We start from the raw sequence: 129,570 nt of genomic DNA, 5'->3' as shown, positions 1-129,570 counted from the left end.
CTTAACCCTATTAAATAGAAATGGTCTTTTCAGAGAACTTGAGTCCTGTCTTCTCTACCTCTTGGAAGTTTGAACATTTAAGTTAAGCGAAAACCAATGTTTATTTATGATATAAACATTTTTTTCTGTTTTCGGGCAACAGTAAAATGCATTTTAAATTAAATAAATTAAATACATTCTTCCTTTTTGTCAAATAATTTAAATTAAAAAAAGTTTTTGGACACCTTGTATAAATAATTATGTAATTGTTTATAAGAGGCTGTTTTAGCCGGGGCTATTTTAGCCGGGGCTGTTTTGACCGGGGCTATTTTGTGTGCGATCTATTTTGTCGGGGCTCTTTTGTTTGCGGGCTATTTTGTCGAGGCTATTTTGACGAGGCTTTTTTGACGGGGCTGTTTTGACGGGGCTGTTTTGACCGGGCTATTTTGACGGCTCACGTAAATTTTGCTGTGGGAACCATGCAATCGGGGTCATTTAACCTTTTATTTTTAAAAAAGTAAGGGGTTTAAAAGATTAGGTTTAACGTGATTAAATAGCACTTAGAATTAGCTTTCAAAGAGTTTTTAGATGAACCTGATATCATAAACACGAACGGAGTTATTAAAAAAAACAATAACATTTTTTGTAAAATTTTTAAAAGATAAATTTTTAAAAAATTTTGGAGCATAAATTTTAACGCTATCAACATGTTCGGGGGCTCATTTAATAGATATTTTTAAGTACTTTGGCAAATGTTTAATAAGTTTATGTTATAAAATGCATCAGTTTCCCGTTATTTCAGCTTGAATACTTAGAGTTTTTTACTCGCCGAAAAAAATATACATTCAATTACCTATAACTCACTTCTAGTTACGAAAAAAAGGTTTTTGTAGTAAGAGGTTTATTTCGTTTTTTATTAGCTTCAATTTTGATAATTATAACTTTTTTGTAAAAACTTACACTTTTTGAGTTATTGATGAAAAATTGGTTAAAAACATGCATTTTTCTCAAGAAAAATTAAAATCTTTGATCTTTAATAACTCAAAAAGTTTTGATTTATTTTAATAACTTTATATAACAAATTTAATCCACATTTACATCCACAAATCCTTCCATTCTTAATATTGTTCCGAAATTCGAACTTCACGAAAGCAAAATTTAAACGTACGTGTGTCGTGCACGTTAAAAACACCATAAGATCACATTCAATTTGTACTCTTGTGTCCATCTAAAGTTGTGGGCTATAGCGGGTAGCGGGGCGGATGGTGAGTTGTATTTTGCCCTATGAAAAGTCATTGGGATAGGAACCACCGTAAGAGCGGTGAACGAGGGGTTCTGTCTAAGGCCTCGCATCCGTGAAGTTTCTCCTTTGAAATAGAATAAAAATAATTAAATGTTACCTATTAGATACTTATAAACTCCTTGGATCTGTTATTTCGAATTTCAATTAATGTATAGTTAGATTAAAATGTTATTTACAGAATGATAAATTTTACAAACATATGAATGTTGGTGTGAAAATAATTTTGGGGGTTCACGTGCACATGTGCACTTATAGAGAAACCGCCACTGGTAGAATTATGTAATCACGTTTATTAAGAGTTGTTTAAATACAAATACGTAAAATATTAACACATTCTTTTATTCTATATTTCATCTACATAACAATGGTTATGGGCCCAGCTGAACAAAGAATGTGTTGAGTAGAAAGAGGTGAAAACGTGAAAAGAAAGGCTAGGAAAGGCACGTGTTTGTAAAAGCAAGTAAAAGTTTAAACAATGGAGAAGTTGACTAAAAACAAATATGGAATAATAGTGGAGTGGCATAAAAGGAACAATAAGGCTTGTATGGTAATCATTCAAAGTATTGCTAACTCGCATTTGAACAATATAAAAAAAGTGGAAGTAGCTCATGACATGATAAAAAAACTGGAAAGAATATTTGATAAGAAAGGTACATGTTCCAAGTTTTATTTGTTAAAAGAACTAACAATCTTAAAGTACAACAATGACATGGATATTCAAGACCATTTCGCAAAATGTGACTATTTAGAGAACTAAAAATTCTAGGAAGTAGTTTTGATGAATCTGATATGTCTTGTTTCCTGCTATTGTCAATGCCTCAAGAGTTTGAAAATGTAGTCACAGCGATAGGAGCTTTATCAGAAGACGCTTTAAAATATAATTTGTGAAAAGTAGGTTGTTAGAGTTTCATTCCAACAAAAATTCAAGAAACACAAAAGTTTTGCATTCATCTATTAGTGCAACAGAAAAGCAAGTAAAATGCTTTAAGTGTGGAAAAGTTGGTCATATTAAGAGTGTATGTGGCATTAAATGTTGCAATTGTGGTAAGATGGGACACAGAGCGAGTCAATGTTTAGTCAAAAATCAGAATGTGACTGATAAACAAAAACATGGAAACAGGGCAAATTATGCTATGAATGAATGGAATAGTCGATCGGATAGCTCAGTGCGACTAGCGGTTGACCCGCACTTCACTTCGCTGTGAGTTACGAGAGTTCAAGCCCAAGCCAGGCCATCGGAAAAACAAAAAGGCTAACGCGTCAGTATAAAATTCTAAATATGAATCTGGCGCTTAGACTGGAATATGCGGGCATCTGATCGACCTATGAGGGAGCAGTACGGCAAGGGATAAGGGCTTGCGGCTCGGTGATACTCCCCCATAGATCCCTACCGAAGGGCGTTGACGCCTAAGAACGGTGTATATACATACATGAATGGAATAGAGAAGAGGATAATGCTGTTGCTTTCTGTGCAACATCTGAAAGTGTAAAGGGTTTAAGTGAGTGGGATGCAGATTCGGGGGATATACACCATTATATAAACAATGAAGAGGTGCTTATCAACAAGAAAAGATTTGCAGAGAGAAGAGAAATACAACTGGCAGAAAAAGGAAAAAGTATGGAGGCAACATGTATAGGTGATTTACAGGTGACAAGTGTGGTGCAAAATAAAAATGTAAAAATTACTTTGAAAGATGTGTTTTGTGTGCCAAAACTAAGAGCAAATTTGTTGTTCATACCTACCATTGAAAAGGCAGGATTTGAAGTTGTATGTAATGATGGTAAGATCTTTATTAAAAAGGATAATAATGTTTTTGTAGAAGGTAAACGTCTTAATAATTTATACAAAATTATGTTTAAAATCAATGTTGAATCTAATGTTGAATCTGCAAATTTAGTCTTAAATATAGGTATTTGGCATAAACGGTATGGTCATTTGAATTGTGGTTCTATTACAAAAATTAAAAATTTAAATATAGTTAACGGTTTAGAGTTTACCAAATCAAAGATTGATAAAATTTTTGATGTTTATGTACAATCGAAACAAAAATGTTTTCACTAGTAATACCACTAGAGGTCAAATTATTTCCGGAAATTTTTTTGAGATCATGAATATTTTGAAAATTTCCCGAGTCGCAGACGAGGGAAATTTTCTAAAAATATTCATGATCAAAAAAAAATTTCCGGATATTAATTTGACTTCGCGTGGTATTCGGTAAGAAAATTCCACACCAAATTTGCATTTGAAAATCCAAAGCTGCATGAACAGATTAATAGCGCGCCATAGCTTTGTCAGCAATTATTTAGGCTTTCAAATTCGTAATTTCTACTCATTGTAGTTGCATGGGAATACCATTTCAAGATAGAAAATAGTATATTCTTCAATTTTACATAAGTTTTGAGTAACTACAAGTGATAGAAAATGAATCAAAACTAAATTATGTAAACAAATAAAAACCAGTCTGTCAAAAATGTTCTGTTATTGTAAACGTCAAAAAATTTCCACTATAATTCGCTGTTGGGTACCCCACGAGCAAAAAATTTCCGATAAAATACCTCCGTTGCCATGGTGATCTGTCAAAATAACGTATTTTGATTGGTTCAAAATTACAGGTGTGGAATTTTCCATATAATTCAAAAACATCTAGAAGTACTAGAGTTCTTGAATAGGGCTTTTCATTCACAGTCATTTGTTTCGAGCTTCTGTCATGTGTCACATAATATTAATATATCTACGACATACGTTATTGGTATCTACAATACTACAAACCAAAGACGTATGACGTAGATATATTAATATTATGTGACACATGACAGAAGCTCGAAACAAATGACAATCGATGAAAAGCCCTATTAGTTCATACGGATGTATGCGGCCCGATTGCACCGACATCACGTAATGGTTACAAGTATTTTATAACGTTTGTTGATGATTTTTCTAGGTTTGTCATGGTATATACTGTCAAAGGTAAGGACGAAGTTTACAGCTGTTTTAAAGATTATACAGCAAAAGTGACATCATTATTTTGCAATAAACCTATTTTAAAGTTAAAATGTGACAATGGAGGTGAGTATTGTTCTAATGCAATTTTAAAGTTTTGCTCAGAAAAGGTAATTCAAATATCGTATACTCCACCCTACACTCCTCAAATGAATGGAGTTGCAGAACGTATGAATCAAACATTAATGGATAGAGCAAGATGTATGATAAAAGAGGCAGAAATAAACAAATAATGTTTTTGGGAAGATGCAGTTCTCTTGGCAGCATACATAAACAACAGAACGCAACCTTGCTTAATACAGGTTAAAAGTCCTTTTGAATTGTGGCTTGGTAAAAAGCCAAATGTCTCTAATATGCGAATTTTTGGCTGCATAGCATATGCCAGAGTACCAGATGCTTTGAGGAAGAAACTTGACGATAACGGAGTGATGTGCAGACTTATTGTTTATACTGAGAATGGTTACAAAAGAAGGAGAAAACAAGTTAATTCACAGTAGAAATGTAGTATTCGATGAAAATAATTTTATGGATCAAAAAGAAAAAGATATGAGAAGAAACAGAAAAAAAAGATGAAGAAAATTATGACATACAAGAAAATAAAGTCGACGAAAGAGAAATACAAAATGAAATTGGAGATGAAGAAAGGACGTCTGATAGTGAAGTAGACAAAGACGAAGATAATAAAAAGGATAATGAAGGATTGTCTTCTGGAAGTACCCAAAATGGCAGACCACAAAGAGTAAGAAAATTACCTGGAAAATATGACATTTATGAATTAGATGCAGCAAAGTGTGATGAAGAGTTAGATATAAGCTGTTCGGCACTACTCAGTGAACTAACAAATGCACCGAAGTCCTACTCAGAAGCAAAAGAGAGTTCAGAATGGAGTTCATGGAAACAGGCAATTGAAGATGAGTTGGGTTCACTGAAAAATAATAATACTTGGGAATTAGTTGAGAAAAAATATAATCAAAAGGTAATTAGTAATAGGTGGGTTTTTCGATTAAAGGAAAATGATGTTGGTCAGCCTATATACACTCCTGACTCCTGGCCAAAAAACTGGGACACTTTAAAAATGAGTCATTTTTGATCTGTCGAATCTCCTAAACCTGTTGTCCGATTTTAGTGATTTTTTAATATGTTATAGCCCTATTCTCTAAGAATATGGATGTAGTAATAGTGTTGCTGAACAGGTAAATGTCATTGTATACCGGGTGTAACAATAATACTGTGTTTTTTCCTGAAAGTTCGTAACACCCTGTGGAATATTCTAGCATTTAAAAAATATTGAAATTAAAACTCAGTTGTAGCCCTAGCCTCTCTTAACATTCTGCTTTTTGACTCATTCACTTATGTTGGATAATGAAAAAGTTAGGTATTTTGACAACTAGCCATGTTCTTCATCAATACAGGGTGTTTCTAAATAAGTGCGACAAACTTTAAGGGGTAATTCTGCATGAAAAAATAATGACAGTTTGATTTATAAACATAATATGTCTGCAAATACTTCGTTTCAGAAATACTGGATGTTAAATTTTTTCTTACACACTGACGAATTATTTGTTGCTCTAAAACCGGTTGAGATATGCAAATGAAATTTGGTGGGTTGTAAGGGTCAGTTATTGTGCATTTTTTATATACAATTATGTATTTTATATTCACCATTGGCGTGCATACGGGTCATATACCCGGTCATATTACCTGTATGCACGCCAATGGCGAATATAAAACTTTTAATTGTATGTCAAAAAATGTGAAATACCTACCTCTTAAAACCTACCAAATTTCATTTGCATATCTCAACCGGTTTTAGAGCAATAAATAAATCGTCAGTTTGTAAGAAAAAATTCAACATCCCGTATCTCGGAAACGAAGCATTTGGGGACATATAACTGTCATTATTTGTTCATGTAGAATTAACCCTTAAAGTTTGTTGCACTTATTTAGAAACACCCTGTATTGATGAAGAACATTGCTAGTTGTCAAAGTACCTAAATTTTTATTATCCAACATAAGTGAATGAGTCAAAAAACAGAATGTAAAGAAAGGCTAAGGCTACAATTGAGTTTTAATTTCAATATTTTTTAAATGCTAGAATATTCCACAGGGTGTTACGAACTTTTAGGAAAAAAACACTGTATTATTGTTACACCCGGTATACAATGATATTTACCTGTTCGACAACACTATTACTACATCCATATTCTTAGATAATAAGGCTATAACATAATATACCCTATTCCACGAACATACGCCTGTTTTGGATTACTTCGACAACGAATATTTTACTGTGCAAAATAAGAAGAACGAAAGTAAATTGCAAATTACATTGTTGTTTATTGGAATAATTATTAGCGCCATTTACTTTTGTACTTCTTATGTTGCACAATAAAATATTCGTTGTCGAAGTAATCCAAAACAGGCGTATGTTCGTGGAATGGCCCATATTAAAAAAATCACCAAAATCGGACAACAGGTTTAGAAGATTCGACAGATCAAAAATGACCCATTTTTAAGGTGTCCCAGTTTTTTTTGGCCAGGAGTGTATAAAGCCCGATTATTTTGCACGGGGCTTTGAACAAATTAATTTTAATGATTTTTCACAAATACATGCTCCTGTAGCAAAGTTGTCTACATTAAGAATAATATTGTCTATCTGTAATCATTACAATTTCCTATTGTTACAATTAGATGTGAAAAATGCTTTCCTGAATAGTTCTCTGAAAGAAAAAACTTTTATAAAAATACTTGAGGGCCTAAGTTTCAAAAAAGTATTAAAATAAAGTGTGCTTATTGAATAGGACACCCTTATGGTCTCAAGCAATCCCCAAAAGCATGGAACGAAAAATTTAATGAATTTATGCTAATGTTAAATTTTAAACGTTCAAAAACAGACTATTGTCTATATAGTTTTATTAATAAAGATATAATATGTTATTTACTTCGTTATGTAGGTGATATTTCGGTGGCTTGTAATAATAATATATTTTTGAATCATTTGAAAACCAAATTGTGTGAATCTTTTAAAATGAAGAAAATAAGCAATCAATTTAACTTTTTGAGAATAAGAATTAACAGGGATTTTGGAAATAGGATCATAGCTGTTGACCAAGTACCTGCAATTGAAAATCTTGTTAAGCGATATAATGTTGAAGACAGTAAAAAGTTTAAAACTCCAATTGAAAAGAATTTGAACTTAGTGAGAAATTCTGATTGTAATCTTAATACTAATTTACCATACAAAGAACTGTTAGGTAGTCTTATGTACATTATGATGGGTACTAGACCTGATATTTGTTTCAGCATTAGTTATTTTGGGAGATTTCAAGATAGTGCTACTAATGAACATTTTAAGCATTTATTAAGAGTACTGAAATATTTGAAATCTACTATTAATTTTGAGCTGTATTTTTATCATTTAGAAGATATTTCTAGTTTTCAATTACTTAGTTGGTTACACCGATGCTGATTGGGCTAATGACATAACAGATAGAAAATCCATTAGTGGATATTGTTTTAAACTTTTTAATAATCTAGTTTCATGGTCTTCTAAAAAACAAAGTTTGGTAAGTCTATCGAGTACAGAATCAGAGTTTATAGCAGTCTGTGCAGTGTGCAGCATCATGTGAATTACTTTATATAAAAAACATACTTTTAGATTTGGAAATTAAATTTTCATTACCAATCACAATATTTGAAGATAATCAAAGTTCTATCAAACTGCTACAAAACTTTGAAAACAATAAAAGGTGTAAACACATTGAGGTGAAATTACATTTTGTTCTGGATCTGATAGCACAGGGTATTATGAAGGTTGAATATATTTGTTCAAATGAGCAACTTGGAGATGTATTTACAAAGTCTCTGTGCTATGAGAAATTTAATTATTTTGAAAGTAAGTTAGGCTTGAAAGTTTAATTTTTAGTTTTGTATACTGACAGGTTTGAGGGAGGGTGTTAAATAAATGCTCTAGAATAACTAACAAACCTGTCCTGGTTCCGTTTGGTGCTTTATGGTTGGCAGCACTGCATATATTATGTCAATTGTCAACGGTTTTTGTAAGAATGTGAAAAATGTCATTCATACCTTTTCGACTTCGATGTAGAATTATGTAGTCACGTTTATTAAGAGTTGTTTAAATACAAATACGTAAAATATTAACACATTCTTTTATTCTATATTTCATCTACATAACAGTTGCGAAACAGTTTTTTCATTGTATGCTTTCACCAATCAAACCAATCAAACTGTGTTTTTTTTTTCAAAGTTCGCGTCACCCTGTGGAATATTCTAGCATTTATAAAATACTGGAATTAAAATCCAACTATAGCCTCATGTTCTCTCAAAATTTTGTTTTTTGATTCATTCGCTTACATTAGACCATAAAAAAAGTTTGGTACTTTAACAACTACACTCCGTCTACCGAACAGACGGAGTAATCACGTGAATAAATCACCATATTTCTTCAAAATACCTTAACTCACGCCCTTGTACACAATACCTATAACAGAGATACAGAATACCTTGTTATCTGTATTGTGTACAAGGGCGTAAGTTAAGGTATTTTGAAGAAATATTATGATTTATTCACGTTATTACTCCATCTGTTCGGTAGACGAAGTATAGTCATGTTTTACGGGTCATATTATCCGTATGTGTAGATACGCCAATGGTGAATATTAGATTCGTACTTGTATGTCAAAAAATGTACAATAACTACGTCTTAAAATCCACCGAATTTCATTTGCATATCTCAACCGGTTTTAAAGCAATAAATAAATCGTCAGTTTGTAAGAAAAATTTCAACACTCTCTATCTCAGAAACCAAGCATTTGCGGATATAGGTTTATAAAGCAAACTGTCATTATTTTTTCATGTAGAATTACCTCTTGAAGTTTGCCATACTTATTTAAAAACACCCTGCATTGATGAAAAACATGGCTAATTGTTAAAGTACCTAACTTTTTTATGATCGATCATAAGCGAATGAATCGGAAAACAGAATGTCTAGAAAACATGAAGCTATAGTTTGGTTTTAATTTGAGTATTTTATAAATGTTAGAATATTCCACAGGGTGATGCGAAGTTTGAGAAAAAAACACAGTTTCATTGGTACACCCGGTATACAATGAAAATTTACCTGTTTGGCAACAATATTATTACAGCGGTATTGTTAAAGAATAAGGCTATACTGTATTAAAAAATCACTTAAATCGAACAACAAGTTTAGGAAATTCGAGACATCAAAAATTACCCAAATTTGAGTTAGACAATCAATTTATACAACAAGTAATGACTTTCAAACTTCATTAACCTTCGATTTCTTTCTGTGCATCTAAGGTTTCTGGAAACTCAGGTTGTACTGTACCAAATTCAATTCGCCTGGATATGTAACAATTATCCCAGATATCCCATCACATCTAGCATCTAATACCTGGGAATTAATCTATCAGCCGACAACAATATCGAAGAAGAGGTAAAAGGCCAAATAATTAAAGCCAGTACAACGGCCGGATGCCTAAACGACACAATTTGGAAAAACAAACACCTAAGATTGGAAACAAAGGCCCGAATATATAAGTCAGTTATTAGGCCAGTTATGACTTACACGGCCGAAACAAGACCAGATACAAGAAAAACACGAAGACATCTGGAGACCAACGAAATGAAAATCTTAAGAAGGATTGCTGGAAAAGGACTACAGGATAGGGTAAGAAGTGAGGAAATCAGACGCATATGTGGGGTAGACAAAATAAATACCTGGATAAAGAACAGAAAGAAGAGTGGAATGAGCACATAAGCAGGATGTCTGAATCAAGGATATTAAGAATAGCCAAGCACAAGTCACCGTTAGGCAGGAGAAGTATGTGACGCCCAAGGAAAAGATGGAATGACAACTTAGGGGCAAAATGAAAGGAACCGTTGAATAAGAACAGGTAGTACTGCCTATATAAAAGAAGAAGAAGAAGAAAATTTACCCATTTTTAGGTTTCCGGTTAATTTTGAACCCGTGTATAATATCCTCCTCGCTAACCTAAATTATTTTTTTTACAATTTTTATTATAAATCAACTAATTGGCGACTATAATTAGCCATAACATTACCCAAAATCTCCGAATAAATCTAAACTATCATCAAAAATTCATTAATCTAATCATTTTGCACATACAAACGTACTAAATGACACTAAATGAAAAATAGCGATTCTTATCATTCACTAAATGGTCTTTCCGCAATTTTTGGGAGATGTGATACAGGTTTGTTGTCGAAAAAGCGTAAACGAGATTCGATATTGATCTACCATGGTAGCTAAATTCCTATTTGTGTTTATCTTAATTGGCTTATGGAATTCTGAAATTGAAGTAAGTTATAGAAATATGTATCACGCGAAATTTATTGCGTAAAACAATAATTTTTATATAAACTCTAACATCGAAATACTTAAAACAACTTCTGCGTAATAGGTATAATTTAATAAAATCCTAAAAAATGCCAATGGATTGTATAAAATATGTTCAGAACGAAAGTTTTAGGACCTACAGTCCGTCATCAGTGAACTCATATACTTGCTAACTAGCCCTAGAACCAAACAATGGTTGTAATTATAATTCAATCTACATTCTAAGGTAGTGAAATTGAAAAGGCTTAACGCCTTTGTTAGTAAATAACCTCTGGGAACATGGTGAAACCCTGATTCCCTGAAACCATGTTCCCAGAGGTTATCGACTAACATCGGAGTTAAGCCTTCTCAATTTCACTACCTTAGAATGTAGATTGAATTAAAAATACATCCATTGTTTGGTTACGGGGCTAGTTAACAAGTATATGAGTTAACTGACGATGGACTGATAGGTCCGAAAACGTTCGTTCTGAACATATTTTATACATTACATTGGAGTTTTTTTAGGATTTTATTAATTTATACCTATTATGTAGAACTTGTTTTACTTCATGTTAGAGTTTATTTAACTATATGGTATACAGCCAACCCAGGGAACTATTATTTTTTAGAGTAATAAATAAAGACACAAGTGCATGAAGGGTCTATGTGACAAAATTTTCAAAACATGTTTTTTATGTTAAAGGTAAGTTTTCCGAACCTAAAAATCTTTCAAACAAGCCAAACACGTTTTAAAATTAATATTTTCTAAGTTACCAGAGTGTAAAGGATCTATGTACCTACATAGTAAATTTTAAAATGTAAGTGCATAAAGGATCTATGTATACTTTTTATAAAATATATATAATAAATGTTTTAAGTTTTTTTTAATAGTGTAAATAAATATATTAGTTTTAGGACTACCTATCCTAGAAATTTAGTCTATTTAGATCTTATAGTAAAAAAGTTCTAGTATAAAAACTTTAACTTCATTTTTCTCAATAACTTGCAAATGTCACATAGACCCTTCATACACTTGTGTCTTCAATTTTTATGTACACTTCTCCAAGAAATTAACGCACCACTTAAAAACTGGATAACTTTTGATATCTCGAATTTTCTAAACCTGTTTTTTAGTGATTTTTATAATAGGTATATGTTATGGCCTTATTCTTTAACAATATCGCTGTAATAATATTGCTGCTAGCACTGGCAAAGCGTCCATGTAACCACTGTTACCATTGGTAACAATTAAAAATCTTGCAAATAAATATTTTATGACTACTGTGAAATAATTCCATATTATTTTTTTTTTTCAATAGAAATATGAGAGTTAATAGTAAGTAATTCACTAAAAAGCCAACTAGACGCCCGAAAATATTGGCGAATTTATGAGACTCGCTTGCAGGTTAATGTTACCACATTTATATGTGGATACAAATGAAGGTCCATTGGCTATCGGTCGGACGGTCGGAAACGGCTCGTGTCTGAAAATTTTGAAAGGCGAAGGCGTAAACGCGCTGTGGATATTAGTACTCTTGTTACCACATTTAGGAATGGTTACAATGGTTACTTACCTATTACAGTGTGCGTCGTGTGCGTCCAATTAAGCATGGATGAGTGTCGTTGACGACTTTTTTTTTGAAATTTTTGACACTATGATTATCCAACTTAAAAATAGGTTTTCTAATTTAACCTTTAACTACACGCGCTGGCGTACTTTGCACGCCAGATATAAGAATTCTACTGCAAATATATTTAAAATTTTAATTTTTGACCTCGTTTACCTCTCTAACCTATCACTGGAATGTGTTTTACAATTTGGTTTTAGTTTCGTTATAATCGGCGTTCTGGGAAAATCGTAATTTACAGTTTATTATTTGTTGTTTCCGGTGATGGATAATATACGCCACGATTATATTATTATAAGTAGTAATATAAGTACGTATTTCAATTGTTTTTTAGTAATTATGGCACAAAATATATTTTTCTTTATAAACAATACTTTTTCTCCTGTAAAAAATCACATTGCAAAAATTTTTTATTAGTAATTTAATTTATCATGGAATCTAGTTATTCCATGATTCCAGTTATAAATCCCAATTGGCTTACTGAGAAGGAACTCCAAGTAATCACTGATGCCGAAAAAGGTTTACAACAAACAACTAAGTGAATTTTGTCAAAATAAAATAAACAAATCCGCTGTTATTAAGTGTATTTTCTTGTGGCGTATAAAGTACGCCACGCGTGTAGTTATGTTATAACTTAATGCGCGGGTAGTTAAAGGTTAAAGCAAAAAATTTCAGATAGGGCCTTTCATTAATTTGTACAGCCATATGGACAAAAATTTGACACAGTAAAGTTAAAAAACAGAATTGACAGTTCTTTATAATTATCCAGATTATATTTAAAAAAAAATGTACAAGAATTGTATTAATATTTAACGTCTTCAGAACTTGATAATGCATTTCAGGAACCCTTTAAATTGACAAACCTATTTTTAATAATTTTGGCTACAAGTGCATCCGTTGAAAGAAGTTTTTCAGCAATTAAACGAATTAAAACATGCCAAAGAAATACCCAATTGCAAGATCTAATGTCGTAATTTTCTTTAATTTTCATTGAGTAACGCTTTTTAAATGAATTAATGACAGAACCCTCTTTATACGATTCTGTTATTAACATTTTTCCAGATAAAATAAACAAAAACTTATATTTGCGAGGTTCTTTTAAACAAAAATTTTTACATCTGGGTTTGGTAACACTTTAGAAAAATTCACGCGTCGCCACTGGCTGCTAGATAGGTAAACTGTCATTGTATACCGGGAGTACCAATCAAATTGTGTTTTTTTTTCTAAAAGTTCTCGTAATACTTTGGAATATCGTAGCATTTATAAATTACTGAAATTAAAACCGAACTATAGCCTCATGTTTTTTAAAGGCTTTTCTTTAGTTCAATAGTTTAACATTATGTTTTTTGATCAATTAGTTTATGTTGGATAATAAAAAAGTTAGGTACTTTAACAACTGCCTTGTTTTCATCAATAGAGGTTGTTTTTAAACAAGTATGGTAAACTTTAAGGAGTAATTCTGCACGATAGAATAATGAAAGTTTACTTTATAAACGTATGTCCGCAAATGCTTCGTTCCTGAGATAGGGGGTGTTCAAATTTTTCTTAGAAATTGACGATTTATTTATTGCTTTAAAACCGGTTAAGATATGAAACTGAAATTTGGTGAGTTTCAAGAGGTAGTTATTGCGTATTGTTTAATATACTTAAAATTAGGAAGATGAAGTTTTTCAATCCTAAAAGCAACATTAATAATATTTAAAATATTAAAAATATTACTAAAAGATTTTTAAATTGAAAAACTTATTGGTACATTTTCCTGGTGACACCTCCAAGGCTTCTACAATTTGCAATCCAAATGGATGCTGCAGTGAAGACAAAGGGAAGGAATTCTACACTATTCAATTCACATCCCCCGTCTGCAGCTTGGTAAAGTTCCAACGGAAAATGCACCTAGTTACTCTACGGAGTAATACGAATATAAAATAAAAATGTATACCATTTTTATTCAGTTGCAATGTGAAGGCAAAACAATCTTACTTTTCAATTAGAATACGGAGTGCAATCCAGCTCTCTGAATCCCGATTTTCGATTCTTATTGGAATCTCATCGGAGAGAGCGCAGGCTTGTTCTCCATATCCTAACTGACCAGCACCGAGAGATTTTCCCACACACTGCAACTGAAACAAATAGGGTACGAAACAAAAAGTTTTTCAATCCTAAATGCAACATTAATAATATTTAAAATATTAAAAATATTAGTAAAAGATTTTTAAATTGAAAAACTTATTGGTACATTTTCCCGATGACACCTCCAAGGCTTTTACAATTTGCAAGCCAAATGGATGCTGCAGTGAAGACAAAGGAAAGGAATTCTACACTATGCAATTCATATCCCCCGTCTGCAGCTTGGTAAAGTTCCAACGGAAAATGCACCTAGTTACTCTACGGAGTAATAAGAATATAAAATAAACATGTATACCATTTTTATTCAGTTGCAATGCGAAGGTAAAACAATCTTATTTTTCAATTAGAATACAGAGTGCAATCCAGCTCTCTGAATCGCGATTTTCGATTTTCCGATTTAGAGAGCTGGATTGCACTCCGTATTCTAATTGAAAAGTAAGATTCTTTTGCCTTCTCATTGCAACTGAATAAAAATGTTATACATTTTTATTTTATATTCATATTACTCCGTAGAGTAACTAGGTGCATTTTCCTTTGGAACTTTACCAAGCTGCAGACGGGGGATGTGAATTGCATAGTGTAGAATTCCTTCCCTTTGTCTTCACTGCAGCATCCATTTGGCTTGCAAATTGTAGAAGCCTTGGAGGTGTCACCAGGAAAATGTACCAAGAAGTTTTTCAATTTAAAAATCTTTTAGTAATATTTTTCATATTTTAAATATTATTAATGTTGCTTTTAGGATTGAAAGACTTCATCTTTCAATTGCCAGATGACGCTAGTTACCTACCCTATTTGTTTCAGTTGCAGTGTGTGGGAAAAGCTCTCGGTGCTGGTCAGTTAGGATATGGAGAACAAGCCTGCGCTATCTCCGATGAGATTCCAATAAGAATCGAAAATCGCGATTCAGAGAGCTGGAATGCACTCTGTATTCTAATTGAAAAGTAAGATTGTTTTGCCTTCGCATTGCAACTGAATAAAAATGGTATCCATTTTTATTTTAAAATTAGGAAGTTAACGGTATACCTAAATACATTTGCGCGCATACGGCTAGTATGACTCTTATGTGTGCCAATGGTGAAAATAAAATCTTAATCGTATGTCAAAAAATGCACAATAATAATATTATTACAGCGATGTTAAAGAATACGGCTATAATATTAAAAAAAATCACTTAAATCGGACAACAGGTTTAGGAAATTCGAGACATCACAAATGACCCATTTTTAAGGTGGTGCGTTAATTTCTTAGAGAAGTATATTTTAACCCTCCGTTCATCAGGTGTGGTCTGTGAGTCCACGGCAAAATAAATTTTTTGGATAATCCTCTTATTTTATTTTTTTAAATTTCTACATTTACAGTACCTTCTTAACAACTGAATACCATTCGTATTTTTATAAAAACTTTTTTCAAATTTTTAAATAGCTGCTGCATGGCCGTTTGTCCAGACAGACCCCATCCTATCAAACGTGTAACAATATTTGCACTATTTCTTAGTTTGTATTTGTCTCTTAAAATCTCATTTCACTCGGAAACCATATGCATGTTTGTGTCTAGGTTATTCCGAGAAATTACGTCATTTATGATTCAAACTCGTTCGAAGTGCGTATGATCAAAATCTCACAAACAAAATAGTACAGTGCTACATAAAAACAGTAATAATAATATCGTATGGCATTTTTACCGGAGAGATCCTTTCGGACAGGTTCCGGCGCCACTGGCATCTTTAAGCCTGTTTGAAATAGCTGGTGTCGATGCTAACACTAGCCCAGGAGGACCGACGGCTTAACGTACTCTCCGAAGCACGATGAACGGACCGGATCATTTTTAGAAATGAAAATGTCGTTATTGGTGCCGGGAATCGAACCCATGTGCTCTATCGTACGAAGACAGGAGCCAGCCGCTGATCTACAGCCGTCCACAGTAAAGTGCATAAAAACTGTTTAAAATGTACATACATATCTTTCTAAAATATCAGTATAAGCATTTCATATCGACATTCTGCTGGACAAACATTACATATAAAGGTAAGAAGTAGCTTCATTATTTACTAATCTGATTTATTTGGCAAAATATTACATTTTATCATTGCAAAATGGATCCTTATAAAAAGGAAATAGAAAGGTTAATGAAGCTGTATGAGGAGATTGACACAGTCAATGAAATATACGACTTTGACGAAGATTCGATCGTGGATCCAGGATTTTTTTAATTAGTGATTATGATACAGACACCGAGTAGGAAAATGAAGATTAGTAAATTGTAAGTGAGAATGAAGTCGAGAATGATGAAAACGAGGATCCAGTGGGCCACGACAGATGTTTATATTTTTCTACTAAAAACGGAACTAAATGGAAAAAAATTACCCCACCTAGAAAAAAATATTAGAACACGCCATGAAAACATAGCGACCCATCTGACAGGGGTTGTTATTGAAACGCGTCACGCATTATCTCCCGTCGAACGCTGAACGCACATGTTAGTGCAGCCGATATGTGAAACAATTGTGCATTTAATGATAGAAATATACATATAATTTGGACCAGATATACTACACATATAAAGGTTCAAATTTAGATATGAGGCAATCTCAGATTTTGTCTTTTACAAAAATGGCGGTCATTCAAAATGGCGACTATACATATACATATATGTGACTAGTAGCACGATAACTTTTGAACGAGACGTCAGATTTTAACCAAATTTGGTATATAGGTTCTTTTTTTATGTATAAGATCGAGGTCTTGAACCAGAAGAATCGGATTACCAAAAGTTGTGTTTTTCCTCGTTTTTATGTAAAAATATGTTGTTTTTTTAAATTCTTTCACCCTGTATGTATTAATTTTTCAAAAAGTTAATACTGCCATTGAAAAGGGCGTAAAAATATTTTTTAGGAGATATTTTGAACTTTTTAGTTATGTTAATTACTTTTAATAAATGCATAACGTATCCTCACATGTACCTATATGCGGCAGATTCGTGCAAATATTATAAGAATTATTGTGCATTTAATGGTAGAAGCATATAATGTGGACCACATATACTACACGTATGAAGGTTAAATTTAGATAAGAGGTCATCTGAGTTTTTGTTCCTTTTACAAAAATGGCGGGCATTCAAAATGGCGACTATACATATGTGACTAATAGTACGATAACTTTTGAACGAGAAGTCAGATTTCAACCAAATTTGGTATTCAGGTTCTTCTTTTGATGAATAAGATCGAGGTCTTGAACCGAAGGAATTGGTTTACCAGAAGCTATGTTTTTACTGTTTTTTTATGTAATATTATGTTATTTCTTTTTAAATTCTTTCACCCTGTATATATAAATTTTTCAAAAAGGTAGTACCGCCATTGAAAAGATTCTAAACATAATTTTTAGGAAATATTTTGAACTTTTTAATTATGTTAATTACCATTTAATAAATGCATAACGTATATTTACATGTACCTATGACCTATGGGCGGCAGATTCATTTTGAATGCCCGCCATTTTTGTAAAAGACAAAATCTGAAATGGCCTCATATCTAAATTTGAATCTTTGTATGTATAGTATGTGTGGTCCAAATTATATGCTTCTACCATTAAATGCACAATAATTCTTGTATTATTATTTGCACGAATCTGCCGCACATAGGTACCTGCATGTGAAGATACGTTATGCATTTATTAAATGGTAATTAATATAACGAAAGAGTTCAAAATTTTTCCTAAAAAATATTTTTACGCTCTTTTCAACGCCGGTATTACCTTTTTGAAAAATTAATATATACAGGGTGAAAAAATAAAAAAAATAAACAACATATTTTTACAAAAAAATCAGGAAAAACACAATTTGTGGTAAACCGATTCTTCCGGTTCAAGATCTTGATCTTATATATCAAAAAAAAACTTCCATACCAAATTTGGTTGAAATCGGACTTCTCGTTCAAAAGTTATCGTGATATAAGTCACATATGTATAGTCGCCATTTTGAATGCCGGCCTTTTTTGTAAAAGCAAAATCTGAGATGGCCTTATATCTAAATTTGAACCTTTGTATATGTAGTATATGTGGTCCAAATTATATGCTTTTACCATTAAATGCACAGTTCTTATCATATTTGCACGAATCTGCCGCACTAAGTGACTCATAAACCCAGAAACCCATACACGGTCTAGGTATGTGCGAAGGTCCGATTGCGTGTTTTTCTTCATAAAATTTATGACAGCACGCTGCTAGACGGTTAAGACCAGTAAATTTAACCTAATGAAATTGTATATCTTACAGTTCAAGTTGATTCTTAGTTAGAGTTGACTATTCGTAGTTCGAGTCAACTCAAACTAAAACGAGCAATAAAAGTTGATTTAAAAAATTAAATTCAACTTTTACTAGTTGAAGTAGACTATTTCTAAACTCTTGTTAGTGAAAGTAAATTGCGGGAAAAGAGAATCAACTCTTACTATTTTGAGTTGACTATTCCTGTATCGATTCAGTAAATGTAGAACTTCACGTGCTTTTTTGATGAGTGCGCATCTCTTTGTTTTGACCGTTCCAACTACTTATCACGATTTAAACATACCCAGTATTTTATTTTTAGAATCGGTTGTTTGTGTTTATATTGTGAAAGAATCAACTCGTACCAAATGGCATTGGGAAGAGTATACTTTTTCTAGTTGCAGTCTACTTTTACTAGGAAATGTTGAATAAAAATCTTCATTAAAATCAACTTTTACTAAATCCAGCAGTTTGAGTTGACTCAAACTAGATATAGTCAACTCCAACTGGATAATCAACTTAAACTGTAACATATACACTAGGTCAGATATGTATCAAGACATCCTAGATATGCGTGTGGATGCAAATCTCAATATCTGCAGTAGGCTGCTAATCTTAATTTCTAAATAGATGAATATCATATTGTTTACCTTCATTTTTTACGTTTACCTAATTATTGTTATAGGGTATGGGAAAATACAAATACATTATGCAGAACATGGGAAGTTGTAATGGTCCAGAATACGCTGACGTTGAATCACCGCTAAGGAATCTGGTATTTAAGAAAGTTAACAGGACAGCAAAGACACTGAGTTTTGATGTAATTTGGAAGAGGCCCTTAGACGATAAACTAGGGGTAAGATTGACTGCAACGTTAGATTTATGTGAAGCTATTCTTCCGTACACATCTTTCTCTATCCCATGATTCTCTTGGTATTTGTTTTCTCCTACATCTTCTTAAATTTAAATATTTAAGAGATTACTTCGCTTTTGGGGGACTTTCCCAATAATTAACTGCCTTAATGCCTTCTCTATGTCTTCTTAATTTATTGCTTCTTAATTTCCAATGTTTTCTTTAAGAGATTACTTCGCTTTCTGGGGTATTTCCCAATATTTAGCTCTCTTAATGCCTTCTCTATCTCTTCTTACTTTATTGCTTCTGTAATTCCAATATTTTCCAGTATTTATCATGTTTTCTTTTTCTTTTACTATTTTTCGCTCTCCATTTAGTAGCTGGTTAAAATGTTTGTTGCTTAAAATTGCTTACACTCCGTGACTCAGTGGTAAAGGAGTCTACCTTTGGACCCAAAGGCCATGAGTTGGAATCTCGGCTGAATGAGCAATTTTTCTTTATTAAAAAAGTTAATAAATGAAAATAATTTCTATCTTTGTGAGATTGGTACTCACCTTGAGGAACTGCAGACGTTCATATTCAATAGTCGTCTTTTTGTAAAGACAATGAAATCGCCTTTACTAAGTAGCAACACATTTACTCAACACACCTACTACACATTACTCCCCTAAGCTAGTGATAAATTAACTATACATAGTATTATACAGGGTGATTTATTAAGAACGTCTAATTTCTGAGTTGTAGATTCCAGACCTCAAAATATTAAAATTTAACTCAAATCACTTAAATAAAATATGCCTAGTTATTGAGTTACAGGATGTTTTATTTAAAAATTTAATAACTATTTTTACCCAGTACATTAATCTATTTGACATATCTTTGTCATACTTTGCAGAAAGTGCATATGCCGTACGCATCTAAACATTCCGTATATGTATTTGGAACCTAGGAGTTTTGTATTGGTTCGTTGCTGCACGCGGTCATATTTTAACCAATAGGCGGCGAGGTCCCAAACGCTTATACGGAATGTTATTCGGTTCCAAATTCATATACCGAATGTTAAATATTCGTACACCGAAAAAGATAAGTTTTTATTAGAGTCTGTTAAAAGGATATTAATTTTAAAATACTTGCTACAGTATTATTAAATAAAAATAAAACAATTATAGTATTAGGAATGTTATTTGGTGCGAAATTCATATACGGTATGTTAAATATTCGTAGAACAAAAAGACGATTTTTATTAAAGCCAGTTAAAGTGTGACTGATCATTCACAAAAAAATATATTCAAATTTATTAATTCTGTAACGCAAACAAATTAAGTAGTTTGTCAGTCTGACAGTTTGTTTACATATTGAGAAGTGTCAAAGAGTATGTATTTGATTCGCCATTGGTTACTGCGCGTGTGCCACCTTTATCGCGAATGTCAAATCGCGATTCTATTGGTTAAAAATCTGTATCCTAATGAAAATATGTATCATCATGAAGTTCATTATGATACAGGTAGTGACATCATAATTGATATATTATAGTATGAGAATATAAAAATGATTGTTAATGTATTAGGTATTAAAGATCCACAAGGAAAAAGGATTTCCTGTAGTTGGCTGTATACCATATAATACAAAAAAACAAATAAAGTCCTGTATAAAAAGTCTATATTTAAAATCCCTAAAAAGGGCTACATCACAGAACTAGTTTTAGATTGATTGACCAATCATCATCAGTGCTTTCCAAAAATGAATATAACCTGATAAAATAATGCAAAGGTTTTAAAATTTTGACTACGTTTAAAAAAAGTCGTAGGTTATACCTACTCACGTGTTCTTACCATGCTAACCAACAAATATATAGTATTACAAATTTTATTTACATATATTACATAATTACAAATATTTTGGTGGTTAGCATGTAAGATCACGTGAGTATAACGTACAACTTTTTTTAACCGTAGTCAAAATTTTAAAACCTTTGCACCATTTTATAAGGTTATATTCATTTTAGGAAAGCACTGATGATGATTGGTCAACCAATCGAAAACTAGTTCTGTGATGTAGCCCTTCTTAGGGATTTTAAATATAGACCTTTCATAAAGGACTTTATTCGTTTTTTTTTTGTATTATATGGTATACAGCCAACTACAGGGAAACCTTTTTCCTTATGGATCTTTAATAATACATTAACAATAATTTTTCTATTCTCATACTATAATATATCAATTATGATGTCGCTACGTGTATCATAATGAACTTCATTATGATACAGATGTTCAATATGATACAGATTTTTAACCAATAGAATCGCGATATGACATTCGCGATAAAGGTGGCACAAGCGCAGTAACCAATGGCGAGTCAAATATATACGCTTTGACAGTTCTCAATATGTAAACAAACTGTCAGACTGACAAACTACTTAATTTGTTTGCGTTACAAAATTAATAAAGTTGAATATATTTTTTTTGTGAACGTTCATAGAAAAAATCGTGTATACATTCTTTCATTTAATTATCATTATGAAGCTCGTACTCTATACTAAACTCGCCGCTAGGCGGCTCGTTTCTTATCCCTTATACTCGCTTCATAATGACCATCATTAAATGCTCGTTGCATAATATACTATTAAAAACCAGTCACACTTTAACTGGCTTTAATAAAAATCGTCCTTTTGTTCTACGAATATTTAACATACCGTATATGAATTTCGCACCAAATAACATTCCAAATACTATAATTGTTTTATTTTTATTTAATAATACAGTAACAAGTATTTTAAAATTAATCTCCTTTTAACAGACTCTAATAAAAACTTATCTTTTTCGTTGTACGAATATTTAACATTTCGTATATTAATTTGGAACCGAATAACATTCCGTATATGCGTTTGGGACCTCGCCGCCTATTGGTTAAAATATGACCGCGTGCTGCAACGAACCAATAGGAAACTCCTAGGTTCCAAATACATATATGGAATGTTTAGATGCTTACCGTACACTCTACTAAATTATGATAAACAAACGTTTCTGGTTTTACCTCTTCTTCGATATGAATGTTCAATTCTATATTTAGTAATATACACATTAACCAAATAATGACCAAAATAATAATTTTTGAATTAAATTAATTGACGCAAAAATAAGGATGTATACGTAATTTACTTAACTCAAAATCACCGGAGGGACCGCAGACGTTCGGAAACAATTAGCGTCTCTTTGCAAAGACAATGACGTCGACTTTGCAAAGTAACAAGACACTTACTCAACACACACACTACACATTACTCCCCTGACTTAGTGATAAGTTATACAATTACGTGGCTAAAAGTTCTAGTTCTAAACCAAAGCCAGAATCAGAGAAAAAAAAAAACTTAACTCAAAATACATTCTATTGCTGTCAGAAAATTGAAAAAATGTTTATGTATTTGGAAAATAAACATTGCTTTTCGTTTAAATTAAATGTTCAAACTGTCAAGCGGCAGATGGGAGGCTGGTTGAGATTTAATTTAAGCGAAAATAAATGTTTATTTGTAAAATAAACATTTTTTTCTATATTCTGACAGCAGTACAACGTATTATGAGTTAAATAAATTACATACATAAATTCTTGTTGCATTAATTATTTTAATCCAAAAATTATTTTTTTGGTCACCCTGTATAAATCATGATGTTACTGTTTATATTACTGAATAGAGAATTGAACAACCTTACAAATGAGCTACCACACGTCCCCTTTTCACATTTAAAAAAATCATCAATGATGTCATGACGCTCAGATGGATGACGTCACTAGAATGAAATATGTGACCAAAAATTGTAATTTAAAAATAAAAATCGACCTGTTTCGGGATTTTTCTCCAAAATCGTTCATCTAATAATTTTCCCTCTCTGGTATGTAATTACAGTGGAACCCCGATAAGTCGGCCCCCGATAACCCGGAAGTCCGGCTAACCCGGACCGATTTTCATCAGACAAAAATTTAACAAATAAACAATTTAACAATTTTATCAAATAAAAATGTATGTAGGCCAAATAATATTTCAGAGATAATGTGTATTTGTGTAATTTGAACACATAAGTACAATAGTAAAAATGATTCATGCACACGGCGGCAGCCAGAGCGACCGTCTCAGCTTATCGGAAAGAACAGACACCTGTCTGTATTCCTTTTTCTTTATTTATGTCAAACTGTCTTAGCATTGTTTAAAAAAGACGTGACTATTTAACCCTTAAGTACTAACACCCCGTCTCTCAGACGGCATCGCTTTTCGAAAGTGGGATATTCCCCTTCCTAGAAAATTTTGAAGGTCGCCCATTTATGACTTTTCAAGTTGGGTTGTTTTTTAGTAGTATTGAATTCGGCAATTTGCTGCAGGTTGTTATTCGAAAGATATTTAGGCTCAAATAGACGGGGTGTCAGTGTTTGTGCCCAGTTCGTCATTACACATAATGTGCCCCAGTTCGTAAAAAAACGTCAATTAAGGGAATAAACACTCTGAGGAAACTCTTTTGAAATGGTTTGATGAGGCAGAAGACGACATAAGTGAAGTGAAATAATTTTGTGATGAAAATGTTGCCACTGACTACCATTGCTACACTGTACTAACTATAGTACCTGTCAGTTTTTTTTGTTTTAATATTTTTTAAAAACCTTTTTATTTTCATTTTTCTTACTCTTTATTTAACTTGATTATAAATTTTTATTAAGATTCTTTAATTTGTTTAATTTTCATCACACTTTTTTTCAGGAGTAAGAATTCTTGTTATAATGTTCTTTATTTTAATAAATACGGAAAAACTAGATTAATTACTGTGTTTTTTAGATAATCAATACTTTCAGTAAGTCATCGAGATATTTTTTTGCATCAAAATATTTAACAAAAACAAAAATTACCACTAAAATGTTAAACCCGTCTGTCAGGCGGTTAGTTAGTGTTTACGCCATTGATTTAAGATGTTAGTATTTAAGGGTTAAAAATTCTTGTATTGTGTGTAGTACAGCCTATTAATCACTTCCGTTCTGTAATGTAATCGTGCTTCAGATTGTGTTTGCTTTGTCTACGTAATGGTAACAAAACGTAAAAATGTTGCAGTGACAATGGAAAAGAAACTAGAAACAGGTAGGATTGATAAAGACGAATCTTTAAAATAAATTTATTGCAGCATCATAATATGATATTATGCTACCATAGGTCTGGATCCCGCGTATGAAAAAAAAGTTGATTAATAGCAAGCTAAAAATTTATTAATAGCTTAAGGGTGTCTAGTCGGATAAACTTTGATATATGAGAACACTGGAACAGGGGCAGTTTTAATTGTGGAACAGGTCAAAAATTTGGAACGGTCAGAACACGAAAATGGCACATTTGTTTTGTCCGACAGAACAGACATAAACTCTCCGAACAGAGATTAAACTCTCATGCAAAAATCAGACTGCTATTTATCACCTGTCATAATTCCTGTCATTTGACATATTCTACATGTTCCACTCATTAAAACGCCAATTTGGTGATAAATAGCAGTCTGATTTTTGCATGAGAGTTTAATCTCTGTTCGGAGAGTTTAAGTCTGTTCTGTCGGAAAAAATACATGTGCCGTTTTCGTGGTCTGACCGTTCCAAATTTTTAACCTGTTCCATAGTTAAAACTTCCCCTGTTCCAGTGTTCCCATATATTAATGTTTGTCCGACTAGACACCCTTAAGCTAATAACAAATTTTCAGCTTGCTATTTATCAATTTTTTTTTGTACGCAGGATCCAGACCTACCATATTATGGTGTCGGTACATCTCTACAGTATGACTGAGTTTTTTACCAAGAAATGAACAAAACTCTACACTCTATACAACTATACGTAATTTAGATGTGTACTGTGCATATGTGTTTCATGTTTTTGTAATTGTAATGGAGGTTATTTATTAATTTTTACTATATTCTCCGGCTAACCCGGATTTTCGATAACCCGGATCGGCCGCGGTCCCGATTAATCCGAGTTATCGAGGTTCCACTGTATGTGGAAAAAGGTTTCAAAATCAAGACCAGATATTCTTTCGTTGTTCATTATGTGTTTTAGTTTTATCTCTATTGTTTGTTAGGGTGATTATCACATTGTGTTTCTTTCATTTTCCACCCCTATCTCTTTTTGAGGTCAAGGTCAGGTTGTTTCGTTCCTTAGATTATGCATGTTCTTCTTAGGGTCTCTTCTTTACGTTTTGTGCTTTTTATTTGTTTTCTTTTAATAATGAATTTTTTTAAGCGAGTATTTGTCATCCTTATGTCATAGCTCTTTTTAAATTTACATCTCTTATCCATTTCTTTTCCGTTTTTTATGCTATGGTAGGTGGAGAAAAGGCAGTCGGTTGAGATTCTGTTCTCGTGAATCTTCAACTACCTTATATCTTCTCTGGGGTTGTTGGTGTATTTTTTGGAGTTGTTGAATGGACTGTATTATTTGGAGTTTACTAACAAGTATACTAGGTTGGCTATATCGAATATGTTGTTACACTAATTTTAAGTTAAAATCGCAATCGAAATTCTGGTTATTCTAAGTTTACATTTGAGAATCAGAGACGGAGGAGATTTTACGGCGAGACTTTTTCTTCTGACAGATTTTTGTTAATTGACAGATATTGTTAATAAATAAATTGATTATCAACGCAGAACTCAGTCTGTGACGTCAATAAATGCTGATGTTACATGACAATATAAAAAACGCGAAGAAAGATTTTATTTCACAAATAATTTTAACATAAAATCCTTTATAAAAGGTATATTTGTTAATGGTATTTGTTTGCTTTTGTAATGGTATACAACCAACTACAGGAAATTTTTCTTCGTGGAAATAATTTTAAATTTGCAGGGTTGGAAACAAAATCAGTTTACAACCAGTAGGTATAGTCATAGACCAGAGAAATTAGCAATTAAATGGCCTCTTTCGTGACATCCGTTGATACAGCTATCTAAGAACTGCTTTGGGTAAATTTAGTTACAACAATATCCAATATAAAAATTATGCAAAAGATTTACCGTACTTTTTAACTTATAAACAATATATAAACAATTAAAAATCGATGTTTGATTTTAAATACAAAAGGTGGAAATCGGTAAATTATAGGAAAAAGTGACATAATTTTTCTGAAAAACCATAGAAAATTCTTTAAAATGAGAGTCTCTAAAGTTATTTTTGTTAATTTGTTGCTTAGTTATTGGGAAAATAGCTCCAAAAGTCGATTTTTTGAAAATGATTAATAACTTTTTTGAAAATAAACTTACAAGCATTTTGCTATTAAAATTTCAAGAAGGTTCACTTAATAGTTATTGCAAAGTTGCATTTGTTTATCCTAAATAGCTTTTATCTACAACGTCATTATGCGTAAACTATTAGGTTTACATAAACTCTGAAGGCACCAAATTTATTAAAAATTTTTATTAAACTAAATTATGAAATTGTCAATATATCAACTAAATGTTGTTCTGAAGCTATTTCCTTGTGGCATTTTTATAATAAACTATTTTTAATAGGAAATAAGCCACAATTTTACAAAAAAAATGATTTTATTTATTAACGTTTCGAAGCCCAAATCGGGTTTCGTTGTCAAAATACAAAATATTGTATTTTGTATTTTGACAACGAAACCCGATCTGGGCTTCGAAACGTTAATAAAATCATTTTTTGGTAAAATTGTGGCTTATTTCCCATTAAAAATAGTTTATTATCAACTAAATATTGTAAAATATTTTTGAAAAAGTGTTATGATTTTATAGGCTATTGATTATATTTAAAATAAGAGAGCTAAAAGGAACTACAACGTTAACGGGGTTTTATTATTTCATTTGGTCAATGGACATCTATGTATGAAAAAACCGTGGAGTGCTACCATTTGAAGGGATGCGTTTTTGAGAAATGGGTGAATTAGTCCCTGGGCACAGGTTACATTAGGGTGAGTTCTATGCACTTTTGGTACAAACGTATCTACATAAAAATTGTTCCTGGTTAAATTTCCTATCTAAATATCACTTTTTAAAGTCAATGATGCTTTTTTTTACAAAAATATATTCAAACGTAAAAGCACAAAGAAACCCAAAAGAAAGAAATTTTGTTTCTTATCCCATAACTTTTGTCCACGAGGATATAGGTATAGACATTGCTTTACAGAAAAAAAACCTACATATTTCTTCTTTAAAATGTTGTTTAGTAGAGGTAACTAGGATTTACAGTTTTCGAAATATGATTTTTCAAATTTCGCCACTCACAGCAATTTTGGGCAATTTTCCTTGTTATTTCGCAAATATTGTTCTGTAACTTTTTTCTACGTAACTTTAGGTATATGCAATGGTACACGTAATAGGAATAGTAATCAATTACCTTTAAAATGGTCTACTGTATAACCTTGTACGAATTTTTTTAAAGAGATTATAGTTTTTCAAGGTTTTATACTTTTAACGATTTTTTATAATATATAAAAATAAAATAATATTATTATATAATATATTATATAATATTATATTATATATAGTATATATATTATATTATATATCATATAATACCTAATATAAAAAAATATTATTTTTTACATCTTTTACGACTATTTTTGAAATTTCTTATTATAACTTTTTTCTTCTTGTACATGAATATACTATATATTTCTCAATAAAGAGGGCTTACTCTCTGTTCTTTAAAATGGTGTATCATCTATATTTAAATATGTAATGGAAACCGAGTGATTCTTTGATATTTTTTTATCTGTATTATTTAAAATTATTTCTTTTACAAAAATTACATAAACATTAGTCTTAGAAAACATCACTTTAGTTAAAATTATTTAAACATTTACATTTAAAAAAATTTCAAAATCAAAGTAGTTCATCTTTTCGTTAGTATTAGCTTCAATATCTTCCTCTGACACCTCAGTTATCTTAGAGTTCCCACAATTAGTACCCATGCACATGCACCCTTTTGCAGAATATTGAACAACCAATTCCTATCTTCCTACAACCGCAGTTTTTTGTACATCCTTTGGTACATTTACATGCTATTTTTTCAAGCAAAGCTTGTGGTGCAGGAGCTTTGACAGTAAATATTGGAATTAATCCATATTTTGAAGTTTGCCCGGCCGAGTCAAGTGGATCCAAAGTATTACCTATAAAAAATAAGATTCAATCATAACACACAATCACATAAAAAAGGTTTAATGAGGAATTTAAAAAATAATCCTAAAATCAAAAATCGTTGCAAGTACTTATTACATTTTGAAAAAGCATATCTTATTCAAAAATAATCCTAGAATTTTTTATAATACACCATATTAAAGTAAACAGAATAAGCTCTATTTTTTATTATATAATATATACCTAAATGTAGAAAAAAAAGTTATAATGGGAAATTTAAAAAATAATCGTCAAAATTATAAAAACTCGTTAAAAGTATAAAGTCTTGAAAAAGATAACCTCTTTAAAAGAAGTCGTACAACGTTATACAGTAGAACATTTTAAAGGTAATTGATTTCTATTCCTCTTACATGTACCATTACATATGCCTTAAGTTACGTAGAAAAAGTTACAGACCAATATTTGCAAAATAACGAGGAAAATTGCCTAAAATTGCTGTGAGTGGCGAATTTTTAAAAATCATATTTCGAAAACTGTGACTCCTAATGACCTCTACCAAACATCATTTTAAAGACAAAATATGTAAGTTTTTTTTTGTGAAGCAATGTCTATACCTATATCCCCGTGGACAAAAAACAAAACTTCTTTCTTTTGGGTTTCTTTGTGCTTTTTCTTTTGAATATATTTTTGTAAAAAAAAAGTATCTTTGACTTTAAAAAGTTATATTTAGATAGGAAATTTAACCAGGAACATTTTTTATGTAGACGTGTTTGTACGAAAAGTGCATAGAACTCACCCTAATGTAACCTGTGCCCAGGGACTAATTCACCCATTTCTCAAAAACGCACCCCTTTAAATGGTAGCACTCCGCGGTTTTTTAATATATAGAGATTCATTGACCATATGAAAAAATAAAACCCCGTTAACGTTGTAGTTCCTTTCTATAGTACATAATCAATAGCCTATTAAGCTTATAAACAATTAGAATAACTCAGACGCATTAGCATGTAGAAAATTAATATTTATTATTTGACATGTTGGAATTTTTATACTAATTTAAACAAAAAAAAAATAATGCCGTAAGGCCCTTAAGACCCAAGTTAACCATTTTTTTAAATTCACCGTGGGTTCGTTTATAAACATTAGGAAACTTAAAAAAAGAAACATTTAAAATAATGAAAGTTCAAGTATGTATAAACAAAAAAAATATCAAAACGATTCTTCTAAAAATGAGCCGTCCACGATGCGCCAAAAATGCAAGGTTTAAAAGCATAGTGATTGTTTGATGTTACTGTCGAAAAATGAATTCACAACTACACATTTACAAAAGTCGCAATAACTCCGGTTCTAATCAACGAAAATTGATGTTATTTTTTTAATTTGGGTGCCTCGGTGCATAGATTATTATTAAAATACAATCAGATAATTTGTGATTTGTTTATTTAAGCCAGTACCTATTTTGTTTAAACAATTTAAAATAAATATTTTTTTTGCCAAATTTGACATTTTTTACTATTATTATTAGTATAAAAGTTAATGAAATGATAGGTAACTTTAATATTTATGTATTACAGTTATAAATAATACTATTTAACAATAAATTTTACAAAAAAATATTAATTATTATTTGAAATCAAATCTATGCGTTGTTAATTTTTCTTGAGTTATGCTTAGGTATATTTTTTGTGACAATTACTTTTCTTGACTAAACCCTACAAGGCTACAAATGTTATAAACTTCGTATAATTATAAAATATGTTAAAATAAAATTAAGTCTGTAAATTTTAATTGGTTCATTATAATATATAGGTATAAATTGATAAAATTTGATATTTAATAGTTGCGTCTTAGGTTTGAGACCATGCAGAAATTTTTATGAGTAATACGTTTGTTTTATGATTACTGAATGAAAAAATAATGAAAATGGTGGGTGTTGGTTTCAGATTTTTAATTCCAGACAACTTTTCGTATAGCCCAATAAATGACCGTTTTGGAGTGTAATTTCCAGGGGCAACTCCGAATTGCATGAAAATTTGGATTTAGGTTCTACTTACCCTCCACTTCAAAGTTGAATTTGTGCCGTTGGTTGCTTTTACTTGGGGGTGACATTTACCCCTTCTCGGGGGGTGAAAAATGCGTGTTTAAAATAAGGCCGGAAATGGATAAATTTACTTATTTTACGCACCTTTTGTTCTATAAAGTTTTTTACGTAAGTCAATACTTTTCGAGTTATTCGCGATTTAAAATGTTGATTTTTCTACAAAAATACTACGTTTTCAGACAATTTATCCCAAATAACTCAAAAAGTAAATATTTTATAAAAAAAATATTTTTAGTAAAAGTGTAGCCTATAAAAAACGAAAAAAAATGGTGTATCAGTAAAGTCTACAAATTGAGTAAAAGCAAAGTTGTAGCTCATGAAAAATACGTTCTTATTCGTCTAATTCCAAATCGAATAATTCAACGCGAAATCACCGAAGAAAGAAGCGTTTTTCGGGAAAACCTTATTAACATTTTTAAAGTATCGAAAAAAGCTTATTATTTGTTTTTTACAAAAGTTTACAGCATCAAAAATAAACGAGTTACACTGAAAAAAAAGTTGGCCCCTTTTTTTGGTAAAAAAAAATCGTGAAAACCTCCCTCTATTTAGCACCCTAAATAAAATTAATCGTTTGGCTTTACCATCTATTTTAACTGTATGTGTATTGTTTATATGATCTGTAAGTTTGATTGGTTTGAAGTGCTTATTTTTGAAAACATTTGGTTTTATAGCAAAAAAAAAATTCTAAAAATTTTTGAAAAATTTCATCTTTTCAAAATAACTTAAAAAGTATTAGTGATAAGAAAAATCTTAAAGAGTAAAAAAATGTAGGTTTTGCTATTATAAATATGTTAGTTTCATTTTATTTCTCCGTAAGACAAAAATTGGTTAAGATATGGCTGTTCAAAATTTGCATACAGTCGTGATTAGTGACCCATTCAAGCTTTCTCAATGATAACCCTTTCAAAAATAAACACTTTAAACCGGTGAGACTGACAGATCATATAAAAAATAGATAGCTAAGTAAATTATTTGTAAAGCGGTAGCGATCAATTTCATTTGGGGAGCTAAACACGGCAAAATTTTCATGATTTTTTACAAAAAAAAAGAGAGCCAACTTTATTTTGAGCGTAACTCGCTTATTTTTAATGCTAAAACTTTTGTTAACAATTAAAACAAATCTTTTTATAAACACTTTAAAAAAGTTTAAACGGGTTTTTCCCGAAAAGTGCTTAATTTTTCGGTGATTTTACCTTGAAATATTCGATTTGGAATTAGAAGAATAAGAATGTAATTTTCATGAGCTACAACTTTGTTTTTATTTGATTGATAGACTTTACTGATACACCATTTTTTGGGTTTTTTATAAGCTACATTTTTGCTAAGGATATTTTTGTCCATAAAATATTTACTTTTTGAGTTATTGAAGAAAAACCGTCTGAAAACGTAGTTTTTTTGTCGAAAAATCAACATTTTCACTGGCAAATAACTCTAAAAGTATTGACTTACGTAAAAAACTCTATAGAACAAAAGTTGCTTAAAATCAGTCAATTTATCAATTTCCGGTCTTATCTTGAACGTATGTTTTTTCACCCCCAGAAGGGGTGACTGTCACCCCCAAGTAAAAGCAAACAACGGCACAAATTCAACTTTGAAGTGGAGGGTAAGTAGAACCTAAATCCAAATTTTTATGCAATTCGGAGTTGCCCCTGAAAATTACACGGTATCGCCAAATTTCCCGTTCATTTACTGGGCTAGTAATAACAATTTTTGATATTGTGAAATACTGTAAAGCGGGATTTATAATTTTTGACAAAACTGCTACCTGTAAAATTTATAATAAAAAAAGTTTCTCATGTGGTTCCAGGTTACGTAGATACAATGTAAAACGTATATTATTTATTTTTAGCACACAAGCAAAACGCTCAGACAGGCCGATTTTTAAAATAATCATAGTATATTATAGCATCAATGTTTGGAACTTTACGCGATCCCTCTTCAAGTGACACACATAACTTTGATTTTTGTAAATGGGAAAGTGCATCATGTAGCATATCATTTAACAGCTTTTCAAATATTGATTACAAAAATGTAAAGCACTTAATTCATTTTTGAGAGCGTAGGTGCAAACTTTCGGTCGAATTCTATTTAAATTCATTAATTTTTTTCAAATCCTGAAAAAACTAACAAGTATTTTTGAAAAATTTAAACGCAGAATGAAAGGCTACATTATTACCGAGGACCGAAAGTCCTTTATAATAAACAAAAAGTTTCTTTTAAATCATATATTTAAAATTAAAAATCACATTAAATTTTCTCTTTTTTCACCCCTGTAACTGTTTAAAATAAATATAGCAGTTCTCAGGGAACTTTGACCCTCGATAATACTGTAATCTTTCATTCTGCGTTTAAATTTTTCAAAAAAAAACGTATTACTTTTCTCAGAATTCGAAAAAAAAAAATGAATACATTAAAGTATTATCAATCGCACAAAGCTCGAAACATTGATGCAATAGTATACTATGAATATTTTAAAAATCGACCTGTCCGAGCGCTTTGCTTATGTGCTAAAAATAAATACGTTAATAAGGGGGGGCAACAATTGGATGCCTCAGAAGTCAAACGGTGTAACTCAATTCTCCTCAAAAATGACTTATTGAAGTTTAACACACATTATTATATATAATAAAATTATTATTTCCTTGTTTGTATTTATGAATATGTTACCCATATTATGATAAATAAAGACGGTTTATTTGTTTTTAATAATTACTTATATTTCTGCAACTACATTCAGAAACATCTTAGTATCTCATTTTAAACTGATTTTAGGCCACCATTAAGGCAGAGAAGCTAACGAATGGTGGAGGGGGACATATGGCTATTCCCTTCATTCCCTTATTGGTAGATCCATGCACTACATTCTTAAAGAATTTTAGACACCATTGGATAGATTTTGCTACGAATATGGGAGTACTTGAGCCTGACAAGTGTCCAATACCTGCTGTGAGTATAATCTGTCATATTATATCGTATACTTCACGAATTTGCGACTATTTTGGATAAGGGGTGAAAGCTTTGACTTGAACAATTCGCTGTGCTGAGGAAGCTAATAGCTAATTGTTCCATTATTTGAAGCACTGTTGAAGACAAGCAAAAATACCGTTTTTATCGATAATGTATTTTATATTCATTTAGAGAAATATACAATTAGTACAAAAATAGATGAAAATTACAATTAATATTGTTATGGGAGGGGAGTCCAAGCGGGGATTTTTGCAGTTACTCGAGCTCGTCAGATTATCATATGGGGAGAAACGTGGAGAAACCCTGCAGATGTACCTCTACCATATATTGGCTCTTAACACAGGGGAGTTCGTTCAGGGGGGCCCGAAGAAAAAATCTATCCTTAAAAATACTCGAAATTGTGAGATTAAGATAAAGGTAAGTTAATAACAGAGGAAGTTTTCGAAGCCATTAAGGCCCAGAAAAACAATAAAGCTCCGGGAATTGATGAAATACCAGCAGAACTATATAAGGTAGGTGGCGACCACCTAGCAAGTCACATCCACGCGCTCATCAGAGACGTATCTATGGCAAGAAGAGAAAATATCCGACGACTGGAAGAAAAGTATAGTATGCCCGATCTATAAAAAAGGAGACAAACTCCAGTGCAAAAACTACCGTGGAATCTCTCTACTATGTACAGCATATAAAGTCCTCACGTATATTATAAACCAGCGGCTCCAACCACTAGCAGAAAATATTATTGGAGAGTATCAGACGGGCTTCCGACGGGGAAGATCGACACTGGATCAAATATTCACAGTAAAACAGATCTTGAGCAAAGCATGGGAACACGATGTTGATGTTCACAACGTGTTTTTAGACTTCAAACAGGCATACGACTCAGTCAAAAGGAACAAACTATACTATATATTGGCTGAATTGGCAATACCACACAAGTTAATAAGACTCATTAAAGTCACAATGGATGAAACTCAGGCATGTGTACGAATACAAAACCACCGGACAGACTTTTTTAACATTTCGCAGGGACTAAAACAGGGAGATGGACTGGCCCCAACATTGTTTAACCTGGCACTGGAGTATGCGGTTAGGCAAATGCAAACTGGACGAGGAAATCTACTGACCAACCGAACGGTTCAACTGGCCGCTTATGCTGATGATATTAATATTATGAGTAGAACATCAACAGGAGCACAGGAAACATATGCAGAGTTAAACACACAAACAAAAATGCTAGGTCTGGAAATTAACACAGAAAAAACAAAAATATTGACTCAGACGAGAAGAAATATAGTCCCAGAAAACATTATACATGAAGATGACATTGAAACGGTTGAAAAGTTTACATACCTGGGAGTAGAAATATATGCCGACGGATCAGAAGATGGAGAAATACGGAAGAGAATAACGCAGGCAAACAGAGCTTATTTTGCCCTCTCCCATATATTTCGGTCTAAAAGTGTCCACCGAAATACAAAGATGAGAATCTATAAAACCTTATTTCGACCAATAACATGCTATGGCAGTGAAGCCTGGGTGCGGAAAGAAATATCCAAAAACAAACTCGACACATTCGAAAGGAAAGTACTTAGGAGAATATTAAGACCTGTGAGGGAAAACGGAATCTTCAGAAGTCGATAGAACAACAAGCTTTATCAACTTTATAAGGAAACGCCCCTGTCAGACTTCATTAGATTACAAAGATTGCAATGGGCCGGACATGTGATAAGAATGGGAGAGGATAGGCTACCAAAACGAGCACTGAATGCTAGAATGCAAGGAAAGAGACCGGTTGGGAAGCCACGAAAGCGCTGGGAAGACACAGTAAACAGCGACGCACAAGCCCTTTTAGGAGTCCGTGTATGGAGAAGAGCAGCCAGAGACAGGCAAGGGTGGAGGCAAAAAATAAAGGAGGCCAAGGCTCAATTTGGGCTGTAGTGCCGTAGAAGAAGAAGAAGAAGTTAATAACATGCAAAAGAGTTTACATTTTAAAAATTTAACGATTTGAGCGGGCCTTCGAAAATGGGCGAGTCAAAAAGTTTCACAAAAAAAGCGAATATTTCGCGAAATGAACGTCAGATCGAAAAACTAAAAACTACATGTTCAATATTTTTTAAAAATCTATCGAAAGATACCAAACATTACCCCCCACGGAGAGGGGTGGGGGTAAATTTTAAATTTTAAATACTTATCCCGCGATATTACACTTAGTCCCCATTTTTTTATTGCCGATTTGGATTCTGTGCATAAAAATAAGCAAATTTTATTCGAAACATTTTTTCGAATTATGAATAGATGGCGCTATAATCGGAAAAAACGTTTGTTGGAAATGGAAAAGTAAATTAAAAAATGGGAAGTCCCAACTAAGATGGAAAAGTATACTTAATTTTTTTTGGTTTTAGTACCTAATAATCACAACCCAATAGGTCCCCAAAGCGCTCGAGTGACTGCACATTTAGCATACTGTGCTCCCCTACCATTACTAAATTGTAGTGGTATTTACTGAAAAAATAGTAACAACAACAATAAAATTTTAAAATTGGAAAATTAAATCATATTAAAAAACTAAGTTTTCAATCTAATAGCACATAAAACAACATCCAAAAATGTTATTCTACATCCTACCAGACTGAAAACAATAGGAACCTTCTCTGGTAACACCTCCGAGGCTTCTACAATTTGCAAGCCATAACGGATTCTGAGACTAAGGAAGATAAGGGGATTTTACAATTTATAATTCACGTCCCATCTGTTCAGCGCGGTAAAGTTCCAACGAGAATGGTTCCCTTCGTACTCCAATGGGAGTAAACATAAATCAAAAATGAATAACCATTTTCAATTTCGTTGCAACACGAAACTTCAGCCGCATCATTATTCCAGTTCAATCAGCTGAGCAGATGGGACGTGAATTATAAGTTGTAAAATTCCCTCATCTTCCTTAGTCTCAGCATCCGTTATGGCTTGCAAATTGTAGAAGCCTCGGAGGTGTTACCAGAGAAGGTTCCCCCATTGTTTTCAGTCGGGTAGGATGTAGAATGACAATTTTGGATTTTGTTTTATGTGATATTAGATTGAAAACTTAGTTTTTTGATAACAGTTGCCGCTAGGGCATCCTTGCCATTTCGTTCGTTGCAATCCGTGACTACACGCAGGGGTTTGTCCTAGTTGGGTCAGAGAGAGCAGCATATGTGCCTCCTGATGAGAGACTAATAAGTTTCGAAACCGGTAGAGGTGCTTGCTGCACTCTCTGTTTGAACTGGAATAATGATGCGGCTGTAGTTTCGTGTTGTAATGAAAGTGAAAATGGTTATTCATTTTTGATTTATGTTTACTCCCACTGGAGTACGTAGGGAACCATTCTCGTTGGAACTTTACCGCGCTGAGCAGATGGGACGTGAGTTAGAAATTTTAAAAGTCCCTCATCTTACTTAGTCTCAGCATCCGTTATGGCTTGCAAATTGTAGAAGCCGCGGAGGTGTTACCAGAGAAGGTTCCCATTGTTTTCAGTCTGATAGGATGTAGAATGACATTTTTGGATATTGTTTTATGTGCTATTAGATTGAAAACTTAGTTTTTTTGATACCAGTTGCCGCTAGGGCATCCCTGCCATTTCGTTCGTTGCAATCCGTGACTGCATGCTGGGGTTTGTCCTAGTTGGGTCAGAGAGAGCAGCATATGTGCCTCCTGATGAGAGACTAATAAGTTTCGAAACCGGTAGAGGTGCTTGCTGCACTCTCTGATTGAACTGGAATAATGATGCGGCTGTAGTTTCGTGTTGCAATGAAAGTGAAAATGGTTATTCATTTTTGATTTATGTTTACTCCCATTGGAGTACGAAGCGAACCATTCTCGTTGGAACTTTACCGCGCTGAGCAAATGGGACGTTTGGGACGGGTGTTACCAGAGAAGGTTCCCATTGTTTTCAGTCTGATAGGATGTAGAATGACATTTTTGGATATTGTTTTATGTGCTATTAGATTGAAAACTTAGTTTTTTGATACCAGTTGCCGCTAGGGCATCCCTGCCATTTCGTTCGTTGCAATCCGTGACTACACGCAGGGGTTTGTCCTAGTTGGGTCAGAGAGAGCAGCATATGTGCCTCCTGATGAGAGACTAATAAGTTTCGAAACCGGTAGAGGTGCTTGCTGCACTCTCTGATTGAACTGGAATAATGATGCGGCTGTAGTTTCGTGTTGCAATGAAAGTGAAAATGGTTATTCATTTTTGATTTATGTTTACTCCCATTGGAGTACGAAGCGAACCATTCTCTTTGGAACTTTACCGCGCTGAGCAAATGGGACGTGAATTATAAATTGTAAAATTGCCTCATCTTCCTTAGTCACAGCATCCGTTATGGCTTGCAAATTGTAGAAGCATCGGAGGTGTTACCAGAGAAGGTTCCCATTGTTTTCAGTCTGATAGGATGTAGAATGACATTTTTGGATATTGTTTTATGTGCTATTAGATTGAAAACTTAGTTTTTGATACCAGTTGCCGCTAGGGCATCCCTGCCATTTCGTTCGTTACAATCCGTGACTACACGCAGGGGTTTGTCCTAGTTGGGTCAGAGAGAGCAGCATATGTGCCTCCTGATGAGAGACTAATAAGTTTCGAAACCGGTAGAGGTGCTTGCTGCACTCTCTGATTGAACTGGAATAACGATGCGGCTGTAGTTTCGTGTTGCAATGAAAGTGAAAATGGTTATTCATTTTTGATTTATGTTTACTCCCATTGGAGTACGAAGCGAACCATTCTCGTTGGAACTTTACCGCGCTGAGCAAATGGGACGTGAATTATAAATTGTAAAATTGCCTCATCTTCCTTAGTCACAGCATCCGTTATGGCTTGCAAATTGTAGAAGCATCGGAGGTGTTACCAGAGAAGGTTCCCATTGTTTTCAGTCTGGTAGGATGTAGAATGACATTTTTGGATGTTGTTTTATGTGCTATTCGATTGAAAACTTAGTTTTTTTATAGCAGTTGCCGCTAGGGCATCCCTGCCATTTCGTTCGTTGCAATCCGTGACTGCACGCCGGGGTTTGTCCTAGTTGGGCCAGAGAGAGCAGCATATGTGCCTCCTGATGAGAGACTAATAAGTTTCGAAACCGGTAGAGGTGCTTGCTGCACTCTCTGATTGAACTGGAATAATGATGCGGCTGTAGTTTCGTGTTGCAACGAAATTGAAAATGGTTATTCATTTTTGATTTATGTTTACTCCCATTGGAGTACGAAGGGAACCATTCTCGTTGGAACTTTACCGCGCTGAGCAGATGGGACGTGAGTTATAAATTGTAAAATTCCCTCATCTTCGTTAGTCTCAGCACCCGTTATGGCTTGCAAATTGTAGAAGCCGCGGAGGTGTTACCAGAGAAGGTTACCATTGTTTTCAGTCTGATAGGATGTAGAATGACATTTTTGGATGTTGTTTTATGTGCTATTAGATTGAAAACTTAGTTTTTTGATAGCAGTTGCCGCTAGGGCATCCCTGCCATTTCGTTCGTTGCAATCCGTGACTACACGCAGGGGTTTGTCCTAGTTGGGTCAGAGAGAGCAGCATATGTGCCTCCTGATGAGAGACTAATAAGTTTCGAAACCGGTAGAGGTGCTTGCTGCACTCTCTGATTGAACTGGAATAATGATGCGGCTGTAGTTTCGTGTTGCAATGAAAGTGAAAATGGTTATTCATTTTTGATTTATGTTTACTCCCATTGGAGTACGAAGCGAACCATTCTCGTTGGAACTTTACCGCGCTGAGCAAATGTGACGTGAATTATAAATTGTAAAATTGCCTCATCTTCCTTAGTCACAGCATCCGTTATGGCTTGCAAATTGTAGAAGCATCGGAGGTGTTACCAGAGAAGGTTCCCATTGTTTTCAGTCTGGTAGGATGTAGAATGACATTTTTGGATGTTGTTTTATGTGCTATTCGATTGAAAACTTAGTTTTTTGATAGCAGTTGCCGCTAGGGCATCCATGCCATTTCGTTCGTTGCAATCCGTGACTGCACGCCGGGGTTTGTCCTAGTTGGGCCAGAGAGAGCAGCATATGTGCCTCCTGATGAGAGACTAATAAGTTTCGAAACCGGTAGAGGTGCTTGCTGCACTCTCTGATTGAACTGGAATAATGATGCGGCTGTAGTTTCGTGTTACAACGAAATTGAAAATGGTTATTCATTTTTTATTTATGTTTACTCCCATTGGAGTACGAAGGGAACCATTCTCGTTGGAACTTTACCGCGCTGAGCAGATGGGACGTGAGTTATAAATTGTAAAATTCCCTCATCTTCGTTAGTCTCAGCACCCGTTATGGCTTGCAAATTGTAGAAGCCGCGGAGGTGTTACCAGAGAAGGTTACCATTGTTTTCAGTCTGATAGGATGTAGAATGACATTTTTGGATGTTGTTTTATGTGCTATTAGATTGAAAACTTAGTTTTTTGATAGCAGTTGTCGCTAGGGCATCCCTGCCATTTCGTTCGTTGCAATCCGTGACTGCACGCCGGGGTTTGTCCTAGTTGGGCCAGAGAGAGCACCATATGTGCCTCCTGATGAGAGACTAATAAGTTTCGAAACCGGTAGAGGTGCTTTCTGCACTCTCTGATTGAACTGCAATAATGATGCGGCTGTAGTTTCGTGTTGCAACGAAATTGAAAATGGTTATTCATTTTTAAATCATATTACTTTAGACTTAGACTGTAATCAATAATTAGGTCCATACTAGTCCATATGGTGAGACCGCTCCCGTCTGAAAAAAATTCTGATTCGGTTTTTTTGTGGATTCCTATTCAAAAATTCAAAAAACAATTTTTTTAAACAAATACAAAAGATCCCCTTTTTTGCTCTCCAGCATATATTTTTGGTTTTTTCGATTATTCTAAACAAGAAAGGTATCTTGTAATGTTTCTTAAAAATTGATAGATTTCGAGTTATAGGCGATTTAAAATCTGAAAAATGCGCAAATACGCATTTTCGAGGCTTAAAAACTCATTTCTAAATTAGGATTTTTGAGGTTGCCAGATACTTAAATTCAAGATTAAACATTCAGCTTCAATATTCTGAAGAGTAGTCTCGTCTACCGTTGTTTTTTAATTCTTAAATATGCGTGTGCGGCGCGCACTATTTCAAAAATCTCCTACTTTCCTCGGAAAAATATTTTTTCTAGATTCTTTGGGACATTCTAAATAAAATAAGTTTCTTGATATTTTTCTCAAAAGTTAACAGTTTTAAAGTTATAAGCGATTTAAAATCCAAAAAATGCCAAAAAACGCATTTTTGAATTTTAAATCGTTTATAACTTTAAAACTGTTAACTTTTGAGGAATATGTCAAGAAACTTATTTTATTTAGAATGTCCCAAAGAATCTAGAAAAAATATTTTTCGGAGGAAAATTGGAGGTTTTTGAAAGGGGGCGAGCCGCACCGGCAAAAAATGGATGGATGGACATGCATATTTAACAATTAAAAAACAACAGTTTAAATTAAGGCTAGACGCATTCACTCTTCAGAATCTTGAAGCTGGATGTTTAAACTTCAATATAAGTATCTGGTAACCTCAGAAATTTTAATTTAAATATGAGTTTTTAGGCCTCGAAAATGCGTATTTTCGTATTTTTCAGATTTTAAATCGCCTATAACTCGAAAACTATTAATTTATGAGGAAATTTACAAGCTACCTTTCTTGTTTAGAATGACCCATAAAATTTAAAAATATATGTTCCGGAGGAAAAAAAGTGATCTTTTGTATTTGTTTAAAAAAATTGTTTAAACAATTTCTGCCCAAAAATTCCGCCCGACACCCTTCAGATTTGTTTAAAGGGGACTCTTTTTGAATAGAAATCCATAAAGAAACCGAATCAGAAATTTTTCCAGACGGGAGCGGTGTCACCACATGGACTATACGCATAATCACTGTCGTCGGCAGCTTCCTTTGAATTGTAAACCCAGAAAGAGACAAACCACTCTTCAGCGTTAATCTGTGGCGCCACAAAGTAGTTCCCGATGATTAGCCGTAAGTTCTTATGTAAATTAAACGTGCCATTCCAGACGAGCGATAGTGGCCAGCCACTGTCACCGAATCTCGCTGCTAGTGGTACTCCATTAAAATGTTACATTTTTTAAGCCATACCTTGCATTTGTTAGAGGAGTCAATTTTATTTCTTTAATGTGTAGGGGGGAACAGTAGAAGCTTAAGTTCAAGTATTTGGGGTCGCCACCCTTGTCCCCCGGACGCCATCTTGGAAATGGGGTGCAAAGTGCTTTCGCGCTATATCTTGTAAACTACCAACCCTACGGAAAATCTAAATAAAAATAAAATGTAGCAAATTAAATTTTCTACAATTTTGTTTCTATTACTTTTATCGTCAAGTGACCAACAAAAAGATATAAACAAAAATATGTAAAAAAAATTTAACAAGTTTCCTTTTGGAGGTTATAACTTCTTTTTTCAGTTCATTTTAAAATAAAATAACATTATAGCAATTTTGTAGAGGGTTTTTCAGCGAACAATTTTTACTATAAAGTTGTTCATTTCTATTTATTTATATAGGTTTTACAGCGCTCCAAACTTGCTCAGATTCTCGAATGCTCATATAGGGATACAATAAAAACAAAAGTTAGGCTTAATTTTCTATCTATATATATTTTTTATTCGTACAATTTATTATGATTTTAACATTCCTGTGCTATTATTAATCTGTTTTTGACCTTTCTCCCCACTATAAAACTTATAACCCTAAGCATATATAGAAAAGGCCCAAGAAGTTGTTTGAGGACAAATTCGCCAGTTCAGAAGAAGAATGACGCAACCGCAAAATGCAAAATTCTTAAGAAGAGAAAAAAAAAACGAATTTGTGATACCAAAATCATAAAGTATGATCAAAATTAGCCATTCACTACACCGTGGTCAGAATCTCGAGATATAACCGTTTTTGGGGTGCGCCGCTTGTCTATGAAGTAACATAACTTTTTTCCTATTGTATATTTTTACTTAAAATTTTCCAAAATACTTCTTTATGAATTATATTTTATTGTTGTGTTGGTTAAAATTATAAACTAAAAAGTTTGTCACTCAACTTTTTTAAGTAAACATGAAACTAACGAAATATGATGACAAAATGTTTAAAAACTAACAACTCCATTTTTAATGTGTTTAAACATTTTGGATAAATTTTATTGTTATCTACATACTTCAAAGATGACACAGTAAAATTTTCAAAAGGAAATATTTACAGCGACCAAAGATACAGCGAGGTAAATTTGAAAAATCATCAAAATTGATTTTCGGCATTTTTGTATAAAATTTGATTTTTGAACATGTTCCACCAAATCTAGATAAAAATAAACTTCATATTCGGATTCAGCGACCTCGAAAACTTAAAAATAGACCAAAATTTTGCTTAGAATTTGTTCCTCTATCGATTTATGGTATTATTTTTAATAAAATAATTTTCACTTCCGAGAAGGGTTGGCATCCACCCCAGGGTCACAGCGCAAGTTGGCATCATGTCACCTTTGTTCCTTGAGGTATCTTCTAACTACTCACCAATTTTCATGAAAATCTATGAAGGTTCAACGAAATCGGAGGTGAAAACCTTCGAATCCATCAATTATGAAAACTTTCAGTTACTGCACTAGTATAGACTGCGAAAAAAAAATCAACCGAGCACAGTTTGGTTTTCAAAATGCAGTGGGTACAAGAGAGGCTGAACCCTCTCTACTCTGGGTATAGAGATTTTTGAAGAGAAGAACTGAATAAAGATGGGTAAAATAAATGATAAGAGATTTAAGACAAAAGAAGAGGGGCTTAGCTCAGAAGGAAAAAAAAATCAAAAGGGCAGAGAGACACTAAATCTCAAGTATGAGTATTCGGGCTAGCTTCCATACACCGAATATTGGCTTTAGAGATATAAGAAGAAAATTTGGTAATGAAATGATAGTAACTAGGAAGAAAATGAGACTATTAATACAAAAATGGAAGGAAAATAGATAAGAATGCTAGAGATAAAATAATATCGAGTTACAACAAAGAAAGAAGAAGAAAAAGGGCGCCAACTCGAACGAACAACTCGGCTCTCAGAACCAAGAAGTTGGACAGGTTCGAGATTTTGAAGTAACGAACAACAGGAACTCTATGACACTGGTTACAACCACCTGAAATACAAAATACTAAATACTGATCTTGTCTTGCTATGTTATATACTGGTAATACAGACTGAAATAAAACACCAACCTTAATACATACAAATATATTAATAATAAATATTAAATGTTAACACTTTACATATAACGCAACGTAATAACAGTGATAGTGGATGGGGAAAAGATAAAATAGGACCGCAAAGGCCACTCAACAAGCAATTATCCACTATCACTGGCCAAGCAAAAGTATTAAAATCAAAATCCAAATCAAAAGTCCGTTGGAATAGCAAAAAGGTCTATATAAATGAGTTGGTCAGTGACTCTTTATATATTATACAAAAAAAAAAACCTACTAGACGTATTCCCTATTTTAAACTCCACGACAAAATTTTACAACCCGATTCCCTATTAAATTTTAAGATACAATTATTTATGATTATTAAACAAGACCTGATTTTATTTATTTTAACTAACTCCTACTTATGCTGAATCAAAAAGAAAAAAAACAACGACCTAAAACCCTATCTATCACGAAAATATATGTACTCTTCCTAATCGTATGCATACGAAAAGTTTACAATGTAGCAAATATATCTTACCCAAAAGTAAATAATGAAAAAGTAAATAAACTTAGCTTTTACACAACAGTCGGTTAAAAGTAGGGTTGCAAGTCCATAGAGATGAATTCCGTAGGAAATTCCCTTTTGGCACGATAAAATGGTTGGCTGCTGTGGTGAGTAAGTCCTACTGCAAGGTCCTGGGTGAAGATGCTGGTTGTAATAAAATCCGGTATGGTGTATTATCCAACAAAAACAGCCCACTCTAGGGATAAACCATCACAGAGTGGCTAGCAATCTAACTAGGTAGTACATAATCAACGTGATAGAGTCACGTTGTGTGACTAAATAACTAAGTTACGGGATCCATGCCCTGCGAACTCAATGGAAAAAATTGGTTCCATATATATAGTGAGCTTCCGGAATTAGAGATGGCGACACATAATGTGGATCGCTAATATATGTGGTACAAGGCTAATTGAAAAGAAGAAGAATATTTGACAATTGAATTTTGAGTTGGACAGTTGTGTTTATTTTGTAACAGCGTTGCCACATTCAGCAGATTTCTACTTTTTGGATAGATTTTTGATATATTTTTTTTTAATTCTAGTAGGCAATATTTTTTAGTAGGTTTTTGGTATACAGTGATGAGCACGCTAATAACCGGCAAAAAAGCTCAAAAGATGGAAAACATAATACATTGCGAAACAAAAAGAGATGAAACTAGTGGAGGTGGAAATTATCGTTATAAACGTATTAATTAACATTACATTACATAGTTTTCCACCTGTAGACGTCTGTGACAGGAGTATTTTATAAAATTCTACTCTCACAGTGACAGTTGTCATACCTCTGATACGTCTAAAGGTGGGAAACTATGTAATGTAATGGTATTTTAGACGTTTATAACGATAATTTCCACCTCCACTAGTTTCATCTCTTATTGTTTCGCAATGTATTATGTTTTCCATCTTTTGAGCTATTTTGCCGGTTATTAGCGCGCTCATAACTGTATATCAACATTTTCTGTGCTATGCATGATGACTAAAATGAAATTAACTCTTTAATAGTATTTACATTTGACATTTTGTTACAATTTCCTAATGTCATTACCGAAAATAAGATTCAGGACGTAGGTATGAATACATAGAGATTAGAGAAATGAAACTGGAGTCTGATACCAAACTTTCTTGTTTCAAGCAGCAGTGCAGTAGTGTTTCGGGTAATATTTATATAACGAAGAGTTTTGACATTCGGTGAGGCTATTAAAATTAAGCTAACGACGGAAAATAAAATATGTATGTAAAATGTAACTTTGCAAAAATAATGTGTTTACCCGTTTCTATTAACGTAAAATGAGAAAGATTTTTTTCCGGTTTTAATCGTATTACAACTGATGATCGCAATAAACTTTTGAATAAATAGTTATTTATGATATAAGTGTTAAAAGTACACGTTTAAGGCACGCATGTGAAAGTTTGCAGAATGAGCGAAGCGAGTTCTGCAAATTCACATGAGTGCCTTAAACATATACTTTTTAACACGCATATCATACAAAATTTTTTCTACAAACGTAATTACAGGACAATATCTACAAAAACTTTTACTTGAACTTGACGGACATTCCATTTTTATATTTTTTTGACATTACATCAAATTGCCTATACGGTCAATACGAACTGCAGTGCCTTAAAATTTTTAAAGTACTAGTTCCTTGAAGTAGCATTTTTAACGCTCGTATGGAGTGCTAAAAATTGCATTTTTAACACGGTTGTAGAAAAAAATGTATTTTCATGATTATTTGTCAAAGAATGAGGTTGGGAATTGTACCAAATTTGATCCAGACATGCATATGTTAAAATCAATGGATGACAAAATATTATATAAAAATATTAAATATAAAACTGATAAAAATTAATTAAGTACCTAGGTCATTTTGTTTCCCTGTTAAAATGTAAAAAAAGTTTGTTTTTTTACATTCACGTTATACTTATTTATTTCCAGTTAAGTTAGCTGCTGTTTTTATTATAAAAAAACCTAAATTATATTCAAATAAGTTAATAAAGTTTCAATTCTTGATTTAGTAGATTTTAGCCAAACATGCAATATATTTCCTAAATAAAATACGGCAACGTTGTCTTGTATTGAATTGAGTGCGTCATTTTGTAATTGTTGTGTTGTGTATGCGTTTTATATCAATTTTATATTTGTGTATTAAGTTTTTATCCCGTACCCAAGTGATTAGTGAAGTGAATGTTTCATATTTTAGTTATTAATAGACATTTTTTCAGTGTATAAATTATTTTTCTTCCCTCAACTGTACCTAGTTGTTTTCAGGTAATGTTAATAATTCCTAAGGTAGAAAGACAATTATTTTACATTATATGTTATGAAAACAATGAATTCATGTCAAAATTTATATAAATAATAATTATTACTGTCATTTGTTGGTTTCATTATTGTTCTTACATACATACTTATCATTTTTTAAATATAATCGCTGCTCATGCTAAATTCTATGCTTGTGCATGTTATTAATTTTTTGTTTTTGCAATAATTATTTTTATTTTTATGGTTTCTGTAATAAAAATATTTTATTGCAAAAACTAAAAATTAATAACGTGCACATTATAGAATTTGGTATGCCTAGCGAAGCTTTCAAAACGGTACAGATATCTTCCAAAACGTTACAGAGATCTTCCAAATCGTTACAGAAATCTTCCAATTTGAAACGCTTAGTTGGCTTCCAAAAATATCGATGGTGTTGGAATACGGGACCAGTTCTGCCTATAGAGTTCCCTTTCTACCCCACCCACTCTTCTATGACGGGATCTAAAATAAAGTTTATTTAATTAGTTATGATGTATTTCAAGAACAGTAGCAGTACATATTGAACAGGCCCAAACAAAAACATCAAATATTAGGTAGGTTAGGTATTCATATGTCATGTCAAAATTTCTGAAGTTTACTTCAATTCAGACATGACAGGGACGTGCGCATTAGATGGACGTGACAGAAGGCTGTATAGATACTCGTTAAAACTTTTTATAAATCACAGATAAAAAAACTTAAATAAAAAGCCTAACGATCAGGTATAAAAGATATTAAAATTTAGGTTTGGACACTAGAAAAAACTATGGCCTTGATTGAATGTTCCTTTCAAATATTTAAGGATAATATGAGCTATAATATGGAATTTATGTGGTAAATTACTCTAACAAAAGATCTAACTACAATTATGCATTGGATTTCACAACGAAGGAATGAGAGATAAATGTATTATGTACTTACTGAAACAAGGCAGGCACGCCGGAATATCCACTTCTGTTATGTGAAGAAGTCCAAAGACATGTTTAACTTTGGTTATCTAGTTTTGTAGATGGGATTAGCTGACGCTTAATTTCCTTCTAATTATTTGATTTCCATCGAAAATTTGTTTCAATCCCGTCACTTAAAAGTGAGAATAACCTCACTCGCGGCGCGCCATCCGCCCTTCGAGCCGTTTCCTGACCAACTGCTGTTCAATGTTATCGGAAATCGATTCGTATCGATCCGATAGAAACATGCGCGGTGCTTTCCTCTTGCTTCGCTGCGAAAATAGGCACCTAGGCGATTAAATAGGCGTCTCCAAAGAATTTTCTAGAGGGGTATTTTTAATGAAATATAATTGAATGAATCGAAAATCGTAACTAATTTTAAATGGTCCGTAGCATAACTGCTACAAGGCTCTATTTAGTATACAAGTGCTATTTCAACGATGTTGAGACGTAAATTGCGATATTTAAGCATGTTTCACTGATTACCATAAAGCGTTCGAGACAGTATAGCACGACAAGCTGATGGAGATATTAACCAATATTGGAATAAACACCTGTGATTTAAGGATTATCAGCAATCTTTACTGGAATCAAACATCATCTATCCGGACAGAGGCAGGAGAATCCGACGATATCAAAATCAAACTTAGGGTCCGTTAGGGATGTATAGTATCACCACTGCTGTTTAACATCTACTCTGAGGAAATCTTTCAAGAAGCAGTGGATGATGTTGAAGCCGGAATTCGAATTAATTGAGAATGTATCAATGACATAAGATACGCAGACGACACGGTGGTATTCGCTGACAGTTCTGAAGCCTTTCAGGAGTTAATGAACAGAATCGCAGAAGTCAGTCACAGATACATACTTTCACTAAACACTAAGAAAACAAAATGTATGATGATCTCTAAGAATGAACACCAATTTGGACGAATCAGTGTGAATGGTCAATAAATAGAAAGAGTAAAAACATGCACCTACCTTGGTACGAACGTCAATGAAAATTGGGATTATTCCATAGAAATAAAATGTAGGATAGAGAAAGCAAGATCTGCATATCAAAAAATGGCAAAGTTATTTAAATGTCATGATTTGTCGATACCCATAAAAGTCTGGTTACTTCGATGTTATATCTTTCCTTTACTGTTGTACGGAGTTGAGTCGTGGACTCTCACAGACGCCACCTGCAAAAAAATTGAGGCTTTTGAAATGTGTCTTTATCGTCGAATCCTGAAGATATCTTATACCGACCACATTACTAATCAGGGTGTTTTGATGAGAATGCAAAAAGGAAAAGAGCTGTTAATCACAATAAAAACAGCCAAAATCGAATACCTCGAAATAATCTTGCAGGGAAAAGTAGAAGGAAAGCGAGGACCAGGAAGGCGAAGAAATGCCTGGCTGAAAAATCTACGTACGTGGTTCAACACAACCACTACAAATTATTTTAGAGCTGCAGTGTGAAAAGTACAGATTGCCATGATGGTCGCCAACATCTGAAACGGATAGGAGAAACTACAAGAAGAAGGAGGAATCTGTTTTAGTCAATAACTCTGAAATAATCTGACTATGAAATAATTATGAAAATTCATTTTCTTAATTGTTATAAATAAAGTCACTACGATTTAACAAAATAAAAACAATTATCTCGGCTGCAGTTGGTCGTAGAAAATTTTTTTTTTTTATATCTTCGTTTTGTCTTCGGCAACAATAATCTGCAAGTTAGAAACTCATAGGATGTATAGGGGCCGCTTCAGTTCTAAATGTTTATAACGAAATATGCCCCCTTATTTTCAAACCCAAAGGGGTTGAGAAATGCTTTGCGCATTTGTTTACATCTGAATATGAAAATATAAGTCTTTAGAAGAAGAGTGGATCTAGGATTAACTGTATACGATTTTTTTTTAAAAAAGGTATAGCCTTCGACATTTGACCTCTCGGGATAAACAATTTATAATATCTAAGCAAGTTCACCAATCGGGCTTTACAATTTTTTTTATATTTGAAACTGAAACAGTTTCATTTTATATCCTTAAAAATTAAGATGAAAAAAAGTTATTTTTACAATAAATAATGCAATTGCAAAAACGGCCATTTTGGATCTTTCGCAGACTGTTTTGCAACAACAAATTAATGAAATTAAACTTGCTATAGCTCAAATTGTAGGTTTTTTAATGTACTACAATTTTTTATTTAAAAGGTTTTCTCTAAAATGAATATCCTAAGCTGCAAAATTAAAAATCTATAAAAATTGAGAATTTAACAAATAAAAAACGTCATAAATAAAAAAGCTCCTAAAATTTTTGGTTGCATTTTATGTACTTAGTAGAAGTTATTCCTGGCATCGTCCTTTACAACACCTGATAGGTTTCAAAAATTCCTGAATTATATTCTAAAATCGAACTATTTTTCACCCACAACTTGGACTATGTGTCATGTTTGAAGAATTTAGATAACAATGAGATTTATCCGAGATGTTTAAACAAATTAAAAGAGAAGTTGTTAATTTTTAAACAATTGGTCGTCAGATTTCGTTAGTTTTATGTTTATTTAAAAATGTTGGGCGACAAAATTTTTTAATTAAACACTGCATTAAATTCTAAGTCATGCAGAAGTTTTCTGGAAAATTTCAAGTCAAAATATGCAATAGGAAAAAAGTTATGTGACTTTATAGACGAGTGGCACTCCCCCAAAAGACGGTTATTTCTCGAGATCCTGACCAGAATGTGGTGAATGGCTAATTTTTATCATACTATATGTTTTTGATGGTGCTGAAAATGAAAATGAGGTTTATTTTGAATTCTAGATGGGGGAACATTGCCAAAATCGCAATTTTACCTAAAATAAAAAAAAATGAAATCACGTTTTTCTTAACATTAAAAGTTGCACCATTTTTTTGCATTTATTAAACATTTTGTTCTTTGTACTCGATATTTTAACATAAACTTGATTATAAAGTTAAACTTCAAATTTTGCCACTTAACTTTTGCGATTAAACTTTGCAATTCAAGAATCTGCATCTTTTATTTTAAATAATTTATAACTTTTATTATAATTAGAAATCTTATCTTCCCAGGGAAAGAAGTCCCATTGTCTTCAGAAAGGTAAGAAATATACATTATAGAAATTTCAGAATAAAATATTAAAATTGAACCGAGTTGTCGCGAGATAAACGCAAAAAACCTGATTTAATTTTTTTTTATTTTTAGGGTAAAATTGCGATTTTGACAATGCCCCCCCCCCTCCGTAAAATTCAAAATAAACCTAATTTTCGTTTCCAGCACCATCAAAAACATAATGTACCCAAAATTAGCCATTCACCACATCGTGGTCAGTATCTCGAGAAATAAGAGTTTTTGGGGTAAGCCGCTCGTCTATGTCTTTATGTTTTTCCATTCCTCTTCTATTTCTATGTTCTCGTACCTACTCAGTTTCTGTTCCAGTTGTTCTGTATATTGTTGCTTTGTTGCTTGCGTTTTCAGTTTGGCTATATGTACTCCATTTCCTTCTTTTTATTTCCTTATGATTATTTGCTTTAATTATTTTCATCTTAAGTTTTGCTATCAACAATATGTGATCAGTGTCCGCATTTGCCCCTCTATATTTTATGACCTTACGTCTTGTACCTACTATTTATGTAAATTTTTTCGAAATTAGAATATGATCTATTTGATTTCCATCCATTCTTCCTGGTATTATCCATGTTATTTTGCGTTCATTTTTATGTTTATGCCTAGTACCAACTATACACGTGTTTTTTGCTACTGCTAGGTTGCAGATTTTTCCTGCATTACCATTCGTAGTTTCATGAATGGTTTCTTTGCACGCTACATTACGATTATAGTCCTCCTTTCTGACCTTTGCTTTGAAGTCACCCAATATTATTAATATGTTTATTTCACAGGAATATTTTCACAGGTTTCTTCCAGGATGTAGAATTCTGCTTTATCTTCTTGGCTTGCTTCTTCCGTGGGTGCATAGCAATTGACTGTTGAGATGTTGGCTTTTTTATTTTCTATTCTTATGTAAGATACCTATTTTTCCATTAACTGCTTTGAATTGTATGACTTTTTCCCTCATTTTTTTGTCCACCATAAATTCCGTATCATTCGTTCTCTGTTTGTTTTCTCCCGAATAATATATGCTAAAGTATTTCTTCTCAATTGTTCCTTCTTTCTATCATCGTATTTCCTGTAGAGCTAGGATTTCTAGTTCGTATTTTTTATTTTAATGGCTATTTCTTGCATCTTACCTACTGCCAGCATGGTTCTAATATTACATCCCATTCTAATGAGTTTTATTCTTTTCTTCTTATTGAGATTATTTCTTTCTTTTGTATGTGTAATTTTGTTTTTGTTAACCGTTTGCATTCCCGAGTTTATTATTTTTTACTTTACTGTCTTTTCTCCATCTCCATTTTTCATTACCATCCACGGTTAATCCATTGTAGTCCTTTTTAACATTTATCCCCATGTCTCTTAATTCCTTACACTTTGCTCTTATTTCCTTCTGAATATTTCTTTCTATGACTGTCATATCCTGGCTTATGAAATTTGATATATCTGAGTTTACTTTTCTTCTTCGTCACCTTATTTTTTTCTTCTGTACTTTCCATTTTTAATAGACGGCTTCTATCTCCCATGTTAACTGCTTTCTATATTTTTATGTACTCTTCCAAGCGATGTTTGATTATGTTTGTCATTTTTTCTTTTAGTGCAGCTTCATCATTCGTATCTATTTTTAGACCCATTATTACCAGATTATTTTGCTTCATTTCCTTTTCACACTGTTCTACCCTTATTTCCAAAATATTTAGATTTTTCTTTGTTTCCCCGAGTTCTGTCTTTATTATATTGTTTTCTTTCTTTAATTCTATTATTTCGTCCCTAAAAACCTTATTTTCTTCTCTCGTTTGTCTAATTTCATTCAAAACTTGTTTCGGTAAGCTATTTGCTGTTTCTTGTTCTGTGTCCATTGTTTTTTCCATGTCTTTCGTATTTCTCTTTGCGATTTGCAGCTTTTCTGTTGGGTTTGGGGGAGACACTGATTCTCTGTCTTTCTTCTTGCGATATTGAATCAGAGGCTCGTTCCTATCCAGCTCCAGCATTATTAATTTTTTGATACCTATGTGATATAGTATACCTAGTTTAATTTACCTACCATTCTTAAATATATACAGTTTTTAGAACTACTAATAGTTTACCAAAGAACCGCGAAAGGGTTTAATTTCGGATCAACTCCTCAGATAATTAGCCCCATATCGGTTTTTAATATTTTTTTTATTTTTTTTATATGTTCTAATTTTCTAATTTTTTATATTTCTCATGCATTCTTACGAAAAATTGTAATATTAATTGAAATTGTACTAAGCGTTCCTTTGGAGCGTTGAATCCCACCTTTATATATCTGCCAACACTTACAACGTAAATGTAGAATGTTTTGACACAAAAGTACGAAGTTTTATTACTATTCAGTAATCTAATTATGTAGAATGTTTTTTGCCGAACAAAGACACAATTAAAAACACATGGATCTTCCTTAAACGCCCTCTACACTCTCGCCGAAGTCGATCGAAGTTCAATCAGTACGAGAGTGTAGAATGCCACCTTGTGTAACCTTGCTTGACTTCGCTCTACTTCCGAAATCTGTCGGTCTGGTCAAAGGGATCTTTATAGGTATCGCACCGCTCTTTGTCGGTATCGCACTTCGAACGAGTGTGTAGAGAGGGTACTTCGGACTTCGGTCAACTTTGGCGAAGTAACTTCGCCGAGAATGTAGAGCCCGTTTTAATACGGTAACAGCAATCATGCAGTACTTTCATGAACGTCTCATTTTCGTGAAATTGATCATATTAGTTTAATTTCAACCTAATATTCAATATTCTAATATTCTAATTTATTATATAGCGCTAATTGTTAATAATTAAAAATAACAGTTTTGTAATAAAATAATGACAAACATTTCTTCAGGATCTTGAAGGATGGGTTTTATACTTTGATTACTTTGCGACTTTCATAATAATAATCTTTAATCGAGTTATTAAGACTTGAATGGTAATTTTCGCATTTTTCAAATTTTATATCGCGTATAACTCGACAACAATCAATTTTAGAGAAAAATCACAACAGACCTTTTTTCTTTAGAATGGCCCATATAATCTAAAAAAATTGTACAAAGTGAAACAATTGATTTTTTGAATTTGTTTAAAAAAACTGTTAAACAATTTTCCGACCGCGTCACCTCCTGGCATCCTGTGAATTTGTTGTTTGTGCAAAAAAAAACGAATCGGAATAATTTATCTAACGGGGGCGACGATACAGCTTGGACTATAGAGCTAATTGTTAATAATTAAAAATACCAGCTTTGTAATAAAATAATGACAAAAATTTCTTCAGGATCTTGAAGAAGGGATTTTAAGCTTTAATCTGATCACTTTCCGACTTTCATAATGTAATTTTTAATCGAGTTATTAAGCCGTGAAAATGGCCATTTTCGCATTTTTCAAATTTTGAATCGCGCATAACTCGACAACAAGCAATTTTAGAGAAAAATGATAGGAGACCTGTTTTGCTCAAAATGACCCAAGTTATCTAAAAAAATTGTTCAAAATGCAAAAAAGTTTGGTGTGAATTTCATTTTAAAAAAATTGTTTAAGCAATTTTTCGACCACGGCACCGGCTGGCACCCCGTTAACTTGTTATAAGGACCTCTTTTTGAGTAAGTTTGTGCACAAAAATTGAATCGGAATAATTTCGCTAACGTAGGCGATGTCTATATGGATATTTGATGAAGTGATTTTATACCTTAGTATTTAATCACGTTATTTGATGAGCTTCGTGATCTTCACAATATAAAATTACCTACTTAAAAAGTTTTTAGTTTGATGAAAGAATTTGATTTTCCGATATAATTCCCCTTTATGAATGTTTTTATACTACAAATGCCCTTCAAGGCTTTAGTTACCTAATTCATTTGTTATATTTCATCGCTCTGAAACTGTTTTATTGTGGCATGTTTATAGTGTTTGGGATTCAGCCACAATTATTAAAAATTATTTAATTGGTGTAATTTTACTCCACTTTATACTTTACTCCAACAATAAATTCATGAAGCAATTAATGAAGTTTTTCAAGGTCAAATTTGATGTGTACAAAGCACAATTTGGTATCCAATTTTGCTGTGAATAAAAAGAAAATGAATAAATTTGACGAAATAAAACATGTCCTATAATCATAGACATATTAACCATAGACCAGGCTAGGTATACCTATGCATACAATATCAAGTACAGTCAGGGCCGCGCCAAGGCTTTCAAGCGCACCGGGGCAAGTAATTATAGGCGCCTCTTTCCTCCTTCCTTCGTAAGTAGTTTTTTGTAGCTTAGTGAATCGTTATACGGTATACCTACAAAATATTTTTATGTGTTAGAAAAGTATCATCATAATCTAACCGTTATCGTCCACTGCTGAACATAGGCCTCCTCTAAGTTTCTCCATGTCTCCCTATCTTGAGCTACCAGCTATCCAGTTCCCAGCAGTTCTCTTTACATCGTCACTCCAGCGCGTTGGTGGTCGATCCTCTGCTTTGTTTATCCGATTGTCCGCCCGCGGTCGCTATTCCAATAATCTTCTAGTCTAGCTGTTGTTCGGTGTTCTTGCCACATGACCTGCACATCTCCATTTATCTTTGTCTGATATTATTTGGTATTCTGTCTCCTTGGGATTCCTAGCATGGCCCTCTGGGTAATCCTTATTTTCTGCTCTTAGATTTTCAGCAGCAGGAAAGTAATATACTGATAAGTTATTATGAATACTATAAATATTTACAAGAAACAACGATTACATTATCAGAGAGCAAATAAATAATATATAATTATTATTATAGTCCATTTGATCACGGTTTTTGCTCCGTATTTTAAAAAGCGATGGCTAGACAATATCAAAGCCAAAGAAGGGAGGCCTTTGTCGAGGAGTGGATGCAAACATGCTGAATAAGAAGAAGAAGATTTTAAAGAAGCGCTAGGATTGACATGAAATTTGGCATACACATAGCTACTAAGAAAAAAATTGATATTGCTTCGTCGGAGATGAAAAAATATACGTTAAAATTAAGTCCGAAAGTGGATAAACTGACTAATTCTAAGCAACTTTTGTTCCATATATAGTTTTTTCACTAAGTCAATATTTTTCGAGTTATTTGCGAGTGAATATGTTCATTTTTCAACATAAAAACCACAGTTTTAGATGGATTTTCGCAAATAACACAAAAGTGTGTATTTTATTGAAAAAAATGTTCTTAGCAAAAATATAGCTTATAAATTTTTTTTTAAAACTTTTGCACATATGAAGCCGGTAGATCTAGTAGAGGAAGAGTTGTAGCTCGAGAAAAGTGGATTCTTATTCGTCAAATTCCAAATCGAGCTTTTTAACGTGAAATAACTAAAAAATGAAGCACTTTTCGGGCAAAACTCGTTATAACTTTTTTAAAGTCTTTAGATAAAGCTTTATTTTTGTTGTTTAAAAAAGTGTCTAGCAGCAAAAGTAAGCCAGTAACGCTGAAAATAAAGTTGGTCCCTTTTTTTTTGGTAAAAAACATCGTGAAAATCTCCGCTTAATTAGCATCCCAAATGAAATTAATCGTTACTGCTTTACAATTTACTTCACTTATATATACAGGGTGTCCAGAAACTCCACCGACAAACGCAGATAGGAGATTCTTCAGATAATTTTAAGACAATTTAACTCAATTCACCTAGTCTGGAAATGCTTCCTAAGGGAGCTAGAGCTCTTTGAAAATTGCATCTTGTAATTCGTTTTTCTTAAATACCTCCAGATCGCTTCAATTTAGAAAAACGAGGTGCGTATATTTATCTTCCAGAGATAAATCGATTGCATCCATTGCGAATTTCTAGTACCGATTTATCACCGATATCTATTACCGATTTCTAGTACCGAGTTATTTTATCGCATAACTTTTTTGTCTTTCACTTCGAAGCATTTTTGACACTGGATTATTAAATTGTGAGGTAGGTATTCTAGTACTAAAAGATACTCTTGCTTTAAGTCAGTAGAATACATGATTTTCTAGAAAAATCGATTTAAAAATTTTTCGTTTTTTGAATTTGAAAAAATTTTCTGTGTATTTTACCAGCTTAAAGCAAGAGTAACTTTTAGTACTAGAATACCTTGTTGCGAAAACTGCGGTTTTGTTGTGGCAGAATAGATATAGCTTCAAAGGGGTAGTTACTTAGTTATGGAAGTTTCCTGAAACTAGGCTAGCTGGATGTTTAAGAGACTTGATAAGTGGGACTCAGGAGAGGGTTGGCCGAATTTGCACACCCGAAATAAGACAATATCTAATGAAGTACTGAAATGTTATAGGAAATAAATTAGCAATAAGAAGGGATGAAAAGAAAGTTAAACTACTGACCGAGAAGATATTACAGAGAACGTATATGGGCGCCTGGGAAGGATTAACTTAATTCTTTCCCAAGTGACTTGTAATGCTGTACCTAACTAAGACTATTAAAGTGGTAGGATAATAAAACATATAAGTATGTACAACCAACCAGTTTAATGGAAAAAAAAAATTACCTATAACCCCTATATACAATTTATACAAACTAGCTAACACCTGACGTACTAGGCTAGTACGCTCCTGTCTATAACCTATATATTACAGTATAAAACTGGATTGAATTTATTTTACCAAGACAATTAGTTGATTTGAATATGCATGTACACAAACTTATTATTAAAGAGTATTACAACATTGGTTGACCATTTCGTATCTGATCAGAATGACGAACCGGACAATACTTACGAATGAAATAAATACTATTAAAGAGATGAGGTAATAACCTTACGATAGTGTGCACATTATCTTACCAGGTAGGTTATGATCTCCGGACTATTTTAAATAAAGATACAATAATGAAAATGACCTAAAATTTGTTGAAAAGAAAATATTTAATATGATAAAGTGAATTGATTTTAGAAGAGTTGAATTTACATGATTTTTAAGGTTATCTATGTTATTAAAAATATTAAAGTTGAAAAAAAATATTAGGCAAAAGGATTGTAAATGTAAATTTTAACAATAAAAACCTGTCGCTTCTACTAAATGCAGGACTGTGGCTTCTCCAAACTCCAGTAGTTGATACGGGGAGAGCCAAGTAAGGTATCTTCCGGTTTTCCCTACCTTAGGGGAAGTACTTCTCACCAACCAGAAGGTATGAAGATGAGGTGCGACAAGGAGCTACTTCCTAGCACCGGGAAAACTATTTCCAAAAAAAAATAAACCAAAACTAAACTCCATCCAATGTCCAAAAACCCAAAATGATTGTCTATTCCATTTCAAAACTTGTTTGGGTGACTTAATCTTGGTCTCCACCAGTGGCTAAAAACAAAACCTTTGATCAGCTGATTGCCTTGAACACACAAGAACAGGCCTAGGCAAAAAGGTGTACCACCTTATCAGAACTTGACAGAGAAAAAATCTAAGTAAAAAATTAAGCTTGATGTACTTGCTTGAAATGTCAGTGACCTTGATTGTCCTTGACTGGAAAGAGCCTTTTTAAACGAATATAAGGAAGTATTTGAACACGTAAATATGAATCTGGTAATCAAGATTACTTTAAGGAGTTATATAAATGAGAGAATAAGAATGGTCATTGATTCCAAACTAATTTTGAACTGGGAGTATATAGTTAGAAAGAATTCTTTTCTCTGTAGAAAAAATAAGTGCGATGGTATTGAAATATTGCAAATCTGATGATTGAAGAATAACAATTCATTTAAAGATAATATATGTGAGATATTGAGAATGAATAAAAGGGTTATTTTTTTTTAATGAAAAACATTTCTTCAGTACATACCCATTACTCTTCAAAAAAAGGTGTTGGAACACAAAAACTCTTCCTTTCAAACACTTAACCAAAACAAAACAACTCCTTCTCACGTAAATTAATATTCTATTTAAAACATTTCAACCAAAATTTTATATGCTCCGTAATGGCCACTGGTGTGAGGTCTTGCTTCCACAAAAGCCGAGATTGAAGTGACGATCCGGTCCCTCTACAATGACAATCACGTCAGCCGGAAGCCGTATCGACACACAAACCAACTTCTAGGTTCTGAATTCCCCAAAGTTACCAACTTTGTCGTCGATCAACAGCAACTTTCAATACAAGTGTCTGTAACGTTGGTTGCATACCTAGTGAGAGTGTTCCAAATATTTTGTAATGCTTATTATAAAGTGACGATACGTATCACGCATCGTTACATTCCCCCATTACTTGTAAAAAAAAAATTGATCTTATAAACAATTTTTTTTTTATTATACATATATATACCCATATAGATACTCAATACAAATATGTATCCATAGAGAAAAATCACACGCTGTGGGATCCAACACAGGCGTGAATAAACCACATATTTAAACTATACTACGAACCTAAGAATACCCTAAAATAACCTATATTAGCGACACAGAACTCGTAGGACAAGTCCTCGGTGCATACATCATAAAGACCAAATTGTGTTCAAGTTGATTCAGTAGATTTTTATAAAATATTTTAAGTTAAATTTGTATATTAGGTTACCTATTTTTTTTTTAAATAACGATATCTATCTAAAACCCCAAATTATAGTCAACCAGAACACCATAACAACAATATTCGAATACAAACTCAATATAACCTATACGACGACTAACTTACTCACACTTACAGCTGACTCGATCGATTATACCTAACCGCAAATTATGAGTCATGTAAATGGGGTTGTCTTAATGACCAATATATCACATATGGTACCAACATACATAGTTAAGGTTTATTATAACCCTTTGCTAAACTTCATAATTCAGATAAATTCTAATCAAAAAAAAAATGTTGAATGGGACGAGTAGTACAAACTGTTCTATCGATGGACAACATATTTAAATAGAGCATATCCAAAGTGAACAGTCAGTAGAAATCTCGTATCCAATTCTCAACATGCCAAAAAAAAATAGACCACAGTATAATCTAACCTAAATATAAGAGTCATTCAAGAAGGGGAAATTTTATTGTAGCAAGACTTTTATCCTAAATTGATCCGACAGTGGACAACAGATTTATAGGGAAGCATATCCAAGGTGGAACAATCAGGCAGATTTAATTGAGCAATGCTACAACTTAGCGCTAAATGTGCTAATAATGATTACATATTGGGTACCATGAACCTAATTCAACTGATCATCAGATTTGTATTAGATGCAATGGAAGATCTTTCCAAGGGTAACTAATCGAATGGTTGACATAACAGAAGTTAGCTCCCGCTGGGTTTCTCTAACTATAGCTATAGCTACAACAGATTGATAAGAATGGCCAGAAGAAGCTAACCACTATTTTGAAGTCATTACACATGAAACAAATCAAGAAGTCACATATCAATAACTCTTATAAATAAATCCAACTAAGAAAATACTAGAGAACAAGTAAATCAATTTCTAAAGAAACTGCAGATTAAGAAAATGTTCCCTAGTTACTCACAGACAACAGGATGTTGATCCCGACTCTAATTTACATACAAACAAAAATAATGAGTTTCCAGGAAAGCTGATGTTCGAACACAATAATCCCTTGGTGTAGGCAAAAGCTACCATATTTTCATAGGACTGATCTTTAAGAAGTTACCATTATTATCAGAACAAACAAAATAGTAAAGCGAACGCATAATAAGTATACAATAAACAGACAAGTTTACACCTAAGTCTCTCCAGAATGATCATAAACTGAAAATTGAATAAGAATGCCTAGTGCATGATTAAAATGATGATTAAACATTCTATCATAAAGATTCAGCATCTGAACTAATTGAGGTATGGCTTGGAACTAGGCAACTGTGAGCAATGAAATCTGCTTCCTATCAGGTGCACAGTCGATAAGCAACAAGTCTCGAACCCACGTATTTGCATAGCCAAGCTAGGCAAACCACTTTCCTAAGAAATATTCAATATGATAATTAACGAAATGGTGTCATCGTGTTATCATAAATTTTATCTTAATCAACTTAACTACATATTTGACAAATGGTGTATAACTTTGGACTCTCACTGCATACTCAAATTTTATTTACCAAACAAATATCGCGATAACTTCTTTAGACCATAAGAAGCTAATGTATCAAGGAATCATACTAAGCATTTTAATAACTCTCCAGCAGAAACTAAAAATTAAACACAAAACTAAACCTATTTGGTAGATACACTAATCTACAAGTGATGACATATATAAGCATAATCACATACAAGGTGTTAACAGTTCCATACCAGTTCAATATTAAGCCCAACTAAGCTAAATCTCAATAATAAACTAATGACATCTCAGATACATAGAATATGGAAAGCTAGAAAGACTACTATAATAGATAAAACATAGAGTCCCTATCTGGTGACTAAAATCAAAATCCAATCGTTAACCTATTCATTGAACAATCGAGTATTTCTAAAATTTAGAAAGAGGAATTAACTTGATCAAACCTGTTAAGTTAATCTTCTTCTTCTGACGACGAAGATGCTAAGTCGTTGACAGTATTATCTGGTAGTAAGTCCTTTATGTGAAATCGACCAAGTTTCCTGTTGGACGAACTATCTTTTAATTCATATATTAAAGGAGAGATTACTTTACTGACAACACATGGGACATATTTCTGACAAAATTTGGCAGAAATAGCATCACCTTTACTTGACTTAACAAAATTACGTTTTAATACCCGATCACCAACAAAGAATCGCAAATCTCTTTTCCTCAAATTGTATTGACTCTGTGACTTAAGGTAAGAAGATTTTAACTTCTTCCTGATGTCTGCAAATATTGGGGGCAAAGTCTTAACATCATCTAAACGATGAAGTTTCTCAGAGATCTGAGGGAGATTTGTGGAATTGTCTGAAATTAAACCAAAATAATCACCAGACAAAGCAATATTTCTACCAAAATTCAGATAAGCTGGAGAACATTGAGTAACTTCATGGACCGAATTTCTTATGGCTTGAGCTATGGAGTGGATATACTGGTCCCAAGCTCTGTGATCTGGATAGGTGTACGATCTAAGGGCTGTTACAATACTGCGGTTCACTCGCTCACTATGATTAGCTTGCGGATGGTATGCAGCATTATAAAAGATCTTCTGAACTTTGTACTTAGTTAGAAGATCCTTAAAGGCCTTAGACACAAATTGAGGACCATTGTCACAAGACACAATTTGGGGAACACCAAACAACAAAAAGACTTGTTCTTCCAAATATTTCACAATGGCAGGGACAGTAGCATTACGAAGAGGAAAAACTAGTGGAAATTTAGTAAAGTAGTCCACAACTACTAAACAATAGGTATAGCCATTGTAACTACGAGGATATGGTCCAATCAGATCCATGGATATCATCTGCCATGGGAAGTCAATGTTCCTAAAAGTACCCATTAATCCAGCTTGTGGCATAGTACTTGGCAAGTAGCACAAACTCTACATCTAGAAATATATTTCTTGATATAGGTGCACATGCCAGGCCAATAATATAATTCTGCTATCCTACTAAATGTTTTATAAGAACCAAAATGACCAGATGTCACATTATCATGAAATGTACGAAGAATTTCATCCCGGTTTGCTGTTGGGACAAAAATCTTCCAATCAGACATATTAGACAAAGCTTCCACTGAACTAACGACATGCTTATAAAGGATATTATTTTCTACTTTAAAATCAGGATACTGATCAGGTTCTTGGGTAACCTTTTCCACCATTTTCTGATACCATGCATCCGGAACTAAAGTGGATAAGTCAAGAAGATTGACATCAAATGTTCGAGACAAAGCATCAGCTACTACAACACCATTTGCTTTACGATGGACGATATTATAATCAAAGGCTGACAACTTACAAATCCATCGAGACAAACGTTGGGAGGGGTTACGCATAGAATGCATCCACAATAATGAACTGTGGTCAGTAATAAGGGTGCACTTACGACCTTCCAAATAGTAACGGAAAGCCTCCAAGCCATGAATAATAGCAAGGAGTTCACGCTCTGTAGTGGAGTAATTTTTCTGAGCCTTATTAAGCTTCTTACTAGTATAGGCTATGGGGTGTTCAGAACCATCTTTCATCTGAAAGAGTACACCACCTGAAGCGGTATTTGAACAATCTGTCATGAGATAGAAGTGTTCATTGAAATCAGGTGAAGTCATGACAGGAGCACTGGTAAGAGCTTCTTTAATGCGATGAAAAGCATCATCAGCTTCAGGAGTCCAGGTGATAGTCTGGCCCTTTTTCCTATTCTTAAGGAGGTCAGTAAGGGGTGATAATAAAGTAGAATAAGAAGGCACAAATCGACCATAGTAACCACACATGCCCAAGATCCTACGTAATTGTGTAGTAGTTTTAGGAATGGGGAAGTCCTTAATAGCGGTTACTTTATCAGGGTCTGTTCTCAAACCTTGATGATCAACAACATATCCTAGAAATTTCAAATTAGGACGACAAAAATTACATTTCTCTAAATTAACAGTGAGATTAGCCTCTTTAAGGCGTGAAAATAACTTCTCCAATATTTCAATATCTGAAGAAAAATCCGGAATAACAACTATAATGTCATCTAAATAATAAAATACGAATGGTTCGAGTTGGGGACCAATAACCAAGTCCATTAAACGACACATTGTTTGCGGAGCTGAAACGAGACCGAAAGGCATTGTGACAAATTGAAATAACCCTTTACCACTGACAGCAAAAGCAGTATACTTCTTACTCTCTTCGCTTAATGGAATTTGTAAGAAGGCTTTGGATAAATCGATCGAAGAGATATATTTGGCATTCTGAAGTTTGCTCAGAATTATATCTATCCGAGGGATGGGATAAGCATCTCGATTAGTAGTGATACTATTAAGTTTGCGACCATCGAAGCATACTCGGAATGATTCATCCTTCTTCTTTGTCATCCATAACGGCGAACAATATGAAGAATTTGAATGTTCGATAATGTTTAGAGAGAGCATCGAATCAATTTCTTTACCCAAATCTGCTTGCCATGCCTGAGGTATGGGATATTGATATTGTCTAAACGGAGTTGAAGTGTTCACTTCGATAGTATGAGATATTAAATGTGTACGGCCTAATTTATCTTTGGAAGAGATAGAAGAAAATTTAGAGATAATATTCTCTAACTGGGTTTGTTCTAAGCTAGACAAACTAGAGAACTCACGAATGGCACTTACAGTTGCGACATTAAAGGAAGATATAAACAACGAAAAATCTGAACAGTTTAATGTACTATTAAATGCATTTAAGAAATCCATGCCAAGAATTATAGAATTTTTAATTGAAGGGATAACATAAAATGTAATCATTTTCCGAATATTGGCAACTACGATTTCTGTGTCAAATTTACCTGTAATTGACTGGATAGCACCATCCGCAGTAGAGACTTGCAGAGAAGAAATAGGCATAACATTAATATCCGTGTTTTCTAACAATTTCAGCGAATTCGAACCTATTAAAGAAATGTTAGAACCACTATCTAATAGAGCTAAACAAGATTGTCCTAAAATTTCAATTTCAAGATAAGGTCGGTTATCATTATGTTTCCTAACTAATAACGAATTTATATAAAAAATCCAAAATATCTGATTTATTTTCAAAATTATCTGGTATTAACATAGACATATTATTATTATTTACAAACGTACAACCTGGTATAGAATTTGGAACTGTTTCCTTGTCTTGATTATGCTTATTACTAAAATTCCAGTTTAAGACTGGAGGGGATAATCTACGATCAAGCGAACCGCACGAGTCAACTGAAGTGTTACTAACAATTAATTTTTCCCTGATTTCGGTTTGCGTGCTGGTCTCCGGTTGGAAGTGTTTCTTCCTTCCTGAGAGGTGTTCGAGCTGCTGGCGGGTATTGGACCTGAAGCTTCGTCTACAGCTGCGGTCATGTTCCCTGATGGTGCTGCTGTTTGAGGAACGCTCAGGGTACGAGCCTCTACATGCTCGTTTCCCAAACACTTAAAACAGTTACGTTTTAATGTGTTGTCTCTACCACAACCGTGGCAAAAAATCCGCGTTTGGGGTCTGGTACAATCACGAAATGCGTGATTAGCTTCCCGACAATTCCAGCAAGAAAAAGAAGAAGTAGTCACAGACACATTCGGTGTATGGGGTCTAGATTGCCAAGAACGATTTCTTGAGGGTTGAGAATTAAAACCCAACAGGACCAGAATTGAATTGCGAAGTGGTAGGGGAATTAAGAGACCAAGATAGAGTTTCCTCTAAGCGTTTACATTTTTCTGTGAGGTCTTCTATACTGGCATATCAACCAGTGCTAATTGGGCATGGTAAAAAGGTAGCAAACATTTTAGAATTATTTTGATTTTCGAACTATCCGTTAAAGGAGTGTCTAATCGACTACACATGCCTAACACAGTATTGATAAACATGGTCACTGATTCTCCAGGGTTCTGCTTGTGGTTCTTGATCTCGTCTAAGAGATCAGTCTGGAAAGAATACGGCAGAAAGTCAGATTTCAGTTTCTGAGCCAAATCAGTTCAAGTGGTAAAGCTACCACGGTTGTTCATAAACCACGTAAAAGCATGGCCAGTAAATAATTCTGCAGAAGCTGAAAAAAGATCCTCTTCACTCACGCCTCTTGAAACACGGAGACATTCTACCCTATCCAAAAATGAAATAACTTTGTCATAGTGGCCTTCACCAGAAAACGAAACTCCCCACTTATGTACCTGCACAGGCTTGGGATGTAACAAGGAATTAGAGGCTTGAACCGAAGAAACAGGAGTGGAGGTGGCTAAAGGATTTACGCGAGAATCAAGTTCACCTTCTAAACTGAGAATCCTAATGGACATAGAGCGTTTGTAAAGTTGTTGCTCCTCATCTGAGCAACATAATAAGTGGACACGACCAGAGATATGAGCAAGACGTGAAATGTATCTAGAATACATGCTATCATGGACAGTCCCTCTAAAATTATTTATCTTTTGCGTAAGATCCTCTAGTGTCTCATTTATTCCCTGTTGTTGTTCCAGGAAAGGAATAGCTGCAGCTGAAATTTGGCGGAAACTCCTATTTCCTTGCTCCTGTTTAAGAGCACCACGCAATAGACTGCGTTTTCTATCACATTTAGCGGCTTCCTCAACCTCTATTTCCCTTATCCTCAACTCATAATCTAACTCCTTAACTAACAAATGTTCTGGCTGAAAGGTACACATGGTGATAGGGAAAGAATTAGTAACAATAAACCCAACCCAACAACGACAAACCGAACCCACCCCAACAAACTAACGACCCAATTAACCGACAAACTACTAAACAAGCTGCTCAACCGACGAGCTGCTAAACTATCGACCTAACAAACCGACAAACCAAATATAACCGAGATATATATTTGGGGTAGATATTTAAAATAATTTAAGTAAATGTTTAAACGAAAATGTATATAAAAAAAATTTTATAAATTATATATAGGTATTGGTAAGCAAAAATTTAGCTAACTGTAGTATATTGTGGCTGCACCTAAATCAAAAATAGTAATGTACCTAGATATCAAAAAAAAATAAATCCTTCAAAATTTTTCAAAATAAATATCCAGGTATCACCAAAAATGATCAAACCGAAATGTCAACCAATATACCTGTTCAAATATTATCCTACTCAAGATTTACGATTATTATTTTAAATAAAATAAAATAGTACCAATACAGCAACACAAGTGCACTAGTTTATTTATTTTTTTCAAGTAACGTACAAAAGAACAAACATATATCTCTATATAACTCTAAACTATACAACTATGAACCAGATGGATACTTACTAGAAAAGTTTTCAACAAAAGCAACCAAAATAAAAGAAGATAATATATACTGTCTTATTGCGAAGTCGGGTACCACGTTGGCAAGCGTCAATTGTTGCGAAAATGAGGGTAGGGCAGCGGTAGAGCATGAGACTCTTAATCTCAGGGTCGTGGGTTCGTGCTCCACGTTGGGCGCCAATTGTTGCGAAAACTGCGGTTTTGTTGTGGCAGAATAGATATAGCTTCAAAGGGGTAGTTACTTAGTTATGGAAGTTTCCTGAAACTAGGCTAGCTGGATGTTTAAGAGACTTGATAAGTGGGACTCAGGAGAGGGTTGGCCGAATTTGCACACCCGAAATAAGACAATATCTAATGAAGTACTGAAATGTTATAGGAAATAAATTAGCAATAAGAAGGGATGAAAAGAAAGTTAAACTACTGACCGAGAAGATATTACAGAGAACGTATATGGGCGCCTGGGAAGGATTAACTTAATTCTTTCCCAAGTGACTTGTAATGCTGTACCTAACTAAGACTATTAAAGTGGTAGGATAATAAAACATATAAGTATGTACAACCAACCAGTTTAATGGAAAAAAAATTACCTATAACCCCTACTAACTGACGTACTAGGCTAGTACGCTCCTGTCTATAACCTATATATTACAGTATAAAAATGGATTGAATTTATTATACCAAGACAATTAGTTGATTTGAATATGCATGTACACAAACTTATTATTAAAGAGTATTACAACATTGGTTGACCATTTCGTATCTGATCAGAATGACGAACCGGACAATACTTACGAATGAAATAAATACTATTAAAGAGATGAGGTAATAACCTTACGATAGTGTGCACATTATCTTACCAGGTAGGTTATGATCTCCGGACTATTTTAAATAAAGATACAATAATGAAAATGACCTAAAATTTGTTGAAAAGAAAATATTTAATATGATAAAGTGAATTGATTTTAGAAGAGTTGAATTTACATGATTTTTAAGGTTATCTATGTTATTAAAAATATTAAAGTTGAAAAAAAATATTAGGCAAAAGGATTGTAAATGTAAATTTTAACAATAAAAACCTGTCGCTTCTACTAAATGCAGTACTGTGGCTTCTCCAAACTCCAGTAGTTGATACGGGGAGAGCCAAGTAAGGTATCTTCCGGTTTTCCCTACCTTAGGGGAAGTACTTCTCACCAACCAGAAGGTATGAAGATGAGGTGCGACAAGGAGCTACTTCCTAGCACCGGGAAAACTATATATTTTCCAAAAAAAAATAAACCAAAACTAAACTCCATCCAATGTCCAAAAACCCAAAATGATTGTCTATTCCATTTCAAAACTTGTTTGGGTGACTTAATCTTGGTTTCCACCAGTGGCTAAAAACAAAACCTTTGATCAGCTGATTGCCTTGAACACACAAGAACAGGCCTAGGCAAAAAGGTGTACCACCTTATCAGAACTTGACAGAGAAAAAATCTAAGTAAAAAATTAAGCTTGATGTACTTGCTTGAAATGTCAGTGACCTTGATTGTCCTTGACTGGAAAAAGCCTTTTTAAACGAATATAAGGAAGTATTTGAACACGTAAATATGAATCTGGTAATCAAGATTACTTTAAGGAGTTATATAAATGAGAGAATAAGAATGGTCATTGATTCCAAACTGATTTTGAACTGGGAGTATATAGTTAGAAAGAATTCTTTTCTCTGTAGAAAAAAATAAGTGCGATGGTATTGAAATATTGCAAATCTGATGATTGAAGAATAACAATTCATTTAAAGATAATATATGTGAGATATTGAGAATGAATAAAAGGGTTATTTTTTTTTAATGAAAAACATTTCTTCAATACATACCCATTACTCTTAAAAAAAAGGTGTTGGAACACAAAAACTCTTCCTTTCAAACACTTAACCAAAACAAAACAACTCCTTCTCGCGTAAATTAATATTCTATTTAAAACATTTCAACCAAAATTTTATATTCTCCGTAATGGCCACTGGTGTGAGGTCTTGCTTCCACAAAAGCCGAGATTGAAGTGACGATCCGGTCCCTCTACAATGACTATCACGTCAGCCGGAAGCCGTATCGACACACAAACCAACTTCTAGGTTCTGAATTCCCCAAAGTTACCAACTTTGTCGTCGATCAACAGCAACTTTCAATACAAGTGTCTGTAACGTTGGTTGCTTACCTAGTGAGAGTGTTCCAAATATTTTGTAATGCTTATTATAAAGTGACGATACGTATCACGCATCGTTACAACCTCATAACTTAATAATCTGGAGTCAAAAAAGCTTAAATATTAAAGACAAAAATATTATGCGATAGAATAACCGTTGACCTACCCAAAACGGACGCATATGACCCGTAATAGAAATTCGCAATTAATGAAATCGATTCATCTTTGAAATATAAATAAACGTATAGTACCAGTTTTCGAATTTCTAAATACATTTTTTTTGAAATTTTTTTTTGGAAATTCAAAAAAAGAAAAATTTTCAAATCGATTTTTCTAGAAAACGGTGTATCCTATCGACTTAAAATAAGAGTACCTTTTAGTTTTAGAATACTCCACAATTTAGTAATCCCGAGTAAAAATGCTTAAAAATTAAAGATAAAAAGGTTATGCGATAAAATAACTGTTGCCCTACCCAAAACGGACGCCTATGACCGATACTAAAAATTCTAAATGCATGGAATCGATTTATCTCTGGAAGATAAATATGTATACCAATTTTCGTTTTTCTGAATAGAAGCGTTTTGGAGATATTTAAGAATAACTAGTTACAAGACTCTCTAAGAGCTCTAGCTCGCTTAGGAAGCATTTTCGGACTAGATGAATTGGGTTAAAATATCTTAAAATTATCTGAGGAATCTTCTGTCTTCGTTTGTCGGTAGAGTTTCTGGACACCCTGTATTTATATAATCTGGAAGTTTCACCATTTCAAAGTGCTTATTTTTGAAGAAAAAAAAAATGATTTTAAATAAAAAATAATAATTTAAAATTTTGAAGGAAATGCCTTTTTTTCAAAGTTTTTCCCAAGAATATATTTTCAATAAAATACATACTTATTTTTTGAGTTATTTGGGAAAAACCGTCTAAAAACGTGATTTTTTTGTTGAATAATGAACATATTCACTGGCAAATAACTCGAAAATTAATATTGACTTCAGTTACAGAAAAACTCAACTTTATAGTTACTTACAATTCGTCAGTTTATCCACTTCCGGACTTATTTTGAACGTATATTTTTTCACTCCCGTGAAGAGGTGGTACTCCCCTACTAGGGCAAAGGCACACGTCGACACAATATTTACCATTTTCTTCTTTGACATCTTAGCTATGTGTATACCAAATTTCATGTTAATTCAAGCTGATAAGTTTCAGAGGTTTTGCAATATTTTACCGTGAGTGAATGGAGTAATAGTTCAGTTTAATGAGGAAACTAACGGTTCGTATACTTAGGGGATCAAAGTAATAATAACTGCTATTTTTATATCTCCTACGATTGATAAATTTTCAATTTTACAAGATCATAAAATATTACTAATACCCCAGGCTGTGGGTGAAAAATAGGTCGATTTCAGGATATAATTCAGGAATTTTTGCAACCTATCAGGTGTTGTAAAGGACGATGCCAGGAATAACTTCTACTAAAATGTAACCAAAAATATTGTGCGCTTTTCTTTCTATTCCGATTTTCATTTGTTAAATTTGCAATTTTTAATGATTTTTAATTTTGCAGCTTAGGATATTGATTTTAGAGAAAAACTTTTTAATAGAAAGTTGCAGTAAATTAAAAAACCTACAATCTGAGGTATGGTAAGTTTAATTTCGTTAATTGGTTATTGCAAAACAGCCTGCGAAAAGTCCAAAATGGCCGTTTTTTACAATTGCAATATTTATTGTACGAATAATTTTTTTTATTTTTTAAAGCTTTAAAATGAAGATCTTTCAATTCCAAACATAAAAAAAATTGTAAAGCCAGATTAATGAATTTGTTGCTTAGATATTATAAATTGTTTATCCCAAGAGGTCAAATGTCGAAGGCTATAACTTTTTGAAAAAAAATCATAGAGAGTTGGTGAAACATCTAATCTCCTTCCAAAGAGTTATATTTTCATATTCTGATGTAAATAAATGCGTAAAACATTTTTAAACCTCTAATTTTCGGGTTTGAAAATAAGGGGGCAAATTTCGTTATAAACAATTAGAGCTGAAGCGGCCCTGTACATCCTATGAGTTTTTAACTTACAGATTATTGTTGCTGAAGATGAAACGAAGATTTATAAAAAAATAAAAGTTTGTACGACCAACTGAAGCCGAGATAATTTTTGGGTTTGAAAATAAGGGGGCAAATTTCGTTAAAAACATTTAGAGCTGAAGCGGCCCTGTACATCCTATGAGTTTCTAACTTAAAGATTATTGTTGCTGAAGACAAAACGAAGGTTTATAAAAAAATAAAAATTTTCTACAACCAACTGAAGCCGAGATCATTTTTTTTTTTCTTAAGTCGTAGTGCCGTTATTTATAACAATTAAGAAATTATTTTACAGTCATTGACTAAAGAAAAACTTATATTATCTTAAAATAAAAATTATTATAAAATATAATTAGGTACATTTAATTATTAAAAACTATTTTTAAAATCGGTGCTTTTGCGAGCGGCCGAATTTTGCAAATCGCCCGGCTCGCTTCAAATCCGCGCGGTCGGAAAATTTTTACGTAACTTGTATTAAATTTTGACAGAAAACAATTTAATAATATTACCATTATAATATACAGTCTATTTACCACTGTATTTGTTTTTCTTGAAAAACTTGAAAAAATAATATTACAAAAATGATACATATACAGGGTGTTTGGTAAAGAATGGGCCATAGCTTAGCCTCAGGTTCCTGAGGTTAAAATAGGCCGATTTAAGCTAACTTACCTTAGTACAAAGTTTATAATTACCGAGATACAGGGTGTCAAAGTTAAACATTTTTTTATTTATTATTGAATATTTCCTGACAGGTATTAGATAACAAAATGAAATTTGGTATGTGGGGGCTTTTTGGGTCGAGAAAACTAAATTCCCTACCAAAAATTATGTATTGCCCAGAGGGAGCCACATACGCTTTTCAGCACTCATTTATTACGTTCAATTTTTTTTATCCCTCACTATGTATAATTTTGACATTACAATTTTTATTCTCCTATTAGTTTGACTTAAAAAAGGTATACTTCTTTCATCTCCCTAAACTCAACCGTTTTCGAGATAAACGCATTTTAAATCTGCGATACACCATCATTTTTAGCATAATATCATTGTAGTTACACCCGAAAAATAACTTAAAACCATAAAATTATCCAAAAATGTAGGTATCGCAAATTTTTTCAAATGGAATTTGCGATGCAATGACGTAAATTTAAGAACTGGCACAATTATTATGGTTTTAAGTTATTTTTCGGGTGGAACTACAATGATATTATGCTAAAAATGATGGTGTATCGCAGATTTAAAATGCGTTTATCTCGAAAACGGTTGAGTTTAGGGAGATGAAGAAAGTATACCTTTTTTAAGTAAAATTAATAGGAGAATAAAAATTCTAATGTCAAAATTATACAGAGTGAGGGATAAAAAAAATTGAACGTAATAAATGAGTGCTGAAAGACGTATGTGGCGCCCTCTGGGCAATACATAATTTTTGGTAGGAAATTTAGTTTTCTCGACCCAAAAAACCCCCACATACCAAATTTCATGTTTTTATCTCATACCTGTCAGGAAATATTCAATAATAAATAAAAAAAAAGTTTCACTTTGACACCCTGTATCTCGGTTATTATAAACTTTGTACTAAGGTAAGTTAGCTTAAATCGGCCTATTTTAACCTCAGGAACCTGAGGTTACGCTATGGCCCATTCTTTACCAAACACCCTGTATATGAAATATATAACTATATTTTTAATTCTTTCATTGTTATATAAATATAATAATAATAATGTTACTTCTTACTATAATATACAACATAAAACTTTTTCTTCTTGTAGTGACTATTCTTTTTGGATTTCACATAATATAAAAGTTTATCAAGAAAGACAAATACAGTAGTACATAAATAGACTGTATAATATAATGGTAATATTATTAAATTGTTTTCTGTCAAAATTTAATACAAGCTACGTAAAAATTTTCCGAACGCGCGGATTTGAAGCGTGCCGGGCGATTTGCAAAATTCGGCCGCTTGCAAAAGCACCGATTTAAAAAATAATTTTTAATAATTCAATGTAATTATATTTTATAATAATTTTTATTTTAAGATAATATAAGTCTTTCTTTAGTCAATGACTGTAAAATAATTTCTTAATTGTTATAAATAAAGGCACTACGATTTAAGAAAAAAAAAAAACAATTATCTCGGCTTCAGTTAGTTGTAAAAAATTTTTATTTTTTTATAAATCTTCGTTTCGTCTTCAACAACAATAATCTGTAAGTTAGAAACTCATAGGATGTACAGGGTCGCTTCAGCTCTAAATGTTTATAACGAAAAATGCCCCCTTATTTTCAAAAACAAAAATTATCTCGGCTTCAGTTGGCGTTGAATTTTTTTATTTTATTATAAATCTTCGTTTCATCTTCAGAAACAAATCTGTAAGTTAAAAACTCATAGGATGTACAGGGCCGCTTCAGCTCTAAATGTTTTTAACGAAATTTGCCCCCTTATTTTCAAACCGAAAAATTAGAGGTTCAAAAATGTTTTAAGCATTTATTTACATCAGAATATGAAAATATAACTCTTTAGAAGGAGACTGGATGTTTCACCAACTCTCTACGATTTTTTTTTTCAAAAAGTTATAGCCTTCGACATTTGACCTCTTGGGATAAACAATTTATAATATCTAAGCAACAAATTCGTTAATCTGGCTTTACAATTTTTTTTGTGTTTGGAATTGAAAGATCTTCATTTTAAAGCTTAAAAAAAATTATTTGTACAATAAATAATGCAATTGTAAAAAACGGCCATTTTGGACCTTTCCCAGGCTGTTTTGCAATAACCAATTAACGAAATTAAGCTTACCATAGCTCAAATTGTAGGTTTTTTAATTTACTACAACTTTCTATTAAAAAGTTTTTCTCTAAAATCAATATCCTAAGCTGCAAAATTAAAAATCATTAAAAATTGCAAATTTAACAAATGAAAATCGCAATAGAAAAAAAGCGCACAATATTTTTGGTTACATTTTAGTAGAAGTTATTCCTGGCATTGTCCTTTACAACACCTGATAGGTTTCAAAAATTCCTGAATTATATAACGTTTTTTCACCCACAGCCTGGGGTATAATATTTCCGGTAATTTCGGTATTGTCAATGTTTTTTTGGGCGCCTGCCGGCGCCGGCGGCACGGCTCCTCTTCGCCCTTATGGACGGCGCGGCCCTGAGTACAGTGGTCTAGATATTTTTGTCTATCGTACGAGTGTGAGCGTATCTACCAAGAGGTGGGAGTACTGGAATGCTGGAGGGGATTTTATCATCACAGAGTACAGCGGCAGCGGTTATCATATTATGCTAGAAAGAGAAAGCTAAGCGCCGGTAGAATGAGATGGATAGACCACCGATGAACTGCTCCGCGTTTCTCTATTTTTCGTACCTTGCCTAATCTATGTATTATTATACCTATGCCTATAATAGAAGATTTTTATTTCGTAAAATTTCTTCATTTTCTTTTGATTCACGGTAAAATCACACACTTTAGGTGATCTGTGGGTAAAATTGGAAGTCAAATTGTGTTTTGTACCGTAAACCATACATTTTGTACACGTAAAATATGACCTTGAAGAACTTCGTGAATTTCTTCATGAATTTATTGTTTATGAAGCGAGTATTCGCTATTCGCTGACTGTGATCCGATGGCATGATTTGAGTTTCCACTAGACTTGTGTTATGGACGGATTTTACGGGCTGTGATTGGTCGTATTCAAATCAAGGACATTTAGGAATCTTGAATGAATCTGCTCTCTCTCGTTTGTTGCAGTTTTAATAAGGTTATACATATTTACATTTTAAATTTGTAAAGTTATAGTTCTTCTACAATAAATATTATAATACATATAAATATATTTATAAATGTAAAGTTAATATTTTTCAGAGTATTTACGTACATACTTTGTATGCTGTTTTTTATTAAGTACTTATAGTTTTCTCCGATCTACATTCAGCAAAAATTATATAACTAGGGGGTAGTAATGTTATAAGAAAATTAAACACTATAATTTATACTTATAAAAGAGATAATATTATATTTATTTGTGTCTTAAAAATGTATGATTAACTTTCAGACTTATTTGATCTGATGTACTAAATTGGCTCGGAGACTGTAACAAAGTATTAACATATAAAAGTTTAAGAGTTGTAAGAACTTCAGAAGGAAATTTTAATACGAGAGTGGCTATTCCCCTGCCTAAACTGCAATACATATTTAATTTAATTAAATGAATTGCCATAAAATAAACAGTCGTACTAACTTTTATGATGGAATTAAGGGTAGGTATAGAGAAAAAAAACAAATAGAACGTTTTTTAAATTGTTTATTAGTGAGCTGTTCTTTAGATCATATATAAGGTCGATCATATAGCATCTTATATGCATCTGCTAGCACCAATTTATTAAAGAAAATAAATGTAACGATCAATTGCTGAATTCAATTGATTGTTTGTCTAGATGCCATGAGATCCACTCCTGTTGAAGCGTTATTTGGAGAAGCCATTGAATTACCACCACAGTTTAGAAGAACCTATCTGAGTGACAAATTCTTAATAAAAATTCTTCTTTCTCGAAACTCCTTATGCCCCTCAGGGGTGTCGGAGGTCTTTTCATCCTCTATTCATCTCTTCCGTTTCTTGCGGTCCTTTGCTAACTCTTTCATTTGTTTATCTGTTTTCCTTCCCAATTTCTATAATCTGATCGATCCACCTTTTTCTTGACCTCCATTTTCTTCTTTTACCATACCTTTTTGATTCCATCACCTGCTTTGGTAGTCTTCCCTGGCCCATTCAGTTAATGTGTCCATACCAATTTAATTTCTTTTTTGGATCTTCGTTATTATCGATTGCTGTTTTAGCCTTTGTCTAATATTCTCATTTCTTATTCTGTCCAATTTTGTTTTTCCTGCTGTTTTTCTCAACTGCTTCATCTCTGCTGCGCTTATTGTACTGTCTATTTTTGCATTGTTTACCCATGTTGCACTTGCATAATATTAAAGTTGGTACGTATATTGCATTGTATACCTTTAGTTTTATTTCTTCCTTTCCAAATATTGTTTTATTTAGTGCATAGTAGATCTTATTTGCTTTTTTCGCCCTGTATGAGATTTCTTTGTCTAACTTTCCATTTTCCATCCTCTGATATTATTACTCCCAGGTATTCAAACGTCGAGATTGTTTCCATTATTTCATTTTTGCGACTAAATAACGTTTGGTTTATTTCTTCCACCTCATTAATTTTTGCATTTTTTCTTTATCGTCTGCTATTATTTCTAGGTGATCTGCATATAGTAATCCTTCAATTTTCACTGGTTACTAAATTCCTATACCCTATTGTTGACTGTTTGCCTTGACCTTCTTTTAGCACTCTTCATTACTCGATCCATTACTAATATGAATGAAACTGGGCTGAGACTATCCCCTTGTTTTATTCCTCTTCTTAGGTTTATTATTGGCGATCTGTTTCCGTTTATTTGTACTTTAGCCAGTACATTTCTATATACATACTTTTATATGTACTTTTTGCCACGCTTATTATCTTTTGTGGGCTTTGCAGGTCTTCCATTACTGACCATATTATTTCTCTATTTATAGAATCAAAAGCAGCTTTAATATCTATAATCGTAATATATAAGTGTTGTCTTTACAACACAAAAATTCCTACCCATCACTATTAACTGCTCAAATCAACTTAATCTTTCACTAAAAAAAATAATTGTTGGAAATAATGGGAGTGTATACTAAACTCATAAAATTTTGTGGAATTTATTTCTATAAAATATTTTTATTTTGTACAATAAATACTTTTCTCATCTGTTATCAATACATTATAAAAGTGTAAATAAATAATTATTGATTGGTGTATGTTATGTTATTTATGCCTGTTTACTGTTAATAATAATATTGGCTACAATTAGTTATGTTTGGTTATGTAGTCTTTTCCAGTTACGTCTAGCAACCTAACTTCTCAAAAAAAATTACCAACGTCACTATATAGACAGTAGTTGTGTCTCAGTTTCGCAAATAGACTTTACCTTTTCATACTTGATTGTTTCACTGTAATTCTTAAAAATGCCTGACAGTTAACATGTTTAGATGACGGATTTTTTGTCTTTGATGAAGGCAAATTAGTCTGAGTATTGTGATGGCATCGATAGTCTTTCTGTAATAAAAAAAATCTATTTAATATCTTACAATATATGAATATATGTTTTGAACTTTAAATCAAAATGAATACAAAATTTGTTGCTTAGCAAAATACTTAAAAATTCTCTCCAATGTTAATTATTCATCCCTACAAAATATAAAACCCACAAAGTTAGAAAGTGAATATATTAACATCAATATTTACCTTGAAAACACAAGCTTCATAGAATCATTTGGATAAGTTCTCAGAACTCTAAAATTTACTTTACTAACATTTTCATATTCTTTTTGACAATTTTGAGAATCTTCTTGTGTTGTTATATTAGCTCAAATCACTGCATTAAATGCGACATCCTTTCCATTTATTTCGGAAAAATTAACCACCTTATACTCAAATGAGTCTGGGAGGAAGCTTTAAAAATTTACAAAATATAGGAAGCAAACAGAAAGTAATTTGTTTTTTTTATAAATATTACTATATTCTGTAAACGTTCCATCCAACTTTTGCTGGAAATAATATGGCTGTTTAAAAATGAATACAATAAACAAGTATAAACGTATAAAATAGTCTCAAAATCCAAGATTAATAACTAAAATTATCAATATTTTTCTTTTGTATAAACATAAACACACTGCATAAACAAAAACAAACGAGAAAACAGGGTTACGGTTGTTGACGTATTTCTTTTAAATGTCATCAAATATGTTATTGATTTGAATACGACCAATCACAGCCCGTAAAATCCGTCCATAACACAAGTCTACTGGAAACTCAAATCATGCGATCCGATGAGTAGAGGGGATTTGACAGTTTTCGCCAGCGCTGTTAGTGGCCGTTTTGTGCATTGAATTTGAACAATTTTACAAGAAAAGTAAAACCGCGAGAGAGCGCTACCGACAAAACTAACAGGGTATTTTTATATCAATGCTCACAGCCCAAGGTTCATAGATAGGGATGCAATAATCTATTAAATTAAAATTGTTTGAATTATATTACTGCCTTAGGAGTATCATATTTTAAATGTTTTGCAATAATTTGTTTGTCTAGTTTGTTTCATAGATGCGATTATTAAAAAAAAATTAAGCTCCATTATCAAATTTTTAAATTCAATAATAAATAATCCTTGAATTAATTCATTTAATTTCATAAAATTAAAATTTAATTGTTGTTCATGGTTGTGTTGTGTGTTGCATATGTAATGTGTATGAGATTTTAAATGGTTCGTTCTTCATGGCGCTATTGCTGGTATGTTCTTGTTTTTAACGCCTTCTTTTAGTATAGGGCTTTTCATCGATTGTCATTTGTTTCGAGCTTCTGTCATGTGTCACATAATATTAATATATCTACGTCATACGTCTTTGGTTTGTGATGGTTTGTGTCAAGGTATCTACCAATAACGTATGACGTAGATATATTAATATTATGTGACACATGACATAAGCTAGAAACAAATGGCTGTGAATGAAAAGCCCTATTGGTAATCAATGCATTCTGTTGATGGGTTTGCTACACATTTTTCTTCGTTGAGTCGGATGAGGGCTGCTTCTTTAACTTTGCCGTTTTTCATATCTTTTTCTTTCATTAATTGATGCATCTTTCCATTGTTCTATTTGCTCTTTGTCCCAGGCATGTTTGCATATATGGGATTTCTCGGGATCCCTGTTCTTGATGTATATTTCAGGCTCGTTTACTGTGACACTTGATAGTTTTGCAGTTGCTCCCATGATACTATAGGTTTGTTCCAACACGACCGAGAACCGTCACGAAACGGTAATGCTCCTGCGCAGTAAACAAAATCCGTTCCAACAAAAATATGTTCGTCATCGGATCGTCCTTCCCACTGTTCCAACAAGAATTGTGATCTTTCGGTGACGGTTTCGTGATGATCATTTCAGTAATCGGGCAAATGCATAATGTGCTGGTTGGACTGACTTGGGCACTAGGACTTAATTCTTTAAAGTTTTTGAGCCTTTGATCGACTAAAAGCACACAAGCTGTCACCAATAAAAATGACAAATATATGATTACCGTCATGGGACGATAACTGGGCGATACAATTACGAACATGCGCACAACAAACGGTACAAGTAGTTTCGTGACGGTTTCTGGACCGTCCAAAAGTTCATGTTGGAACAAACCTTATAAATAACACGTTATTTATAGTATCATGGTTTTTCCCACGTAGAAATTGATGCATTCACAGGATATTTTGTAGATGAAGTTTTTGGATCTTTCTTGTGTATTGTTGGGTTTGGTTTTGGACAGGATGGATCTCAGAGTGTTGATTGTTTTAAGAGAAACTGCAAGACGACTAACTGTCAGGGCAAACGAGCATGAATAAACATACATCATGAACAGACATTTCGAGAGATCCGAGATATGCAAACATGCCTGTGATTAGGACCAAAGAGTACAATAGAAAGAGGCATCAATCATCATGGTTTTAGATCTTTCTTCTGTATTGTTGGGTTTGGTTTTTAGAGTGTCGGTTGTTCTGGGAGAAACTGCAAGACCACCAAGTGCCAGGGCAACCGAACATGAAACATACATCAAGGACAGAGATTTCGAGAAATCCTAGGTATGGAAACATGCCTGGGAAAAGAAGCACCGAGTACAATGGCAATATGTATCAATAATCATAAAAGAAACAGATATGAAAAAAAAAACTCAAAAAAGCATCCCTCATCCTACTCAACGAAGAAAAACGTGTAGCGAATCCATCAACAGAATGCAGTAGGTTTTGGTTGCGAATACTAAAAGAAAAAGTCAAAGACAAGAATACACCAACAATAGCAAAATGAAGAACGAACTATTGAATATCTCATATTCAATACACAACACAACCATAAACAAAAATAAAATTTTAATTGAATCGGTCATTTCAAAAAGTACATAAGTCCACAATTTTCAGACACTAACTTTTTGAGCGGAATCGATTCCTCTTAGATAAATTCACGTTGTCTGTATAGAAAAACAACACCAGTCTGTACAGAATATGTCGAAATACTCTACAACCAAAATTGAAGGTCTGTGCAAGAACAACACGAGTCCAGAACGTATGCTTTTTGATGTTAATATTTTTAAACATACATAATTATGGACTCATGCACTTTTTGAAATGACCGATTCAATTATATTAAATGAATTAATTCAAGGATTATTATTCGATTTAAAAGTTTTATCATGGAATTTAATTTTTAAGTATTAATTTTTTAATAATCACATCTATAATACAGACTAGGTATACAAAAAATTAACACAAAAAATACAGTAGAATATTTGATACTCCTAGGGCGGTAATATCATTTTAAACAATTTTTTTTCCAACCACAGATGGCTGATTCATAAAATTGAGACCAAAATTTCATTTATAAATTCTTCCCAAAATTTATCAGATTTTTCTTTTATTTTTTGGGAACGATTTCCGCAGTAAAGATCGAAACGTCAAAACATTAGTTAACAAAAAATGAATTTTCGTACTTCCGGGCCTAAAGTGACAACTTCACTCCCTTGTGACAGGTACTAAAGTGTCACATTTAATCCCTCCGGGATTAAATATTGACGAAACTCCCGGAACGATTAAATCACAAACAAACGAATTTAAGGGATATTTTATTGAAAAATATAATTAATTAGAATGGTAATTAACGTTAATATTCAAATTAATATTGTGACAGTTCGTCATATTGACCAGTCTTTCCTGGGTTAATGCAGCAGGTAACTGACGAGTAACAGATAGGTCCTTTTCATATTGAACTGGTGTTTGTTTCGAAGATCCTGCGGAAACAGGAAGCGAGAATGAGGACTGTGGCATAACTATAGTGGACGAATCGGCGACTTGACCAAATATTTTATCTGAAATTTTTTGTTTATTTTTAATAGACGATTCAATATATCCCTCGGCCACGTTGGAGGATTTCCATCCTCCATGTCTCTTCAGCACGTCTATTGTTGCTCCCGAATCAGCTAACAAAGACGCAGATGTGCGTCTAAAACAATGTCCCGTATAAGACGTCGCATTTTCTAATTTCAAGAAAGCTGCTATTTGCCGTGGAATTGTACCAAACATGTTTTTTCCTACTACTCGCGTAGTACATTCTTTGTTGATGTATTGAACAAAAAATTTTGAATGAGTTGTCCCTGTCTTTCGCAATGCCACATATTTCCGAAATATCGCCACAAAACTGATGGCACTGTTTTCTGAATTTTTGATCACAAAATTTCGGTCAATTTTATTTTTGGTGTTTCTAATCGCAATTAGGAAGGAATCGCCCAAATCTCTCACATCGTCGATTTCTAAATCAACCAACTCTTTTCCACGACAAGCTCCCGCAACGCCCAAAATAAGTGCAACCTACAAAAAAATTGATTTCTTAAAATTTCTGAATATAAACAAATTTCCAAATTTACCTTAAGCATTAAATATTTATCATCCGGAGCCTCCCGTAAGAACTGATCTACCTGCTCAGACGTGAGAATTCTTGACTTCTTTGGCTTAAATCCCTCATTTCTTCTCTTCAAAAAAGCTAATAATTTTGGAAATTTACTTATATCAATATCTTCTCTAATGTTAATAACCGATTTCAGCATTGAGTAATGTGCCCAGAGAGTTGAGGCACAAACCGCTTTTGATTTATCATCGAAGTAGACTAACAGCGCATTTTCAGTAGGTTGTCTCACATTTTTTAAGCGGCACCACTTTTTAAAAGCATCGTACTGCTGCTCGTATAGTTTTCTAGATTTCGGTGGTAACAATTCTTCACCTACTTCGGCTGCTCTTTTATCAATATCAGATACACCTTCTTCACTCATGATACCAATAATTATCAATAACAATGTTTCTTTACAATGACACTAGTAATGACAATGTTTCTAAATTATAACTGTCACAACGCAATGTTACTATGGTAACTTATTTTAAAGACAGTTTATTAAATGAGTTGAAGAGAGAAAAAACTGATTGAAATTATTGAAATAATTAATAAAATCATACCGGAAGTACGAAAAGTATCGTATATACCTTGCGACTGAAGTACATTTAATCCTTCAGGTAAATTATGGCCCTCCCTGCGGTCGGGCCATAAACTTTACCTTCAGGATTAAATGTACTACTTCAGTCCCGCGGTATATAATGTACTATTTCATTACAACAATAATTGTAGCTAAATGCCATATAAACATAAAAGTATGTATACGTATGCGCTCCGCACGGCGTGCGCGCCGCTCGCTTGCCGCAAACGGGGCGCCGTTTGTGCGTCTCTTGAAAATACATACTAATCTAACAAATATGCTGCGCGTGAGCGGAACGCATATGTATATACAGGGTGATTGATTAGTAGGGTAAAGCTCAATAGCTCCGCTATAGTAATAGATAGCAATAAAAGTTAATAACAAAAATTTTAGCCACCTTTGAGCTTCACATTACAAAATTAGTTAGAATGTTACAGGATGTTAGATAACACAGTGGCAGACCAAACTTATGTTTTTTTTAAATCGAACACCCTATATTTTATTTCAAATTCGAAATCCTGTTAACTTCTCCATCACAAAAATATAAAGGTTTGTTATGTTATACAGGGTATTTACAAAGTTATAAGCAATTTTATATGAAAATCGTAACAAGTTCAACTCCCTGTATAAATAAAAATAAGCAAAACAACAATGGTTTATTAATGCCATATTTTTTAACGTATGGTCAAAATTTTCAAGAATGGTCGATATTGCTAATTTTCTTTATATCAAATACAGGGTGAGTCAAAACGCAAGTACATTATTTTCTCAGTAATTTTAAATGGAACACCCTGTATTTTATATCACTATTGAAAAGTACCATTACCGTACTTTAATTTTTAGATTATGTCTAAATTTATTAGTTTTCGAGATATTTTCATTTTTCAATGGACCAGTAGCGTGGCCACCCAAATCACCAGAATTTAATAAACTGGACTGATTTTTTTGGGGTTACGTTAATAATGAAGTTTATAAAATACCTCTAACAACAAGGGATGAGATGAAAAATAGAATACAAAGTGTATTTCGATGTGTTAATTTACAAATGCTCCGTAGAATAAGTAGCTCATTCAATGATCGTTTTTAGGCGTACATAAATGTGTTAGGAGATAATTTTGAACACCTTATGTAATTAAATATTAAAAATATTTTATTAAAAGTAGCTTCTAATTTTTTCAAACATGTTTTGGAAAATGTATTAAGTATATACTGATAAATTATGTTTCGTTCTTTATTTGTTACATTGTTACATTTACATACAAAAGTATTGTTTAATTGTCTTCACAAAATATTGTATTTTGTGTTTGTGTGTTTTTTTGTAAAATTTATTACTAATTTTCTTTGTTTATTTGTTGCATATACATAAAAAGATAGTTTTTAATTATTTCAAAAATTTTGCATGTAGTGGTTGTGTTTTTGTTTGTAAAATGTATTACTAATAAATTATTTTTATTTCTTTATTTGCTACAGTGTTACATTGATTACCGGATTGATATAATCGATAATCTTTAATTGTCAATTCAGTCACGGCTTACTTAAAATTTAGATAAATTTAAACACCTAAAATAATTTGCTTTGGAAAATGAAAATATCTCGAAAACTAATAAATTTGGTTATAGGGAATGTTATATAAAAATTAAAGTACGTTAATGTTACTTTTTAATAATGATATAAAATACAGGGTGTTCCATTTAACATTACTGAGAAAATAATGTACTTGCGTTTTGACTCACCCTGTATTTGATATAAAAAAATTAGCAATATCAATAATTCTTAAAAATTTTGACAATAAATAAAAAAATATGGCATTATTAAACCATTGCTGTTGTGCTTATTTTTATTTATACAGGGAGTTGAACTTGTTACGATTTTCATACAAAATTGGTTATAACTTTGTAAATACCCTGTATAACATTGCAAACCTTCATATTTTTGTGATGGAGATGTTATCAGGATTTCGAATATAAAATAAAATATAGGGTGTTCTATTTAAAAAAACATAAGTTAGGTCTGCCACTGTGTTATCGAACAACCTGTAACATTCTAACTAATTTTGTAATGTGAAGCTCAAAGGTGACTAAAATTTTTGTTATTAACTTTTATTGCTATCTATTACTATAGCAGAGCTATTGAGCTTTACCCTACTAATCAATCACCCTGTATACCTTAATAATTAAGTTATACTATTTCATTTTCGCTTTTTTACCTCAATTATTTTAACTAAAACAATTCCTTTTATTTTAGGGAAACTATAGTTTAAAGAATTATGTATTCAACAGTGAATATACGCAGCCTAATTCAATGCCAATAGAGGGAACAATGCTGTACAGAACAATTTTTCAAGATATAAAAACAAAAGGAATCTTCTTCTGTATAGAAGCTGTCATTTACCATTCTAAAATTTAAAGTCATAATAATATAGTAGGCTGTTAGATTTTATCTTTCGATAATAAAAACGCGATAATATGCTTTGTATTACATTTTATTCAATATTTATATATTCGTCATTTTTTCTTCAAATATTGTTAGTCCTTTATTTACACCCAAAGCTGAGACAAAAGATGAAAGTAATGAGAAGGCAGAAAGAGAGGAATAAGAGGTGGAATATCGAAAAATTGAAGGAAGCAAAAGAGATACAAAAGTACGGAGATGAAATAGGTAAAAGAATTGCCGCACTGAATAAGGAAAGAGATGATATCGAAGAAATATGGGGTGATATTAAAAAAGCAATTAACCACAAGGCGGAGACTACACTAGGGACGAAGCAAATCACAAAAAAGAAGAACTGGTTCAATACAGAATGTAAAGAATCAGTTGAAGAAAAAGTAAAAGCACGAAATCAGTGGATACGGACACATAAAATTGAACATAGAGACATATACGAACAAAAACGACAGGAAAGCAACAAAATAATAAGACAACATAAGAGAAAATTCATGAAACGTCAATTAGAGGAAATTGAGGCGGAAAGACTCAGAACACCAAGAAATTCTACACAAAAATCAGAGAACAGAATAGAGGTTTCAAACCAAAAGTAAATGGAGTTAAAAATAAACAAGGGCAAATAGTAACACAAGATCAACCATATATGGAAGTCTGGATGGAACACTTCAAGGAGTTATTGGCAGAAAATCAAACAGAAGAGATTACAGAAATGGAGGAAGAGTGGGAAAATAATGGAATTATGAGCCAACACTCGAAGAAGTAATCGAAATAATTAAAAATAACAAAAACGGAAGAGCACCCGGGAAAGATAATATAAACAGCGAACTCATAAAATTAGGAGGAGAACCGTTGCATAGGGAAATACACAAACTGATAGTAAACATCTGGAAAGAAGAAAAAATGCCAAAAGAATGGCAAACAGGGCAAATAACAACGATACATAAAAAGGGAAACCAACAAGAATGTCAAAATTACAGGGGAATAATAACTGAGTAAAGTATATAAGGTGTTGTCAACCATAATACAAAGATTACACGAAGCAACAGACAATAAGATAGGGCAATATCAATGTGGATTCAGGAAAGGAAAATCCACAATAGATGCGATATACATACTAAAACAAATAATGGAGAAGGCGAACGAATCTAACATAAACTTAGAAATACTTTTCGTAGATTTTAGACAAGCTTTTGATTCTATCAAACGAAACCAACTATTGGAAATACTAAAAACATGAGTCATATCAGAGTGAGTGTGAAAACGCAAATAGGGGAAACAGAAGAGTTCGAAACAAACAGAGGAGTGAGGCAGGGTGATAGTTTGTCCACAACATTACTCAACATGGCAATAGAATATATTACCAGAAAAATGAACAAAGGAACACTCAGAAATAGAGGAGGTCAAATTGTAGCATATGCCGATGACGTCTTGATAATGGCAAAGAGAAGAGATATATTAACACAAATGGTAGGGGAACTCATTCAAAAACAGTGGGTTTGAGTATTAATGAAAACAAAACAAAAATGTTAAGATTAGTAAAAAAACCTTCCAATAGTGAGGTCAAAGTGGGAAGATACAAATTTGAAGAAGTAAGTAAATATAAGTATCTAGGAGTCATGCTGTCAAATGATGGAACAAGAGAAAACGAAATAAAAGAGAAATCATTGGCAATAAATAGAGCATTCCAAGCCAACAAAAAAATGATAAAAATCAAAATATTAACAAAAACAAGTAAATTAAGGCTCTATGAAACATTAATTAGACCGACATTAATGTATGGAGCAGAAGTGATGACAATGACCAAGACAGACGAAGAAAATTTGAGAAGAACTGAGAGAAAAATAATTCGGGCCATATTAAGACCAATAAAAACAGCAGAAGGTGGATACAGGAGTTGAAGAAATAACGAAATAAATGAGGAATTGAAGGGGCAAGATATAGTCAGGAGAATAAAGAGACAAAGATTGAGATGGTTTGGGCATGTATGGAGAGCAGGAGAAGAAGCGATAATAAACATAGTAACAAAGTGGTCCCCGGCCGGTAGGAGACGAAAAGGAAGACCGAGGTCCAAATGGCTGGAAGAGGTGAAGCGAGATCTAGAGGACATGGTAATTAGAAATGCAGAAGAAAGAGGAAGAGACAGAAGGAGCTGGAACCGGATATGTAATGCAGTCTAAGAAAAAGAAGAATGGAGGACTGATCCTCGAAAACATGGATCTAGAGAGCCTGTAAAGGCGGCGCTACCCCCACGGGGTGTTTTAGCCACTATATATATATATATATATATATATATATATATATATATATATATATATATATATATAAAGTAATTAGGTAATATTGACTGATACTATGTAGATTATAGTTTTGTTTTGGGGTTGCAGTCATTTATTTTTTAGGGGCAGGATAAGTAAAACTCTGTGTTATTACCTAGCTTTCGCAAAATATATTTGCTTCTTCAGGGTAAGCTGAAATGAGTATATTATAAATACAATGAAATCAAGTTAAAATACATTGTATAAAAAATAACAAAAAAGACTTACAACTTGAGGTTATTCCTAAACATTTTCACAAAACATAGTATATATATAATTCTTATTCTAATGTTATCCAAATAGCAATGTTTTAATTTTCAAAAATTCGATTTAATAATTTAGTTTTTAATTTTGATTAATGCCAGAAAGGAGGCCAATAAACTGAAGAAGAAGAAGAAGACACTCGAATAATGTCAAAAAGACACAAAAATCTGTTTATTTTATTTTAAGTTGAAAAGTTAGTATTAGATTATTTAATTAGTAATCAAAATATCAAAAACTACTACATATTTTAAATTATAGAGGATATAACTAGATATTTATATGCAGTAGTAGTTTATTTTATTTTAAGTTGAAAAGTTAGTATTAGATTATTTAGTGAGTAATTAAAAACTATTATATATTTTAAATTATAGAGGATATAACATATATTTAGTTTGCCAATTATGGTTTTGTTAATAAATTAAAGTGTTGCCAAATTTGAAGATTAAATTTATAAAATTTAGTCGAGGAATTTAATGTTCTTGATTTAAAACATCATTTATCATAAGATAAAATATAATTATAGATGTTGCTTAGTTTATTTATATCAGTTCTTTTATTCACACATTGATATTTATTTATGCATACCATTTCTAGGAATTCCCTTTTATTTAGTTGGTTTTCATGTTTTAATACCGTTGTTTCATTGAAATTGAAAGAATGATTTTTACTTATGGCATGATCCACTAATGCACATGTATTTTTGTTGTTTCTGAGATCGCTTTTATGTGATGTTAGTCTACCTATTAAATTCTTGGATGTGTGTCCGATGTATGATTTATCACAATTTTGGCATGGTATCTTGTATACTACATTTGAGTTTTCCATGATACCAATAGGTGTTTTAGTTTTTGTATATAATGTTGCTAATGATTTTATATTTTTAGTTGCAACTTTAATTTTTGGGTAGTTAGCAAATACTTTAGTTAATTTGGGTGTTAATATTGGTATGTATGGTAGTGATGTGTAAGTAAATTGGGATTGTGAAATTTGGTGATTAGGTTCTGTTGTTTTATTCATATCAATTATTCTATTATTAGGGTTGTTAAATAAAAATTTGTTTATCAGTTTAATTGGGTAAGAATTCTCCAATAAAATTTCTTTGAGTTCCATTAATCCTTTATTGATGTTGCTAGTGTGAGATAATCTGTTGATTCTGTTTTTTAGACCCAATATTAAATTTATTTTCATATGAGGTGGATGCTGTGAATGGTAGTTGATAAATTTGTTACTATCTATAGGTTTTCTATACCATTCGGTACTTAATACATTTTGCGGATTTCGTTTGATTCTCATGTCGAGATATGGGATGCTATTATCTATTTCTTCTTCACATGTAAATTTTAGATGTTCATTATAGTTGTTAAAAGTTTGTAATGTTTCATTTATTTGATCTGCAGGTAAAGTAAGTATTAAGTCATCCACGAAACGTTTAATAAATGGGATATGAAAAGGTAACTTATTTAAAGAATCCCTGATTAAATCATGCAATACATAATTACATAACATGCATGATATGCTAGAGCCCATGGGGGTGCCAAAGATTTGTTTGTAGAATTTATCATCAAAAATCAATACATTGGAATAAAAAATGAATTCCAAAATGTCTAAGAAAGTTTTATTGTTCATTTTGCAATTTATCTCGATTTCATGCCAGTGTTTGTTAATGCTGTTCTTAATAACATGTAGGGGTAGATTGGTAAATAAAGATATTACGTCAAAGCTTACTAATATATAGTTGTTAGGTAGTTGATAGTTATTAATAAAATTACTTAGTTCAAAAGAATCCTGTATAGAGAAACTATCATCTAAGCTATACGATTTTGTAAGAATATCATTCAAAAACTTTCATCATCCAGCCTCAAAAGTCCACTGCTGAACATAGGCCTCCTCCCCTCGTTTCCAACCCCATCTATCCTGCGCCGCCCTCATCCAGTTTTTATTTACCTTTCTTAAGTCGTCAGTCCATCTTGTAGGCGGTCGACCGACGCTTCTCTTGTCTTCTCTTGGCCTCCATTCCAATAACCTCTTCGTCCTTCGTCCATCGTCAAAAACTTTGCTAGTTTACTATTGGGTGAATTAATTGATGATACAATTGGTCTCATTGCTAAATTAGGTTTATGTATTTTTGGTAGTGCATAAAATCGTGGTGTGACTGAGTTATATATGGTGAGAGTTGAGGCTTCCTCTTTGGTGATCATTTTTTTATTTTTTAATTCAGTAACTATTTTGTTAGCTTTCTGTTGTAAGGTACTTGTCGGATTATTTTGTAATTTTTTATAATATTTAATGTCGTTAAAAGTTCATAACTTTTTGTGTAATAGTCTTCTTTGTACATCGCAACAGTTACATTTCCTTTATCACTTCTCACAATGTATATCTCAGGGTGGTCTTTGATAAATTTTTTACATTCATGATATAAATTATTTAAAAAATGATTATTATCTTTATTTTTGTGTAAATAGTTAGTTATGATGTTAGTGCATTGTGCCCTGACTAAATTTTTTTCGTTTTCAGAAAATCTAGTTATAGTATATTCGATATCTGCTAATATATTAGAAATTTTGAAATATTTAATAGTTGGTAATAAACAAAATTTTGGACCTAATGTGAGTATCTTTTTTACATTATAAGGAATTTCAATGTTAGTTAAATTTTTAAACCATTTTTCTTTAAAAGTGATAGAGTTATAAGCCTTCATTTTCAGATTTTCAAATTTAAGTCTATTATTTTCTTTTATGTTATGAAATATTTTATTATAAGCTATTTCCTGTCTACGAAAAAATTTAGTTGTAATATTTCGTGGTAGTAAGTTTTGTAATTTATCTTTAATGACTGACATATTTTTGTCTAAAAAGTTTATGTCTGAAAATGTAGCTTTTATCTCTAAATTAATAATTTGTTTTTTTAAATTTAAATTAAAACATTGTACTTGTTGTCCTGTTCTTCCTCCTCGGTGGTGTAGTAGGTTGTTAGTATTAGCAATACCATTTATAATGTGGTTAGGGTACAAGTGGTGTTTTCTACATTTGATTAAGAAAATTTTTCTGTTTTGTAAAGATGCCAATTTGCTGTTTATATGGATCATGCCATAAGTAAAAATCATTCTTTCAATTTCAATGAAACAACGGTATTAAAACATGAAAACCAACTAAATAAAAGGGAGTTCCTAGAAATGGTATGGATAAATAAATATCAATGTGTGAATAAAAGAACTGATATAAATAAACTAAGCAACATCTATAATTATATTTTATCTTATGATAAATGATGTTTTAAATCAAGAACATTAAATTCCTCGACTAAATTTTATAAATTTAATCTTCAAATTTGGCAACACTTTAATTTATTAACAAAACCATAATTGGCAAACTAAATATATGTTATATCCTCTATAATTTAAAATATATAATAGTTTTTAATTACTCACTAAATAATCTAATACTAACTTTTCAACTTAAAATAAAATAAACTACTACTGCATATAAATATCTAGTTATATCCTCTATAATTTAAAATATGTAGTAGTTTTTGATATTTTGATTACTAATTAAATAATCTAATACTAACTTTTCAACTTAAAATAAAATAAACAGATTTTTGTGTCTTTTTGACATTATTCGAGTGTCTTTCTGGCATTAATCAAAATTAAAAACTAAATTATTAAATCGAATTTTTGAAAATTAAAACATTGCTATTTGGATAACATTAGAATAAGAATTATATATATACTATGTTTTGTGAAAATGTTTAGAAATAACCTCAAGTTGTAAGTCTTTTTTGTTATTTTTTATACAATGTATTTTAACTTGATTTCATTGTATTTATAATATACTCATTTCAGCTTACCCTGAAGAAGCAAATATATTTTGCGAAAGCTAGGTAATAACACAGAGTTTTACTTATCCTGCCCCTAAAAAATAAATGACTGCAACCCCAAAACAAAACTATAATCTATATATATATATATATATATATATATATATATATATATATATATATATATATATATATATATAAGCAAAATCATTGGCTAATACTCGTAAAATGAATGTGAATTTAGTTGGAAATATATAAAATGATGTAGGGTCATCATTCCATACATTTCTGTGCAACTATATACACCGGTGTTTCGGCCTATTTGGGCCTCGTCAGTATAGTGTAGCAAGTTAAAAAAGTTGTTTGTTAACTTGTAAAAGGATTACTACAGGAGCAAAGTTACCATTTTTGGTCAGATTGTTAGAAGACCCGCAGTCGCAAGGCTACAACTAACATTGCCAAGGAGGTAAGGCTACCTGAGGAAATGAAAAGCCATAACATTATTAAATAAAATGATGTTGGATAATCGAGTACAAATATAAAAATAAATAAGCAAAATCATTGGCTAATACTCGTAAAGTGAATGTGAATTTAGTTGGAAATATATAAAATGATGAAGGGTCATCATTCCCTACATTTCTGTGCAACTATATACACCGGTGTTTCGGCCTATTTGGGCCTCGTCAGTATAGTGTAGCAAGTTAAAAAAGTTGTTTGTTAACTTGTAAAAGGATTACTACAGGAGCAAGGTTACTATTTTTGGTCAGATTGTTAGAAGACCCGCAGTCGCAAGGCTACAACTAACATTACCCAAAATGGTAACCTTGCTCCTCTAGTAATCCTTTTACAAGTTAACAAACAACTTTTTTAACTTGCTACACTATACTGACGAGGCACAAATAGGCCGAAACACCGGTGTATATAGTTGCACAGAAATGTATGGAATGATGACCCTTCATCATTTTATATATTTCCAACTAAATTCACATTCACTTTACGAGTATTAGCCAATGATTTTGCTTATTTATTTTTATATTTGTACTCGATTATCCAACATCATTTTATTTAATAATGTTATGGCTTTTCATTTCCTCAGGTAGCCTTACCTCCTTGGCAATGTTAGTTGTAGCCTTGCGACTGCGGGTCTTCTAACAATCTGACCAAAAATGGTAACCTTGCTCCTGTAGTAATCCTTTTACAAGTTAACAAACAACTTTTTTAACTTGCTACACTATACTGACGAGGCATAAATAGGCCGAAACACCGGTGTATATAGTTGCACAGAAATGTACGGAATGATGACCCTTCATCATTTTATATATTTCCAACTAAATTCACATTCACTTTACGAGTATTAGCCAATGATTTTGCTTATTTATTTTTATATTTGTACTCGATTATCCAACATCATTTTGTATATATATATATATATATATATATATATATATATATATATATATATATATATATATATATATTTACACCCTCAGCGCCACCCTATCCTTTTAGATACACACTGTTATCAACGCTTTGTACCGAAAAAGATACACATGGCTCGTTGTGTCTCCTAAATGGACACACTTTCTTAAGTTATTATATGTAGAGAATAATGTTATGGCCTGAGCCAATTTCCTGGTTTGGCCTTAGACACGTAGACATTAAAAGATAGGTTGTATGTAACTAGAAATTCAGATAAACATACAAAAATAGAAAAATACGAAAATAAAGTGCAAATAAATAAAAAAAAAAATTAAAGCACTCATGGGAGTGCCGACAGAAGTGAAAACTTCTTATAGTATATAAATTACAAGCTCAATGCTTTTCCACATCCAAAAAGAAGTCCTAAGAAATTTTCATTTGAAAAATTTATTTTGCCAAAGCGATGACGGTCGCTATTACAACACTTATTCCTCATCTAAAAAGTGTATAACGTCCCTAAAAAAGGTTTCGCTTCAAAAATTTATTTCGTCGAAGCAATGATGGTCGATAATTCAATACTTTTTCTCCATCTAAAAAGGGCACAACGTACCTAAAGAAGTTTTAACTTCAAAAATTTATTTCGTCGAAGCAATAACGGTCGTTAATTCAATACCTCTTTTCCATCCAAAAAATGCACAACGTCCCTAAGGAAGATTTCATTTAAAAAATTTATTTCGTCGAAGCGATGACGGTCGCTAATTCAACACTTTTTCTTCATCTAAAAAGTGTATAACATCCCTAAAAATGTTTCGCTTCAAAAATTTATTTCGTCGAAGCAATGACGGTCGCGATGGTGGTCGATAATTAAATATTTTTCTCCATCTAAAAAGGGCACAACATACATAAAGAACATTTCACTTCAAAAATTTATTTCGTCGAAGCAATGACGGTCGCTGATTTAATACTTTTTCCCATCGAAAAAGTGCAAAACGTCCCTAAAAAGTTTTCACTTCAAAAATTTATTTCGCCGAAGCGATGACGGTCGGTAATTCAACACTTTTTCCCCATCTAAAAAGTACACAACGTCGTTAAAGAAGTGTTCACTTCAAAAATGTATTTCGTCGAAGCAATGACGGTCGCGATGACGGTCGCTAATTTAATAATTTTTCCCCATCTAAAAAGACCAAAACACCTCTAAAGAAGTTTTCACTTCACAACATCATTTCGTCGAAGAAATGACGGTCGCTAATTCAATATTTTCGCCTATCTAAAAAGTGCACAACGTTGCTAAAGAAGTTTTCACTTCAAAAATTTTTTTCGCAGAAGCAATGGCGGTCGCTAATTCAACACTTTTTCCACATCTAAAAAGTGCACAACGTCCCTAAAAAAGTGTTCATTTCAAAAATTTATTTCGCCAAGGCGATGACGGTCGGTAATTCAATACTGTTTCTCCATCTAAAAAGTACACAACGTCCCTAAAGAAGTTTTCACTTCAATAATATTAGTATTATTATACGTTCATTATTTATAATAATACCCGTACAAAATTTATTTCGTCGAAGGGATGACTGTCGTGAAATCAATCTTTTTTCCGCATCCCAAAATAGATTTTACATTTATTTTAAATTTAAATACTTTTATACAATTTATGTATACATACTCATAATATAGATACGTAAAAAATGTATTTCTCCGAAGAGATGACGGTCGCGATGACAGTCGCGAAATAAATCATTTTTCCCCATCCTAAAATAGGTTTTATGTTTATTTTAAATTTAAATACTTCTATACAATTTATATATATACATACACATAATATACCTACATATACAGGGTGAGTTTTTAGTGCGGGATCGGTCGATAATTCCATTACGGTATAGAATATCGAAAAAAGTTATTTAGAAAAAATGTAGGCAATGCTATTCTCCACGCTTGAAAAATATGTCCATTTCTACAGGGTGATCAATAACAGCGTGGTATATCAAACATATAATTTTTTAAATGGGACACCCTATATATTTTTTCATATTTATATTCCCCTCATATTTCTTGTTCATATAATATAGGGTTCTACATTACTATACAGAGTATTTAACAAGTTATGACCATTTTTATTTCGAAACCCCTATGAGATTAACACCCTTTATATAAAGAAGTGATTCATAGACAATAATTTGTTTTATGTAGTAAGATAAACAATATACTGTAGTTTTTAAATTAAGTCCAATTGAAATCATTGACGAATGTTTGTATACAGGGTGAACTACAAAACCAAATTACAATTTTCTCTATTCTTTTAAATGGATCACCCTATATTTTGTTTTTCAAAAATATTGTATTTATTATACTCTTTCATTTTTATATAGCATTCCCTATAAACTTATTACTTTCGGAGATATTTTTAGTTTTTTTCAACTTTCGGGAATACATTCAATTTTTCTAGTAGAAATAAGTTGGTATTGAATGATAATTAAACAAAATTATTTTTATTCAATAAATAACTAACACAAAATATAAACCATAGCAATATGCAATGAATGTATCAATAAATGTGATATTAAGGAATTATCATATTTCCCTAATATACAAGAATCATAAAATTCCTACAAAATAAATATAGGTATCTTGTGTACCTATAATAAAATTACAAGATTATTTTTATTTAATAAACAACTCACACAAAACATAAATCAAAACAATATACAACTAATTTAATAGTTTTTAGATTATTATATTAACAGCATTCTAAGCCAAGAAGTTTTTAGTAACACACTCCTAATTGCAGATTGTGACTCGCAGTTATTAACCCTTAAACGCCCAAGGGTGGGTAAAAAATGTCCACCTAATGCGTATTCCCTTGTAACATATTTATTACGTGTTTAAATTTTTTTTCAAATTATTTATTGTTAAAAAGACAGCCCATTATCGAATGTTAATTTGGTTCTACCAATATTTTTGAAAATAAAATCAGCATCTTCAGTTAAATATGGATGGGCATAAAAAGTACACCCTTGGCAAAACTTGTTACTAAAGGTTTCTATATAATTTCTCGTTGGTAGGAAGATAATCCATATAATTCTCGATGTATAATTACATAATCTACATAATTATCCGTCAATGAGGAGGCTGAAAGAAAGAATATGGAGAAAATCGACAAATCTGAATAATTACTGGTATGTTAATTTTGATGTACATTGTAATTTTGTTGTAAGGTTTGTAAATTGTTTATATTAATATTTTAGAAGATGCTGTGTTTATTAAGCATAAGATTCTTAAGTATAATCCATTTTCAACAACTCTCAATAAATACATTAGCTATTTTCGAGGTGGACATTTTTTACCCACCCTTGGGCGTACATGGAACCTAAAAAAGGTTGGGCGTTTAAGGGTTAATAATATAATTTTCATATTATAAATTTCATTAATATGCATCAAGAAATCCCTACTTTGTTAACACTCAAACTAGGTGATCTATAAATGTTTAAGGTGATATTTTTAGAGATTATGTGATTGGTCCACATTTTTTGACGGTTGAGGTTTTTATACGACGGTGCTCCAGTTCTTCCAAAATTGATTTTTTCAAGTGGGGCTATATAAAAAACCTTGTATACCAGAAGCATCCAACAACGCTTGATGATATGAAAAATAGAATAAAAGAAGCTTTTAATAATATTGACTTACAAAAATGTTAGAAATGTGGTTCGGTCATTAGTCCATTAAAATGTACCCGTGTTGAGCTGGCCCCCCCCACTTGCAAAAATTAAAAAACAAATAGCCTTGATTTATGAGCTATTTATGAGCTCTCATATTCCGCAAACTAAAAATTTTGAGCTCGTTCCACTGAGCAGGAATTTAATACCCTAGTGGGGGGGCTGAGTCAGCCCCCCCCACTACTTAAAAATAGGAATATTGAATCGGTTTTTGCGGCAGAATTACGAGCTATTTATGAGCTCTTGAAATTATATAGTTTCGATTTTTGAGCTCATCCCCTTCACCCCCAAACAACCCTTTAATTGATTTAACTTAAGAGAAAGATGCTGAGAAAACTTAAAATATATCGTATTGCGGATATAATTCCTATAGCTTATATACTCTAAGAATAAACTATTAAATCAAGGGCATTTCGATTATTGAGCTGCAACCCCTTCGCAAGAAAACCACCCTATCTTCCCGGCTTAAGAGAAAGTTGTATTTAAAATGCGTTGAACTAATTATTTGGCGACTGCATATCATTTAATAATTTATAAGCTTCCAAATTACGCGCATTTAGATCAGTAAATTGCAATTTATTTTGTATAGTGCAGTCACTGAAGGTAAAAATCAACGATTACCTTCAAGTTCGGTGAACCTTCATCGATTTTCACGAAAATTGGTCAGTGGTTAGAGGATACGTCAAGAAACAAAGATGACATGGTACCACCTTGCGCCTTTACCCTGAGGGTGGATACCGCCCCTTCTCGGGGGTGAAAATTATTTTATAAAAAATAACTGCACAAATCAATAAATGAACAAATTAAAAGCAAAATTTATTATATAAAGTTAATAAAATAAGTCAATACTTTTTAAGTTATTAAAGATCAAAGATTTTAATTATTTGTAAAAAAAAATGCATGTTTTGAAGAGGTTTTTTGTAAATCACTGAAAAACTGTAAGTTTTTACAAAAAAGTTAATAGTAGTTTAATTCGCATAGCTTATATTCTAAGAATAAACTCTTAAATCACGCACCTTTCGATTACATAGCTACAACCCCTTCGCAAGAAAACGACCCCATTTTCCCGGCTTAAGAGAGAGTTGTTCTTAAAATAATTTAAATTAATTATTTGTCGACTATATATTGTTTAATAATTTATGAGCTCGCAAAATATACGCATCTCAATTATTGAATTGCCATTTTCTTTCTATAGTGCAGTCACTGAAGGTAAAAATCAACTATTACCTTCGATTTCGGTAAATCTCCATTTATTTTCACGAATTGACAATAACAACTTGGGGTTTTAGCCTGGGGTATATGTCACCCCTTCTCGGGAGTGAAAATTACTTTATTAAAAATAACCCCACAAATCGAGAGAGGGACAAATTGTAAGCAAAATTTGTTATATAATGTGATTAAAATAAATCAATACTTTTTGAGTTATTAAAGATCAAATATTTTAATTTTTGTAAAGAAAATGCATGCTTTAGAGCGATTTTTCATAAATGACTCAAAAACTGTAAGTTTTTACAAAAAAGTTTTCATCACTAAAATTGAAGCTAATAAAGAATATAATAAATTGCTTACTTGAAAAACCTTTAATGTTAATTTAAATTAAGTTATTGGTAATTAAATGTATATTTTTTTCCGCGACTGTTCAAATCTAAGGGTTCAAGCTTAAATAACGGGAAAAAGATGCATTTTATAACACTTAGGTACTAAATACTTGTCAAAGTACTTTGAAATACCCATCAAAAATAAGATCCAGAAAAAGTTGATAGTATCAAAATCCGCTCACCAATTTTCGTGAAAATGAATGGAGATTTACCGAAATCGAAGGTCATAGTTGATTTTTACCTTCAGTGACTGCACTATAGAAAGAAAATGGCAATTCAATAATTGAGATGCGTATATTTTGCGAGCTCATAAATTATTAAACAATATATAGTCGACAAATAATTAATTTAAATTATTTTAAGTACAACCCTCTCTTAAGCCGGGAATAAGGGATGGTTTTCTTGCGAAGGGGTTGTAGTTCAATAATCGAAAGGCGCGTGATTTTAGAGTTTATTCTTAGAATATAAGCTATACGAATTAAACTACTATTAACTTTTTTGTAAAAACTTACAGTTTTTCAGTGATTTACAAAAAACCTCTTCAAAACATGCATTTTTTTCACAAATAATTAAAATCTTTGATCTTTAATAACTTAAAAAGTATTGACTTATTTTATTAACTTTGTATAATAAATTTTGCTTTTAATTTGTTTTTTTATTGATTTGTGCAGTTATTTTTTATAAAATAATTTTCACCCCCGAGAAGGGGCGGTATCCACCCTCAGGGTAAAGGCGCAAGGTGGTACCATGTCACCTTTGTTTCTTGACGTATCCTCTAACCACTGACCAATTTTCGTGAAAATCGATGAAGGTTCACCGAAATTGAAGGTAATCGTTGATTTTTACCTTCAGTGACTGCACTATACAAAATAAATTGCAATTTACTGATCTAAATGCGCGTAATTTGGAAGCTTATAAATTATTAAATGATATGTAGTCGCCAAATAATTAGTTTAACGCATTTTAAGTACAACTTTCTCTTAAGCCGGGAAGATAGGGTGGTTTTCTTGCGAAGGGGTTGTAGCTCAATAATCGAAATGCCCTTGATTTAATAGTTTATTCCTAGAGTATATAAGCTATAGGAATTATATCCGCAATGCGATATATTTTAAGTTTTCTCAGCATCTTTCTCTTAAGTTAAATCAATTAAAGGGTTGTTTGGGGGTGAAGGGGATGAGCTCAAAAATCGAAACTATATAATTTCAAGAGCTCATAAATAGCTCGTAATTCTGCCGCAAAAACCGATTCAATATTCCTATTTTTAGGTAGTGGGGGGGCTGACTCAGCCCCCCCCCCACTAGGGTATTAAATTCCTGCTCAGTGGAACGAGCTCAAAATTTTTAGTTTGCGGAATATGAGAGCTCATAAATAGCTCATAAATCAGGGCTATTTGTTTTTTAATTTTTGCAAGTGGGGGGGGCCAGCTCAACACGGGTTTAAAATGTTACATTTTTTAGGCTGTACCTTGCATTTCTTAGAGGAGTCAATTTTATTTCTTTAATGTGTAGGGTGGATCAGTAGAAGCTTAAGTTCAAGTTTTTGGGGTCGTCATCCCTGTCCCCCGGTCGCCATCTTGGAAATGGGGTGCAAAGGGGTTTCGCGCTATATCTCGTAAACTACCAACCCTACGGAAAATGTAATTAAACATAAAATGTAGCAAATTAAATTTTGCACAATTTTGTTTCTTTTACTTTTTATCGTCAAATGACCAACAAAAAAGATATAACCAAAAATATGTAAATTTTTTTTAACAAGTTTTCTTTTGGATCTTATAACTTTTTTTCAGTTCATTTTAAAATAAAATAACATTTTAGCAATTTTGTAGAGGGTTTTTCAGCGAAAAATTTACACTATAAAGTTGTTTAATTCTATTTATTTATATAGGTTTTACAGCGCTCCAAACTTGACCAGATTCTCGAATGCTCATAGGGATACAATAAAAACAAAAGTTAGGCTTACATCTATATATATATGTAGGTTTTCTTTAAAGACGATCGTAATAAAAGTCCGTTTGATGTTTAATAGTTTTAATTAATAAAATAGATGACTAAATTATTGTTACTATTAAATTATCGAAATGTAAAAGTGCTTGTGTAATTTGCGACCAAAATTCTTACGTGTTCTTACTGTTACAAAAGGGAAATGTATTTATAGATAATTTGCGTCTAATCAATATAATATCCCTAACCTAAAAACAGATCTGTCGCGTTTAAGATGTTAGAATCGACTAAATGTATTCGTTCCCACACAACCAAAATTCCCTTACTGCTAATCTTCCCCTTTTCATGGTTTAATTCGCTTTCGCGGGAACTAGCCTATTAGTAATAAAAATTGGGTCAAAGGGCTCTACTTTGTTATTTTTATGTCTTAAAATAAACAGAAACTGCTCACTTAAACTACCCCTCGATTAGATACGCCCACCCATCTGTGCATTTTAGAGCCTCGCCGACAACCGCTCGTTTCGTGTTTGTAAATACGAATAATTAAAGAAATATTATATACAGGGTATCTTAAAAATTAAGATAAACTATTTACAATCCTACATTCGGCCATCCTGTTCGAATTCGACCCGAATTCCGTTTAGTTACCTATCCGCGACTTCATGTACTCTGCACACGTTGAAGTGCTTTGAAGTCCACCATGGTATCCAGATTTCTTTACCTCGTAACTGTCATTTGGATTCACTTGTACTACCACGTACGGTCCTAAATATTTCTTCTGCAGTTTGAGTCCTCCACCAAACTGTGTTCTCTTGATTGCCACTAAGTTCTCCTTTTTGTACATTCTCGGCCTTTTTCTTCGTAGATCATATCTGCGTCTATTTTCCTCTTGAATTTTGACTAACTGACGTCGACTCTCGTTTCTCAGCATCTCTTTATCTTCATAAAATTGTTTAATTATCTCCTGTTCTATGATCTCCTTCATCCTCAGATCTTCTTTATTCTTCATCTTCGTACCGAACAGTACTTCAAACGGCGTCGACTTTATGCTTCTTTGCTCGCAATAGTCTTCGAATTCCTTCGCCGTAAATGCGGTACCTCTGTCAGATATTATACGGTGCGGATTTCCGAAATCCTTTTGATGTCTCTTCACGCATTATATAACTTCTTTTTCGCTTCCAAGTATACATTTATCGCAATTCCCTACGCAATGCTCGATTTTTTCTCTAAGCTTTGGAATGTAACATTCTCTTTGAATTAAATCTTGTGTTTTTGTTACAGCAAAATGTCCTACCTCGTGTAAGTTTCTAATTACTTCTGTTTGCATTCTTTTCGGAATGACTAACACTTCCTTGTCGTTTTCGTATTTAAAAGGAATATTGTTTTTTATAAAGAAGTCCTCGTCTGCTTCCGTCGTTTTTGTATTGTCAGGTTCGTAACTTTCGACTAATTCCTCTATATCCGTCTTTATTTTTTTATCTTCTGTATGGTTCAGCTGAAAATCATTATTGACTGTCGTCTCGCTAATTATTGTAATCCTCCTTATAAAAGTATCTACTCTTTTTTTAGATAAAATTATTCCGTCTTCGGTTATTGTAACTTCTGCTTGTCTCAGTATATTGTTTCCGAGAATAATTTCAACGTCTAGTGCTCCTTTTGGAATAACATGAAATAAAATATTAAAATCCTCTCCTTGAATTTCTACCATTTTATTAAATGAACCTAAAGTTTTAACTCTCGTACCTCCTAATCCACTTAACTCTAATATGTTTTGTGAAAGAATGACGTCATCAAAATATTTTTCAAAAATATCTTCTCGTACTGAGCTAATGTCACTTCCTGTATCCAATAATGCACGTAGTGATAATTTTCCAACTTTCAATGTTACCGAGTTTTTATACCCCAAGTTAACAACATTTACATGTCCAGAAGTTGATGGTTCTTCTTCTTTCTCATTGCATCTAAAAGACCTGTGTCCAAACTGATTGCATCTAAAACATTTTACTCCCTTGGCTTTGTCAGGACAATCCATCGATCTGTGTCGCTCAATTCCACAATTGAAACATTTTTCTTCCTTTTTATCCCTGCTTTGAGGCGCTCTTCTTTCATCTCGTCTTACTTCCTCGTTCGTCCACGTCATTTTATGCGTCTCGGTTTTAACTGATTTTTGCGTCGTCTGTTTTTTAATCAATTCGTACAGTTTAATCTTCTCTTTAAAGTCATTGAAATTTTTTGCACCATAAAGTATTACTTTATTAGCAGGGTCGTCCATAATTCCCTCAATTATATGCTGCATTATGACTTCATTTTCGATGTTTCCTCTGCTACCGATTTCTCTCATTCCTAGTACATACTCCTGTACGCTTTCACCTTGTTTCTTCTTTCGATTCATCAGCATTCTGTGAATTTCAGCACTACTTATTTTGTTCTCAAACTCTGCTGTCAGTCTCTTCTTCAGGAGCTTTCAGCTATTAACTCCTTTCTCTGACTGTATATACAGTTTAGCTATTCCTTTTAGAGATCGTTTAGCAAAAATTAGCATTTGCAAATCATTCCATCCCATCAGATTGGAAATTTCTTCAAAATCAGTGATCCATTTTCCTATGGGATAATCGTCTTTTCCGTCGAAATTTCTTATACTATCCTCTACGTCTCTAAAAGTTAAGGCAAATGAATCATTCAGTCTACCTCTCGTCATTTTGTTTGATTTTGATCTATTCCTCGTAAATAAATCCGTCGTTCTTTCATCATCCATATCGTCATCATTATTATCGTCGTCGGTAACGTCTTTACCTTCTTCCTCGTGATAAGCGTCTTTATCACTATTTGCGTCGTTATCTTCATTATAGCGATCGTCTTCGGTAACGTCTTTACCGTTTTCCTTGTGATAAACGTCTTTATCACCGTCATCATCGCTAGCGTCTTCGTCTTCATCGTCATTCTCATCTTCAAGATTGAAGTCGTTCAAAAATGAACAAATACGTTCAATCACGTCGTCTTCTGAACCAGTGTAGTTCAGATCTAAAACACTGCAAACTGCTACTAAGTCCGGCATACTTAGTTTGTTTTTAATGTCGTCTAATTTTGTGGAATATTCCTGGGATTCTTTATCCCACGCAAAATTTGTAAAATTCCGCAAATTCTTCCTAGTTTGTCGCGGCAACCCTTTATCCCCGTACGCGACAACATGCAACGCCTTAACAGCACTTAATGCCGAATTTTTAAGGTTTAAACTAATTTTTGGAAAATCGTTAAGAGTTTGTTTAGACTGCATTTTAAAAAGGTATATACTTAATTAGAATAAACAATAAAAAAAAATAAAAATAAAAAGATAGATTATCTTTTAACTAAAAAGTTAGATTATTTTTTCCCCTGTGCAAATTGTACTTGTGAACTGTAGAATTGTAGTCGCTTTTACTTTAAAATTATCAATATTTACTACAAATACTAACAAAGTTATGAGTTATTAAAATAAATGAACAGAAACAAACAATGAAAAAAAACAAAAAGAAGTTAATCGTTAAATAATTTATGATAGTTCTCAACATTCACTGTTTATCGTCAAAAGTTCCAGTTCACAGCTCCTCGAAAAAAAATAATCTTTGGTCAGATTTCTAATTTCCAGACACAAGACCAAAGTGTCTTGACTATTTTTAAAATATTGGAACAAACCTTGGTAATACTGCTTGCTATGATTGCGTCTCGTCGTCGTCGTCTTCACTGCCCAAACAGCCGTCTTTTTTGCCTAACAGCGTCGTCTACACTGTACTAGCCTGCTACTCCACCAACACAACCATTCACCAACAGTTTACAAAGTCCGGAAGTCACCAATAGTTTAAAAAAGTCCGAAAATCACCAACAGTTTCCACGTTTCCCGAACAGTCATAAACAGTTTCCAAAAATTACGTCACGTCACCTGAGCCGATTTTTTAATTACACTTCACTTTACGGTATTTCGCGAACTTTACGACGAAATTGTCTTTCTTAGATCCGCGGTTTGAGCCCCCAAAATGTAGGTTTTCTTTAAAGACGATCGTAATAAAAGTCCGTTTGATGTTTAATAGTTTTAATTAATAAAATAGATGACTAAATTATTGTTACTATTAAATTATCGAAATGTAAAAGTGCTTGTGTAATTTGCGACCACAATTCTTACGTGTTCTTACTCTTACAAAAGGGAAATGTATTTATAGATAATTTGCGTCTAATCAATATAATATCCCTAACCTAAGAACAGATCTGTCGCGTTTAAGATGTTAGAATCGACTAAATGTATTCGTTCCCACACAACCAAAATTCCCTTACTGCTAATCTTCCCCTTTTCATGGTTTAATTCGCTTTCGCGGGAACTAGCCTATTAGTAATAAAAATTGGGTCAAAGGGCTCTACTTTGTTATTTTTATGTCTTAAAAATAAACAGAAACTGCTCACTTAAACTACCCCTCGATTAGATACGCCCATCCATCTGTGTATTTTAGAGCCTCGCCGACAACCGCTCGTTTCGTGTTTGTAAATACGAATAATTAAAGAAATATTATATACAGGGTATCTTAAAAATTAAGATAAACTATTTACAATCGTACATATATTTTTTATTCGTACAATTTATTATGATTTTAACATTCCTATGCTATTATTAATCTGTTTTTGACCTTTCTTCCCACTATAAAACTTATAACTCTAAGCATATATAGAAAAGGCCCAAAAAGTTGTTTGAGGACAAATTCGCCGCTTCAGAAGAAGAATGACACAACCGCAAAATGCAAAATTCTTAAGCAGAGCAAAAAACGATTTTTAATATCAAAATCATAAAGTATGATAAAAATTAGCCATTCACCACACCGTGGTAAGGATCTCGAAATATAAGCGTTTTTTGGGGTGTGCCGCTTGTATATGAAGTAACATAACTTTTTCCTATTATATATTTTGACTTAAAATTTTCCAAAAAACTTCTTCATAAAGTATATTTTATTGCTGTGTTGGTTAAAATTATAAACTAAAAAGTTTGTAACTCAACTTTTTTAAGTAAACATGAAACCAAATGAAATTAACGAAATATGATGACAAAATGTTAATAAATTAACAACTCCTTTTTTAATCTTTTTAAACATTTTGGACAAATTTCATTGTTATTTACGTACTTCAAAGATTACACAGTAAAATTTTTAAAAGGAAATATTTACAGCGACCAAAGATACAGCGAGGTAAATTTGAAAAATCATCAAAATTGATATTTGGCATTTTTGTATAAAATTTATTTTTTTAACATGTTCCACCAACTCTAGATAAAAATAAACTTCATATTCGGATTCAGCGACCTCTAAAACATAAAAATAGACCAAAATTGATCATTCACCTTAAATTTGATTTTCGTGGTTGGCATAACGGAATGCCGCTCATAGATAGAAAAGCATTATTTTTCTACGAGAATTCAAGAATCTGGTCAAGTTTGGAGCGCTGTAAAACCTAGATAATAAATAAAATTAAACAACTTTATAGTGAAAATTGTTTATTGAAAAATCCTCTACAAAATCGCTATGATGTTATTTTATTGTGAAATGAACGTAAAAAAAGTTATAACTTCCAAAAGGAAATTTCTTACAAAATTTTCTTTTATTTTTGTTTATAACTTTTTTTTTGGTCACTTTATGATAAAAAGTAATAGATATAAAATTGTAGAAAATTTAATTTGCTTCATTTTACGTAAAATTAAATTTTCTGTAGGGTAGCTAGTTTACGAGATACAGCGCGAAAGCCCTTTGCACCTCTTTTTCCAAGATGGCGGCCGGGGGACAAGGGCCTCAACCCCAAAAACTTGAACTTAAGCTTCTACTGAACCCCCCTACACACTAAAAAAAAATAAAATTGACTCCTCTAAGAAATGCACACTAAATGTAACATTTCAATGGACTACATTTGAATATCGGTTACACAATTGCATAGACGTTGAAAGTGGTAATTTTCAACATTTACTTTAGACTTATATCCTTAATATCACATTAATTGGTACATTCATTAAAATTTGTTATGGTTTATTATTTTTTTGTTAGTTATTTATTGAATGAAAATATTTGTTATATTATTACACAATACTTATTTGTTAAGTTATTTATATTTATAAGAATTGAATGTATTCCCGGCAAATGAAGAAAACTAAAAATATCTCAGAAACTAATAAGTTTAGGTATAGAAGATGCTATATAAAAATGAAAGAGTATCATAAATACAATATTTCAAAAAAAATAAAATATAGGGTGATATATTAAAAAAAATTGAGAAAATCGTAATTTTGTTTTGTAGTTTAAAAGTGCTTATAAAAATAAATGTTCTACTAAAAAATTCTTGGCTTAGAATGTTGTTGATATACCAATCTAAAAACTGTTACATCAGTTGTATATTGTTTTGATTTATGTTTCATTTAAGTTATTTATTGAATAAAAATACTCTTATTATATTATTATATACAATACAAAGTATTTTTTGTAGGAATTTTACGATTCTTGTATATTAGGGAAATATGATAATTTCTTAATATCACATTTATTGGTATATTCACTGCATATTGCTATGGTTTATATTTTGTGTTAGTTATTTATCTAATAAAAATAATTTTGTTTAATTATCACTCAATACTAACTTCTTTCTACTAGAAAAATTGAATGTATTCCAAAAATTTGAAGAAGACTAAAAATATCTCGGAAAGTAATGCGAAGTTTAGATATAGAGAATGCTGTATAAAAATGAAAGAGTATATTAAATACAATAATGTTGAAAAATAAAATATAGGGTGATCCATTTAAAAAAATAGAGAAAATCGTAATTTGGTTTTGTACTTCACCCTGTATACAAATATTCTTCAATGATGTGAATTGGACTTAATTTGAAAACTACAGTATATTGTTTATCTTATTACATAAAACAAATTATTGTCTACGAACTACTTCTTTATATACAGGGTGTTAACCTCATAGTGATTTCGAAATAAAAATGGCCATAACTTGTTAAATACTCTGTATAGTAATGAAAAACCATATATTATATGAACAAGAATTATGAGGGGAATATAAATATGAAAAAATATATAGGGTGTCCCATTTAAAAAATTATATGTTTGATATACCACGCAGTTACTGATCACCCTGTAGAAATGGACATATTTTCCAAGCGTGGAGAATATCATTGCCTACATTTTTTTAAATAACTTTTCTCGATATTTTATACCATAATGGAGTTATCGACCGATCCCGCACTAAAAACTCACCCTGTATATGTACAAAATTTATTTCGCCGACGCGATGACGGTGGCGATGATGGTCGCGAAATCAATCCTTTTTCCCTATCCTAAAATAGGTTTTATAATTTTATTTTAAAGTTAAATGCCTCTACACAATTTATACAGGGTGTAACAAAAATACAGGTCATAAATTAAATCACATATTCTGGAACCAAAAATAGTTCGAATGAACCTAACTTACCTTAGTACAAATATGCACATAAAAAAAGTTACAGCCCTTTGAAGTTCCAAAATGAAAATTGATTTTTTTGAATATATCGAAAACTATTAGAGAGTTTTTATTGAAAATGAAGATGTGGTATTCTTATGACAGGAACTTCTTAAAGAAAAATTATAGTGAAATTTGTGCACCCCATAAAAATTTTATGGGGATCTTGTTCCCTTAAACCCCCCCAAACTTTTGTGTACGTTCCAATTAAATTATTATTGTGGTACAATTAGTTAAATTCAATATTTTTAAAACTGTTTTGGCTCCTAGTATTTTTTCGATAAGGCAGTTTTTATCGAGTTGCGGCTTCTCTTTTAATATGTTTACATAAAAATTTTATGGGGGTTTTGTTCCTTTAAACCCCCCAAATGTTTGTGTACGTTGCAATGAAGCTATTACTGCGGTACCATTAGTTAAACACAGTTTTTTAAAACTTTTTTGCCTCTTTGTGTTTTTTCGAAAAGGCACCTTTTATCGAGATGTTGCTTCTTTTTTAATATGGTTCAAAATATCCCTAAAAATGTAAATCATAAATAAATTTTCATATTATTACCAAGTCTCCATAATCGTACTTATACAAATATGTGGTGGATTTGACAAATATTCAAAATATCTCGATAAAAACTCGACTTTTCGAAAAAGTACTAAGAGGCAAAAAAGTTTTTAAAAGATTGTGTTTAACTAATGGTACTACAATAGTAATTAAATTGGAACGTACACAAAAGTTTGGGGGGTTTAAAGGAACAAAACCCCCATAAAATTTTTATGGGGTGTCTAAATTTCACTATAATTTTTTCTTAAGATACTACTGCGATAATAATACTACATGTCCATTTTCAATAAAATATCTCTAATAGCTTTCGATATATTGGAAGAAATTGATTTTCATTTTGTAACTTCAAAGGGCTGTAACTTTTTTTATGCGCACATTTGTACTAAGGTAAGTTAGGTTCAATGGAACTATTTTTGCTCCCAGAATAATATATGTGATTTAATTTATGACCTGTATTTTTGTTACACCCTGTATATAGTATATACCAAGAATGTTCTTTTTAGAACATTCCAAGGACGTGCTATAAACCTTCTATGTGTATACTTAGAACATACTACCGCACATCTTTTTAGTTTATACCAAGAAGGTACTTTTTAGAATATTCCAATGAAGTGCTATAAACCTTCTATTTATATATGTACTTAGAACGTACTACCGCACATCTTTGTATGGGAAGAATGTATATTTTTAAGAATATTCTAAGAAAGTGCTATCAAGTGCTATATTGCTTAGAAGTATGTTTTCAGCATCACCTAATCTCATCTTAGGTTCTACTGGTTCTACCAAATACCTATTATATTTACATATTTTAATTGCAAATGAGAATGTAGTTAGTACCTACATTCTACAATATTACGTAAAAAGTAAGTACATATTTATAAATTTTAGTTATTTATATTAATCATTATATAATATTTAGCTAAACTAAACTATGCATAATAAGTAACTAAAATTTATATACTTATATGTACTTACCTAGATATATACTATTTAAGTAATATTGAGTTAGCAAAATATGCTCCTCAAACAGGTCTGGGTGAGAATGAAAGAAGAGCTTTCTATGACCAATTAGGAGACGTACTGAGTGATATTCCAGCAGAGGAGAAACTTATAATAGGAGGTGATTTCAATGCACATGTGGGCCAAGCCAAGACAGGATATGAAACAATACAAACCTATACGATCAACTTGATACGAGGGAAGGCGAAGCAAAGATATATAAAATAGCCAAACAGAGAGCAAAGAAAGCAAAATAATAAAATACTAATTCACGAAAAGGATGTCAAAAAGAGATGGAGAAAGTATTTTGAAAGTATATTAAATGAAGAATTTGACAGACAGCCTGTGGAGTTAACGGAGACAGTAACAGCAATGGTTACTGTTGTGTTAGGTATTTCTACATTAGGCAACACCCCGCACGTTAGTTCCTGGCTGGCTTGGTTGGTAGAGGCCATGAGGTTAGGAGGATGACAGAGGGGTTTTTAGAGGTTAGGAATCCCTAGATCACAGCGTGCTCATGCTAGGTTGTATCTACAAGAATTGTATAATAAATGCATCTATAAATTTCCAACATGCTTTTAAGTTTCATTAATACAACATGGTGGCAGCGGTAAATAAAGATTAAAACAAATTTCTGCAGGAAATAAGGTGAGCTACGTAAAATAATATAAATACCAAATAATAATACGATGCCTAATCCTGGGGAATTGTCGGGAGCGTCGAGTGGAAGCTCATCAGGATTCCATGTCTCAACTCCTGAAGCATTCAATTTTTCAAATCCAGCTTCTTGGTCTCAGTGGAGAAAGAGGTTTGAAAGGTATGCAAAAGTAAGTGGTTTGTCAACAAAGCCTGATTCAGAGAAGATAGATGCTCTTCTGTACATAATGGGTGAAAAGAGTGAAGAAATCCTCTTACAAATGCAGAAGGTCCCTACAGTATATGATGACATGATACAAGCGCTGGAAAGCCATTTCATACCACGAAGAAACATCATATTCGAAAGATTTCAATTTAACTCTAGGGTCCAATTACCAGGGGAAAACATTGATAGTTTTATAGCAGCAGTGCATGCTCTGGCAGCTAATTGTAACTTGGGTGCACTTAAAGAAGAGTTTATAAGAGATAGGATTGTCGTTGGTATGCTTGACAAGAAGACTAGTGAAAAAATGCAATTAGAGGCCAAACTTACATTATCAGATGCAATATTATATGCACGCCAAGCTGAATTGCAGTCCCAGCAAAACAGTATAACAACAGTCATCACTTAATGTTATAGCTAAACAAGAAAACACTCCAAAAAGCTTCAATACGAGTAAACGCAGGGGCGTAACAGAGGCCTCCGCAGCGTGAAGCTTGCGGGGGGGCCCCAATCGAGCAGGGGCCCCATTTTGTCGTCTGATATTATGTAAAAATCTGTTATAGGTACATATATGATTTTACTTTTTGTGTTTAAATTTAAAAACATAAATTTCTAAATAAGCGTATTCGGCAAATGAATCATCTCATATCTAGAAACTTAATCCTTTCCGGTCTCACGAACTTTTATGAGTGACGACAATAAACTATAATGCTTTGTATGTCACTATTGAAAGATTTGAGAATTGGCAATTTGACTAATTTTAGAACAATATTTCTAAATCTAGAAATGGGTTTTCTCTTTAATCTTTACCTACATTTAGTATTTCGGTACAATTGTCCAGAGGCGTAACAGAGGCCCCCGCAGCATGAAGCTTACGGGGCCCCAAATATATCAATGGTCCCATCTTGTTGTCTAATATGTAAAAATGTGTTGTTATATTATTTGCATACATACGTTTTTTAAGCAGTGCAGTATTTGAAAATGAAGTTGTCCATCCGAATTAATAAAATTGTAAATATATTCGCCGATAGTAGATAGTGCACGAAGAAAGTTGTTCATCTCATAGAATAATACTAATGTAATCATTTAGTAATTTTTGTTCTATTTTATCCTATAAGTCTATACCAATAAAGATGAAAAATATAAGTCGTCAAATTGCTCGTGAAATTAAAACTGTCAAAGTGTCACTCGGGAAAAATTCAATAATTTTAGAGCTCTTGTGCAATTACTACTGAAAATTTGGATTTAGGTTCTAGTTACACTCCACTTCAAAGTTGGATTTATGCCGTTGGTTGCTTTTACTTCTTGGAGTGAAAAACATACGTTTAAAATAAGTCCGGAAATGTATAAATTGACTAATTATAAGCAACTTTTGTTCTAAAGAGTTTTTTATCTATGTTAATACTTTTCAAGTCATTTGCGAGTGAAAAATGTTTATTTTTCAACAAAAACAACGTTTTCAGACGGGTTTTTCGCAAATAACACAAAAATAAGTATTTATCGAATTAAATATTAGATATCGAAAAAATATTTGTAGCAAAAATGTAGCTTATAAGATACAAAAACGGTGTACTTATTCATGAAGTCTATCGACACAGTAAAAGCACAGTTGAAGCTCATGAAAAATTATTCTTATTCGTCCAATTCCAAATCGAATATTTTAACCTGAACTAACCAAAGAATGAAGCAATTTTCGGGAAAAACTCATTAAAACTTTTTTAAATGTTTAAAAAAAGCTTTATTTTTATTTTTATTTTAATTTTTTATAAAAGTTTCTAGCACCAAAATTATACGAGTTACGCTCAAAATAAAGTACGCCCCTTCTTTGGTAAAAAAAAAAACGTGAAAATCTGCTCCTATTTCGCACCCCAAATAAAATTTATCATTAGGGTTTTCGTTTTACCATTTACTTTAAATATTTATTGTTTATATGATCTGTAAGTATAACTGGTTCGAAGTTCTTATTTTTGAAAAAATTTGGTTTCAGAGTAAAAAAAGGTTTTTTTATTTTGGAAAAATGCCTCTTTTTCAAAACTTACAAAGTATTAGTGTTACGAAAAATCTCAAAGGGTAAAGAAATGTAGGACTTGCTTTTATAAATATTTTGGCCTTATTTTGTTTTTCTGTAAGACAAAAATTGGTTAAGATATGGCTGTTTAAAATTTACATATACTCGTGATTAGTGGCTCGTTCAAGCTCTTTCAACTAGAACCCTTTTAAAAATAAGGACGTTGAACCGGTGAAACTTACAGGTCATATAAAAAAGTTAAATAATTTGTAAGGAGATAATGACTAGTTTCATTTGGGGTGCTAAATAGAGGGAGATTTTCACAATTTTTTTTACCAAAAAATGGGATTAACTGTAATTTGAGCGTACTGGATTAATTTTGATGCTAGAAGTTTTTGTAAAAAATAAAGCTTCTTTTAAACACCTTAAAAAAGTTCTAATGAGTTGCCCCGAAAAGTATTTAATTTTTTGGTTATTTCACATTGAAATATTCGATTTGGAATTTGACGAATAAGAAAAACTTTTCATGAGCTACAACTTTTCTTTTACTGAGTCGATAGACTTCATTTTTGTTTCATTTTTTATAAGCTAGATACATTGTTGCTAACAATATTCTTTTTGATCGAATATTTATTTTTTGAACTATTTGCGAAAAATCGCCTAAAAACGTGTTTTTTTTTGTTGAACAATAAACATTTTTACTCATAAATAACTCGAAAAGTCTTGAGTTGACCAATTCTGTGGTGACACTGAAAATTACACGGTATTGCCGTACTGGGTTGTAACACATATAGGTATTTGTTACACATGTCGTATTTAGTAATTTTTTAAAGGGGGCCCCCATTTCCAATTCTGCGGGGGGGCCCCGACGGAGTTTGTTACGCCACTGAGTAAACGTCCCCAACATCCTGAGGTAAAGTGTAAATACTGTGGTTTGGCACAACATAAACGAGAAATCTGTCCTGCTCGAAGATCTACATGCAGAGGGTGTGGAAGATTTGGTCACTGGGATAGAGTATGTCTGTCTAAGGAGAAGGACTCAAGATCTCTCCACCATATTACCACCTTTTCAGAAGGTGGTGTTCAAATTCAGGATCCTCTTTTCTTAGGTAATGTTACTTTGACTAAACATATGTTAGGAAATGTTTTTACAAATAACCATAATCAATGGCTAGTTAACTTACAAATAAGTCATAATAAGAAATTAGTTCCCTTTTTAGTTGATTCAGGAGCTGATATTGTCTGCATTCCATCAAATCATTTAGATTCAATCTCATTAAAGAGTTTAAAAAACTGTTCTGAAACAATATCAGGCCCTGATGGTACCAAACTAAAAGTTCTGGGTAAAATTACTGAAAGACTTACATATCCTTCTAAAGGCAAATCTTGTACTTTTGATATATTTGTAATTCAAGATCTAAAAATGCCTATTCTGGGGAGGCCGGGTATTTCGTGTCTCGAGGTATTAAACTTTTCAATAAATTTTATTAATCAAACTTCTAGCACTAATGTACAGGTAGAAAAAGAATTTCCAGATATATTTAATGAAATAGGCAACTTCAAAGATGAAATTAAAATTGAAGTTTGTGAAGAAGCTAAACCTTTTGTACAGACTACTCCTCGTGTAGTTCCTATACCTTTACTAGGTAAATTAGAGAAAGAATTAAAAAGGCTTCAAGATTTAAAGATCATAGAACCAGTAGAAGAACATACAGGTTGGGTAGCTCCAATTGTAGTTGTTCCAAAGGGGGAAACTGTGCGCATTTGTGGGGATTATACTCATTTAAATAAAAGCATTCTACGACCCCATTTCCCTATTCCTAAAGTAGAAACCTCATTGGCACAACTTGGGGGATCTCGTATATTTTCAAAATTAGATGCTACTTCTTCATTTTACCAAGTCCGACTTTCAAAAAGCTCTCAAGCTTTAACTACTTTTATTACCCCATTTGGCAGATTCATGTTTACAAGGTTACCTTTCGGTATATCCTGTTCTCCTGAATTTTTCAGTCAGAAATTTTCTAAGTTATTCCTAGGTTTGAAAGGTATCATTACCCACATAGATGATATATTAGTACATGCACCCACAGTGGAAGAACATGATCGTATTCTTAGGGAAGTCTTGCAGAGACTCAGCAAAGAAGGTATTACACTCAACAAAAAGAAATGTTTAATAGGTGTAAATAAAATTGCATTTTTAGGCCATGTGATTTCAGGTGAGGGTATTATGATTGATCCATCTCGAGTAGAAGCTATTACAGAATTTCCTAACCCTACGAGTAAAAAAGAACTGCAACAGCTCTTAGGTATGATCAATTATGCTGGTCGTTTTATTTCAAATAAGTCCGATATTCTTGAGCCCTTCAACTATTTATTAAAAAATGATGTCTTATTTCGGTGGAGTAAAGATCAAACTGCAGCTTTTTCAAAAATAAAAAATGCATTGATCAACGCACCCTGTCTTTCTTACTTTGACCCAACTAAAAAGGTAATTGTCAGTGGAGACTCGTCTTCATTTGGTTTAGGGGCCGCTCTGATGCAAATTAACGAAAACAATGAAACGGAAATAGTAGCATATGCATCTCGAACACTTTCTCCTACTGAATGTCGTTATGCTCAAATTGAGCGAGAGTGTTTGAGTTTAACATGGGCTTGTGAAAAATTTCAGGAATACATAACAGGAATTTCTGTAATTTTAGAAACCGATCATAAACCACTTCTACAAATATTACAGACAAAAAATCTTGATGATTTGACTCCTCGTCTACAAAGATTTCGTCTCAGACTTATGAGATATAATTATACTGTACTTTTTACTCGAGGGACAGACTTAAAAGTAGCTGATGCTTTAAGTCGTAATCCATTGCAGGTGTCACACAATAGTGAAGAACTTACTTCAGAAGTAGATGCACACGTTCGTCTTATTATACAAAATTTGCCTATAAAAAATCATTTTCTTAATAAAATTCTTAATGAACAAGAGTTAGATCCTATTTGTAGGAATCTTAAACAATATTGTATTTCAGGCTGGCCTGACAAAAAACATATATTGCCAGAAATGTGCCCTTATTTTCAATACAGGTATGAGATTAGTCTTAATGAGAACTTTCTTACAAAAAATTCCAGGTTAATTGTTCCTCCTGCCTTACAATTACAAACCCTGGAATACCTTCATCAAGGCCATCAAGGCATTGTAAAATGCAGGGAAAGGGCAAAAATGTCTGTCTGGTGGATAGGACTTTCTTCTCAGATTGAAAATCTTGTTAGGTCTTGTCCGAATTGTGTTGAAGAACGCACAAATATTAAAGAAACATTTGTCAAGGATACCATTCCATCTAGACCATGGCAAAAGGTAGCTGTTGATTTGTTTAAAGAAAAAAATTGGTTTCTAATTCTAACAGATTACTATTCTAGGTTTTTTGAAATTATACCTTTGACTAGTCTAACTGAAAGTGTTATTGTTGAAAAGTTGAAAGAACAATTTGCGAGATATGGAATACCTGACGTTGTCAGATCGAATCAGGGTCCTCAATTCAGCTCAGGTTTTTCCAAATTTGCTGCTGAATACAATTTTATTCACACTACTAGCAGTCCTTACTATGCACAGTCTAACGGCTGTGTAGAAGCAGCGGTAAAGGTCGCAAAATCTTTGCTGAAGAAAAATGAGGATATATATTTGGGTCTATTGGCCTATAGATCAACTCCTTTAGAATGTGGCTTCAGTCCTTCAGAATTGCTAATGTCACGTAAATTAAAAACATTGTTGCCTATGCTTCCTAGTAAACTTGAGGAAGTGGTTAATGCTAGGAAATCTTTCATTAACACTGAAGAAAAACGTAAAACTCTTCAGGAAAACAATTATAACAGAAGACACAATTCTAAGGAGATGTTTGATTTAAAAATCAGTGATACGGTGTGGATTACTGACCTTCGGAAATATGGAGTGGTATCAGAGTTATGTTTAGAATCTCGTGCTTATATTGTTAAAACTAATGATGGTACGGTTTATCGTATAAATAGGTGGTTTTTGATAGCTGCTCCATATTATGTTCCGAACGCCAATAATGTTACTGCCCTGCCTATTGTAAGGGCTAATTATTCAGAGAATCCTAAAGATTCATCTTCTGGGGAGAAAATTGTAGAAAGTGATAGTGTACAGTGTAGTGACAAACCAATATCTATCAGTGAGAGTGCAGAAGCTTTACCAAGCAATGTAGCTCCAAGTGCATCCGAAAACATTACTCCAAAGAGAAATAAAAAACGTCCCAACTGGTTTTCAGACTATATCACATAATGTGTTTTATTGTATCATTTAGTATTAAGAATTTTGTTACTTTTATAATCTTAAAAAGGAGGATGTTGTGTTAGGTATTCCTACATTAGGCAACACCCCGCACGTTAGTTCCTGGCTGGCTTGGTTGGTAGAGGCCATGAGGTTAGGAGGATGACAGAGGGGTTTTTAGAGGTTAGGAATCCCTAGATCACAGCGTGCTCATGCTAGGTTTTATCTACAAGAATTGTATAATAAATGCATCTATAAATTTCCAACATGCTTTTAAGTTTCATTAATACAACAGTTACCAAAATAACAAACGAGGAAGTGGCTCAAGCGCTTCAAAAAATAAAGAAAGGAAAAGCAGTCGGACCAGATGATATTCCTGGGGAAGTATGGAGAGCATTGGGAGAGACAGGAATAAGTTGGCTAGCAGGTCTATTTAATAGAATTATGGAAGTTGGACAAATGCCAGACGAATGGAGAAGCAGTAAATTAGTACCTGTCTACAAAAATAAGGGAGACATACAACAATGCACAAACTACAGGGCTATAAAACTACTTAGCCACACCATGAAAATATGGGAGAGAGTAATTGATAGACGGATACGTGAAGAAACCGAAATATCCGATACTCAATTTGGCTTTATGAAGGGCAGATCAACAACAGATGCAATTTTCATTGTAAGGCAACTGATGGAAAAATACAGGAATAAAGAGACCAACGCTCATATGGTATTCATTGATCTTGAGAAAGAGTATGATAGAGTTCCTCGAGAGATTCTGTGGTGGGCACTCAATAAGAAAGGAGTCCCTGGCAAATATGTAAAGATTGTGAGAGATATGTATGAGGGAGTAACGACTAGTGTTAGAACAGGTGTGGGAGAGACTGATAAATTTCAGGTGAAAGTAGGATTGCACCAAGGCTCGGTGCTTCGTCCTTATTTATTCTCATTAGTTTTGCACCAGATAACAGCGAAACTACAGGGTAGTATTCCATGGTGATTAATGTATGCTGATGATGTAGTATTAATAGGAAATAGTGAAAGAGACTTAGAACAAAAACTGGAACAGTGGAGACAAGCTCTGGAGGAAAAGGTTTAAAACTTAGTAGGACAAAAACAGAGTATTTGGAATGTTCATTTAAAGATGGAGTTACTACAAATAAAATGGTATCTTTGGATGGTGAAATGATTGTGAAAAGCAATAGTTTTAAGTACCTAGGATCGGTATTATAGAGTAACGGAGAAATAGATGGAGATGCATGCAGTAGAATTAGGGCTGGATGAAGTGGAAAGAAGCGAGTGGTGTGTTGTGTGACAGAAAATTTCCAATGAAGCTGAAGGGAAAATTCTATAAAACAGCCATAAGACCGGCTATGATGCACGGAACTGAATGTTGGGCAGTGAAAAAGAAAGAGAAACAACGAATGCATGTGGCGGAAATGAGAATGCTTAGATGGATGAGTGGAGTGACAAAGAAGGATAAAATTAGAAATGAGTATATTAGGGGAAGTCTAGGTGTGGCACCAATTGATGCCAAAATGAGAGAGTATAGGTTAAGATGGTGTGGTCATGTTCAACGTCGAGACGTTAATCACCCAATACGAAGAATAGCTGAAGTACAGATTCCTGGAAGGAGTATGAGAGGAAGACCAAAGAAGACCTGGGGGAGACGATATGGCAGGACATGTTGGTAACTAACAACACAAAACATTCCAGGAATGTACTATCAAAGTTCTATTAATGTTTGAATGTACTGGACATTCAAGGAACATTCGGTGAATATCTGATTAAGTTATTCGTGGAATGTTACCACAAGACATTCTATGAACATACTACCAATGTCCTATATTTTAAGAGAGGCCATTTACTATTCAATTTGCATTCATTTTCAAATTTGCTGCGCGTGTATATGTATTTAGGCAATCCAAACCACGTGACTTCTGGTTCTGGTTGGCATGGCATACAGGTTACAGAGGTTATGTTTGTAATATAATTTCATTTCATCATTTCACTGTTTATCGTCATATTTTGGATTCATTTGGATTTCAGTGCAGTTGACCCACTATATGGTAAACATCAGCCATTGTTTGTTGAGTACTAATACCTCAAAAATAGTGAAAGTGGTCCAGCAAGAACATTAAGGCCGCGTCTCACCATCAAATAATTTGATCAAACAGTTTGAGCAAACTCCGGAAGTACGTCAAAGTGACGTCACAATTGCAGTTTTTTTGAAATTCTAAAAATCTGTGCTCTCACTATCAGTCTAGTTTGATCAAATTTTTTGTATTGAGTTGCCTAACTTGTTTGTACTTTATTTAAAATTAAATTTTTTCATTATTATCCACAATGAACACTCAGGATGTGACGTCACTAACTGTCACTTTCAGTTTGCTCAAACCAGTTTGATCAAATTATTTGATGGTGGGACGCGGCCTTTACACTATCCACTAGCTGGGTAAGTGTTTGCCAAATTCAAAGTGTCCAAATAGACTATTAATTAGAATTAGAATTACACAAAGACTATATAGACTTTTTATCAGCAATTTATTTTCAAATGTTTTTATTTTATTATTCTTGGGTGCGACTCAATTGCACTAGACAAGAAATATTAATCATCCATTTATAAAAATGTTTTTGGCTGGAAATGGGAACGTATCCGGTCCAGTCAACAATATATATAATGCACAAATGAATCAACCCTCAAATACAATGATACCAATGCAACCAAATCATCAATATATGCAACAACACAACTCTGTATCAGCAGACATGATGCACTATTATCAAAATCAATTCCCACCTCTTCCAAATATGTAAACTCATCCATCTAATTTCCAAAATTTATCCTTACCTCAAATGAGCCAAAACTCAGTTCCTCCGCAGCCAGAGATACACTCAAAAACTTTCGAAGAAGGAATAGATTATTCCCTACCGTCCTCATCAACTGACGATGAAAACATGGAAAGTGATGCAAATGCTTGTCCGTGGCAACAACTAAAAGAGTCGAGATCAAAAAGAAAACGTAGAAAAATAGCAGAAACTACTGAGCAAGGTGCTTCAGTAAGCACATCTAATAAGTTTCAAACTCTCTCAGAAGAAAACGCAGATACAAACCAAATCCATACCAGTAAAAGAAACGATGACAACCCAAATACCCAAACGAAAGATCCCAAGCCGCCCCCTATTTATGTTTACGGAGTAATAGACTACAAAGCAATGACTGACTCTATAGCGCAAGTTACTGAAGATGAAACATATTATACTACCACTCTTCCTGAAAATGTTGTTAAAATAAATGCTAAAACACCTGATTCTTATAGAAAAATAATAAATTATATGAGAGAAGAAAAAATAGTACACCATAGCTATCAACTCAAACAAGAAAGAGCATATAGAGTCGTCCTAAGAGGTTTACACCATTCTATACCCTTAGAGCAAATAAAATCTGAATTATTAAGGCAAGGCCACACAGTCAGAAATGTTTTAAACATCCGGCACAAAGTAACAAAAGAGCCCCTAACATTATTTTTCCTCGATTTGGAACCAAAAAACAACAATAATAAAGTTTTTAATGTGGAATTTATATACAATACCAGAATTAGAGTAGAAGCTCCGAAACACAAGAACACCATTGTGCAATGCACTCGATGTCAAGCATATGGACACTCTAAGTCATACTGTTATAAACCTTATAAATGTGTTATATGTGGAGGATCACACGACACCAAAAGTTGCACAAAGCCGAAAGACACACCTGCAACATGTACTCTTTGCAAGGGCAACCACCCAGCGAACTATAAAGGCTGCACTGTTTATCGAGACTTATTAAAAGCAAAGAACAGGAAAAACGACACAACTGGACCTAGAAACACACAAGGATACATAAATCCCAATCCAGCACTGCACCAAATGACTCAACAATATGCGCAAAATGGAATGAATTATGCTCAAGTAACCTCAGGAAACATCAACAGACCAAATAATGGTGAAGATTTAACACACATGATGTCAAGCTTCTTAAATGAATTCAAAAATCTATTTAATCAACTTCTGAACCAAAATAGCATGATCCTGAACATCCTAACAACAGTCATTAGTAAAATAACGAATTAATGGCTCCATCAATTAGAATAGCCGCCTGGAACGCCAACGGGCTACCAAACCATGTACAGGAAATCACAGCATTTTTAAAAGTAAATAAATTAGATGTTCTTCTCATCTCAGAATCACACTCAACCGAAAGAACAGTAGTAAAAATCCCTTTATACACAACGTACCTTACTCATCATCCTAATGGAACTGCTCACGCAGGAACAGCAATTATTATTAAATCTTCTATTAAACACTATTCCCTACAAAATTACGCCACACCTAAAATACAAGGAACCATACTAAAAATAGAAACATTTACATGGCCACTTGCCATTGCAGTAATTTACTGTCTGTAGCAGTTACGCTATTAACTAAATAAATCCCAATAAATGATTTAGCGTGGGTTCAGGACTGATCACCCTGGACTTGTGCACTTCACTTGGCTCAGAAATCTATTAATATCTTATAAGTTGTTCCTAGAGTGTCTCTTAGGTTGAAATTAGAATGTGTCATATAGAATTGGATCGTTCTGATATTCAGCTGTAAGTAAGTCTGTTTAACTTGGTTGTCATCTCCTATGCTGTTATCTTTTAAATGATTTGAGTTTTAACATATCTTATTACTTTAAGTTTGGTTACCTGTCTCTATCACTTGCTTGGATTAGTGTATGTGAGTTACCTTATTTGTCTCCCTACTGAGCATTAGGTTAGTAGATGTTCTTTTACCTTAAATATGAAAAAGTAGATGTGAGTTTATCTTTATCGTTACCCTTAGTTTGAGTTTATCTCGTACCTTTACCTTGATGCATTTATCTTTATCTTTACCTTGAGTTTATCTCCTACCTTTACCTTGATGAGTTTATCTCTTATCTCTATCTTGATTGAATGTATATCTTATCTTTATTTTGATTATTATAAAGTCCTAAGAATCTGTCCTTCTCTGTGCTGGTCGTGAGTAAAGAATTGGATCACGTCAATAGTACAGTTTAGTTATTACAGTTAGGATTTTTATTCTCTTTTACCTTTTGTGCATACCCTCTACCACGAGTAGATGCGGGCTTGCCAGTATCTTTACCTTTTGGCATACCCTATACCATGAGTATAGTGGGCTTGCTAGTATCTTTACCTATATTGTGTCTTCCTATCGCTACGAAAGCAAGTAGACGTTATGGATTATCTTTTACCTTGATTTTTTAGTTGTTGTTGATATCCAGAACCATATCATATAGGTTTAGCTTTGTAGCGATGTAGTTTCAACTAGTCCTGATAAATTAGTCCCTCATTGAACTCTCGGGTGATTAATAGAATTTGTTCGCTCTAGTGTCAATGTTGGGTAAAGTTAATAGGATTTGTTTTAGTTTGATTGTTGTGAATGGTTCTGGTAATATTGTGTTAGGGGTTGTTAATAAACGCCTGTAATTTAGTTTTAATGATGGTTTATTAACACATGAGAATGTAGATGGTAAGTAGTGTTAAGAGTTAACTTACTCTATAAGGTTGTATAATTATATTAGAATGTAAGCGATTAACGCGTAATTGTTTGTTTTTTTCAATCTTTGGTTTTACTAAATTAAAATTATCGCGTTGAATAACTTATGTCGGTCAGTTACCTTTGTCGGTCAGTTACATATCCCTTCTATGTTTTATACTTTCTGCAAATATGATTAAATATATCTCGCGTGGCCTTTATACTGTCTGTATGACTTCGTTCCTGATTTTGTTCCGCCTCCTCAGCAAATAGTAAGGCTGTGAGCCTACTATAATTATGGTTTTATACCACAACGTTTCTCCTTTACCGTGTCCATCCTCAGGTTCGCCCTAGCGTTAGTTCGCTTAAAAAAAAGGAAACTTCTGGGAGTTTTCCTTTTTTTTGCTGGAGATGAGGGAGAATGTAGCAGTTACGCTATTAACTAAATAAATCCCAATAAAATTTCATCAAATACCCCTAAATAAATCCCGTGTGCGACGCCGTCGATCGACTTAAGAACGATATCTCTCTGCTCACGCGCGAAAACCTCGGCGGTCGATTTTGTCGATCCGAATCGGGAGCTCAGTTTTGGTCAGACTCAGGGCGAACACGCTGTGTTTTTTTTCTAAGTGGCGGATTTGGACGAGATTTTGAATAAAATGGAGCAGATATATCACTAAAATCAAGGAACATTAAGACCATTTTTTTTGAATAGCGATGATATCAAAACTCAATTTATCTTTGGTTTTTTTTCACATAAAAGAAGTTTAAGGCCAGCGTGTTTCGTCTTTCCAAGTAAGTAAACTGTTGATTTATTTCTCATTATTTTTCGTGGTAATGCATCATTGTAGTTAAGTTCATATATAATCCATATTATAATAATGATATTCATTTCCCTTTACAAAGGAACAATCAATCAAGGCCACAGGGTTTTAGTGTTAAATTTAAATTCCAAATTGTAGCTCATATTATCCTTTAAATATTTGAAAAGAACAGAAGGTCAAGTTTTTAGTGTCCAAACCTGAAATCTAATATCTTTTATACCTTATCGTTATGCTTTTTACTTAAGTTTTTTTATCTGTGATTTATAAAAAGTTTTAACGAGTATCTATACAGCCTTCTGTCACGCCCATCTAATGCGCACGTCCCTGTCATGTCTGAATTGAAGTAAACTTCAGAAATTTTGACATGACATATGGATACCTAACCTACCTAATATTTGATGTTTTTGTTTGGGCCTGTTCAATATGTACTGCTACTGTTATTGAAATACATAATAACTAAATTTAATAAACTTTATTGTAGATTCCGCCACTTAGTCACTTAGTTACGTCGTCACTTACTCACATAGACACTTAGTCTAGTCACTCTATGTAAATTGGGAAAACTACTTCATGTAACTATGTGCCAGTAACTGTAAGCAACTCGGGTATGGGTTACCCCTAGAGTTACTTTTAATTGGATATCTTGGATATTACCCATTTCACAACAGCCAGGATTGGATTTATCACCACAGCAGCCCACTAGTTTTTGCCGTGCCAAGAGGAAATTCATTCCTATCTGGACTTCAACATTTTTTAAATAGGAACTGTGGTTAAGATAAGTTGTTTTCTTTTATTATTTACATATTTTGGGTACTCTCTAGTTGCTTGCAGTGTAAACTTCTTGTATGCATACAATCGAGGTAAACTAGGTACATATTTCTTGATAGGTAGGGTTTTTAGGTCGTTGTTTTTCTTTCTTTGGTTCTATATAATTAATAATTTGTTTAAATAAATAAAATCAGGTCTTTCTTTTAATAATAATTATAAATCATTGTATCTTAAAACTTAATAGGGAATCGGGGGTACAATTTTGTCGAGGTTTTAAAATAGGGAATATGTCTAGTAGGGTTTTACATTTACATTGTATGTTAAGAGTCTGACCAGCTCATTTATATAAATCAATTATATAATTATTATTATTTTGCTAGATGAGATACTTAATTTTTTTGGTAACCGTAGCGTTCTAGTCGTGTATCTCACCTAGACGAGTTCAATTTAGGGAATATTACTAACTTTTAGTTATAAGAACTTTGTGCTATTCACACGGAATTTTGCTTTGGATTTTCTACTAATACATTTACTTAGCGCGGTGTGTAGTGGTTAATTGTAAGTTAGTGGCTTTTTGGTCCTGTTTGACCGTTACACCACCCACTACCACTGTTATTGTGTTTTGATTTATATATTACATTGTCAATATATGTAAAATATAGTTATTATTGTTAATATATTTGTTATTAGAAAGGTTGATGTTTTATTTCAGTCTGTATTACCAGTATATAATATAGCAAGACAAGGTTATTATTTAGTATTTTGTATTTCAGGTGGTTGTAACCAGTGTCATAGAGATCCTGTGGTTCGTTACTTCAAAAATCTCGAACCTTTCCAACTTCTTGGTTCCTAGAGCCGAGTTGTTCGTTCGAGTTGGCGCCCATTTTCTTTTCTCTTTATTGTCCCTTTTATCTTGATCTCTATCTCCAGTGGTCTTACCTAGTTGTATTAAGTTCTGTATTAACAGGTCTCATTTTCTTCCTAATTACTAACATTTCATTATCAAATCTTTACTTTTTATATCTCTAAAGCCAATATTCGGTGTATAGAAGCTAGCCCGAATACCCACTTGAGATTTAGTGTCTCTCTGTCCATTTAATTTGTCCTGAGCTAAGCCCCTCTTCTTTTTGTCTTAAATCTCTTCTCATTTATTTTCCCCTTATTTCGTTAGTTCTTTTTCTTTAAAAATCACTATACCCAGAGTATAGAGGTTTCATGTCCCCCTAGACACTCCATATCAATTGAAGAATACGAGACCTTTTTTCAAGAACTAGGACCCCGATTTATAGCAGCTGGAGACTGGAACGCCAAACACATCGTATGGGGATCGAGGCTTATAACACCAAAGGGTAGAAATTTATTGGCGTGCTCGCAGAGAAATAATTTAAACTTCCTTTCGACAGGTCAGCCAACGTATTGGCCGACCGATCAAAACAGGATTCCTGACCTGCTAGACTTTGCCGTTATCAAAGGTATCTCAAATATACATTACAAAATAGAACCCAGTCTTGATTTAAGTTCAGATCACACCGCAATAATCATAACACTAAGTACAACTGTAATTTGGAAGGAACCTGTGGCAAAACTCTGCAATAAAAACAACCAACTGGGAACAATTTCAAGCTATTATTAACACAAATATAAACTTAAAACATCGAATTAAAGAACCCCATGAAATAGAAAAAGCAGTGCAACATTTAACAGAAGTAATACAAGATGCTGCATGGAAGTCAACTCCAGATGATAAAAAAATTACCACCCATGATCATAACATTCCTTTACAAATTAAAGAAATTTTAAATGAAAAAAGAAGAGCTAGAGCCAAATGGCAGCGGTCAAGGAATCCCCGGGATAAAACACAATTAAATCGGTTAACACATCAACTGCGTACAGCTTTAATCCAGGCCCGTAATGAGACTTTTAAATATTACATCTCCAACCTAACACCTAATGACCATTCATTATGGAAAGCGACCAAAAAATTCAAGAGACCAATAACATCTATTCCACCAATTAGAAAATCGGATCTAAGCTGGGCAAAAACTGATGAAGAAAAATCAAACACATTAGCACAACACCTCGCCCAGGTATTTAGTCTACATACAGAAGTCAATGCTGAAGATGAAGAAGTATACACATTTCTCGACGCTCCTTGTCAATTATCACTACCACTGAAACCATGTACACCAACAGAGATCTGGAAGGCGATAAATAAAATAAACCCTCATAAGGCTCCAGGTTATGACTTAATTAATGGAGATTTACTAAAGCATTTGCCTAGAAAAACGATAGTCCTGCTAACTATTGTATATAACAGCATGATAAGACTGTGTCACTTTCCTATTCAATGGAAATACGCACAAATAATTATGATTGCGAAACCGGGCAAACCGCCTACAGAACCCTCCTCCTATCGTCCTATAAGCCTTCTACCAATAATGTCAAAAATTTTCGAAAGACTTCTTTTAGTCCGAATTCTCGAAAGAATAAACATAAATAACATAATACCTGACCATCAATCTGGCTTTCGACAGATCTACTCAACAATACAGCAGTGCCATAGGATTGTCAATTATATAAAAGAAACTTTAGAGGGAAAGAAAATGTGTGCGGCAGTATTCCTTGATGTGGAAAAAGCATTTGATAAGGTGTGGCATAAAGGCCTGTTGTATAAAGTGAAAAAGAATATGCCAAATGAAATATACCTGATATTAAAATCATATCTGAACGAGCGATTTTTCCAAATCAAAGTAAATACCTCACTTTCCAAATATCATCCTATACAATCCGGAGTACCTCAAGGTAGTGTCCTCGGTCCCTTCCTTTATCTCCTTTATACTGCTGATATACCTGCTGATGATGACATTACTATGGCCACATTTGCCGACGATACAGATAGAGCTTATCAGACGATAACCCAGATAGAGCTTCTAACAAACTGCAAAACTATTTAAGTTCACTTCAAACATGGTTAACAAAATGGAAGATTAAAGTAAACGGTGAAAAGTCTTCACAAATTACGTTCACAACAAGAAGGATCGACTGTCCACAGGTTCATATTAACAACATTCCTATCCCCTTAAAATCAGATGTCAAGTACCTGGGACTCCATTTGGACCGAAAGCTGACATGGAAGAACCATATCAAAACCAAGAAAGCTCAACTAAATTTAAAAGTCAGACAAATGTATTGGCTGCTAGGTAAAAGATCCCAGTTATCATTAGAAAACAAAGTATTATTATACAAAATTATACTAAAGCCGATATGGAGTTATGGTATAGAGTTATGGGGCTGCAGCAAACCGAGCAACACTAAAATACTGCAAACTTTTCAATCAAAGACGCTGCGCATGATAGCGAATGCACCATGGTACGTCTCCAATATAACTATCCATAATGACCGTGGGATACCATTCATCGAAGATGTTATTAGACTACAGGCAACCAAAGCCCAAGAAAGAAATTTCGCCCATGAAAGTCAAACTATTCAACAACTCTACCAGCCGCCACTTGTGGGAAGAAGACTGAAAAGTACATGGCCAGAGGACCTAACTGATTAGGTGTATTGGAGAACCATCGATGGATGGTGCCCAAAGCATGCCAGGATTCAAGACTTTGCTACTATTTGCTAAATACTCTGTGTTGTAATTGGAGTAGATTGTAAATTTGCACTTAATAAAATGAAAAAAAAAAATTTGGTTTCGTTTGCTGTATTTTGTGAACTTTATAAACTTTACCACACTGCAAAGTGATTATTTAAGGAAATTATTATTGGAGACACCAGATGTTTGGAGAAAGGTAGGGTAGGGCAAACAATTTTTATCAATGTTCATTTTTCTCTGATATTTATCAATATTGATGAATTTTGCAAGCAATAACATTATTTCTTTTATTGTTTTAGATATTTATTGAAGCTGAAAATAATTTGGGATTTAGATCCATATACAATTCAGTCAGAATTGGATTTTACCATAAAGTGCATTCCACCAAATTACTATTATAGATATTATAGATGAAAGCATACAAAAGCCTTCAGGCACATAAATATTTTACAGCTGGATTTGTTTTTAAAGTTGGAGTAAAGTTGGAAGCCACAAGCAACAACTTCGTAAGTACCTACAAGAATATTGAGGAAATCCAGCTCCTGGATACTACTGGGCAAACTAGAAGATTGAAGAGGACAAAGCCTTTTGAAATAGTTTGAGTGATAGTGAAAAGCAGAGCATAATGCTTGTGTGCATGTGTATGTTAGAATAGGGCGGTTAGAAAAGCAGAGCATAGTGCTTGTGTGCCTGTTAGATTAGATAAGAGACGCTATGGGTAAGCGCTTCATTTTAAGGAACAGTAGTAATTTAGGTTAAATTAAAATCGTTCATTGGTCAGAGTTATGACCAGATTGTAATTCTAATGAACAATTCAATTCAATGAATCGTCATCGTAGTGATGATTATGGAAAAAAATATATGACAAGATTTTGTGCAATAAAAATGTTTATATTTATCAAGGATGTATTATTTGGTATGGCTACATATACAGTCGGAAAAATGAAAGAATACCCATGAATGAACATATAAAACACGCTGTATTTTCCTGTCACCGTGTCACAAAGAAAATTGTCCAGTGCAAGTAACAATAATTATTACATGTACTTGTGCTGACCAGTTTTTTGTGTGACACGGTGACAGGAAAATACAGCGTGTTTTATATGTTCGTTCATGGGTATTCTTTCATTTTTCCTACTGTACTTCTGGTATATCGTCGGTGATGTGACAATACCTCCTATCTGCTTTTTCATGAATTTTGTAGGAGATGAAAAACTTGTTTGGGCCACCTCGTGTTCTCATATATTTTTTGATTTGTTTTGTAGTAAATTCAACTATCTATTTACTACAAAACAAGTCAAAACTTACGTATGAAAACAGGATGTGACCGTAAAAAATGTTTTTCGTCTCCTGCAAAACTCATGAAAAAACATATAGGAGGTATTGTCACATCACTGACGATATATTTCAGAGAATGTCTAAAAAATATACTTTGAATGTCCTAAGAAAATTCATGGAATGTTTCAACAAGACATTCAGTCTAAACAATATACTGTGAATGTTCAAAGAACATTCGTAGACATTCATGGAATGTTCCAACAAGACATTCAAGGAATGTTTAAAATGCTGACACAGCACTTTCCTGGGACTTTCCAGGGACGTTCGTGTGCTTTTGGGGACATTCCGGGGATGGTTTCAATGTCCTGTGTGTACCTTCTAGGAACATTCCTGGAATGTTTTGTGTTATTAGGGAAAGAAGATTAACATTGATATGACCCAAGATAGAATTGTGTGGAGAAATGCAATTAGGGAAGCCGACCCCGCATAGGGATAAGGCAAAGAGAATGATGATGATGAGTTAGCAAAATAGATTATATTATGTATTTTGAAGCCCCGCAAACAAAATAAAGAGATTATGTATGTTCTTTAGTCCTAGTACTACATCATTCGTCTTTATCCTTAACACTGCATAGATCCATAGATGATACAAATAATGCCTGTTTTCGCTTTCATATTTTACGGTTTTTTCCTATCCCTGATCCATTCAGGTAAGAAAAGAAATGGTCAGAATAAGACGGGGGATATATATTGTATTGTGGAATAACAACATCGGTGGTTAGTGTTGCCAAACGGAGAGAAATTTCCCTTTTTGCGGGAATTTTCAACATAAAAGGTAATAAAGGGAAAAAGTTAACTCAAAAGGGAATTATTGTTCCAGTCCAAATTGTAAAATATTAAGAAAAAATCAAAATATTTGAAAATAATTAAACATATCTTCTCAGATTTTGTAAACAGGAGGGAAGCTTTTTTTTATAAAAGTGGGAATTTTTAAGGTAAGTTGACGGAAAATGCTTACTCGACGATTGGCAACGCCATAAAGCCTTTGGTTGTGGGGTTTGACACGTTTTGGTTCTGCGAAATGGCCCATATTATATTGAATGTACCTAAATTCAAATTCCAAGTATGTAAAAATACTCATGATTCATGATAAACTCGAAATGGTAAAGTTATTTCAATTATGAAAACAAATTTTTAATAGTATCTATGTAAACGTTAATACAATTAATGTTTAAACTTTTTTACCATACAACAATTTTAAAATGAAATTCGTCCAATACTACCTACATATATAAATTTTATTAATTATTCTAAAAAATAACGAAGTTGATAATCTATATTATACTTCCTATACATACATATTATTTTTAAGATATTTTAAAAGTATCTACTTATAAGTATGTGTTAAGAATATTCGATAAAGGTATATTCTAAGAATAAACCTTTACGAATATTCCGAGATACTACTACGTACACGAATGTACTCAGTATATTCGGTACGAGAATATACTTTAAAGTATATGCAAAGAACATGAAATTTAGAATGTTTTTTCACATGCTATGCTTGCACTACACATATACTAAAAAGAATGTACTCCGACGAATGTTGGTAGTATATGCTTAGAACATGATGCGAACATCATTGTTATGTGGGTAATGAATGTCGCCCCACTATAATATATTTTATTGTTGGTCTTTCAATGCTAAAATTAGGATAAAAAAGGTATTTTATCCATGGTTTTAATCAATATAATTCTCACCATTACTTTGTGTTGTATTTGCAACCTTTTGTAAATCAAAAATAATCCCACCATATTAAGAATGTCAGCAAAAGCCGGCCCTGCATGCAAACTTTTTCT

The 129,570-nt window shown here is 32.7% G+C and overlaps 2 protein-coding genes across 2 annotated transcripts; one reads left to right on the top strand and one right to left on the bottom strand.

Annotated features, from left to right (window-relative positions):
* Window positions 1–10,503: 10,503 nt before the first annotated feature.
* Window positions 10,504–84,441, top strand: LOC126882225 (uncharacterized). The gene is made up of 4 exons (XM_050647036.1): window positions 10,504–10,645; window positions 19,362–19,532; window positions 33,505–33,678; window positions 84,220–84,441. Exons 1-4 carry the CDS (start codon window positions 10,586–10,588, stop codon window positions 84,379–84,381), a joined length of 567 nt encoding a protein of 188 aa, XP_050502993.1. The 5' UTR covers window positions 10,504–10,585; the 3' UTR covers window positions 84,382–84,441.
* A 17,505-nt stretch (window positions 84,442–101,946) lies between these two features.
* Window positions 101,947–102,756, bottom strand: LOC126882640 (acidic leucine-rich nuclear phosphoprotein 32 family member A-like). The gene has a single exon (XM_050647615.1). The coding sequence runs from the start codon at window positions 102,754–102,756 to the stop codon at window positions 101,947–101,949; it is 810 nt and encodes a 269-aa protein (XP_050503572.1).
* Between the last annotated feature and the right edge of the window lie 26,814 nt (window positions 102,757–129,570).

This window comes from Diabrotica virgifera, chromosome 3 (genome assembly GCF_917563875.1).
Source record: "Diabrotica virgifera virgifera chromosome 3, PGI_DIABVI_V3a".
NCBI lineage: Eukaryota > Metazoa > Arthropoda > Insecta > Coleoptera > Chrysomelidae > Diabrotica > Diabrotica virgifera.
This window is presented reverse-complemented; position numbering and strand designations above follow the sequence as displayed.

Coding starts and splice junctions, on each gene's coding strand:
- LOC126882640 (XM_050647615.1), bottom strand. CDS start 102,756: ATGCAGTCTAAACAAACTCTTAACGATTTTCCAAAAATTAGTTTAAAC.
- LOC126882225 (XM_050647036.1), top strand. CDS start 10,586: ATGGTAGCTAAATTCCTATTTGTGTTTATCTTAATTGGCTTATGGAAT. Junction 19,533..33,504: donor CCTTAGACGATAAACTAGGG/GTAAGATTGACT, acceptor AACTGATTTTAG/GCCACCATTAAGGCAGAGAA. Junction 33,679..84,219: donor ACAAGTGTCCAATACCTGCT/GTGAGTATAATC, acceptor CTTTTATTTTAG/GGAAACTATAGTTTAAAGAA.